The sequence below is a fragment of the Desmodus rotundus genome, chromosome 1 (genome assembly GCF_022682495.2).
Source record: "Desmodus rotundus isolate HL8 chromosome 1, HLdesRot8A.1, whole genome shotgun sequence".
Classification (NCBI taxonomy): domain Eukaryota; kingdom Metazoa; phylum Chordata; class Mammalia; order Chiroptera; family Phyllostomidae; genus Desmodus; species Desmodus rotundus.
In genome coordinates, this window is record NC_071387.1 from 205,462,120 (window position 1) to 205,604,266 (window position 142,147).

Consider the following 142,147-nt stretch of genomic DNA (forward strand, 5'->3'; position numbering starts at 1 on the left):
TGAAGTCAGCGCGCAGCCACTGCCCCCTAGGGGTCTGCGCCCATGGCCACAGTGCTGGAGAGAAACCGGGGAAATCAGCCGCGCTGGCACTGGAGAGCCGTGGCAGACAGCCAAAGGGATGTGCAGTCGCCAAAGACCAGCATCCCTGCAGGGACAAACAAGTGCACTTCCAAAGACGAGCACAGTGAGCTGCCTTGTCAAACATCTGCGTGAGTGGAAGGACCGGTGTTCCGTGCCTGAAACTTTATACTTTACACATAAAACGTACCATGAGTTATTTAATGCTATAGTAATATATAATTAAACTACCATGTAATGTAACATATCAGGCTAACCTAAGATATTTTATTTTGACTAATCACATTTTAATTTATATTTTTTGTTGAATGTTTCTCCCTTTCTTTCCATCCTTATTTAGTTTATTATATATTTTATAAATGTATTTTCTTATTTATTGTCAATATTTTATTTCCATTTTACTTATTTATTTACTTTTAATTTCATCTTTTGTACCAATACTGTTTGATCATACAGTTATTTTTATTATATCTGCTCTATGAATTTTTTCATTATTTCAAGATGAATGTTACATAGATGATTCATTATTTAATTATAGAAAGATAATGTTTAAGTAATTTATATTTTATTAGGGAAACAACTTTAAATTACATTCTAAAATATCTAACTTTAAAAAACATGTAAAGACTTTATTTATTTATTTTTAGAGAGAGGGGAAGGGAAGGAGAAAGAGAGGGAGAGAAACATCAATGTGTGGTTGCCCCTCATGCCCCCTTCTGGGGATCTGGCCCCCAACCCAGGCATGTGCCCTGACTGGGAATCGAACCAGCAACACTTTGGTTCACAGCCCATGCTCAATCCATTGAGCTACACAAGCATGGCTAGGTATTTAACTTTTGAAGATGTACTTTTGTTTAGTGCATACTGAAGTTAACATATTGTTTGATAGTTTTGCAGCATAATTATTTTATATTTTTTAGATTCTTTAAAATTTTCTTTTTTACCTTTATATTATTTTATAACATATAATTATTTAATATGAAATTTAACTTACATAGTTTAATGTATTTTTATTTTAATTAAACAAAGGTAACCATATTTATGAATTCTATTAATTGTACTTATTTGTTTTCTATTTTATGATGTTTTAAAATTTTATATTATTATTGTATTCATTTTTTTACTGTTTTCAATTTTTTAATTGGTTATTAATAATGTTAATGACAAGGTTAAAATATTTTCACCTTAAAAATCTTTAAATACTAATTTTATTTACTATTTGTTTTCTTAGGTGCAGATGTTTATTTTTTATTAATCAAACCTTTTTATCTTTAGGATGATTTATACTGTAAATCATACTATGATTCATACCTTTATAATTACATAATTATATGGTAAGTTTAATAATTTATACAATATTTTAAAAATTATAATAATATGTACTTCTAAGTATTAAATATTTCTTATCAATTTTCTATTTAAAATGTTTTTACTTACAAAATTTCTAATTATAATATGGGTTACCTTAGAACTTTGTGGTTTTTACATTAATTTTAAACATTAAAATGTAAGTATTTTATTTTCATCATTTTCTACTTTAAAATTTTATTTTGTCATAATATATATTCTTTGTATTCATTTAATTATTATTTTAAATAAGAAGAAAGTAAATGAAAATATTTTATCATATTTCCATAATTTTTAATTTTTAAAATATCTTAATACAACATTTATTTTTATTTTTAACAATGTTATTGTTACAATTTTTATTTAATGTTTGAATTCTATTTTGTTGTGCTATTTGTAATGAAATCTAGTGAAGTTATTTGAAATCTGTTATTAAGCCTGGACTGTTAGCACCACTAAGGGAATTGCAAGTGGGTATAAGGAGCAGATCGCCGCCAACGACAGTACCGACAAGGACTGTGCCAGGACAGACAGATGCCACGGAGGACCTCACGGGGTGGGGCAGGGTGCTGCAAAGAGGGTGCTTCCTGGAGCCACCGGATTTGCTACTGCAAAACCGGTTTTCACTACGATTAAGAAATGGCTAAGCCGGATTTGCTCACACTCAGAAATCTCCAAGGCAGAATTAAACCCTGACTTCTGCACTAAGAAATCGCAGTCGGGCCTACACCCGAACCTGCTATGTACAGGACCTGCTGTGGCTGAGACCTCACATTGAAGTTCCCCAACTGGGGAACCTGCAACTTAGAAACTGTCCCATAGGTGCAATTAGGTGGGCTGTTACCGAGAAATGAGCGACTGCGTGAAAGCAGTGGTGTCACCACCGAGAAAATGTGCACACAGAACACGGTCTCTGGCCATGCAGAGACCAGGAATATTCCCTCTTGGTGCAAAGGAGTGAGAGGCATGTGCATCCTCCCAGCGGTGGCTGCAAAAGGTGTTGCCAACCACAAGTATCCCTGTTGGTGCAAACAACCACGCGGTCAAGGAGATAGTGTCCACATTCCGCAACAATTTGCATTCCCCGACAGGACAGACTTTTTACAGTGGTTGAGCCTCAGCATTCAGGTCTACAGAGAGGTGTCACATGGAATCCTAACAGGAAGCAGGGAGAGGCTGGGTTGCCTGGGATGCCAGAAACTAGGTGAAGGGATTATAGGAAGAGGCCCTGAGGGAGAAAGGCGAAACTTTGAGACCCCTAGGAGTTCAGTCTCAGTGAATTGCTTTGACCCAGAGGAATCACGGCAGTTGGGTGATTATTAGGATAATTGCAGGGACATTTATTGAGCATTTGCTCTTTGCTGGACACTGTTCACGTCAGGGCCCAGTTTCTAACCCGGATATGTTGGCTACTCTAGTTCAGCTGTATTTGGTAACGTTACAGAGACACCACAGGCCCCAAGTGGTGTCACTTATGCTGAAAGCTCATGATACGGAGCCTGATTTAACTGCAATTTCAACCTCTCTGAGAAATGCAATGTCAATCGCCAGTTTGGAATTTCCCAGGCAAGCACCAGGTAGGTAACCCGTCACATGGAGCCTCTTCATATCTGCCCCCTCCCCCAAAGATGCAATCTGCATAGAAGAAATGCTTCTGTTCTCCCTCCTCCCCTCCAAAGAGGACGTCCTGGTCTGAAAATGATCCTTTCTTTCCTTAGGCTAATAACTCCTCTGCCACACCCTCTTCCCAGAAAAACCTTTCATTTTGGATAAACCCTGGGAGCAAGCACCCTTCTACTTGCTAGACGGGATGGTACCTGATTCACGAATCTTTTAACAAAGCCAATGAAATCTTTCAATTCACTAGTTGACTTTTTGTTCTTTGTCAGCAATAAGTATGAGCCTTGAAAAGTCACCAGTATGGAGTTGGGATGGGAAAGTAACATGCCCGCTCCAGAAGCTGGATGCAGAAAGCCCACACTACAAAGGACTAGTGGCTGATTTCCCAGTGTCCTTGGCACCAAGGCCTTCCCATTGCATCCAGCTGGCTTGCACCAGGTTCCCTGGTTGTGTGTGATGGAAATCAGATTTATGAAAAGCTACAGGAAGAAGGGACACGGTGAGAAAAGTGCTGAGAAGTGTTATTAGAAGGACATCTGTCACAAGGGATCGTCCGGGGGAGGGGGGGTCTCAGAGGAATTCTAAGGACCTGTGAGGACCAAAGGCAGTGGGGGGCAGCCCACAGTCTTTGTGGCCAACTTGGGCAGGTCCGCAGCCAGCAGCTCCAGGATGTCAGGTGGCAGGGCTGGTTCCAAAGAAGCCTGGTGGCAGTTGTCTGTCCCAACTGCCAGGTGATAGGAGAAGAGAGTCTTCAGGTGGTCGTCAGCCGAGGTCTGGGTGGCAGCCTCCACTCCTGGAGGCGTCTCTGGCTCCTCTGTCTCAGCTGTCCCTCTGGACCTGGCAGCTCTCCGATTTGCCTGGAGGTGCTCTGTGCCTTGGGTCACTGTTGCTGGCAGAGCCCCTGCAGAAACCTGCAGGGACCAGAATATAGTTCCCGGTCAATGTCCTGGTCGTCCCAAAGGAGGTGGCCCAGCTTAGGATAGAGCGGGAGTGACCAGGGCCTGCCTTCCTCCTCCAGGCACAAGGGTGGAAGCATGATTGGAGACACAGACTCGCCTAGGGAATCCCAGGCCTGGCGCACACAAGGGGAAGGTTCTGCCCCATGGATTGGGCGGCTGAGAGCAGGAAGGTTTCCAGCGGCCCTTTGGCTGTGCATTTACCGTCCTGGGTTCTTAGGCGTCCAGCCAGCCTGTATTAAGGCTGGGTGGAGATGGCTTTTTTGGGTGTAAATTGCTTCACTAGGCAGGACCTAAGGAGATTAAGGGAAATCCAATCATCTTGGGGGGAGTTTTCCGAGGTGGAATTGCTTTTGTTGGTTAATAGGATAAAAGTTAGATTCTAGGTTTTAAAAAAAAAACACAGTCTGAAGGGATGAGTCCAGACCTGCTATTGGGAAGGTTATCTTCTGTTTAAAAAAGACACCTTTGTGCCTGGCACTTTCAGGCAGCTTTATGGTCATGGACTCTCAGAGTCCTTCTGCTTGGAACATACCAGCGGATTTTAGCCAGATGGCCAGAAGGAGGAGAGGGGATCTTTGCAGAAAGACACACTGCTGGTCAGTGACAGAAGACAGGCTCACGCCCTGGGTTTCTGCTGGTCAGTTTCGAAGTTCTGGTATCTCCTGCATTTCAGGCAGCACGTACGCTGGGGACGGATTCCAGGTCTAGGGATCCAGATGCAAACTCTTCGGGCACAAGTCTGCTCCATCATTTCCACACAGGGACACTCAGCTAAGTCACCTCACCTCTGCTGTCCTCCTATTTTTACCTGAGGGTTACAGCTGAAACGTAACATTTTAGAAGGTAGCTTTGAGGATTATATTGGATAACAAAGGCTAAGGAATTAGATAGATACAGAATAGAAGTTGCAATTATAGAAATAATTACAGTTATTATTATCTTCATTGCAATGGTAGGGATGTGATCCACGATACAAAGGGAACATCAATAAGTAACTAAGGTAGAATTTTCTTCTGTGTGTGTTTACTCTTCATGGATCGATTCCCTTCTTGTGTCCAATCCATAGTGAAATGGTGCTTTCTGACCTGCTTCTTCACACATCCAGACATTCTGTGGGCAGACGTGCCAGAGCCATCCCATCTAAGTTTCCATGATCAAAAAGTTCTCTTCAACGTAACAAAGTAATAACAACGTAATTCCAAGCATGTGCAAGCGTGTTTTTTCTGTGTATGTGGGGATGGTAGGGGTTTCTGTGGTTTTTTTGGAGGGCCTGAGGGTGATAGGGGAAGAGAGGGAGAAGGAGAGAAACGTAGACATGAGAGAGAAACACAGATCCGTTGCCTCTCCTACACTCCATGGAACGACAACGTGGACATGTGCCCTGAGCAGAATCGAACCGGCCACCTTTCACTCTGCGGGACCGAGTCCAACCAACTGAGCCACACTGCTCAGGGCAGCAATCATGTTTGGGTCACCTGCCGTGATGGAGGTGCCGAGCCGGGCACACCCAGTGCAGAGGAGCACTGCCTCCTGCTCTGGCAGAGCTCCCGCTCTCTGGGGAGAGAGCAAGATCACAGTTAAGGCCACACGAGGACACAGCCAGCTCTCCTTCCCTACGATGGCTGGTTGAGTACCCGGAAAGAACACTTCCAATGTTTGTGGTGTCTGGCATCCAAACCGGTGTTTTCCCATGGGGCGAGCAGAAAGATAATGGCAGGGGCAAAGATGGGAAAGAAATTCCATAAAGGAACCACAATCCAAACAAAAGCTACACAAAAATGATGATGATAATAAAAGAGGACGGAAGTATTGGATGACACGAGAGGCAGAGGGCTGGAAGCTCTGAGCAAGGAAGCCCGCGATGGCGAGTCCAAGGTGTTCACTGAGGCAACACGCCACCTTTGCTGCTGACTCGGGGCGAGGGATGAGGATATTCAAGCCAGAAGGCTGTGCTGGGCAAGATTTGAGTGTGGGCCGGACATGGCTTCAACAACTGCGCGCCCCTTGGGGGCCCAGCATTGTGGTGGGGGACCTTCCCAGGGAACGTTGGAACCCCAGGGACAGTCATTTCCACCAGGGAAGTTAGGGCCAGGTGGCCGGCCGCTGCTGTGCATGCAGTGGGAGAGATGTCCCCGGGGTGAGAACAGGCCGGCTAGTCAGGCCACAGGGGATCAGTACCAATCACCCACACGATGGGGATCACCTGGACTCAGACAAGTCCTTCTCCCCGGGGCTGGAGGACCTAAAGCCTGTTTTAACCTGTAAGCCTTCCACACCTCTCACAGTGTTCCCTGTTATTTTTTAAAGAAAAGGGTGTGTCCCTGACAATGTCCCACCTGTATTTGAAACTTTCATTGACAAACAACTGCTCAGAGCGTCGAGAAGAGGGAAGTTCCACTGACCTCGAGTGGCAGTGTGGGGCAAGCTCACCCTTTGGCGTTGGGCATGAGCCCAGACAGGATCTTCAGGGGGCGGTGTTCTCAACACTGCAAATGGGTTGAATTTCGGGAAGGGAAGACAGTGAGAATGTTTTCCAGATTGCACAAATGACCGCTACAATTCAGGTGAAGTCAATGTAGTTGGATTTTGGAGTCAAATAGCCTTCTTCCATCTCTTTACCTGCCTGGACCCAAAATGGGTATTGTTCTACTGGTAAGGGAAGGGGTCACAAGACAGGATGTAGATTTGTGGGAAGAAGGCACAGGAACGTGTGTGGGCAGGGATGGACTTTCCCCGGTGAGAAGGTCAGGGGCAGAGAGAGAGAAGCACTGATGGCACAGAGAAGCCCGGATCCGTGGCCTCCTGTGTGCTTCTGGACCGGGGACGAAACCTGCAGCCTAGGTGTGTGCCCTGACCGGGGATCCCGCCTGCGAGCCTCAGCTGCATGACATGGAGTTCACTGGAATCCCAAGACAGTCATCCTTGTGGTCCAGCAGGTGGGCACGAGCGATGCCATTGCAGTTTGCTGTGGAAAGGCCAGCGCTGATCTGCTGCAGCGTCGGCTCACTGCAGGTGGCACGGAGGAACCTGCCTCAGGGAAGGACCCAGGGCTGGAGGGGTCTCTTAGGAAATAAAGAGGTAGGTGGAAGGGTTTAGGGAGCATGTTTTGGGGAGAACGGCAGAGGCTTTCAAGGACCTCAAAGGTAGCTGTGCAGAAAACCTTGTCCCCCAAACTCTCTAGAAGAAAGCCCCGGTGAACGTTTCTGAGTTCCCACTGAGCCAGTGGGGAGCCTAGGATAGGAGGGTGCTTCCGGGAAAGACATCGACTTGCTCCGTAGGATCATTAAACTGTGTTTTCTTCTCGAGGACAATGAGGCTGCCGTGATCAAGTGCCTTCTGAAAGACTGAGCCTCCAAACCTTCCAACCAGGACTCCATGCCAGGTCCCGGGGCTTCAGTGCCAGGCCTCCCAGGCCAGGTGGCAGGCGGGAGCGCGTGTGGGCCACCAATGTCCCCGGACTCACCGCTTCCCAAAGCGGATCCCCTTGCACCATAGGAAGCTCTTCCTTGGCCTTTCCCTTAGGTCAGGTCATACCAACAAAGGAGCTTCAATTTGTACGCCATGGCGGAAAGGCGTGTCCCTCAAGTGCTGGTGGAGATGGCGGAGCATCCTGAAGATGCTTGCAGGGCCCCAGGCGTGGCGCTGGAGAAAACAAATGTCATAGGCGTGCCAGGAGATGTCCTCTCTCAACTGTGTTTTTCCAATATACCTCGTCCCCCCGTTATCCCATGGGCCAGCTCTAAGGGCTGACTGGCAGGCCCGCAGGCAGGCGGGGCAGTTGTTTGCTCAGTGACTCGGTTCCATCACTCACTGCCTCTGACCGAGGGGGATCTCTGCTTTCTCCTGCCGAGACCCACATCCAGCTACACAGCAGCTGGAACTCGCACCCCTTCCGGAGGGATGTCCCATCTCCTTCCCTCCCCACCTCACACACTCACACTGCCTGACACAAAAACGCATTGGCATTTATGCACAGTTTTATCGAAAAGACAACAAAATCTGGACAGAGGACAACAGAAACACAACTTCTTCCGTCATTAGGAGCCAATACGGAGGCTTTCCTGAACCACATTGTCTGTTCAGAGGAAGACGCAGTAACAGGGATGGGAGAGGTTCCTCCGGAGGACTTTTGTAAAGCAGATGCAACAGAGATTCCCAAGCTGAACTCAGTTTCTGAGTGTCACATGGCAGGTGGGCTCTTAGGCCCCACAGCATGGAGGTCAAGGGAGAGCCTGACCACTCCATCTAGATGGAGAAATCTCAGCCATGTCCCCTTGTAGCTGGGACTGGAGGAAGGAGGTGACCCAAAGAGTGCCCCTGCCCTGAGGACCCCGTGTCAGGCTGGCTGTGGCCCAGGTGCACAGAGGGTGCCCTGGAAGGAGTCTGTGTGATTGCTCTGTTTTGATAGTCCACCAGGTGGTAACTTGGGGATATTGGTGACCTAGCGTCCCCTCCCGTGGCCCATCCAGGATGACTATAATTCCCTCAGTGCGCTCTGGAGAGGTGGCACCTTGGATCAGGCAGCAGGTTGGAACAGGGATTGTCGGTTAGGATGCCAGGCGCGGAATGAATGCGAGCCCACAGGGCGCGTGTTCCAGGCTCACAGGCTGGTGTTCTCCCATCCAGGCCCCGCCCCCTTGCACCGCACCCCGTGGATCCTGGCACCAAGCGGCCCCCAAAGGGGAGCCTTCTGTCGCTGCCAGGAACAGTGTGATCTGGGGCCGGTGCCCCGAACCCCATCGCTGTCCTTTGGAGATGGCCCAGGGGTAAGGTCTTCCCCTCGGGCCCCCTTAACTCTAGCCGGCGCCCCTCCCCCATCCCGCTCATGGACCCTTCAGACATTCAAGGAACATTTATTGACGCCTGCTCTCAGTGCTAAGCTCCAGGGGGGGCGCACTCAGAGATCCCCCGCCTCCCTTCGTTGCGGTCCTGCCCTCCTCAGTCCCACCGCCCCACCACCCTCACCGCGCTCCCCGCCGCCCGGCCCCCCGGCCCTGAAAACACCCAGGACTTCTCTGAGAGTCCTCCGGTCCACCCTCAGCCCTGCCCCCTTCCCGCCCCGGGGCCGCCGCCGCCGCCTTCTGCAATCCCCATGCCCCTGGTGAGCATCGCTTGCCCTCGCGGGAGGACAGGAAAGGGGTTCCATGAGTTCGACACAGCACACCTATTACAGAAGGGAACACAGACAGTGAGAAGTAGATGCCAAAGCCCAGGGCCTTAGCCTTTTATTGATTGCGTTCACACAGGGAAGCTGTCGGGGAGCAATCCGGGAGTCCCTCGGGAGAGGAAGAAGGGAGCGGGGCTGCTCCGCAGGGCGTTCTCCGGGCCCCTCCCGGGCTGCGTGGGCTCCTTGCAGGGCGTCAAGCAGGGTGGATGGCCTTCTGCCGAGGTTCCGCCGAAATTAAGCGTGGTTTTTCGGTCGCTTGTGGGGGCGACTTGGGCTCAGCGTGGCGCCGGGAGCTTCTGTGTGTCCCTGGCTTGCGGCGCTGGTATCTCCCCGAGGTACCTGCGGGTCCTGGGCGGATTCAGCTTTGGGATCGTGGGCGCGCGGGTCTCGACAGCGTTTCTGGCCCCTCCCGGCTCCGGGAACATCCACGTGCGAGGTGCGCACGCGGCGCGGTTGCCCGTGGGCACCTCCGCTGCGTTCCACGCTCTCGGGGCTGGCTTCGCGGGAGGGGCGGCACAGCGCGGGGAAGTTGTCCATGGCCCAGGCCCAGGCCTGCTCTCGGTTCAGGCCCGGAGGCGTGCTGGGCTCCAGACACCCCCACAGCCACGGCAGGTCGTCCCAGGCGGGCGGATGCGCTTCCATGGCTTCAGCCTTCTGAGCGGGAGGATGCGCTTCTATGGCTTCAGCCACCTGGGCGGGAGGAGATGCGCAGCGGGCCCAGGACCAGAGGCGAATGATTCCGGCAGGTACACACAGCGCCTTTTATACTGCTTGGGTCTCCAAGGCCTCGGGAAATCCGATTTTCGTATTGACTGACCCTCATTTGCATTGCAAATCGGTTAAGAGCCTGGGGCGAAAAAGGGGAGTGTCTCAGCCTTTGGGAAGGACCTTGGAAAGTGGGAGGGGCTGGTTCCTTGATTGATTGGAGCGGGAATGGGTTCGAGTAGAGGACATAGGTCCCTGGGGCGAAAGTTCCGTGGCCATAGTTGGTCCTCTCTGTACAAAGACTCTCTGCGAGTCAGGCACACTTAGAGGCAGACTCCACGTGTATGGCATCCTGTCCGTCCCGCGTGGACTGTGTCCTTTGGGAGCGGAGAGTTTCAGAGCCGCGATCCTTGCGCGATCACAGTTTCTGCTGACCTCTGGGTCTGGACGGTGATTCCAGGCCCTCACGTAGGCGGGTCACGTAAGGAAAGGGGTACCGGGAAGATTCAGTGGGTGTGGATAAATAGCGTCCCCTACCTTACTTAAAATCGTAATTTCTCTATGCGTCCACGCTGGAATGTGTCAATGAGGAAAGACTTCAAATGTGCTACTGTTTTCATACCTAGTGCGCAAATACATCGCGTTCACGCCACATTCTCCAGTGTTTTCTCAAAACCCCTATGCTGTTTTATGTCGTTATGTGCATTCTCTTTTTTTATTTTTTTATTATTTTTTATTTTTTAATATATTTATTGATTATGCTATTACAGTTGTCCCATTCCCCCCACACTCCACTCCATCCTGCCCACCCCCTCCCTCCCACATTCCCCCCTATAGTTCATGTCCATGGGTCATACTTATAAGTTCTTTGGCCTCTACATTTCCTACACTATTTTTACCCTCCCCCTGTCTATTTTCCACCTATCATCTATGCTACTTCTTCTCTGTACCTTTCCCCCCCTCTCCCCCTCCCACTCCCCTATTGACAACCCTCCATGTGAGCTCCATCTCTATGGTTCTGTTCCTGTTCTAGTTGTTTGCCTAGTTTGCTCTTGTTTTTGTTTTAGGTGTGGTTGTTAATAACTGTGAGTTTGCTGTCATTTTTACTGTTCCTATTTTTGATCTTCTTTTTCTTAGGTAACTCCCTTTACCATTTCATATAATAAGGGCTTGGTGATGACAGAACTTCTTTAACTTGACCTTATCTAGAAGCACTTTATCTTCCCTTCCATTCTAAATGATAGCTTTGCTGGATACAGTAATCTTGGATGTAGGTCCTTGCATTTAATCTTGGGTAATGTAATTATGATGTGCCTTGATGTGTTCCTCCTTAGGTCCAGCTTCTTTGGGGCTCTCTGAGCTTCCTGGACTTCCTAGAAGTCTATTTCCTTTGCCATATTAGGGAAGTTCTCCTTCATTATTTGTTCAAATAAGTTTTCAATTTTTTGTTCTTCCTCTTCTCCTTCTGGCACCCCTATAATTCGGATGTTGGAATGTTTCAAGATGTCCTGGAGGTTCCTAAGCCTCTCCTCATTTTTCCGAGTTCTTGTTTCTTCATTCTTTTCTGGTTGGATGTTTCTTTCTTCCTTCTGGTCCACACTGTTGATCTAAGTCCCAGTTTCCTTCCCATCACTATTGGTTCCCTGTACATTTTCCTTTGTTTCTCTTGGCATAGCCTTCTTTTTTTCATCTAGTTTTCGAACAAATTCAACCAATTCTGTGAGCGTCTTAATAACCAGTGTTTTGAACTGTGCATCCCATAGGTTGGCTATCTCTTCCTCACTTAGTTGTATTTATTTTTTCTGGAGCTTTGAAGTGTTCTGTCATTTGAGCCTTTTTTTGTTTTGTTTTGTTTTGGCGAGTCTGTTACTTTAAGGGGCGGAGCCTTAGGTGTTCACTGGGGCGGGGTAACGCTGGTAGCTGCCCTGTGACCCTGTAGGTGAGGGAGGGGCCGAGTGGGAGCAATGGCCCCCACCTCACTCTCCTCCAGATTTCAATCTTTCACTGCAATACCCACAATCAAGCTGGGCTCCTCTGGTGCTGGTTCCCCAGTGGGTGGGCCTGTGCACACTCTAGGCCCCTGTGGGTCTCTCCAACGACCTCTCCCGTGAGCCTGGGAGTCTCTCCTGCTGCCGCCCCCACCCCCACGGGGGTTTTCAATCAGAGGTTTGAGGCTTTATTTCCCCGAGCTGGAGCCCTGGGTTGTGCGGTCTGCTTTCCTCCCCGCCGTTTGTCCGGTTTATCTGTGCACGAATGTGGGGCCGCGGGGTGCTACCCACTGCTCAGCCTGCCCCACTCTCCGCCACTCTGAGTCCGGCCCTCTGGGTTTATCTGTGCCAATGTGGGGCCACAGGGGCCGCTAGTGCTCAGACTGCCTGCGCCGTTCGTCCCACACTCCGCCAGTCTCGATCCTGCCACAGCCACGTGAGTCCTCTCCACCCCGGTGCCCGTCTCCGCCCCTCCTACCGGTCTGGATGAATGTTTATTTTTTCTTTCCTTGGTGTCGGACCCCCTTGCCGTTGGATTTTCTGTCAGTTCTGGTTGTGCGAGGAGGCGCGGTGTGTCTACCTGCGCCGCCATCTTGGTTCTCTATTATGTGCATTCTCTTATTAGTGATTTTCCTTTCTCTGCTTTCCTTCCTCCCATTGAATTTTCCCATGAGGAACGATTTTTTAACCTACGTTTTTCTGTCAGTCTTGTAATATGTGACATTCTTTTATGTCACATTCAGAATAAGTGATCAACATATGTACCTAATTTAGTTCATCACTTTCCATTCGGTGCAAGTGTCTGAGGTCGTTATAAGACTAGTTTAACTGTTGCTTCCAAGGAGGGCAAATTAGTTTATGATGAACCCTGCGAAGTGCATTTCACCTGTGTCCTGCCCCCCAACCCAGGTAAGCCAAGCAGCCCCTCCCCTGCCTGGACTTTCCCTACAGACAAGCTAGGCACACACAGAGAAATAAAAGGCTGGCATTGTTTTTGTCTTTATTATGTAGAGAAAGAAAATGGTCTGAGAACTATGAAGACAATTTGCTGGGGGAGGGTGGTGCAGGGAGGGGACTCTGCAGAAATTCAGGGGTTCTTGCTGGCCAGAGTGGTCCAGGCCACAGCACTTCAGGTCCGCTGCCTGGGGCATTCGGTGGTGGCTGTCTCAGGACAGAGACGCTCAGAAGGGTCCCCGCCGTCAAGGACTGGGATGCTCAGAAGGGTCCCCGCCCTCAAGGACTGGGATGCTCAGATGGGTCCCCGCCCTCAAGGACTGGGATGCTCAGAAGGGTCCCCGCCCTCAAGGACTGGGATGCGGCTGGCTGGCTGGTTTAGAATTGAAGTGACCCCGCCCAGGGTTGGTCTGCAGATACACAGTATCAATCACCAACAATTGCAACTGCAAAACCCATGATAATGGGCAGGAACAGGAGGGACCCTGGGCGTTTGTCCTTGGGTGTAAATGTTGATCAAATCTCCCTTTGGATTTGTAAGGCTCTGAAGTTCAGAAAGGACTGCGATGCATAGAAACCTGAGTCATTCGTGAACCAGACACTGGAAGCTCAGCAGATTTTTAACATATTTGTATGTGTATCTATTTTAGTCACATACACACACGAACATAACTTCCCTTCAGTTTTTTTTAGTTTTTGGATTTTTAATGACTGAAACAAAAAAGATCTAAAACCGCAGCTTCTGGAAGAACCATTTGTTCTCGCTGGTCTTGTATCTGTCTTCAAACTTGACCTTGGCCTCCCTTCGGGCCTTGCATTTCACAGCAGGGTCTCTGAAGATGTCCTTGTTGACGGTAGTTTTGTCCAAGGGGATGTCCACAGAGTACCTCGTGGGCGTGAGGTGATTGTAGCTATAAACTTTCACAAAAGACTTGATCTTAGACCTCTCGGCAATTTTCTTCTTGCCCATGGCAGCTGTCCCTTTGCGGGGACAGTGGTCAATTCCAGCCAGCAGAGCATGGCTGTAGAGGAAGTCAGACCAGCCATCATCAATGTTCTTCACGACGACCACTTTGCGTCTGGAGTAGCGTCCAGCTAGGACCAGCACCACCTTCTTGGGTTTCCTTAACTTGCCCATCTTGGCGGCAGCCACTGGGGCCTAGAGCAGTCCCTTAAGTTTTGAATGACTTATAGTCATATCTCTTGGATACGTTTTGGGATAATTGTATTTTATTTTAAAGTGTTATTATGAAAAAATTCAAGCATTCCCACAGAGAAAAAATAGTTTCATGGACCCAAATGTATCCACCACCCAAGCTTCACGGTTTTCCGTGTTTGACAGCCTTGCTTCCTCCATGGCTCGTGGCGGTTTCTGGTTTTGTTCTGTTTTCTCTGGAGTGTTGTCAGGTAAAACGTATGTGCCCTGTCAGTCTCCCCGTTAGTGCCACAGTGTCTACCCAAAACGGGCCCGGCCTCTTTTATAATCGTGATGTTTTTTTAGACTTCATTGTTTTAGCAATGATTTCTAAAAAGTTTTTTTTAATTTATTTATTTATTTATTTTAGAGAGAGGGAGAAAGAGATGGAGAGAAACATCGATCCGTTGCCTCTGACATGCCCCCAACCAGGAACCTGGCCGTAACCCAGGCCTGTGCCCTGACCCGTAGGTAATCTAACCAGCGACCTTTCTGTTTGCAGGGTGATGCCCAACTCACTGAGCCACACCAGTCAGGGCTTAACAATGACTCTATGTTATCCAATCAGCAGTTGGTATTCAAATTGCCCCGCCTTTGAAATGCCTCTTTTCAGCTGACTTCTTTGCATCGGAATTCAAAGAAGACCCACAGGTTGCATAGGCTTGATTTGTCTCACAGAAATATTTCTGATTTGTAGTTATTTATCATCCCTTCTTTTTCTTGCCTTTTATTGTTTAAAAATGTAGGTAATGTGTCCCCTAGAATTTTCCACTTCCTGAATTTGGCTGACTGTGCCCAAGGTGCTGTTTAATTTTCTTTTATACACATCGTCCTTGTGAACCTAAGATCTCGACATTTATTACATTTAGCTTGAATTTTATAGGCAAAAATACTTCATAAGTGAAGCTGTGTCTTCCTGCTGATCAAGAGGCACATTTTATCTGACAGTGAGATTAAGAACTGTAACTGGATTTTGGTGATGTAGGCTTGATCCCTCTGTTACAAATGTCCCCACTAGTGGCTTAATGGTGTAACATCTGTTAGTGATCATTACCTAGATTAATTATATCCTGGGGGGGATGGAAAATGATGAATACTTCCTCCTATCATTTGTCTTCATTTATTAGTTGGGTGTCTACAGTAAAAATGTTCTTTCTCTCACTAATTGTTTTCTTTCTATTTTTCAGTCATAAAATATATTTTTATTTTAAAATTCTACATATGTAAGGTATGCGACACGATGTGGGTTTTTGTCAATATAGTTGGCATTCAACATTATTTTATATGATTGTGGTGTAGGTGTACAGCCCAGCGCTTGGACATTTATATAATTTATGAAGTGTTCCCCCCAAAAGTAAAGTAGCCCCCGGCACCTTACATAGTTGTTACAATATTATTGACAATATTCCGTGTTGAATTTACATCACTGTGACTATTTTGTAACCACCGATTTGTACTTCTGGATATTTTCACCTGTTTCTCACCCCTCAAAACCCCCTCTCATCTGCAACCATTGGTTTGTTCTCTGCATCTATGAGTCTCCTTCTGTTCTGTTTGTTTATTTTGTTATTTATATTCCACATATAAGTGAAAGCATATGGTATTTGTCTTTCTCTAACTTACTTCCCTTATTTCACTCTCGGCCCATTTATGTTCTCACAAATGGTAAGATTTTATTCTGAGGGGGGTTTGGCTGGGGTGGGGTGGAGGGCTGGGGAGAAAAGGCACACAACTGTAATTGAATAACAATAAAATTTTTTTAAAAAAGATTTTATTCTGTTTTATGGTCAAGTAATATTCCTTTATATATAAGTACCACAACTTATCTAATCATCTACTGATGGGCACTTAAGTTGCTTCCATATCTTAGCTATCGTGAATGGGCTGCAATGAACATAGGGGTGCTGACATCTTTTTGAATTTCAAGAATTGTTTTCTTAGGCTACAATGCAATTCATACCGCAATGGCTGGATAAGTAATTATTTCTCTTTGTCAGTCTGCAGAGAAAAGATACATCCTAGCAACATCCGATGATAATTAACAAGGGTTGTTAGTTTAAGTGTCGTTATAAATTGAACACCCGGGTTTTGGTGCATTTGATTAGTTTGACACTACCTGCTCAGATCCCCTGCCCCGCCCCTTGAGGAAGGAGACACCAAGCCCAGCTGGGCTGAGAATAACTCTCTGACAGCCTCCAGCTCTCAGTCCCAGGGGAGCCTGACTCAGCACCTGGGTCTGGGACACAGGTGTTCCGAGGCAGCCATCAGCTGGTGACTGAGCCAGGCACATTGAACAAGAACCTTTAATGAGTAACCTTTGCTTCAGCCTCCATCCCTTGGCCTGGCAGAAAATGTGTCAGATCTGCATCACAATCTGCAAGGTTTTCTTATCCAATTCTCCTTTTTCTTTTTTCCTTTCATAGGTATTAAGCTTCACTTTTAGAAAAAATTGCATGCCTGATTTCATCCCTGCATCCTCTAGAACCAGACAGTGTTTAAGTTCATTGTACTTGCTATTTCATTTGGTGGTCAGATTTTGTTATCTTAGGTCGGTGAAAGCCCGTCAACCTCACTCCTCCCCCCTTTATGGCGTGATCCTAGTCTTTCACACTGCCCTCGATTCCTGGTACAATAACGGACTGTGCAGGGGCAGCTCCCACTGTTCTGGCCCCTGACCCACAATTAGCCCCCTTCCCCAGGAAACTTAGTTCCACTTACTGGGAAAAGTTTGTCAAAACCACATTGTTTTTCATTCATATGCTCAAAAATATTTTGTTGATAACTGAACCTTGTCCTTTTAAGTAGGCTAAGATATATATTTTTAAGAAAAAATCCCCGAGTCATAAATTTATAATAACCTCCCCATTCCAATGTTACAGATAGTTTTGAGCATGGAAGAACTCAGGAGACAGACAATAAAGAAACTCCCTGAGAAGCTTCCAGGTAAGAACCATGCTTCAGTGTAAGCTTGCATGTAAGAGCTTGGCGCTTGATATTCTATTAGGGAAAATCCATCTCCCAATGTTAATCTGGAAAGCCACTGGAATAACGGTTTAGAAAAGAATCACAACTATCTGGCTTTTTAGGGTTTGGGTACGTATGTTGAAAATTGAGTACAAATATAAAGGTCTGTGCACTTATCCTCAAAACAACAAATAAAATCTCAATTATGAAAAAACAATGCAGAACTAAAATTAAACAGTAGAACGTCAGTTGCCAAAAGTAGTGTGTAATAGTTATATACCCTGGAGATAATGACATAATACACTGTAAAAATATGATTAGAAGGATAGTCTATAGAAAGAAACATTTCTACATCTTGGAGCTATAACACATGGGAAAAACTGTTAGGTGACAATTGAGAGAAGATAATTCCAGAGTCTAAAACTCACAAGTGATTAATAGCTGTATACGCAGCACATGCAGCCTCTACAAATCAAAATGATAAGGCAGGAAATCCAAAGGGAAACTTTCAAGGGATGTGAATAGGTCATTCACAGAAGAATAGCACCACACAGGTAAACTCTGCTTTTCAAAAGTTCACTTTACACCCCTTAGCTTTTCTGAAAGCCCTACATAGGTACCTGTTTTCACTAATAGAGAGAAATGTGAAAAGAATGTTTGCTGTTATGAAAACAGGTGAGAAGTAAAAGTAGAATTCAGCGTCTCTTTTTCCCACTGTTAGGGAGGCAGCGTGCACCTGGAGCAGCAAGAGTGGCCTGGCTCGCTCCTTCCCTGGCGACCGTGCTCAGCATCTCAGCATCTCAGCATCGAGCAGCCCCGGCTTTGAGCGGTGTCAGTGAGCATTTGTGCTTTATCTTGGTTCACTGTGTGCTTCCGTTAGGTGTGAGGAAAGCCTACGAGAGCTTGTGGGGTGTTGCACTTAGAATAAATTTGGTGTAATAAAGCATTTCCATCCTGGCGAACAAAGACACTGTGCATGCACTGAGCTGGCCTGGGTCTACCGTTCATACTACTTACATGCAGAGAGAAAGAACCTAGAAAGCTGCTGAAGTTACTATTGGCCCTCCGGTAGCAAGTGGTCTAGTTAGTCGGCATCCAGGAATGGAAAAAGGAAGTCTCCTGCCTGAGTGAATTGACAGGTATATAAAGCGCAGTATTCCATCATCTTATAACAATATTGAAGGAGAAATCAAGTCAGTGTTTTTAATAAGTGAAACTACCCTATAAACACATTATTTCTACCTCATAGAGTCTGTATATTTCTCATATTGACAAGAAAGCACTTCTGATTTGCCCTAAATTAATTAGAGCAGGCCACAGGAAGGAAGGGAGAGACAGGAGGGGTTACCAGCTGCAGGGAAAAACCAGAAAGACCCTGCTTACATCCCTGAGTTTTTGTAGAAACAGAATTATCTTCCAGGTGCCCGTCTCTGGGGTTGTCTAAGGAAAAAGCCAGGTGCCACGGGTCGGCAGGAGCCTCTGCTCCGGGCTTACCCAGGAGCTCTCCAGACGGCTGCCACCGAACCAAACCCCTCTTCTGAGGGATTAAGTCTCTGCTCCAGAGCTAGCCCCGTTTCGCCTTCACCCACCCCCTTATCCATAGCCTTACGTCTTTCATCCCCAAACTCTTTCCACAAAAGAGCCCATCAACTCCAGGACGCATACTTGGATTTTCCATGTACACCTGGTTCATCCCCAGGACCTCATCCTTTTTGGACTAGCATTTGGCTTAGTGAACCCTTTCTTTCACAGAGCTTTTGGCTGTGGAAGTTTTTTGGCAAACAATATCGTGCTGCTTTTACTGTATGTTAGTGTTATTTTAGGTTTTATGTATTATTTGGTATAATTTGGCAGGGTATTTTGAGTCTGGGAATGCTCAAAAAATTTTTCATATAGGCCTGGCTGGTGTGGCTAAGTAGATTGAGTGCCACCAAGGGTGGCCTGCTGGAGTCCCAGTCAGAGCAGACGCCTGGGTTGTGAGCCAGGTTCCCCAGTCGAGGGCGCACAAGAGGCTATCACATATATCTTCAAAATTTTTTCATATAAATTTATGTTAATTTCTTGGTTCTCTGCCATTTCAGTTCAAGAAAGTTGCATACGAGCACTGTGCTTTCACGTAGCAGGGACTAAAGAGTGTATGGGCTAAAGAGTGTATAAAGAGAGGCTCGAAAGCATCATAGATAAGTAAATGTTAAAACTACAACACTGCCAAAGGGGGAAATATGAGCAACGTGAGTAATGCAAAGAGTTGGTGAGGACTTGAGAACACACCTTCCCTCGGGACTGGTATCAGTGTGGATTCAGAACAGCAATACGGTCACATGCAGGGAGCTTTGTACACTTTCCCCTTGTCCCTCTGCACCACACCCCTGGGCTATGTCACAGAAAAACGCCCCATTCAGGCCCAGAGAGTGTGTACGTGATGACGTTCATCATACCACTGCGCGTCACACAGGGGGTTGGAAGCCACCGTGATATTCATCAGCAGGGACGTGTTTATATAAACGTGGTGTATTCTTACTACGAAACATATGCAGCAGCTACAGGAAACAGACATGCCATAGGTATAGAAACCTTGACTTTAAAATCATAATGATGAGTGAATAATGAAAACAGAAATGTGTATCTGAGTATATCATTTATATACATCAAAAACACAGTCTCACATTAAAATCCTACACATTTACACGGATGCATACATAAGTTTTAAAATATTGAAAAATTAGCATGAGGCAAGAGAAGAACTGGTTGGAGATAAGAGAATACAATAGGATGGAATGAAAGAAATAAAATAGCATGTTTTTACAAGCTATTTTATATAATTCATTATGTAAAATTCACTTTACATGACGTAATTCTTAGCAAATTATCATAATGAATTTACGTAATTTATTATGATAATTTGCTAAGAATTCGGCATCTGTCATATAAGCAATAATAAAAAGGTGAGTTTTCAAAATATCATCCAATAACTACTTCTAATGTGTTTATTCTTCCATATAAATCTTTGAATCTTCTATTCACATATAATTACATATTTTCTTTTAAATCTTTTATTAATAAACACATTAAATATTCTATTCACTGGAAATTTACTTTGGAATAACGAGGGAGGGAGGGAGCCACCTATGTTTATCCCTAGTGGTAAGTAGCTACTTGATGTTGCACATATTTCATGAATAATTAATATTTTCCCACTATTTTGGGAAACTATCACTATTGTATACTAAATTCCAATATGCATTTAAAATGATTTCGACAGATGTCACATTAAAATCAATTTAGAAATCATTAACAAAAAGTTACCGCAGTATGCCAAATATTTGGAAGTAAAACAGCAATAAATATCTAAATACCCATGAGTCACAGAAAAACAATCACAGTGGAAATTACAAAATATTTTAATTGATTTTTAATGAATATTTAACATCAACCTTGAGGGATACACCTAAAATCATGTGGAGAGATAAATATTCACCTTTAAATGACTATATTTAAAAAACTAATACCTATAATATTAATTAAGTATCTACTTCAAGAGATTAGAAAACTAATGGAAATTAAGTTCAAAGAAATTAGAAGGAAATAATTATAAGAATAAACATTAATGATGTAGACATTAAAAAGACATTATAAATGATTAACAAGACCACAATAGATAGCCCCTAATAAGATTAACTAATAGAAATAGAACTGACGAGGAGTAAATTAATAATATCATAAGATCAGGAATAAAAAAGAACATCACTACAGAATCTGTAAACAGTAAAGAGACAATCATGATAGTATAAGTGGCCTTATATCAACAAATTGAAAGTTTAGATAAAAAAGACATATTCCTTGAAAATCATGATTTACCACAGAGATACCGTAAATCCTACAGAAATTTGGGGCATGCCCCTTTGATACCATTTTTAGGGTACCAGTGGCCCAGGGCACACCAACTAAAGGAAAATTTATTGTATCTTGAACTTTGTATCTTGAAATTTATTGTATCTTGAAAATTTATTGTATCTTATTGTATTCTTACCACCAACAAGCAGAGCACTTGGGGCCTCTTGCAGTTTTTTATCCTTAATTTTTTTCATTGATTCTCAAGAAAGGGGAATAGAGGGAGGAAGAGGAGAGAAATGTCTACGTGAGAGAGAAACACGGTTCGGTTGCCTCTTGCTGGGTCCCTGACAGGGGACCAAACATGGAGCCAGGCATGTGCCCTGCCAGGGAATGGAACCCGAGACCTTTCTGTTTGCAGGACGAGGCCCAACCTACTGAGCCACGCTGGCCAGGGCCACTTTCAGATGTGAAAACAGCATGGGCCACTGTTGGCAACAGCACTCCACCCATTTAGTCAGGGACTCATGAGTCTCTGGAGGTCAGATGGAGCCCAGAGGAAGAGAGGGATCTTGTCCATGGCAGGACAAAGCTGCTGAAGATGCTAACGTGCACTTTCGGCCCCACAGGACCCAGTGTATCCAATACACAGCCCAGGCACCTGACCATGGAGCTGGAAATGCCCCTGGAAATCCAGCTGATCAGACTCACTGAGTCATACACTTGGGTGGCTGCTGCAGCATCCATGATATGGTGCATTCAGAAATGAGCCCAGATACCCAGGGCTCATTAGGAAACCAAATACGTGACCCGGAGCCCAATGCCATCTTCCTGTGTTGCAGGAATTCAGGTCACACCTGCACCTGTTTGCTACGGACAATTGATGAAGGAGGCATGCATTTGGACCAGTTCATGGAAGAGCTGGTTCAATAATTGACTGTTACCAAATTGTGGGTTAGGACAGGACGGTGATAAAGGACAGTGGTGAGGAGAAATCTGCTTACAGGGCAGCGCTGATAGAAGTGGACTTGATCCTGAATTTTTTTTGAGAGGTAAGTGACCTGAAGATCTTAAATACATACACATCATGTAAATAGCATGCCGTATTTCCAGGCAGTGGGAGTAGTTTGCCCAGGGGGCCACCTGCTGGAAAGAGCAAGATGGGAAACCGCTTCAGCTACATCCCAGAGTTTTGGTGTGCTGTTTCCTTTTTTGTTGTTTGAAGAAGTAGTTGTTTCCATTTATGTATTCTTTCACCCAGTAGTGTCCTGATTTCCTTGAATTTTCTTTCTGTGTCTCCTGGTAGCTCACTGCGCTTCCCCAAAGTAGCTATTTTGAATTCTTCATCAAGGAATTAGCAGAACCTCACAGCTTTCATGTTGATTACTGGAAGATTATGGGGACCCATCGGTAGTGTCAAGTGCCCTGGAGTTTTCGTGTTCCCTGAAGGTTGACATTTCTGTCTTTGCCTTGGAAACAGCAGTCACCTCCTCCAGCCTTCCCTGACTTGGGCGGAGAAATGCAAGAGGACTCAGGTTATTTCTCTCAGACCTGTGTGTACTCCTGCTCCACGCTTCTCGCGCCCTCTTGTGGCGGAGCTCTGGAGCTTGACTGCCTTCTCTGATCTTGCAATGAACCTGGCCTAGTGCTGACAGCCTCTTTAGTTTTCCCAAAGGTGGCGCTCAAGTTCAAGTTCGCGGTTTTCCTCTGGCTTGCAAATCCCAGTCAGCTTTCCGCCTAGGCTGTCAGAGTCTGTAAGTGCCTCATTGTCAGCGTCCACACAGCTAGGGGAGCTGTGCTCACGCACACACTCTCACGCCTCCCACCTCCCACCTCCACCCCCGCGAGAAATCACAGGCGGGGAAGATCTCTCAACCATAAGCTGTGCTGCTTTGGGGGCAAGGATAAGCTGTTTCTTTCTCCAAAGAAAGCATCCAAACTGTTTTTTTTTCAACTCAATGGAAACCTAGACTTCCACAAAGGTTTCTTGTGCGTTGGTGATTGTGTTAAGAAAGTGTTCTTTTAGGGGCTGCAAGACTACAGCCAAGAGGGCTTGCGCTGGTTCACAGGCCACTCTGGGATCCACAGCAGGTCCACATGCCTCTTACTTGACAGGTGGTTGAGGCTCCTCCCAGGTCCATGGGCGCAGGGTCCCATGGCTCCCACCAAAGCACTTTTGTCTGTGTGGGACCAGTTTAATGTTGCTGAGGGCCAAAGACAACCTATCCCACCATGACGCTCTTGTCACTCCTCAGAAAACTGACTTGGGCCAGTCTCCCTGGCAGTGTTGCTGGGGAAGAAAGGGGAAGGAAGGGCTAGCGGGCCAGTGTCTGCTAGGGTGGGCAGGAAAGAGCCAAGAGCAGGGATGACGCCTGCAGGCAGGGCCAGGGCTGAGCGTTTTAGCCACAGGGCGTTTAAGGGAAGGGATGACAATTGCCTTAAAATAAGACACAACCCAGGTAGAGGAAGAAAAGGATTTTTTTTACATTATAAAGATTCATTCACTCAACAAATATTTATTAAGCTCCTACTATGTGGAAGATACTGCTCTGGGCACTTCAAATACATAAGAGAAGAAAGCAATGTATCTGTTTTCATGGGGCTCATGTTTAATGATGGCACGTTTGGTGTGACGCATTGAGAAAATACTGAACCTTGTAAGGAAGAAAAACAGCATTCTCTCATCCCACCACCAACAGACAGCCAGTGTTAACATTTTGTTGCATTTTTCGTTCACTTCTTGCTATGCCCGTGCTCACACATCTATAATTATCCAACTCTTGGGGTTTTATTGTACCCGTGATTTACATGGTACTATAGGATTTGTGAAAGGATATGAAACTGTCAAACCCTCTTCATAAAAACTGCTCAGTGGTGTTCTAGAAATCGTATCAGTCAATGGTCTGAGAATTATTAGGGGCTAAAATTCAGCAAGACTTTGTAATATGTGATTAGATGCATGTGTGTGACAGAGAGAAAAGTAGGAGAGGAAAACAAAAGAAATACTCCTCAGGTTTATGACTCATTCTACTAATGGGTTGGTGTAGGTATCCGTGACCCAGAACACAACTCAGTGAGAGGAGCAAATGTGATGTGCAGAAGAGGTAGCTCTGAGGCCCCCCGAGGGCGCGCCCCCTGCCTCCAGCATGGAGCTCACCAGCAAAGCCTGAGCTGCAGATGCAGGTCTGGACTGTGCATTAAGCACGACCAGGCGTGAGATCACCTATCTGGAGTGCATGCAGAAAGAAAGGGTGAGCAGCTCATTCCAGGGATCGCACACTGTCCCAGTCTGGGGGAGCCTCAGATGTTTCTAGGACATTTTAGAGTTTTCATCTACTCTAGCATACACCTCAAATGGCTCCAAAGTTCCCTGATCGAGTCATCCCTTGGGTTCAGTGCTAATAAAATGGGTTGATGGGAATTGAGGGGTAGATTTTCTGTGTTTACTTCCTGCTCTCCTCCTCCACACACACATACAGTTGTTGAATTTGACTTAAGATTTTTCCATATAAGAATGCTTAATTATTCAAGAAAAAGGAACTCAGGTATCAGAAGGTTGACAGATGGAAGGGGAAAGGGAGAGAATGGGTGAAGAGGTGAGGGAATTAAGAGGTACAAGTAAGTAGTTACAGCATAGCCATGGGGATGTAAAGTACAGTATAGGAAATGGAGAAGCCAAAGAACTTATATGCATGACCCATGGACATAAACAATGGTAGGGGGATTGCCTGAGGGTGTGAGGGGTGCTGGGTGGAGGGGAGCAAAGGGAGAAAAATCAGGACAACCATACTACCATAATCAATAAAATATAATTGAAATAAGGGTGCTTTAAGTAGTGTAGGAAAATACAAGGGAAAATTATGCTTGGAAGTTCAGTAACAGCATTGCGAAGACTCAAAATTATGTGTAGAATAGAACTTTAGGAGTCCTGGAGACAGGGTAGAATATTCACAGTCTGGTCTCTTGACTCTCAGAAGTCAAATAAATCATTCTTAAAAGAGATCAGTTTAAAAACATTTTTATATAATACCCAAGGTTTCTCATTGTGCTTAGTGGAAGAAATAGGGATAAGTGCATCAACTCCGTCTTCCTGAAAGTGGAAGTCTTGCATTTATTTGCTTTTAAAAAAATGTATAAAAATATTATTTATTTTGAGTTCTGAGTCTTGGTTCCCTCTTAAATTTGTCACCTCGGGCAAGAGGCTCCTTCACTTCATCCTAGTTCTGGACTTGTTCGGAAGTCATCTTAGAGTTTGGAATAATTTTAAAAATCAATCCAATATAAGGCAAGAAAGAGAAGTAACACAACAGCAAGACAAATAGAAAACATAATATTAACATCATACATTTAATCCTAAATACATTAGAATGACATTAAAAATAAGACAGGGGTGCTCTAATATTAAGAGGTCAAGAAAGAGAGGAATATCCACAGAGATACTGAAGAGAATACAGCGAGTTGCAATGAAATGAAATAAAACAAAATGAAATAAGATAAAAGCACCAGCCTTGCTTGGATCTAAAGGACCCTCTGACGGTAACAACATTCTGGAATCTCTCCAACGTCTAGGAGACTAGTAACCATTTCCACCACTGGATGTTGATACATTTCATATTGTTGTGGTGCCAAGATGGGACGAGAGCTGAACTTGAACACTCAGACTCTTGAGACAACAATGCTGAAAAGGACACTCTGGGCCTGGTCTGTCACCTCCCGCTTAGCCTGCTATCTTCGGGGACTTCTGTTCCCTGGCCACTGTTCCGCATTCTTCCCCAGATCCACAAGATGACTGAGCAACCCCGACTTGGAGTTTCCAAGCCAGCATTGGTTAACTGCAGCAGGAGGCACCATCCAAGCTGGAGGCGACCAAGTAATTGCCTTTGAGTACCTACTACCCGGCACGCTGCCTGCAGGACGAAAAGGAGGAAATAATGGCCCTAATCATTTGGTCAGTTTGTTATTCGCCGTGTATTTAAGATATGGCTTGCCCCTACAAAAAATCTGGACTCGTCAAATCTTTCTTCAGCGGGCTATATCTGGACTCATTGGGGACATCCTCCATTTTCAGTTCCTTTGGGCAGTCACAAAGAAGACCTCAATTTTAATCCATAACTGCCTTTTTAAACATTCTAACAGGTAGCAGTATAAACGGTATACTGGGGCCTAACAAAGAACACCATCACGGAAAGCTCACTGCATGCGGGGACTAATCCAAGCGCTGCCCACGTGCCACCTCCTTTGCTTCCCACAGCAACGCCACGGAGAGGTGAGGGGCGCGGTTCGATGAAGGGAAACAATCTGCCCAAAGTCACCTAGCGACAAAGTCGAACACAGACTTCAACCCAGGCTCTCCTTCCAACCAAACTCAACCACCACACTACCTCCTTCCCAATGTTGCCTTGAAAAATACAAAAGGATACCACTAAGGCAGCCAGAACTACTTGTCAATCCTCCTTAAATTCGAAGAATCCATATTAACCTCAGAGAACATCTATAAATCTGGTTGTTAGTAACTGACACAAAATCTGAGCCACAGAAGAACCATATGATTTCACTCCTATGTGGGATGTAAGACTGAAAGCAACAAATGAACAAACAAGACAGACAAACAAAAACTCGTAGACGCAGGGAACAGAATGATGGACACCAGAGGGAAGGGTATGGGGGGCGTAAAGGATAAAGGTGGGCAACTATACGGTGACAGAAGAAGATTGGATTTTGGGTGTGGGCACACAGTGCAACGTATGGATGATGTATCATAGAACTGTGCACTTAGTAACCAATGTCACTCCAGTAAATTTAATTTTTAAATAGTTTGCACCACAGGGAACTGTTTTAACACTAACCCCATTTCTCTGTCGCCTGCCCTGCAGGCGCCTGAGTACTGACTGAAGGCTTCTGCGGGCAGCCGTGCGCCGGCAGGCTGTCGCAGAAACTCTGGGCCACTGACTCTTTCTGATCCTGTCCGGGACCCACTGCAAGCCTTCTCCGCTCTGTTCTGTGGCAGGCAGCTCCTAAGACTGCTCCCGACGGTCACGCCTCCTAGGGTTTGGGCCATTGACTGTGGGCTGCATCTGGTGACTTGCTTCTAACAAATCGGGTTGTCGGATGCGATGGAATGTCACTTCTCAGGTTAGGTTGCAAAAAGACTCTGGCTTCTGTCTTGCCCACTCTCTCTCGCTCTGTCACTTGCTCTTTCTGATGGAATCTAGCTCTCAGCACCTACGGTGCACCCACATGGAGGGAGAGCCTGCGCCGGAGACTGAAGTCCTCAGTCTAGCAGCCCAGGAGGAACTGAACGAACCCTGTCAACACTCACTTACTCGGCCTCAGAAGCAGATCTTTCCCCAGCTGAGCCTTGAGACGACAGTGGTCCCAGCTGACATCTTGATTGGAACCTTATGAAAGCCCCTGAAAACCCAGCTAATTGACATCCACATTTTTGACCCACAGAAACTATGACATAATAATACCGTATTAAGCCACATTGCTACAATTTGCAGCAATTTGTTACACAGCCTTAAATAACTAATACATCTTCCAATCTCAAATGTTTCCTCTCCAACACACACATGCATCCCTCTTCTTCTAATCTTGGATTATAGGAGATGATCCGGCCACCTATTTCATGGAAAAAATAATTTTTTTTTTTCAGTTGGGAGTTTTCTCAACTTCTTGAAAGTGAATCCACCCTCCTAAGAGCAGGGGTCCCAACCCCCTCGCCAGGGACTGGTACCGGTCAGTGGTCTGTTAGGAACCGGGCCGCACAGCAGGCAGTGAGCTTGAATGCAATGCGCTTGAATCATCCCAAAACCATCCCCCACTCCCCAATCCTGGTCTGTGGGAAAACTGTTTTCCATGAAACTGGCCCCTGGTGCCAAAAAGGTTGGGGACCGCTGCCCAAGAGCATCCAATCCATCAATCCTTTTAGTAAAAGTAGATGTCCTTCCTCCTATCTAAGGCTGATTCATTCACCTATTCTCTTAACTTCATCTTCTCTAGTCTCTTCGTTTCTTGTACAATTAGCTCCCATTTTCTCCTATATTTTCATCTGCTTCTGCTGGACCCTTCCCTGTCAGCATTTAAATTGCTTGAGTCTCTCCCATCCAAAAACAAACTCAAACTGCCTCGACCCATCACCTTCTACAGGCACTCCTTCCCTCCTCCCTCATTTCTTAACGAGAGCCCTAAGAGATAAATTGTTATTTCAATTCCTTTTCCTAATTAGTCTTTAACTTACTTGGATATAGAATTTCACCCTGCCCTCTCCTCACCCAACTCCCGGCAGAACTCAACTAAAACTTTCTTACTAAGGTGTTCTACCAAAGACACACATAATGCTGAGGCTAATGGACCGTTCCTTACCTTCATGTAGCTTGACCACCTGGCGACTCTGGCATTGCTCATCCTACCCTCTTCCAAAACGTCGGTCTTGATGTCGTACTCCTCTGGTTCTCCTCCTTTCTCCAGCGGCCATGCTGCCCTTTCAGGTTCTTCCTTTCCTTCTCAACCCACACACATTGGCGCTTCTCAGGGATAAAGTCCTACACCCTCTTCTGTTCTGACTCTACACCAAGAATTCAAATTCCAATGCTTTAGAAACAAGGCAAGTAAAAAAAGAACAAGGTAATCCAGATCTAAGACACTAGACAGCAGACGAAGGCTGTGGTAAATGGATAGCTCTTATCCCATAGAGAGAGGGCGGTCTCCATTTGACTTAACCCAATTTTTGTTCTGTAAAAAGGTAGCTCTATATGCTTGAATTTCCAAAAAGCCTATTTCCATGTATAGTTTCTTCAACATAAAAAAAAAAAAACAAACACTGTGTGGCCCTGGCTGGTGTGGTTCAGTGGTTTGAACGTCAGCCTGTGAACCAAAGGGTCGAAGTTCCATTCCTGGTCTGGGTTGCGAGCGAGGTTCCCAGTTGGGGGTGCACAAGAAGCAGCCAATCGATGTTTCTCTTGTTCTCCTTCTCTTCCCCTCTAAAAATAAATTAAAAAATGTTTTAAACTGTGTGAATAATAGTAACAATTATGATAGTAAAATACCAGTAGTCCAATTCAACCTATAAGCTGCCTGTCAATTATCCCTGCATATTTTCCTTAAACGATCTCGTCTATATTCATGGCTTCAATACCCACTTTATGCTGAAAATCTCTAAGGTTAGCGCTCTCACCTAGACTCTCTATTCAGGTTTGTATGTAGCGACTTGTTGACATTATCTCCATTCAGTTGTCTCCTTAAAATTATCCCTCCCCTCCCCATTCCTCTCTCTCCACCCAGGTCCTCCACTGTATTCCCTCCTTTGGTTATGGTACCAACTCGCTTACGCCAGAAATCTAAGAGCCATCCTTGACTGTTCTTCTCCTCGTGAATGTATTCAACATTGCATATGCGGCACCTACGGTGTACCTTCCAGTCAATACTGATTCTATCACTAGATTCCATAGTTCTCTAATCCATTGGCCACCGTGGTTTCGTCTAGGTTACTAACAGCCTCCCAAATCGTCTCTACTCTTGCATCTTGTCTCATTATCTATTTTCCATATTCAGGCTAGAATTCTCACTCTAACAGGTAAATCTTACGAAACTACCACTCGACTCAATCTTCAAGGCTTCCCTTTGCAGTATACGAAAAATCTCATATCGTTTGCAGTGTTTGCAAGGCCCCTGTGGGTCTGTCTCAGCAACATTCTTTTAGTTCCCGAAATGCTATAGTCTCTGCGCCTTGGCTAAGAACTCTCAGAGTTCCGGGTGCTTCTTCAAGGTCACTAGCTTTCCTTGATCCCCAGATTACATTGTTCTTCACATCCCATAACACTCAAAAGTAGCCCCCCAGGCAATTAACTGTTTTAGATGTCTATCAGACCAAAAATCAGAAGGCAGAAACCCCGTAAGCCTTGATCACCACTGGATTTTCCAGTCCCTCAAAGCACTGCCTATCACAGCATTGACTCTCAATCAATGTCTGTTGGTATAATGGTTACATTCACTTTGCTATTTGAGTTCTTCCCTAATTCCCATCCTCTTCTCTGAGAAAATAAATGTCAACTATCTCATCTTCCTTAAAAAACATTTTCTTCCCCGAAAGAAGGAGCCAGTCACGTGAGGTTAATGATGGGTCACTGGCCTCCTTAAGCGCGGTGGTGTAGCGAGTAGGGTGTTACGCTGGAGTAACGGTCTCATGTGTAAGTAATCGCAGCAGATCCACCAGGTCCGGAGCCTAGCACCCACGTGCCGGCCACAAAGCACGGAGAGGGCGGGCACCCGGGAAGACGATCCCCGGCGGCCGGACGTGCTCGCGCCCGTGGCCGCCCAGCCCGCGCGGCGGTCCCCGGGTCTCGGAGCGAGCGCACGTGCGCCGGCCGGACCTGAGCGGAAGAAGCGCCCGGCAGTCGCGCAGACATGGAGGGCGAGGCACTGCTTAGGGGTAGGGAAAGGTGTGGGGCGAGTTCCGCCCCGGGAGGGGAGAGCAGAGCAGGGCAGGAGAGGCTTTGAGGGACGGAGAGGAGCTAGGGAGGATTCCGGGATAGGTAAGGCGGGCCGATCCCGAGCCCAGGAGGAAGGGGGCGGGGAGGGGCGGGGCCGGGGAGCAGCGGCATAAAAACCCCGCGGGTGCGCGTGGCGGCTGGATCCTGAGGCCCGAGCGGAGCGCGCACGCCCGCAGTCGGGCCGGGGTGGGTGGAGAAGGGAGATCCCCGCCGAGGCCCCGCCAGGCCCGGCACCGGCCCAGCCCCCAGCAACGCGATTCCTTCTTTCTTGAGCGCGCGCGCGGCCTCGCGGGCGTCGAGCCCCAAGTCCGCACGGTTGGCCCCTCCCCGCTGCCGGGTGCGTGACCCGTCTCTCGGCGGTCTGCGCTCGCAGGCGGCCGCGTCAGCCGAAGCCTGACGCAGTGACGCTTTACGTGGACGTAAGTGACGCGCAGGTCCGGGCCGCTCCTCCTTCCTTGAGTGAGTGCCGGCCCGGTCGGGGCGGGGGAAGGGGGGGGGCCCGGGGAGGCAGAGGCGACCCGGGAGTCGTTGTGGGCCGCGGGCCGGACTGGGTTCCGCGGCGGCGGGAGCCAGGGCCGCGCAGAAGGGTTTGGCGGGCCGTTAGAGGGCCGCGGCGGCTGTCGGCCCGGCCCCTGCCGGACTTGCGCGCCCGGGCGCCCGGAGCCTCCGGCGCGGCACCCACCCCGCTCCAGCGCGCGTCTCCCGACTCCAATTAGGTCAGGCTCGGAGTCCTGCGGCCGCCACTCGGGGCCCCGGCGGCTCGCCTTTCTTCTCTCGCCTTCCTCTCGCCTCCCCCTCCCCCCTTCTTTTCACGTTGCTGGGGTGTTGGTTTTTGTTGTTTTCTGCTTTCGGGGTTCTGTTTCCCAGCCCGAGCTCATGGGTGTACATTATCATGCTCCTCTTTTGTAGAGCAACCCGCTGGCCATGGAGGCCGAAGAGACGATGGACTGCCTTCAGGAGTTCCCGGAACATCACAAAATGATCCTGGACCGATTGAATGAACAGCGAGAGCAGGACCGGTTTACTGACATCACCCTGATTGTCGACGGTGGGTGGGGTGGTGGGCTCCGGCGGATTTGGGGCTTTGGTTCTCACCTCCCTTTTCCCAGCCCCTCGGAGCTCCCTATCAAAGTCTGCGGAAAGTGCGCGCTGGGCCCGAGGGCGCTTGTCAGTGCCGCTCACATGGACCGGAGGCCTGCACAGGCTAGTTGGCGGGCAGTGAGGATTTGGACAGAACCGTGGCGTTTTGACTCCTGGAAGTTTTCCCCTTGCACACCTGAGTGCAGGATTATGGGGTGGGGACAGTGAGGACTTCTCTAAATGGTTAATGGCCTCCTCTGGGTAAGGTGCTGTGAGTGTCCCACAGGAGTCAAGTGGGAAGGTTCATTTTTTTTTTTTTTCCACTAGTTTGTCAAATGGTCTTGGGGGGAGACTAAGAATCCTTTGCAGCCCTGGTATCCACCCTCTTTGGGAACCCCCAAAGCAAAGTGGGGTCTTTGTCAATCTTGGGTGTTGTCATCGTAATGGGGGCAAACCCATCTTGGGCGTCCTCTCAATTGAGTGAAAATAGGCTTTTCCAAATATTAGGCATACTAAGATGTTTCTCATAGCAGACACGTGCAGCTTCATGCTTGTCCTGTGGCTTTTTCCCCTCTTTTTCTAAATCATCTGTAACCTTCTGGGTGGTGTTTGTATTTAGTCATTTCCACCCAATACAATATGCCTTTCACTGTTTAATTAAGTGGTAGGAGGCTCCTGCCCCCCGAAGTATTGTAAACCGGCCTTTATAAAGTTGACTTAATAAGGCCTTTGAGGTAAAGATTTGGCTTTGTGTCTAATTGAGATTAAAATTTGTTGAGACAGCTGCCAAGAATATTCTGACTTCAGTAATTTATGTAGTATGATTACATTGCGAAGACTGACTTCATGTAATTTCCTAAGTTGTTTCCTAGTTTTATGTTTGTGAATATGTATGACTTTATTTTCTTTTTGTCTAGGTCACCATTTTAAGGCCCACAAGGCTGTTTTGGCTGCTTGCAGTAAGTTCTTCTACAAATTCTTTCAGGAGTTTACTCAGGAACCCTTGGTGGAGATAGAAGGTAAATACTTGTTTGAAATAAAACTTTAGCAAACATTATGGTTGATGAGGTTTTAGGCAGTTAATTAGTAAGACACCGTGGGACACAGGCATCAGGGGTTCTGTTAAGTGACTGAAAAAAATGTTCTTTTGATACCTGAGAATTCTTACTTTCAGTCGAGGGCTTGGTGCAGTGATCTGCCAGGGAAACTCCTCCATTAGGGGAAGGTCTTGGTCTCTTAAAGGAGTCTTTCCCACTGCGAAAACCAGCAGTCACTGTCTTTTGAAAACATGTTACAGTAAATTCCCATCTTCATTCGGTGGCCTTGTGTTTCAGATTGAGGGGTGCTGAAGGGTAGCGTAGAGGCCTCTCCTAGCGGAGGTCCAGGAGTGAGTGGCTCGGTGTACGGTGGCTGCCGTGATGTGGAAAGGGCAAAAGGTGAACTGAGGCAGCATTCCGAAGTTGCAGTGGCTGTAGAAGGTGGGGATGGAAGGGGTTATCCGCCAGATACGCCTTGTGATAGTAAGTGATCTTTCGTCCTTGCTGGACTCTTCTGTGATAATGACCTGCCAGCCGCTAGGTGTTGCTTAGCAGTCTCTGTGCATTTCCTGAGGCTCACAGCAGTGATCCTTTGAAGTAAGTGGTGTTTTTCCATTTAATACATCAGGGAACAGGCTCCAAAGGTTACTTGCCCAAGGTTGCCCAGCTAGCAAGGCAGTCATAGTTCAAAACTAGGAAATAAACCAGCTTGTCTACATAAATACTGAGTTTTAACTTCTTTCAGGGCTTTTTGTGTTTTGGTTTTGTATCTCTTTTACCACGTATATACTCTTTGTTTTGAATGGGTTGCCTAGAAACACTATTCCCTTGGAAAAATTTTTGTGCCTGGGGGAGTAAAGAAAACGTAAAGAGTTAGGAGCATCCTTTTATGTTAGGACATCCCAGTTTACCTGGCATTCCACCAGCTATGCCTGTGGGCGGGTTATCTGCTGGTTGTCTGTGACGGACAGCGCACAGGCATAATGGGAATCCACAGAGCTTACTGAAGTGGGGCTCTCGCTGCCTGGATGGCGCTGGTTTCTCCTGCAAGGTAAGATTTCATGCGTTTATTCACCTGAGGTACTGGCTGGCCCCAGGCAGATTACCTTACCTTAATTGCATAGTAGTCTCCTCATCTGAAAAGTGGGTTATTAGGCTTGATTAATTGAAATAACGTGCAGAGTGCCTGGCATAGTGTTAGTGGATTGTCAAAGCGTAATAAATTTGGGCTATTTGTCAATTGAGTACTTATTGTTTATGTACTGTGCTACACCTGTGAAATAAAGAATTGATGAATAAGACAACCCTTTACAAATTTGCAAATTTAATCACAGAGAAGCAACAGGTAAAGAAAGGAGTGCAGAAAGTGTGGCAGACTTTTACCGTGGAACTGCGTCCCTGAGGAGGGAGAACAGGCAGTTGGTCTGCCTGAGAGAGAGGGGAAAGATTGCAGAGGAGTTGACTCCGGAGCAGACTCTGAAAAAGTCAGAAAGTTAATGGCCAGGCTAGAGTGTGGATTGCTGGTGGGGCAAGGACCGCCAAGCTACCGGAGAAGCGGGGTCTTCGCTCCTGAAGACCAGTCACCTTGGCGTGTCTCTTGGACATTGTGGTGCCTCTGACCGCCGTGTGCATTATGGTACAGCACAGGCAAGCCTTCGGTGTTGAAACTGTAGACCCGTAAGAAAGTAAAAGGTAAGAGCACTTTCTGTTTTTGTTATTTGCCAGATTCGGGTTTAAAGAATCAGTTTGGCTCAGTGTCTCCTTAACCCGTTAACTGTGGGATTGCTCTGCGATCTGCCGCGCTCACCTGGCTGTCGAGAAGGCCCTGAGTGTGTCACTGGGAAACCTGAGTGGTCGTCCCTGCTGTACTGTCGGTTGCGTGGCCTTGGGCCTGTTGGCTGGCTGGCTTCTTTAATCTGAAAATAAGGAATGTTGGGCCCTGTCGTGGATGTTTTGCGTATTAGGCCATCACACTCCGGGTGTGCTGGAGAATGCTTTCGTTGTTTTGGTTTTGGTTTATTTTAGGAGGTCATCAACCTAGTTAGGGTCAGGCTGACTTATGTGGGCTGTGGATCCAGTGACAATTTCGTTTTCAAAACCTGTGCGGTGCTGTCCAGGCCCCAGGTGTGCTGACCTGGGTGGCAGGTCACTCTACGGTGCAGTTGTCAAAGCCTTTGTTGGCGTCCCCTCGGGGCAGTTCCGCCTGCGTGTGGCTGGGTGGTGAGCTTGAGGCTGCACACAGATTGAGGAGGCTTTCTCCAGACCTCTCTGGTCTCCTCTGCACTCGAGCTCCCAGCAAAAGTCTGGGGTTTTAGCCACCCTGTGCTATCTCCACTCCCCACCATGGGATCTCCTTCTTGGGCAAAGTGGTGGGAGAAAAGGGAGAGAACAAAATAACAGGAATTCCCTTCCTGCTCTTGATGCCGTAGTCTGTCTCCTAGTTCTCTGTCAGAGGGAAGAACTTCCTCTCAGACTGGAGGTGCTGGCTTGGTGGCCTCAGAACCGGGGCCTGCCTTTAGCGAGGGCTGAGACAGAGGAATAAAAACCAAGTATTTTTCCCTCACCCCCCCACACAAACTCTCCATCTTCTTCCCTGGTTCTCTAGCTCGAAGGAGTTTGTCCTGGAGCTTCTCCTCTCGGCACCCGCTGCAGAGTTCTGGGGTTCGGACAGTCCTGGAGTCTACGCTGGGATATGTGAGGGGAAGAAGACGACCCAGGACACTCCTTGCTCTTTGAGTTTTGGTTTCTCTCTCCAGTCAGCTTGCTTCCATTTATTTTTCAGAGTCCTTGTTTATTTGCAGTATGTATTCCCTCCAGGATTTGTAGTTGTAATCAATGGAGAAGCTAGGGTAGAGTGTGCTTTCTCCCATCTTAGCTAGAACTGGAGCCTCCCTCCCCCGCACCCCCAAATCCTGTAAAATAGGAATAAGGACCTGTAGTGATGGCTCTGGTCCTTAGTGGCACATTGGAAACACCAGGGGAGCTTTTGCAAGACCAGTGCCCAGGCCTTCTCTCCAGATGGAGTAAAGCTGTCTTTGAGGGTGGACATCCGAGCGTCTGTATTTAAAAGTTGTCTAGGTCCTTGTTATTTAAGGTGTGGTCTGAGGACCAATGATAATGGGCATCACCTGGGAGCTTGTTAGAAGTGTAGACTCTTGGGCCACCCTAGGCCTGCTGGATCAGTCTAAGACCGTTAGGTGATTCCTGTGCACAGCAAAGTTAGGGCAGCGGTGCCCCGGAACCATCTCACCAAGCAGCCAGTGTTGAGAACCCCTGCTTCATAGGGTGTTGTAAAAGCAAACGATATGCTTGTAAAAGAAATTTCACTTCCCGTGTGCTCTGTATCACCTGTCACTAGATGCAAACTGAGCTACATCTCTCTGTTTTCTATGTCCCTAATGAAGTAAGTTACCTTTGGTTAGAACCACAGGCTCACCTTTGGCTTCAGATAAAAATTCTTGTCCCCAAAACCAGTTGCTTTGTGGCTTTGACTTGAATTCACACCACATAGAATCTCAAGTGAACATTCATTTCTTTGTTCGGAACACAGCCTTCTAACCAGAGCCTCCAATTTTCTAAGTCCGTTCTTCCTCAATTCCTCCTGCAGCCATGTCCATGGGCACCTAGTGTTCTCTCTCACAGCAACTCTGCAGACGCATCACACTTGGGCCCTTACTGTCAAGGTCAGGACACCCAAGTCCATGTTCAGGCATGTGCTTTTGGAGTGGGAGTTTTCACTAATTGGGGGAATTCCCTAAGACTAGAGAAATTTCAGAATTCTTCTCCTTTGTTTCTTTCTCTGGGAAACAAGAAGACTAAGATTAAGGTGTAACATTTTCCTTAGATACTTGTTTAGGAAAATTGTATTCTATAGCACACTTTTATTATGAAAGAAGTAAGGGACTGATGAGAAAATGGGCTGAGATTTGAAAGTTACCACACTAGTCCTGATAGAGAATAAAGTATTTCTGTGCCCACCCATCATCTGCCACCACTTGCATCCCTGGGCTGGAATTACCAGGTTAGTTCATGTTCGCTAATTATTCAGGGCAGTGGTTTATTCCTACAACCATTGTGGGCCTGGCCACGTGAGAAGCACCAAGGATGCTTGTAAAAAAAGTTTCCCATCCCAGTTTTGATCTGGAGATCAGGGACCTGTGGCGGGTGTGTATGTGTGAGTTTAAAGTGAAAGTACTAGTGAGAGAGCGTAGATAATACGCTACTCCACAGGTACAGGAGCATTAAAAAAATAATATTATTTATTTGTTTTAGAGAGAAAAATCTGCTATTCTGCCCACTCATGCATTCATTGACTGACTCTTGTATGTGCCCTGACCTGGATCAAACCCAAAACCTTGGCGCATGGGGACGAGCCCCTGCTTTTATTAAGTCTTCAGCTGACTGGTGAACTAAGATTAGGGACAGAGTCCACATATTTAAATCCTAGAGGCCTGATGTTTGTTAAAATTACAGATTTTTAGAATTTTCTACAATAATGCAGTATGTGTATTACAGAGTACTCCCAGTGGGGTCTAAGGCCACACTGTAACCCAGTAATATTTCAGCAGTGTAGCACATTACTATCTACTATTTTTAAAAAAGATTTTATTTATCTATTTTAAAGAGAAGGGAAGGGAGGGAGAAAGAGAGAGAAACATGGATGTGTGAGAGATCCAGCGATCAGTTGCCTATCACAAGCCCCCGCTGGGGACCTGGCCCGCAACTTAGGCATGTGCCGTCGCTGGGAATCGAACCTGCGATCCTTTAGTTCACAAGCTGGCACGCAATCCACTGAGCCACACCAGCCAGTGCTACTACTTACTCTTAATGGCGATAAAGATTATAAGTAGCCTTAGTTCAGATCAAATTTTGCTGCCAAATTTATGAGAAAACTGGTTTTAAGAGATTGGAGGATTTGGGGATTATACATACGCAATTCTGGACCTGTAGTGAATGAAATATGATGGGTATTCAAACTCTGCCCACCAGGAACATTTTCTGCCATCATCCTATTTTAAAATCCTCATCATAGCCCTGGCTGGTGTAGCTCACTGGATTGAGCACAGGCTGCAAACCAAAAGGTCACTGGTTTGATTCCCAGTCAGGGCACATGCCTGGGTTGTGGACCAGGTCCCCAGTAGGGGGTACATGAGAGGCAACCACACATTGATGTTTCTCTCCCTCTCTCCTTCCCTTCTTCTCTCTAAAAATAAATTAATAAAATCTTAAAAAGAAAATCTTCGTCATAGACTCTGGAATTGTGCCATCTGTTTGTCCTAGTATTTTTCTTTTTATTTGATGTATATATTTTTTAATTTATATTTTACTGATTATGCTATTACAGTTGTCCTGATTTTTCCCCCTTTGCCCTCCCCAGCACCTCCCACTCCCTCAGTCAATCCCCCCACCCTTGCTCATGTCCAAGAGTCAGGCGTGTAAGTTCTTCGACTACTCCCTTTTGCATCCCCGTGGATATTCTGTAACTACCTATTTGTATTTGTAAACCCCCTCACCTCTCACCCATTCTCCCACACCCCCGTCATTTATTTATCTTTAACCTTTGGCATTTTAATTATGATGTGTCTTGAAGTGGGCCTCTTTGCATCCATCTTGTTTGGGACTTTCTGTGCTTCCTGGACTTGCGTATCTATTTCCTTCACCAAATTAGGGGAGGTTTTTTTCATCATTCTTTCAGATAGATTTCCAATTTCTTGCTCTTTTTCTTTTCCTTCTGGCACCCTTATGAAGTGAATGTTGGGCCTCTTAAAGTTGTCCTAAAGGCTGCTTACACTATCCTTGGATTCTTTTTTCTTGTTCTGATTGGTTGCTTTTTGCTTCCTTATGTTCCAAATCATTGATTTGATTCTCGGCTTCATCCACTCTACTGTTGTTTCCCTGAAAATTGTTCATTTCAATTAGTGTATGCTTCATTTCTGACTGGATCTTTTTTATGCTGCTGAGGTCCTCACTAAGTTCCTTGAGCATCCTTATTACCAGTGTTTTGAATTCTGCATGTGAAAGATTGCTTATCTCCATTTCCTTTAGCTCTTTTCCTGGAGTTTTGGTCTGTTCTTTCATTTGGACCATGTTTCTTTATCTCCTCACTTTGGCAGCCTCCCTGGGTATGTTTGTATGTATTAGGTAGAGCTGCTTTGTCTTGGTAGTGTGGCCTAATGTAGTAGGCATCCTATAGGGCCCAGTGGCACAGCCTCCCCTATCACCCAAGCTGTGTACTTGTGGGCTGAGTACACCCTCCTCTTGTAGTTGAGCCTTGGTTGCTGTTGGCAGGTCAATGGGAGGGATTTACCCAGGCCATCAGCTGCAAGGACTGGCTGTGACCACTTACCACTAACCTCTGCCCTCTGTGGAGGATCAGCTGTACAGGAACAGGGTGGTGGTGCTCCAGGGTGGTCTGTAGCTGTCCACTGGGTGTGCTGGCCTGGGGTTTCCTGGGTGGTGCAGGCCAAGGTCAGCCTTCCCCTGTGTTTTGCCCAGGGCCACCCTGCCTGAGGTATAAAGCAATCCGAGATGGCTGCTACTTGTACTGGGCTTGGAGATTCTCAGGTGAAGCCAAGCTATGAATCTAGGCTGGCTGCTGCTAGTTCTGGGCCTGGGGCTCACTGAGGCCAGTTGTTGCTTGTTTGAAAGGATTTTGAAAGTTGTGAAGCATGAGCCAAGACCAGCCATTCATAGGGAACAGCAGCTTGGGTGGGCCTGTAAGTTGTGTGGGGCAGGGTCTCTGGGGATCTCCAGGGTGGGGCAAACAGTGTAAGCCGGGTTGATGGAATCTCAGATATGGCACCAGCTTGCTGACTCTGGGGCAGGGGGAAGGTTTAGAAAAGGGACAATGGCATCTGCTCACCTTGATACCAGACACTTCAGCCTCCCCCTGCATGCTACTTGTGCCCCTCAAGCCGCCTCCCTGTTGCCAGAGCTCATAGGGAGTGAATCTGAGTAGATGAGTCTTTGTGGGTGCTTTAAGGGGAACCGCTTGGGGCGCCAGCAGTTTCTTCCACCTACTCAAACCCTGGTGGTTTTTGCAGCCAGAAGTTGTGGGGATGTGTCTTCCTGGTGCTAGAACCCTGGGTGGGGGGCCTCGTTTGGGGCTGGGACTCCTCACCTCTGAGATATCCCTGCCAAGTTTTTATCCACTGCGTGTGGATGTGGGACCAGCCTGTTTCACGTCTTCGCCCCTCCTGCCAGTCTGGATGGATGTTTCTTTAATTCGTAGTTGTCATACTGCCATTCAGCTCGATTTCTGTCGGTTCTCAGTGACGGTGGTTCTGTATCTTAGTTGTAATTTGATGTAGCTGTGCAAAGAGGCGAGCCCTGTCTGCCTGCTCTGCCATCTTGACTGGAAGTCTGATCCTAGTTTTATTTTCATTTGACTGTGTAACTTGGGGTAAGTTACTAAACTTCTCTGTGTCTTGATTTCCTCACCTGCAAAATGGAGATTATGAGAGTAAGTACTACATAGGGTTATCATAGGGAGTGAGTTACTACTTGTAAAGTATTTAGTGTGTGGTATGTATGTGTATATCTCATGTTTAAAACATTAATCTGTTCTATTAATAGTCAATTTCATTCCACTATAGGAACATTTTACGCATTGTGTTTCAAAAGGACATTTGCTGCACTTTGAAACATCTGGTCAAAACTCCCTCAAAAATTAAAAAACCCAGAACAATCTAGTCATCCCTCCCTCAGGCTATTTTCGTATATAATAAAGCATAACGTCGTCGGAAGACAACCGGGGGGACAGAAAGGCTTAGCAGACCCAAATTAAACTAGCCTTCAGTGAATCCAGCTAGTTTTAGTTTGCTTTTCGGAAGCATGTGACACGGTCATATTACATTATATTTTATGGCCTTTCCCATTATCGAGCTTGCTTTCATACATTTTGAAATGAGTCTGCTGAAGCTCAGGAGTCTTGATTTGTCCTAAGGTACACAGATCTTAGAGAGCTGGGACTGAACTAAAACTTCGAAATTCTGACTCCCTGAATGATGTCCTCCTCTTGTACAGGCGGGGTGCTGGGTATTCCACGGTATTCTCACTGTGGTCCTGAGGCCACGCTGAGGTGCATCAAGTGGGAAGAACATAAAAACAGTTTTGTATTTGCAGTTGTGTATGTTGTGTGCAGTTTGGACTTGGGCATTTCTTAGCATTAAAAAATTTATATTAAATGTAGTTTTCTCCTTGTTCTCATTAATAGCATTTTTAGCCTCACATTGGCAGACTAATATAGCATTGAGGGGCATAGGGAAATAGAGTATCCTTCTGGGCCAGGATTTAAACACAAAACTTGTAAAGAAAAGTTGGAATTGTGGAAGTTTATTTTTGAAAGTGATTTTAGCATTTATTTCTACTTTGTGTCCTGCCTGCATTTAGGAAGCATTGTGTCGGGTACTGTGACGTACCTCGAGTAGCTTGTGGTCAAGCGATGATACCTCGTATCAGCGTCTCAGACCAGGTACAGAGCTCGGTGTGGGGGAAGCATTAAAGACGGTTTCATTAAAGATGTGGCATTAGAATGGGGCCTTCAAGGGTCTCAGGACTGGTACAGAGATAAAGCCATTCAGCATTCAGGAGAGAGGGCAGGTGTTAAAGAAGGCGAGGAATCTCTTAGGAAATGAATGGGCTTGAGAATCAGTATTAGAGTGTGTTTGATAGAGTTTAAAATGTGGAAGGGAAGATAGTGAGAAGTAGAAAAATAGCGTGAAGAACCTAGAAGTAAAGGCAGAGTGGTGCTGGACTTGATTTGCTAAGCCGCGGAAAGCCGTCAGCGATTTTGGAGTTGAGTTGATGCAGGGCTCCCTGGCAGGTACCACGGCATGTCTGACATGGACTAGTGAGCCAGCTCATCTGTTTGAGTGACAGGTTTTACTCTTCTGTAAGGGCCATGGGAGTCTTTGGGAATGGTCTTAAAGTAGTTTGCTAGTTAGTGCTGGAACTTAGCTACAGTAATATTGTGCTGATAATGAGAATTCTGCCAGGAAATAATCTTTATAAGTAACAAGGACCAATCATGTTCCAAACATTTTTTCCCCCTAATTGTTATAAGATTTGAATCAACATAAATACATGCTAATGTGCATCTTTTTTTGCAGGTGTTAGTAAAATGGCCTTTAGTCATTTAATTGAGTTCACATATACAGCAAAATTAATGATACAAGGAGAAGAAGAAGCCAATGATGTGTGGAAAGCAGCAGAGTTTCTGCAAATGCTAGAAGCTATCAAAGCTCTTGAAGTCAGGTAAGCACTCGGTTAAGTCCACATGCTTACTACTTGGACCAAGTGTAGCTTTGAGTTCTGAAGCACCTAGTGCACAGAAAAAGGAAAAATCACTCAGTTACATCATTCACAGTTATAATACGGGAACATATTAATTGCTTAGGAGCCATTCCTATGCAGTTAATATTAAAACACAAAGTTTCTCATAGGAAGTATTAAAAAACATTGAGAGACTCCACGGTTTTTTACTAGTGACTCAGAGCAGGCGCTCTGTGGAGTCCAGCTGCCTGGGTACTACCCTAGCTCCCCCACCGCACGCGCGCCTGTGTCTGTAACGACGTTAGCCCCCGTCAGCTGCTCGGTCTCCTCCTCTGTGGAATGGGCATAACAGTGCTACTTCCTACATAGGGTTATTCGTGTGGGTCAGACGAACTGATGCATGTGCAGAGCTTAGCATGGTGTCTGGCGTATGATACCGTAAGATGTAAGTTGCTGTTGTCTCCCCGCTCTGTTTCTCACGGTGATCCTCGGTGTAGGCCGTTGGCATAACATTGAAGGGAAGTTTGGTAAAATCAGTTTCACGTGGGACAAAGTGATTTAGTCCAGCTCACTGATGTGGGTTAGTCTAAAGATATGATTTAGAATAACTCTAAAAAATAATGGAACTATAGTCATTCATAAATATTATTTCTTCTAATGAGCTGTGATTGGTTTGCCGACAACTCAAGATTAGCTTTTCTGACAGAGGGTAGCGTGTGTGTACCCTCTGCTGCCTCGCGCCTGGCACGTAGGTGTGCAGCAGGCACTTGTCAGTGGTTGGATGGGCGTGCGCTGCGTAAGAGCAGACCGTTACTGTGGCGGGGAGAGCTGGGACACGGGTGGGGAGACGGAGGTGTCATGAGGATATACACCTCCTTAGGTCCCCTCTTCTCAAAGTGGGTACACGGGGGTGGTGTGTGTGCATGGCAATCCCAGATTCGTGGTGCAGTCCTAGATGAGAACCTTCCGGAAAAAATGTTCCGTCTGTGTGGTTCCTTCGCTGGACACGGCAGGGAGTGATAACCTTCCTATAGAGGAAGCCCTCGGCACCAGAACGGGGGGGGGGGGGGGGGGGGGGGCGGGCCGCGTTCCAGGTCGGGCTTGGGAGGCATTCAGTTGAGTTCTTGTGAATAATCGTTGGGAGTTGAAGCTAAGCACAACTGGGCACGGCTGTTTCCCTAGTCCTATTTAGAACCTTTTGGAGGATTTATTAATACAAAACTGGAGTTCTTACAGTAATTCAATCGTTAGTGCTTTTCGGTATAAATACTGTCACATGTCGAGTGTTTCTTGAACCAGTTAGGCATGCATTTCCTCTGAAGGGTTTTTTGAAAATAAAACAGTATTGCATACTGGCTGTTTATAATAATAAGTTTAAGAATACAAACTTAGTTATGGTTAAATCAACTAGTTAAGGCAGCTCTTTATTGAGAAGATAACTCTCAGATACAGAAGGTGAATAAGGTTCTTTCTCCACATTTGCAGTATGCGAGTATTTGGGGATGTAAGGTACTGAAAGAATACTAGGGCTTTATTTTGCTTTGTTGGAATTGCATCAGTGTTTATTTAAATGAGAAGGTTGCCGTTATTGTCAGAAAAGCAGCAGTTGCCTTACAGGTTTTCCTCCCCAGCCTAGTGAGGTGTAGTTCACACACGGTGTAATTCACACATCTTCGGTGCAGAGCTCCGGGTTCTGTTGGCCACCCCCACAACTGAGACGTGGGGCGTGTTCGTCGCCCTAACTTCTCTCATGACTCTGCAGTGGAGCTTGATCCCCCAGGCCCAGGCCGCCACGGATCCAGTGTCGTATGAGTGGACCCTGTCGCTGCACAGTCTCTCGGGTTTGGCTGTTTTCACTTAGCAGTGTGCTTTAGAGAGCGTTTGTGTGGCGGGTGTTAGCACTTGTTCCGTTGTACTGCTCAGTCCTGTTCCAGTGTGTGGACGCACCTCCTGTTGGTGAACACTGTGGTTGTCTCCAGGTTTTAGTGTTCACAAATGAAGTGGCTGTGACATTTGTCTACGGTTCTTTGGACGTATGTTTTCATTTTTCTCAGTAAGGACCTAAGAGTGGAGTACCAGGTTGTGTGGTGGATGAGTTTAATTTTTTTTTCAGTGCCACACTGTCTTCCAAAGCGCTGTGCCGTTTCACTTCCAGCCTGCAGTGTGTGTGCGTGGCAGTTGCTCTGCGGCCCTGCTCACACTATGTGGTATGGTGAGGCTTTTCCCTGCTAGCCTTCCTCATGTGTGTGTAGTGGCTGTAATTTGCATTTCCCCAAAGACTAATGATGTTGAGCTTTTGTGTGTGTGTGCTTTTTTGCCATCTCCTTATCTTTTGGTGAGGTGTCCACATCTTTTGCCCGTTTTTAAAATTGAGTTTTTGTCAAGAACTGTGAAGGGTCTGAGATTTTATCATGTTTGCGAGCTAAGTTTTACAGATGCTGCCTAAAGACATGAGACTCCCGAGTCCGAGAGAAAGGACTTAGTGTCTCTCACAGCATGAACCTCAGGTCTGTATCAGTTTTTCTTTTCCCCTGCCCCCGCATTCCACAGGGGTGCTAGTGACCTAAGTGTGTGCTAGACTCACAGTGGTGTGCGTCACAGCTGAGAACCCTGAGCTTTAGGAAGCCCAAAGCTTCTGTAGTGAGCTGCAAGCAAGCCTGCCCAGCCTCTGCCCCAGAGGGTCGCTGTCTTCAGCCCACTGGTCAGTCGGTGAAGCTGCCCTCCACTGTGGAGGAAGACAGGCTCTGTCCTCTGTCTTCTGAGGCTCTTTGCTGTACCAACACCCTTGAAATGATGCTGCAGAACAACCAGCTGTCAGTGTCCTTGTTTGCAAGGCATGAGAAACATCAGGTGTCCATGCAGAGTTGACTGCCAGCAGTGCCCTTGTTTCTCCGTTAATTCAGCTTCTGGTGAATTTTCCTGTGGGTATACCACCCCGTGACCTCTCTGGTTAATCTGACCATCAGGGCCCGGACCTTGTGCATTCAGCTCTTCTCGCACTGGACTAAGTTAAGACTTGGTCCAACTGTCAGCAGAACTGCAGCAGCAAGATGTGCCCACCCTGCAGCGCTGGGCTTGACCTTGCACCCAATCCCACAAGGCCTGGACTCAGCCAGCAGAGCAAGTCCCTGGACAGCCAGGTGGCTCTGTCCTTGAGTTTCTGGATTGAGCTTTCAATTTAGCCCTATGCATTAATCTAAGAATAACAAGAAGTTTTAGCAATTGCACAGTCTCCACATTGGCCCGTAGGGAGGAAGTCAAGGCAAGTCTGTCATCTCGAATGATGCTGGCTAGTGGTTTGAGGCTGACACAGGTGCCTTCCAAAGCCCAGGTGGGGCCATCGAGCACATAGACACGCCGGGCAGAGTTCGCACCACCTTTTTATTTGGGTGACTCCCGATATGGGGAAAACTACCCATGGTGCATGCATAGATAACAAGTCAGTATGGCTCCAGAAAGCTCCCCCAAGTAACCAAGGGTAGCCCCATTTTGGAGAGGTCTCCACAGTCATCTGAGAACTAAACTGATCCACCAGGGGCGTTTCCTTAGATGCTGATTGTCTCTCCTGCTCACCCCTGAGTTGCAAGTCGTCATAGTTTTGGGAGGGAAGGAACTTAGTACTTGGCGTCCACACAAGGAGTACAGTCCCATAGGTGTTTTTGAAAGAAAGTGGTTTACTATTGTCTGTGCCCCCAAAGTGGGACCTTCATCAGTCAGAGGCAGGTGGGCGTGGCCTCCAGTGTGGCCCCCCCCTTTCCTGGCTCAGTCAGAGCGACTGGGTCTAGACCTTGGTTTGGAGGGCTGTCTGAAGGTGGTCAGGTCAGTCTGTCCTGTTCGTCACCAGCACCTGAATGTCAGCTGAGTGGCAGTCATTGACCTTGCAGATTGAGCCTCAGCTCTGGGAATGAGAGTGGGACAAACCCCTGGTGCTTTACATGGGCCAGCCCCCTGCTGTTCCCAAACACTTCCTGGTGAGGTTGAGGAACCGGTGCTCAGATTCCGGTCAGAGCCCGTGGCGGCAGACCACACGTGCAGCAGACCGTTTCACATGCGTGCACGGTTGAGGAGAGCTGCACCCACCTGCGTTCTCCCACCTGAGGAAGGGCCTGGGCACTTCTGAAGGACAGAGACTGTGTCCCTTCTTCCTTGCCCCCCGGAGTCTAAGATGTTCCCTCCCTGGTGCCAGGGTTGTCGCTTTCCTTCCACCTGCACAGTGCCAGTGTGCGCCACGCCAGTAGCTACGGCTTCATCTCTTCCAGTCATCTCTCCCTACCCAGACCTTTCACCCCGAGTGGCCGGGGCAAAGACCTCTTCATAAAACTTAGAGACCCAGTGTGTCTCCCCCTTTGGCTCATGGGGACCAGCAAGTGTACTTGGCAAGCAGTATATTCAGTTCAATGGTCACTGAATGGTCCCAAGAATGGTTATTCTTAGGATCTCGGATGATGATGCCAGGTCACTAAGAGGATCCCAGTGGCTGAACCAGAATCAAGTTTGAACTGCTAGGCCTGCTTCTGACCAGGCTCCCACCTGGAGGGGCACTCACCCAGGCTGCACCGGGGTTGCCACTGGGAGAAAGAGGGTGATTGTGTTTAAGAAAGGTCGGGCAGAATCCTGAGTTTCCGAGTGAGTTTGTACAGCTTCCCACCTTTTCTGTCTTGATCATTACCCAGGAAGCACCTGAGAAGAGATGATCTCTTTCTGGGGACAGCTGACTTTAGTGACCAGACTGTTTACGCGGGTGTTTGGACAAGGAGGAGGTGGGGGAGGAAGAGTCAGAAATCTCTGAGTCAGTGGCTGAGGCCACTCCGGTGCTGTGCACTGGCAGCATCTGTGGGTGGCAGGGAGTGTGAAAGGTCCAGCCGTGCCTTGACTTCCAGCCAATGACCCAGTGGCTTCTGGCACGTCGTTACCAGACTGCAGGTGGGCCAAGCTGAACAAGACACCCATCTGTCTCAAGGGCCACAGTGGTGGTGTGGCCAGATCCGGCGGCTCAGACTGGAACGGCAGCGTCGTCACCTGAAGGAATGTCAGCAGTGCTGCCGCCCCTTCCCTGTCCCCCTCCCCGCCCCCATAGAGACCTGCAGTGGGCTCAGAGGCTGGGTGTGGTCCGTCCACCGGGAACATCTGGGGATAGCGCCCGGTGCACAGTGGCCTCCTTCACCATGAGGCCAACGGGCCAGCCTTAGGTGTCCCAGGTCTGGCGTGCACGGCAACCTCCACATCAGTTTGTGGTGGCAGATGTGTCACCGTGTTCGGAAACGTCAGGTGTTGGTTGGTGGTGGAAGTCTGGCGGGGCGGGCTTCAGAAGCAGCGTGGTTCTGACTGGTGTTGTTAGAGAGCAGGCCTTTCCATGGGCCTCTGAGCCAGTGACCCAGAGGGTAGGGTCAGCGGGCGTTACTGTTTCCGTGGCTGTGGCCCAAAGATGGATGTCTTGAATCTGCCAAGACGTCCAGGCCTTCGAGGCAGCAGCAGCGCAGGTCAGTAAAAACAGTGTGGAGGATGTTGTCCAGAGCTGTGGAGGCAGCCTTGAGCTCTGCCCCGAGTAGGGCAACCACATCCACGTCTGCTTTTTGCGTCGTCGGTGCTCAGGCTGAACATCTGCAGCAGCCAGTGAGCGCTCTCAGCCCTTGGCTTAGCTAAACCGTCAGTGAGTCAAAGACCCCCTTCATCCCGTGGTTTTCTTTGGGCAGCGGAGTGAGGGCACTACCGCTTTCTCAAGTCACAAGCCAGGAGGCCAACTGTTCCTCTGGCTACAGTTTGTGTTTGACGAGTGAGACTTGTCAGGCTCGTCTCACCTTGCTGGTCACGAAGTTCTAGTTGGTGCATTCCCAACAGCAGCGTCAGGCCAGGGGGCCTCGAAGTCTCTGTTAGGCATCTGTTTCAACAGGAGCCCAACAGGCTAGTCCTTTCTCGTCAAAGGGAGAGCACCTGGGAGCTGCACTAGGGCATTGGCAAGTCTGAAATCCCAGGAACACCTTTGGGTGCAGGCGCCCCCTTTTGTCAGAAGCTCTGATGTGCAGAAGCAGCTGTCTCAGAGAGCTGCAGCTCACAGGGGCCTTCAGGTTATGGGGGCCCAGGATTAGAAAATGTACGGCAGCTAGATGGACAGCAGCCAGTGCAGCCTGTTGGCTGGAGCCCCCCTAAACTATGCTGGTCTGCAGACTCACCGTCGTGAAGAAGAAAGGAGAGTGCTCAAGGGGGGCACGTATGTTCCCAGCACCCAGGGGTCAGTGCATGCTGGGCCTTGTTTCTGGTGGGGAGGAGGAGAAGGAAGAGGGGGAGTGGTTTTTCTTTCATTGCTGGAGGGTTTCAGTGTTGTGAATCCAGCTGCATAGCCCTAAAAAACTTGACTTGGTGGGCAGGCCCCCGGCTTCGTGGGGTTCTCAGCAGCCCTTGCTGGTCTGGTGGAAGTGTGGTAGCGCTGCAGGCAGAGCCTTTGCCGGTACGGCTTCCGGCTTGCCAGTCAACAGGATAGCATCAGTAGAGTGTAAACTGCAGACAGCTTAAGAACAGGACACTGTGCCTCGTCCTGACCCAGCTACTGGTGGCAAGTGGCAGGGGAGTTAGTGCCAGTAGCTCTTTTGTACGTGCGGCTCTTTGCAGTCGGGGTGATCCGTCTCTGGTAGTGAGAGGATGGGGAGTGCAAATGCTGCTGTACATGCAGATGTCAAGGCAACAACAGCGGGTAGAGTCAACCCCTCCCACAGGTCAGGACAGCCCCTGGCCGCTGTGAGCCTCACCCAGACCCCAGCAGTTGAATGCAAGTGTCTCCTTTTCGTGGAACCCAATGGGATGGCACGTTAAAGACCTGAATCCAACAGAGCCGTGAACGTGTGAGTCCCTGTCATTGCTGAGCTTCCATCCACATTCTGGGACAGGTTTCTGGAGTCTTCTTTGTGTGCCCGTGGGAACAGGAAGACCTTGGCTCCACCCCTAACTGTCCTTCTCCCAAGTAGGTGAAGTCAAGGGAAGGGGACGGGAAGGGGAAGGGGAGAGAGGAAGAGGCGGGGGGGGGGGGGGGGAAAGGGGGGGGGAGAGCGGGGCTGCAGTAAGCAAGGCACATTTGCTTTAGCCCACCCCGAGCCCCGGGTCCCGCAGCACGGCCGCCCTGACGGGCACCATCGATTTCAATGTGGGGCACCCGGGGTTCCGCAGCCCTGTCCACCTGGCTTTCCAGTTGGGCCCCTGAGCTTTACTCTTTTTGGTTCCCTCAGACCGGACCTGCGTGGTGGAGGCTTTTTGGAACCCTGTCCCTGGGTTATAGGCGTGTGCTGCCCCGTTGTCATGGTGGCATCCTAGGCTTTTGCCTGGTTTCACATAAAGGTTGGGGGCTTTTCAACGGGCCTGATCCCAGGGACTTACGTTGTCTGGGATTCTTTTCTGATTCCCCAGTGGCTCATCCTCATCAGCCTGAAAACCCAACTGGGCAGGAAAACTCTCACTAGTGAATGTCTCATAGGAGTGTGTCTCCCCAAGAGCCCTGAGCACCCTTAGGGCAGCCAGGACCCACTGTAAAAACCTCTGAGACCTTTCATGGTCATCTCCAAGTGGCTCTAAGGTGGCCGAGGCGGACGGCAGACTACAGGAGGGGCTGATCCCAGAGGTGGTCCAGGTGCACCGGTCTTCCTGCATAAGCATGCCCCTCACCTCCATCCACGTGGGCCAGCGAAGTTCTCTGAGTGACTCAGCTGGGTTCTATGAGTAGCGTGGCGACTTCTGTCACACTCGCTTTAGGTGCATGTCCCAGAAACTTGTCTGTGAAGGGATGATATCTGTCTCCACGCCCTCACCACGAACATTAGCAGTCATGTGGGTGTTAGTGTTCGTCGTTAGGATGGGGTGGACTTCAGGCTGGACGCCAGCTTGGCCGGGAAGCCCTCCCCCACCCCCATACCTCAGGAGAGTTTGCAAAACCAGGTACCTGTCTGCAGCTGTCCTTGAACTTGCTGCCCAGCACTCATCCTGCAACCACCTTCCCAGTTTTCCTCATTGGAAGTCATTTTCCTTTCCTGGGGTTGCTGTAACAGAGTACCGCCCACCACGTGACTCAACAGCAGAAATTTATGTCTCACGGTTCTGGAGGCTGGGAGTCCTACCTCAAGGTGAAGACATGGCCATGTTTTTCAAAAGCCTCTAGGGGGCGACGGTAGCCCTGCCTCTCTCTAGCTTCTGATCGTCCTGGGGGCCCCTTGGCTTGTGGCAGGGAGAGTCCAGTCTTTGCCTTTATCCCCACAGTGTAGCTTTCTCCTCTGTGTGTGTGTCCTAATGTCCTCCCCTCGTGAGGGCACAGTGGGGTTAGAGTGGGCCCCGTCTAATGACCCTGTCTGGACTTGACTGTGTCTTCTAAGACTCCAAATGAGGTCACATTCACAGGTGGCAGGCGTCAGGACGTTACCCTGTCTTTTTGGTAAACGCAGCAATAGGCATTTGGGGGGGGGGGCAATTATTGGTTAGTCAGCCATACAGTTTGTTCAGCACGTTGGATGCCAGCTCCAGTGGACTTCCTCCTGTTCTGTCCTTTGCTCCACGAGGCTTCTTCATCCTTCCTGTCCCGAAAACATGGCAAGAACTGTGAGGGGGATCAGTGATCTTACCCTCCTTGCAAGGCAACGGGTCATTCTGCCACAGTTCCGTGGGTGCTGATAGAGGACATGGCTTGCAGGTCAGAAAGAAAGGACTTCATTGCGCTCTGCCCAGCAAGCACGTGGGTTTCCTGTGTGTGCCAGTTCTCCTGTCTCCCGCAGGCCCCACAGCGGGGACATTGAGGGGCTTGGGTGAATGCTGTGTGTGGGGTTGGTTCACATCACAGCTGAAGAATCTCCAGCTTACGAAACCCACATCTTTCGTAATGGGCTGTGAGCAAACCTGCCTGACCTGTGTCCCGGAGCGAGGCACTACTGGGCAGTAAGCGAAGCTTTCCTCCACTTCAGAGGGAGCCACAGTCTGTCTGCCACACAGTTGGCTCTGCAGTTGGCTCGGACCCTCGAGAAGACAGTCCGGAACCAGAGCCCTTAGCTCATGAGACCAGTGGAAACACGAGAGGCGTGTGGAGAGCTGTCTCCCACCAGTTGTCTTCTCTTACCGAGTTTGTTAAATTGTGAGGATTCTTCTTACATTCTCTGTACAAGGCCTTTGAAAAACACATTGTTCGATATTTTCTTCTAGCCTGTGACTTGACTTTGTGTTAATTGTGTATTGCAAAGGGCACAGTTTTTAATTTGCATGAAATCCACTTTATCAGTTTTTGCTATTGAGGTTTTTCTTTTTTGTATGCTGTTTAAGAACTCTTTTACTAACCCAATATTACAAACATTTTCTCCTGTTTCCTTGTAGAAGTTTTGTTTTTTACACTTAATGTGAACCACTTTGAATATTTTGGCGTGTGGTGTAAGGATAACAAAGTTTGTTTTTCCCATGTAGATGACAAGCACCACTATTAAAAAGATGATCTTTTAAAAAAAAATTTTTTTTAATTTATTTTTAGAGAGAGGTGAAGAGAGGGAGAAAGAGAAGGAGAGAAACATCAATGTGTTTGCTACTTACTACACACGCCCCCTACTGGGAACCTGGCCCAAAACCCAGGCTTGTGCCCTGACTGGGAATTGAACCGGTGACCCTTTAGTTCGCAGGCTGGCACTCAATCCACTGAGCCACACCAGCCAGGGCTGATCTCTTCTTTATTAAATTACCTTGGAACCTTTTTTCAGAAGCCACTTGGCTGGGTCAAGTGTGAGTCTGTTTCTGTTCCACTGACCTTCGTGTAAGTCCTGTCACAGGTGTCACACGTCCTGAGTCACTGTGCTTCACAGTCATGCTCAAAGTCGGGTAGTGTGAGCCCTCCAGTCTTGTTTCCTGCCTCTCTGTGTAAATTTTGGGATCAGCTAATCAGTTTTTCCAAAACCTACTAGGGTTTTGATTGATCTTACCAGTTTTTGAATTCGTACATTATATATTTCAGGAACAAAGAAAACTCCGCTCCCCTAGAGGAAACTACCACAGGAAAAAGTGAGGCCAAAAAAAGAAAAATCGCAGAAACTTCAAATGTCATCACTGAGTCATTGCCATCTGTGGAATCAGAACCCGTTGAAATTGAGGTGGAGATCGCGGAAGGCACCATCGAAGTGGAAGAGGAAGGCATGGAGGCGCTAGAGGAGGGCGTGGCTTCTGCCAAGCAGACCGTGGAGTACGTTCAGAGCGTGTCTTCCTCTGACGATTCTGCTCTGGCCCTGCTGGCAGATATTACCAGCAAGTACCGTCAGGGTGACAGGAAAGGGCAGATGAGAGAAGACGGCTGTGCATCTGACCCCACAAGCAAACAGGTAGAAGGTATTGAAATTGTGGAACTTCAGCTGTCACATGTGAAGGACTTGTTCCATTGTGAGAAATGTAACCGTTCATTTAAATTGTTTTACCATTTTAAGGAGCACATGAAATCACACTCCACTGAGAGTTTCAAGTGTGAAATATGCAATAAAAGGTATCTCCGGGAGAGCGCATGGAAACAGCACCTCAGTTGTTACCACCTTGAGGAAGGTGGGGTCAGTAAGAAGCAAAGAACTGGGAAAAAAATTCACATATGTCAGTACTGTGAGAAACAGTTTGACCACTTTGGACATTTTAAAGAGCATCTTCGAAAACATACAGGTAATTAGCATATACCTTACGTTAAAAGTATGTTTTTTCCAAACCACTTCAAGTCTAAATGTCTAAGTCCTTTTTTATTAGCACCACAGAAACCACCTTCTGTATTTTCTTATGTGCAGGCTGAGTACACAGTTTTTATGATGTTAATTTGTTGAAGTACTGATGCTTTGAAAGCAGCATCAGTATCAACTTTGAAAGTAATCATTACTCTTGCACCTTGCCAATTTTTATATTTTTAAAAGAGATATATATGTAAAGTCCAGTTTGTGATGATTTCCCGAGGGTCGTAAGTCATGACATTTTAATTAGGGTGAAACTTCGCTGACTACTTTAGTTTTCCTGTCTTACGTTAACACGTGACGTAGATGAGTACATTTATAAACGGTCCTGGATTTGGCTGTGCCTTTGTGTATGTTTGCTCGTCTGTTTTGGCATGCTAGATAGGTGGGCAGTGCAGGTTCGCCTCCCTCCCACCATGCCGTGGTGAGGTGGTGGTCAGCGGGGGCATGAGGAGGGTCAGGTCTTTATCCTGGAGCCATTGCAGGCACGAGGGAGCAGTCCCAGGGACTCCGCTGTAGGGCGTGTGGCCCTCATGGTTCTGCCTCTACCCCTTGTGCCTGTCTTTTTCCCTGTCCAGTTCCCTGTCCTTGTTCCCACTCCTGAAGCATTCTTTGTAAGCTCTCCTGTCCAGACACAGGAGCTACCACCAATTGCTTGAATGTTGGGGAGTCCCTGAACCCACTAAACAAAGGTGTGGGGGTAGCAGTGAGCTACATGTCAGACGTCTGGACCCTTCTTTCCCAGTCCTCCTTGTATGTGATGGTTGTGACTCTGTGTAGACTGTTAATACAGTGAACACAGGAGAGCTGTCCCACACTGTATAGAATCTATTTGATGCTGGAGGCTGGAGAACTTTTTTTTTTTTAAATATTTGTTTTTAGAGAGAGGGGTAGGGAGGGAGAAGGAGAGGGAGAGAAACATCATTGCACAAGAGAGATATTAATTGGTTGCCTCTTGCCTGCCCCCAGTTGAGGGCCTGACCCACAACCCAGGCATGCACCCCAACCAGGGATTGAACTGGTGACCTTTCTGTTTGCAGGACAATGCCCAACCACTGAGCCACACCAGTCAGGGCAAGTTTAGAGAACTTTGGATGAAATTTTTTAATAGATCCTTCACTGTTCAGAGTCGTTTGCTACACACAGCTTGAAACTGAGATACCAGATAGATTCAAATAATATGGCATCCCTTACTATTCAGATACTTGTTATCACTACTCAGGAACTGAATAAATATGCAGATGGCAAGGGAATCTCATATTGAGTTGGCCAAAAAGTCCGTTTAGTTTTTTCCATAAGATAAAAGACACAGTTTTCATTTTCACCAGTAACTATTGATTTGGATATATTTTGAGTATGTGTCAGCTCTCTCCCGCTATTGGCTTCTAGTGGGTAAAGGCCAGGGGTGCTGCTAAACATCTTCCAATGCTTAAGAGCCCCTCAGCAAAGAATTATTTGGCCAAAATGTCAGCAGTGGCAAGAAACGTCACAAACCACTTTTGACATATTTGATCTGTCATAGCACCTTCTCCATACTCTGCACAAGTCTTGCATTTTTACCTTTCTTGAAATAATAAAGCATAAAGTGCCAAAAAACGTTGGGTATCTTCTTCCATCTTCAGTATTAAAATGGCTGCGCAAAAATTCACCAGGTCCGATGTGTTTGTGTTTTTTAAATGCAGGCTGACAGGATAGCCATCACAGGGCAGCGTAACCAGTTGCTCTGATTGCAGTTAAAGACAGTCCAGCACCACTAGAGCCTTCACACGGGGAAAACTAAACCATCCAGCACTTGCGGCTCAGTGTGGATTCAAGAGGCGTTTTGTTTTTTTCTCTTTTTAAATTGTAGTTGATTTGCAATATTGTATCAAGTTTCTGGTGTGCAGCATTGTGGTTAGACACACATACGTCCTTTACAAAGTGAACCCCCCATAGTCCTGCACCCGCCTGGCACCCCACAGTTACTACAGTAGTGTACCAACTCTACTCCCTGTGCTGCTTTTAACGTCCCCGTGACTGTCCCGTAACTGCCAAGCTGTGCTTCTCGATCCATCACCTCTTCCACCCCGTCCCCCAGCCCCTCCCATCTGGCGGCCGTCAGTGTGTTCTCTGTCTGTGTGACTGTTTCTGTTTGTTCTTTATGGTGCACCTGTGAGGGACATGGCGTTTGTCTTTCTCCATCTGACTTACTGACATTCTACCCTCTGGGGCCCTCAGTGTGGTAGCAGGTGGCAAGCTTTCGTCCTTTTTTACGGCCGTGTGGCACTCTGCCGTGTCCAGTGCGCAGGTGCCCGCTCATGGACACGTAGGTTGCCTCCGCAGCTGGGTCATTGTGCGTGTTGCTGGTTCAACGTGCACTTAACAAGAACGTATGTTCTGCTTTGGGGTAAAATGCTCCAAAAATATCAATTAAATTCTTCTGATCTAGTGTGTCCCTGTAAGGCTGCCATCTCCTTTCAAATTTTCAGTCTGCAAGATCTACCCATTGGTGTCAGAGGGCGCTCACGCCCCCGACTGTGACTGTGTTACTGCCGTGCTCACCCTCTCTGTGCGCATGCTTTACCTAGTTAGGTGCTCCCATCTCAGGTGCCTAAATGCTTGCAGGGTCTGTCGTTTCGTTGTTCTGTTCCCTTTGTCACTGTGTAGTGTCCGTCTTTGTCTCCTACTGTAGGCTTTGTTTTAAAAATCCGTTTTCCGTGGTCTAAGGCCATACCAGCCTGAATGCACCCAATCTCATCTGATCTCGAAAGTGAAAGTCTGTTTTGTGTGATGCAGGCTTTGCTTTTGTTCCATTTGCATGAAATATCTTTCCTGTGCCTGTACTTTCACTCTGACGCTGCTTTTCATCTGCGGCGAGGCTCTCGTGGGCAGCATATGTCTGAGTCTTGTTTTCTTACTCATTCAGCTGCCCTGTGTCTTTTGATTGGAGCATTTAATCCATTTACAGTTAAAGTGATTATTAATAGGTATGTAGTTATTGCCATTATTCATCTTAGTGTCCATATTTATGGTTGGTTTTTTTTTCTTCTTAAAGAAGTCCCTTTAACATTTTTCGTAATACTGATGATAAACTCTGTTATCCTTTTTCTTGTCTGGGATAAAAGACTGTAGGGTACTAATTTGGGTAATTAATAGGTATTTGTGCAATCTTCGGGGGAAATGCTTTCTGGTTTTCAAACATTATATGTCTATACCTGTTGTATGTTTGGAAGCTGACTATAGTTATCGGTCCTTTAAAATATTCATCTCTTTTCATCATCTGTTGGTGAACATTTTGGTGGTAACTGCAGTCATTTAGGGAAAGAATTGACATACCAAAAGCACATTAAATTAGCCCAAGAGCGTAACTTGGTAACTAGTGTGCTTTGATAGGGGTTCCCAGTTCTGCGACAGATAATCACTTGTATGTTACGTCCGAGCAGTGTGACAGTGGAAGTCATTCTCTTTTACCGAAAACATTACCTAGTGACTGACTGGCCTGTGTGAAAATAAGATGACAGATCCTTTTGGAAGTTCTATAGTGTGCTTTCCAAGTCCCGCACTTTGTATTTTGGGCAGAACAGTGGAATATAGAGCTAAAGGACCTTGTTGACTTTCTTTGTCTTTTCTTTTAAAATAATGTGAGGTGACTTCAGTTGTTAGAAATTACAGAACCAGACGCCCAGTGGAGGAACAGTTTAGCAAGCACAGAAAGCAAACTGAACTTGGTTGTCTTTTTAACCTCAATTATTGCACTAATAATTAGTGACGAGATAGTTGCAGATGTGATCAGTGAGCTAGTGAATCAAGAGGAGCGTAAGGAAACATACTTAAGTTGTTTGTATTAATAAAGGATCGATTGTTTTTTCTCATAACAAACTAAGTGTAAAAGAAAACAATCCTCTCCCTATTTTCTACCATCAAAACATACATAATGGCCCCCGTCGGTTTCATATTTTGCATACTTTAGTAGTTTAGTGGTTTGGTTTCTTGTATATTCTTAAAGCATTCACTGTACTCTGTGGCTTGATTTGTGAAACTTGGGCTCTTTGTCCTCTGATTTATTTTGTTTCCATTTGGAAGATAGTAATGATAGTGCCAACCTGCTAGGTCATGGAAATAAAGAAATTGTGGAGTTCCTACCTTCAGGGCACAGTCAGTGTGCCGGGCCCAGTACTGATGGAGGTGAGCCCAGCGTCTTACGGGAATGCCTGCCTGGGCTCCTTTTTTATGACAGAGGAGACAGGGTGGCTTCCCAGAGGCTGCAGGAGCTGGCCAGGCGCTGAGCATCCCAGGAAATGACGGGAAGCACACACAGGCATAGACAAGTGGGGAAGCAGCTCGTTACAAGCTCGGCTAGACGGTTATTACGGCTCGAGGACTGGGTCCAAGTAAAGGGAGGCCAGGAGGTGCCGCTGACGGGTCAGGACTGCTGGCAACGTGGCATGCACTTAAGCAGGCACTGCGGGTTGTCCCAGAGCGCAGTTCAGGGGACAGAGGAGGCAGTGGGAGGGGAGGCTAAGAGCACATTGGTGATTGTGTTTTTGCAAGTCCTGTAAATGAGTTTGGATTTTATCTCGGAAGGTCCTGGTCATTTTAAAGACATTTAAGCCAGAAAAAGATCTCTTCAGATTTGTTTTAGAGAGGTGCCTGGCAGGATGGGTTGGGGTGGTGAAAGCTTCTAGGTCTCATTAGGAAGCTTTTGGAGTGAAGGGGCTGAGTATAGGCAGTGATGGCGGCAGTGTAACAGTAATACGCAGAGCCGACAGGATTTGGTGATGGGTGAGATGTGGGGTAAAGGAGGGTGACGCCCAGCTTTCTGATTAGGGTGGCTGCCTGACTGGAAGCTAATTCACCTAGAAAAAGAGAGAGGGTGAGCACTTTGCGGGTGGGGGAGACCTCAGATGGCGTCCCTGTGGGATCCAGTGTGAAAGACAAGCGAAAGGGGGCCTCTGACCATGTTTTCCAGTGGTGGTCTCCCGGGCTCCCAGAGCGGCAGTGTGCAGTCATGGAAGGGTGGGCCTGGGGGTCTGAGCCAGATCCCTGCCCCAGTCCTGGCCTTGGCCAGCCCGAGGACCTTGACAGGCCACTCGTCCTTGGGCTGCGCCTTGTCTGTGTAAATAGGGGTAACGATACCTGCTTTACAGGTCTGTGGCAAGTGAGAGGACACGACAGGAGCACTCTGAAGACTGAGTTGTCTGCCCGGCTAAAACATGGTTAACCTGTTGCTATTTTTAGATCTTACTGGGCCCATTAGACTAATTTTTTCAGTAGCGAAAGCTCAGGTGACCTGCGGTATAAAGTGCCCCTCCTCCTTCAGCAGTGCCCTCCAGAACTGACGGCCGCCCCCCATTCTCGCACTCCTCCTTCCAGTGGAGTCTCTGCGTTTCCGGGGAGCCGCAGAGAGAGAGACACAGAGCTCTTACGAAGACAAGCCGGAGCCTGCAGTGCAGCGCTGTGCTATTTAATTTTTCTTGAACTCTCTTTGATATACAGAGCATTCGTGAATCCACCTCATGTATGTCACTGTGTCCGCCTGGCACTCGCACGTATGAGTACGCAGCAATTTATTTCACCTCTCCTACTGGTACATATGTAGATTGATCTAATCTCTCTTTTTTTTTTTAATTTTTAGATTTTATTTATTTATTTTTTAAATTTATTTTTAGAAGGGAAGGAGGAAGAGGGAGAGAAAGATCAGTTGCTTCTTGTACACACCCTGACGGGGGACCAAACCCACAACCCAGGCATGTGCCCTGACCAGGGACCAAACTGGCAACCTTTCGCTTTGCAGGACAGCCCCCAGCCCACTGAGCCACACCTGTCAGGGCTGTTCCTGCTCTTTTACTGTTGCAGACTATGCAGCAGGAAGTATACTCATACGTGCATCTTTGTGTACGTGTTCAAGTAATTGAACTTTTCAGAGCTGAGACCTGGATCCCACTCAGATGTCTCCTCCGAGACCGTGTTCCATCCGTCATTCCAACCCCTTCTCTCCTCTTCCACAGGCTCCTTCTCAACAAGTAGATCAATAATGCCTCTTCCAGCTTGGAGAACCTCTCATCGACTTGTCCCCCTCTAGCCACCTCTTGTCTTTACTTCCAAGCCTCCTTGAAAGGATTTTTCTGTACGGACTTTGTGCCGACTTGCCTCTTACTCACCCTCCTTGTCCCACTGCAGTCTGGCTCCCGGTGCTGCACCCCGCTGACACTGTTCTTGCCAGGGTGTGACAGCCCCTGGTTACCTGCCTGACGTTCGCTTGGCCCTGTTTCTTTTACCCGCCTTCTTTAAAGCCCCTCAGTGTTTTCTGCTTCTGGCGGTTCTGTTTCTGTTTCCTTTGCTGCCTCATCAACCTGCTGTTTTTAACTTGGTATTTCATTGGGTTCTGTCTTGGATTCTCCTATCACATAACACACTGAGTTTGATCCACATCACAGGGTTCTGTTACCACCGGAAGCAACTCCTGTTCTGTCCATCAGTCCACCTTCTATTTGGCTCCAGGTTTGTCTGTACAGCTATCTCCTGGACTTTTCCAGTTTGCTCTCAGTGCCTCGAACTTAATGGACGCAATGCCGCATTTACAGTCTTTCCCAGCACACCCCCCTCCAGACCTTCTTGGACTCTCCTGTCCTTTATTCTGGTTGGTATTCCAGGCCAGAGATCTGAGAGCCATCACTGATACGTCCCTCTTTTCCCCTCACCCACCATGCTGTTTACCCTTCTGTGCCGTGGCCTAGATCAGCCTTTCTTCTTGTCTGCCCTCTCGTTCTGTTGCAGGCACCACTGACCACTCCCCTCTCCGTGCTTCCACCTCCCCACTGCCCCCGTGTCTGTAGCAGGCCTTCTCCAGGGCATTGTGGGTGGTGCTTTCATGCCGTTCATCTCCATGAAATACCCTGGCCTGTGACATGAAGTTTTTAAAAACAAGGACAATTTATTAATCCTCATCACATAGCATGTGGTCTGGTACATAGGAAATGCTCAGAAATGCTTGTGGGGTGGACAGGGGTGCACTTCCCCAAAATAGAGATTGATCTTAATGTTTGCTAAGGGAAAGTAGACAGTTCCTTAAGAAATGCAAAAATATGGAACAGAACTTAGATCTGAGTTTCATCAGAAGAATCAACTTGTTGGCTTTTTCTGTTTATCTTAATTGTGGATATAATTTTTTCTATTCTAATAGGTGAAAAACCTTTTGAATGTCCAAACTGTCATGAACGATTTGCTAGAAATAGCACTCTCAAATGTCACCTGACTGCATGCCAAACTGGAGTTGGGGCAAAAAAGGGAAGAAAGAAGCTTTACGAATGCCAGGTATGTGTGGCTGTAGTCTGTCCTTAGCAGAGGAGTTCGTACTGAACTCCTGAAGTGAACTCCTGAAGTGAAGGGTAGCAGAGCCTAGAGCAGAGGGTTAGTGCGGAGAGCTTGGCAAGAAATGAGAGGAAAGAACGTCATTGTCTGGATTTTACAAGGGGGTTATAGTGGCCCCCCTTGTAAGACCCTAACCCTGTGTGACACCGGTGTCAGTAAAGTCAGTAAAGAATCGCAAGTGGTGTGACACTAGGCAGGAGGGGAGCGGCGAGGGGCAGGCCAGCTGTCATCAGTTCTTCTGTGATTAGTGCGTGGCTGTAATTTTGTTACTATGACAAATATAATTTACTTATTTTTTTAGAATTCTTAAAGACATTTAAACAATGAAGGCAGTATTAAAATGTTTCCCAAAATATATTTAATTTGTTAGCTACATCAGCTATAAAATCAAATAAAATAATCATGAAATCTCTTGGACCAGATTACATTACAAATATCATATTCATAACATTTTTAGAAAAACCTTCAACTCTTCTGGAGAATAAATGAATCTTTTTTTAATCCTTTTTTCCTTCAGTTTGAATATCAAGTATTGTTAACAAGGTTTTGTGTTTGGTGATTTCAGGTCTGCAACAGTGTGTTTAACAGCTGGGACCAGTTCAAAGATCACTTGGTAATACACACTGGAGACAAACCCAACCATTGTACTTTATGTGACTTGTGGTTTATGCAAGGAAATGAATTAAGGAGGCATCTCAGTGAATCGCATAATATTTCTGAGCGTCTGGTAACTGAAGAAGTTCTTTCAGTGGAAACCCGTGTGCAGACTGAACCTGTGACCTCCATGACTATTATAGAACAAGTGGGGAAGGTCCACGTGCTACCGCTGCTTCAGGTTCAGGTGGACTCAGCACAAGTGACTGTGGAACAGGTCCATCCGGATCTGCTCCAGGACAGCCAAGTGCACGACGCGCACATGAGTGAGCTTCCGGAGCAGGTCCAGGTGAGTTACCTAGAAGTGGGTCGCATTCAGACTGAAGAAGGCACGGAAGTGCACGTGGAGGAGCTGCATGTCGAACGGGTAAATCAGGTGCCCCTGGAAGTCCACACCGAGCTTCTAGAAGCAGACTTGGATCAAGTGACCCCTGACCTCATGAACCCAGAGGAACGGGAGCCGAGCCAAGAGGATGCCACTGAGGCAGCCGGAGAAGTTCAGGAGGACGCCGTGGGTTTAGAGACCGGGCCAGCGGTGGGTTCTCAAGCTGAAAGTACAGGAAATGAGAACAGAACACCTGTGCCGGTTTTAGAATGAACAACAAATGAATATATTTTTAAACATATGTGTTGGGTTTTTGAACTGATGCTGGGCAGTGTGACTGTCCTTGAGCTAACAGACAAGTGGACCAAAGTTAAACTCTTTTCTGTTGTGCTGAACTGTTTCTATTGAAACAACCTGATTTCTCCTCCTGGCTAATGCCACAGAGGAGGGATGTTTCTTGTAAGTGAATGGGAAGTTTTGAGAAGTATATTTCTGGAAACTTAAATGGATTATATTCTTATATGGTTGGGTACGAATGTATCTATTTTCATTGTGGTAAGGGTTCCTTCCCCCTTTTCTTTCCCAGGTTGTGTTCTTTCTCAGTTTTTTCATGTTGTAAAATCAAACATAAGATCATTAGAATACAAGCACTTGTATTCTGATGCATGTTAGAATTGAATCTGTAGGAACACGGGCTGCATGAAGAAAAGTGCATCGTTACTGTGCAGTTAACTTCTGGCTTCCGGCTTTCTTCGGTCTGAACAGCATCTCGTCCACCCTGGCAGTCACAGGCGTCGGCTCTGCAGCAGAAGCAGCGGTGGCGGCAGCAGGATTTCCAGAATGTAAAAACAATCCACACCCATGTGCCTTTTCAGAAGCAACTAAACTTCTATAAAGCATCTCTGGTTCTTTCAAAGTGTGTGTTACGAGGAGCGGTGTAGATGATGCTGTGTAGTACTTTATATTTTTGCTTATGATGGCAACTACCAATTCTTTTTCACTTAAGTTAGGTTGAGAATTTCATTTAATGGCAGCCAAAGGGCCATTTTCAATTGGGAAAAATTCATTTCTATCTGTGGTAAACTTTATTTTGGTTGAAAAATTGCACTAGTACTTTACCACCAGATAAAAAAAAAAAGATGAGCATCATTTAAAAATTAATGTATTTAAAATAAAGTACAGAGAAAAACATGTATATAAGATATCAGGCTTTGTTTTGAGTGGATCTTTTCCCCAACCTTAATGTAAAGGTCTTGTGCTATAACTTTTAAAGCCATACAGATAAGAGTGCTAAACTGTGGACTTAAAAGTAGGTGTGTAAATATTTTTAATCAGTATTACTTGGAAAATAAAATAGCAACCGCATAAACCAATATGCTATTTTCTTTACCTGTTAAATATTGGGAGATACTTACATTTTTAAAGTAAACTGTAAAATTATGTGTTCATGGCTCTTTTTTTTTTTTCCTCAATTACCAGTGTGGAAGTTGGTTTATGGTCAGAGGCGTTTTCTGATTTGTATTATCATGACTTTATACACCAACACTGACGTGACTGATAACATCAGTTGAGGTATAAAATTCTCAGTACACACTTCCAATCCCCAAAGACTAGTTTAAAAAGAGGAAGGAGGAAGAGGGTGGTATTTGTAGTTAGTAAACGGTGGGCACAACTGCCTATTTTTGAAATAACTTTTTCCACTTACTAGCATGTTAAATTCAAAGAATCAATTCAACTTAACCGTTTTTTGGTAATCCTGGTATTAAATGTATCTCACTTACAAAGTCACTGAAGAGAATGGCTCCCCAGAACTGGGGAAGTCAGAGATTTAGAGGTACCAGGAATGGGACACAGGGGTTTTTTATTTGTTTTTAAGATTATTTTATTTTTAGGCAGTGGGGAGGGGAAGGAGAAAGAGGGAGAGAAACAGTGTGTGGCTGCCTCTCGTGGCCGCCCCCCCCCCCCCCCCACCGGGGACCTGGCCCGCAGTGCAGGCGTGTGCCCTGACTGGGAATCCAACCAGCAACCCTTTGCTTCACAGCCTGACACTCAGTCCACTGAGCCACACTAGCCAGGGCAGACACTGTGTTTTTAAGATAAAAAATAGATATGAGCATTATCTTTGTTTTAAATATATTTTATTTATATTTTATGCTATTAACGCTCGTCCTGATTTTCTTCTTTTCCCTGGGTTCCACCCAGCACAACCCCCACTCCCCAGGCAACACCACCCCCCCCCCCCCCGTTCATGTCCATGGGTCATGCATATAAGTTCTTTGGCTGCTCCATTTACTATGCTGTACTTTACATCCCCATGGCTATTCTGTGACTACCTATTTGTACTTAATCCCCTCACCTCTTCACCCGTTCTCCTTTTCCCCTATCGCATTGGGCAACCATCACAATACTCCCATGATTCTGTCTCTTGTTTGCTTAGTTCTTTAGATTCAATTGTTGATAGATTTCTGTTTTTTGCCATTTTATTCACAGTTTTGATCTTTTTCTTAAATAAGTCCCTTTAACATTTCATATAATAATGGTTTGGCGATGATGAACTCCTCTAGTTTTTCCTTGTTTGGGAAGCACTTTATCTGCCCTTTGATTCTAAATGGTAGCTTTGCTGGGTAGAGCTATCTTGGCTGTAGGTCCCTGCTTTTCATGACTTTGAATATTTCTTGCCCGTCCTTTCCAGCCTGCGAGGTTTCTTTGGAGAAATCAGCTGATGGTCTTATGGGAATTCCCCTGTAGGTAACTAACTTCTTTTCTCCTGCTGCTTTTAAGATTCTCTTTATCTTTAACCTTTGGCGTTTTAATTATGATGTGTCTTGGAGTGGGTCTCTCTGTATCCATCTTGTTTGGGAGTCTGCTTCCTGCACTTGCATGTCTAAATCCTTCACCAAATTAGGGAACTTTTCTTTCATTATTTTTTCAAATAAGGTTTCAATTTCTTGCTCTTCCTCTTCTCTTTCTGGCACCCCTATGATGAGAATGAACCCCTTGAAGTCCTAGAGGCTACTTACACTAACCTCATTTGGGGGGATTCCTTTTTGTTCTGATTGGTTTTTTTGCTTATTATGTTTCATATCATTGATTTGATTCTTGGCTTCATCCACTCCACTGTTGTTTCCCTGTAAATTGTTTTTTATTTCAATTGGTGTATCCTTCATTTCTGATTGGATCTTTTCTATGCTGCTGAGGTCCTCCCTAAGTTCTTGAGCATCCTTGTAACCAGTGATTTGAACTCTGCATCTGATAGATTGCTATCCCCATTTTGTTTAGTTCTTTCTCTGGAGTTTTGATCTGTTCTTTCATTTGGGCCATGTTTCTTCGTCTCTTCATTTTGGCATCCTGCCTGTGTTTGTTTTCTATATTTTAGGTAGAGCTGCTTTGACTCCGTGTCTTGGTAGTGTGGCCTAATGTAGTAGGTGTCCTATGGGGCCCAAGTGGCACAGCCTCCCCTATCACTGAAGCTGGGTATTCGAGGTGCACCCTTCATGTGGGCTGAGTACACCCTCCTCTTGTAGTTGAGCCTTGGTTGCTGTTGGCAGATCAGTGGCAGGGATTTACCCTTGCCACTCGGGCAAGGACTGGCTGTAGCCGCAAACCACCAACCTCTGCTCTCTGGAGGGTCAGCTGTGCAGGGGCAGGGTGATGGTGCTCCAGGGTGGTCTGTAGCTGTCCCTGTGTGCAGGCCCTGGGGTTTCCTGGGTGGTGCAGGCCAAGGTCAGCCCCCACCTATGTTTTGCCCAGGGCCACCCTGCCTGAGGTATAAAGCAATCCGAAATGGCTGCTACTTGTACTGGGCTTGGAGATTCCCAGGTGAAGCCAAGCTGTGACTCTAGGCTGGCTGCTGCTAGTTCTGGGCCTGGGGCTCACTGAGGCCAGTTGTTGCTTGTTTGAGAGGAGTTAGGAAGTTGTGAAGCATGAGCCAGGACCAGCCATCCATATGGAAAAGCAGCTTCGGTGGGCCTGTAAGTTGGGTGTGATGGACCCTCTGTAGATCTCCAAGGCAAGTCAATATTAGCCAGGTTGATGGAGTCTCAGATGTGGCACCAGCTTGCTGGCTCTGTGGGGCGTACAGTTTAGAAAAAGGACAAAGGCCTCTGCCCATCTTGTTGCCAGACACTTCATTTCCTCCCTATGTACCACTGGTGCCTTTCAAGCTGCTAACCTGTTCCTGGAGCTCAGAGGAGTGAGTCTGAGGAGGTGAGTCCGTGAGTGGGTGCTTTAAGGGAAATTGCTCCAGAAGTTTCTTCCACCAAATCAATACCCATTGGTGTTTGCAGCCAGAAGTTATGGGGACTTCTCCTCCTGGCTCTGGAACCCTGGGCTGGGGGGCCTGTTTGGGCCTGGGACTCCTCGCTCCCAAGATACCCCAAGTTTTTATCACCATGTATGGATGTGAGACCAGCCCGTTTCTCATCTGCGCCCCTCCTACCAGTCTGGGTGGATGTGGTTTCTTTAATTCCATAGTACTCGGTTGCATTCAACTCGATTTCTGTCGGTTCTGACTGATGGTGGTTCTGTATCTTAGTTGTAATTTGATGTGGTTGTGCAGAGACAAGCCCTGTCTGCTTACCCCGCCGTCTTGACCAGGAGTTTGAGCATTTTCAAGCTTAGAGTTTGGCAGCTGGGTACCTACTATAAAGCATATATATATATATTCATATATATATGGTTATATATAATATATAGTAATATATATAATCATGTATGTATGTATTTTTTTCTTTGAAGTCAAATACTGATGAAAGAATTACATCTTCAATTTGTCTTACAATGTCCATATTCCTGAGATAGCTGTAGTTTAAAAAAAAAAATCCTGCCCTGGCTGGCGTAGCTCAGTGGATTGATCATGAGCTGTGAACCAAAGGGTCACCCATTGGATCCCCAGTCAGGGCACATGCCTGGGTTTCGGGCCAGGTCCCCAGTGGGGGCCACGTGAGAGGCGACCACACCTTGATGTTTCTCTCTTTCTCCCTCTGTCTCTCTCTCAAAATAAATAAAATCTTTTTAAAAAGATTCTTGATAGTGGTCTCAAGCACTCAAATTACTAGTAAATTTCAAACGCTGGCAACAGCTCCTGCTGTGCCTTGAAGCCAAGGTATGACAAGGTTTATTCTTAATCTTTCACAAGCTTTGACCACAAGGTGGAGATCAGGGATAAAGGCCCAACAAAGGTAAAGTTACCGTGTGAGTTCAGATTCGGCAAGGCCTTCCAAGGCGGTTTGGGGGGCAGGTGTAGTTCATTTTATTTTTTCCACAAGGTGAGAAAGGCTATGTCCACGCTCTCCACATGCCGGGAAATTTGATTGCAGAGGAGAGGAAAGCTACCCACTGGTGATAAACCTTATCGACTTGTAGTTTGCAAAGCATATTACACATAACACAGCTATTCAAGTCTTCCAGTACTGAACTGGATTTTTTGTTCCTCCCACTTCTTTACTCCTGCTGAGGGCTTTAGCTGGGTCTACAGCGTGCTAGCGTAGCGGGGCAGGGAAGTGCCTGACCTCAGTCCTCACCGGAGTCCCAGGGGCACTGGCCAGTGATGGAGCCCCTTGTCTCTCCCACGCTCCCCTGTTCCCAGGGCAGTTCTGTTCTCCTACCCCAGTGGGTTTCCGTCACTTCAGACACCACTGAGTTAGCCAGGACTCCAGAGGTTGCGATCACAAGACAAGACTGCCCCCACTTTAGATAGGATAGCAGCATTCTGCCTGGCCACGTACACAGCGGCGCGTCTCACCCCCTCAGGTTCAATACTTCACCAGAATGACGAGCTCGAGAAAACATGTATTAGGATGCAACCCTTAAATGTACTAATACCTAAGTTGTCTTAAGGGATGCAACCCAGAAATAGCCAAGTGCAAGAGGTGCCTGGGGCAAGGGGCAGTTGCAGGGGGTGGGGGCAGAGCTTCCTCTCCTGGGGCTTCTCCCTCCCAGCACCTGGGTGTGTTCCACCTGGAAGCTCCCTTGACCGTCTTCATTAAAGTTTCATTGCCTAGACAGGGTTGATGAAATCATTGCCCATTGGCTATTGAACTGTCCTCTTCCTCCTTCCCTGGAGATCTTGGGGTGGCGCTGATAGTTCTCCCATCCAAGTACTAACCAGGCCTGACCCTGCTTAGCTTCTGAGATCAGATGAGATCAGGCACGTGAAGGGGGGTGTGGCCGTTGACTGGAGCTGACAGTTCTGATGCTCCAGTGTGGTTGGTTCCTCGGGCAGCCGAGGCCAAGAGTCACTAATTGTTAGCATAAACTCAGGTTTGGACAAAAGGGGCTTATTAGGAATAAAGAAATAGGATGGCGTATCAAGAAATTCCAAGGGTTTTAGGAGCTAAGTGCCAGGAACCAGGGACCACGACCAAATATGTTTTTTTATACCACACCTACCATCTAAGAGTCAAAGGAGAACTAAACTGAACCCTAATGTCAATGCATTTAAAGCCTAGAAATCCTCTGAATTGGTATAAAACCAGAAGGTTCTTATTATAGTCTCGCTAGTTTAAAAAGGCTGCCATCTTCCTGTACGATTGACGTGGGCATACTTCCACGGTGATGTAAAAGCTCCCACTACATTGATTTGGAAGTGAAGATTTCAGGATCTGAAGCGTCGGTGAAGGTCCTCCAGACTAATTGTCCACGTCTGTAGCACCGCGAGTAAGCCAACAGTACTGCCTGAGGCCCCAATGTAGGCAGCAGTCTCCGCCAGAAAATCAAGTGGGTTTAATGCATGTGTTCAATTTAACAGTGTTGGTTGTTCTAATGAACGATCAGACCGTCATTAAGGTGTGTACGTGGAGACAGTGTTCTATAGCGGTCGTGCAAAATTACAGGAGGGGCCTGACCTTGGCAGGCTGACTCTTTTGGACAAAATGCAATAGCTTGACCTTCATCAGTGACATTAGGGGAGGGAAACCAGGCTGGATGTGTTCCAGGTGGAATGAGCTGTGCTCCCACACCAACAAAGTTTGTCATAAAGGATTCAAATGAGGAGCAGCAGGAATCAAAACTTTCAAACCCTCACCACCACCATTTATTGGGGTCCTTTCTAGTCAGTAGCCTAGAAGTGTATTGCTTTCAAAGTTAAATGCGAAGCTGGCATTACCTACTGTAAATGTATTCTGAATTTACAGGATCTCTTAAAATTACTCCATGTTCTATAAATGTTTCTTCATAAATTCTGTTGGCACGGTAAATAGGGAGACAGCCTGTGAATTCAATACCTTTTTTCCTCCTCCCCTTTCCTGCAACCTAGTATGGCACACACTTATGGAAATGAAGCAATGCCCACCTGATATCTGTACCAAAATGTAGGCTAGGAAAGAAGAATGTCAGTGTAACATAATAGCATCGTTTATGAATCACTTATTATGTGTCAAGCACTCTACAGTGAATCATCTTGGTGACTTCATGAGGTCTATGCAAAGGGAGGAACCTACGAGGAGGAGGAGATGAGGAACCGCTAATGAAGGGTGGAGCCAGTATTTGAAACCAGGAGCTGACTCTGCAGACCGCACTCTTCCTCCTGAATCGCAGCTACTACTGTTGAGCTCTCTGCAGTTGGTGACGCTGGACTGCACGGAGCATAGGCAAAAACACCAGCTTGCTTTCTGGAACCCATGCCAGCCCTTGATGATGGGGTCAGGGGTGCAGGAAACGGGAGCTACGTGCTGGCCAGATATGGGCAGCAACTTGCATTTGGAGCTCTCTTCACCTTGAGATGACGTCCTGTAGGCAGTGGTTCTCCAGCCTGAGTGTACATCGGGATTGTCCACACACCCGCCACCGGCCCCCACACCCACAGTTGCTGACTCAGTTGGTCTGGGTTAGGGCCTGAGAAATAGCATTGCTAACAAGTTCTAGGTGATGCTGTTAGTCCTGGACCCACACTTGGAGGAAACGGATGTAGGGCACCTCAAGGGTTCACAGAGGACTAGCCAGTGGCATGAACCTTTTTGCAGTCTCTTCAGGTTCATAGGGTGGCCAGGTGCTACCCTAATGGGATACTTTCGCTTTGTCCGGGTAACTCAGATAGACTTTAAGACAAAATTTAGCTAACGTGTGCTAAGAAGTAAATGTCAATGCATGAATTCACTTAAGAGAGGAGCTGATGATGAACTGCGTTGGGAGGCTTGGTAGACTGACTTCCAGATTAGCGCAGTGGCTGTGCCCTGTGAAACATAGTTACCTGTTAGAGCTAAGAACAACTGTGGGGGGATAATGTGGGCTCAGAACCCTAGCCCAATGGAAATGGTGCTTATTAAAGACGAAAGAGTAAAATAAAGCAAAGGTAATGATTCAGATTTGATCTTTATAACTTTTCATAGAGATCATTTTGCCTCAAGAGTATCAGTGGGCCCAGAGCCTTCGGCTACCCTTCATTGTCCAATTATGAACGGACCAGCGCTAATTACAAGAAAATACTACAGTAGTTGCCAAACATGGCTACATATTCAAGAAAAGTTGGTAGTATAGTTGCTGCTATAGTGAGACTCTCAGGAACTCATAATCAAAATTATTTTTGTAATAAAAATTCCTCAAGGTCACAATTTGGTTTCTTCTCTGTTGTATTTTACCTTTAGGAAGAATGTTCAATATTGAACGTTCATGACTAAATGATGAGGCAGGACAATGTAAAGTGAACTTTTAAAGTTTCCCATAAAATTAAGATTTTAATAAATACTAATTGTTGTGATTCAATTTTCAACTAACAGTTGCTGTGAAATAGTATGAAATGGCATTCTCATACTTCCGCCTCTTATCGAGGTTTATAAAGCCAGCATGTAGGCTGAACAGCTGACTGATTACAGGCCAAGACAGAATCAATGAAATAGAAGACCGTTCTGAAGAAATTACTCGGCATGGAAAAGAAGGTAAACAGAAGATAAACATCTGGAAAACAGGAGAAAAGACATGAGGTAGACACAGACCCTGAACAGGATAAATTAGACAAATTTTCCTAGAACAGGATATGCCTTTCTGAGTTGCAGATTGAACTCGATAACACTATGCAGTCTTTTCCTGCCTCCTCTCCCAGGGTTTGTCAAATGTCCCTACCAGAGGCAGGCATCCCCACGAATAGCCCCAGTTCGCATTCAGCAGGGATGTGGTGTAGCAGGTAACTGAACGACCAAAAATGGGAGTGGAATGTGTCTGTATACCCTAGAACAACACCAAATAGGCAGAGATCCCTCAGAACTTGCAATAATCGTCATAATAGCTACCACTGATGAAGCACTTGTTAGAGGAGGCTCTGGCCTGCTTTGAGCCTCACCACTTAGAGAGCGTGCTGAAAGGACTTCTGCACATTTTCAGTAGGTGATCCTTTTGGGAACTGCCCTGCCTATTATAGAAACTGTAACCCCTCCTGGCTAAGGCTGAGTAACAAGAGCTTGGGACCATAAGCCACTTAGGAGACAAAGCTTATCTTCCTTGTAGGGGCTCCGCCTCTGCCCCCTTTCACCTCACCCTGCTTGGCCCTGGGGGGGAAGGACTGGTTAGCGAATGATGGGTAAGATTCCTCAAAGGAGGGACGGCCTAAGACAGGCTCGGTCATGAAGGGGCCCTCAGGGAAGGACTTAGGGGGCTATAGAGAAAGGGGGTGATGGACCCTCGCCCCTCGGCTTTGACATAGCGTGAGTTCTCATTCTGTCTGCAAGAAGTCCCCTAATCTCTTGGCTGCCTTACTTTCCCTCCCTGACTTAAGCCTGAAACAATGACAGGGGTGGGTGCGGCCCTGTGCTGGAAAGGGTGGGTTCCCTGGGGTGATCAGGCCTAAGAAAGAATGCATAAAATCCTATGAAACCTACTTTGCTAAAACCCTCAGTTTAAATGATAAGGGTCCAAGCATGAAATGAGTTTGTTCCCCAAAGTTTTATGTCCCTTTAACTATATGACCCTGGCTCAGAATAAGCCCTCAGAGTTCTTTGAATGTTATCTATTATTTCATCATTTCTGCCTGACCATGATTGATGAGCTTTACATATAAACCCTGTATTCCTATGCAAATTAAGCCAATAAAAAAGCCTGTCCAGGCAAGGGTTGGGGCGCTCTCCTCTTGAGAGAGTGGCCGTGCCATCCCTTTTCCTCCACAGGCCTCTGTAGTCCACGTGAATTTGTCTCGTCTCAGCCACGCCACAGACACTGCAGGCCGGCATCCGCATCAGGTCCTCCTGCCGGCCGCCGCCCATGGACAACAGGTTAAGAAAACCTAGTTTTTTACCTGTCAGAAATTTTTTTCTCATTAATTGTCACACCACCATCCAGATTACAGACAAGGAAGGAAAGTGAGGTCAAGGTGCAGTGTTATGACTGACAAGTCAAAACTTTCAGCCACTGTCCATGTTTCTCGAAGCGTATAGAACGAGTACCTCCTGCATTAGAATCACCTGCGGCTGTTTCTAAGGCTGTATTTGCTGCCAACACAGGGAAGCACGGTTTAGATAAGTACATTTTTAAATTCTTTGAGAGAGAGAGGGGGAGGAGGGAGGGAGGGGAGGGGAGGTAGATCTGTGTTCCACACATGGATTCTCTGGTTGATTCTTCCAGGTGCCCTGACCGGGGATCAAACCCGCAACCTTGGCGTATCCAGATGATGCTCAACCAGCTGAGCTAGACGGCCAGGACCCAGATAACTAAATTGTAATGAGCTCCCCAATAACCAGGAAACTACCTACGCTATCTTTCTAGATCTGACAGGTCCATCACTCCTTTTGGAAAATAATCTTTTTCTGAGATAAGTATTTTTCTAAAAACAAAACAAAACACTGGAAAATATTAAGATCACTTAAATCACCTGTGATTCCACCAGCTAACAAAACATCCTGTTTGGTAACTTTAGTTTTTTTTCTTAATATGTTGAAAATATTTTTTCCATACTATTCAAAACAAGAAATTTTAACTTCTGTTACACCGTAATCAACTTATTGTCGACTGGCCCTTTTGGGAGAAAAACAACACCTTTTCAAGTGTAAGCGAGTTGAATGGGAAGTCAGTCCTCTACAGCTGTGGGTCCCAGGACTCTCAAGGGAAGGGAAGACAGGAAGGAAAGGCTTCTCACATGTGAGAAGGAACTGGTCCTAGCAGCATGGCTCCAAGAGAAATGGGGTGTTGGGGACGGGGTGGGGGGGTGCACCTGGAATGGAATCTGGCCAGCGGGCTTTGGAAGCTGTCTCTGATGCTGAGTTTAATTTTCCTTTTCAGTGGTAGTCTCTAGAACCTTTGGGGCCCCCAGAATCTAGCGTGATGGGTGGGCCTATGCCAGGTTTGGTGTTTCTAAGCCATTTCCTTATGACATCCTATCCCGTGTGTTGTCATGTTACAGAATTCAATGACTATTTTATATTATGTTGTTTAAAATGCAAAGTCTCATCCTGTATTTTATTGCTTTAAAAGAGAAGAGACTGATGGCATGTATTATTTTAAAGATGACTCTCCTGGTCAAAATCCGCCTGACCTTTGAGAAGAGGGCTGCCCTGCAAAGACGACCCCTCTCACAGAGCCCCTGTCCCACACAGGCCGACGGCCTCTCCACTCTCATGACCAGAAACTCATTGCCGTTTCTCTTGGCTTCTTGCCACGCTCCAGGGCCAGTCTGTGGAGCTGTCCAAGGTTTTGTTTCCTGCCCTTCCTGCTCCAGGCCCCTTTCAGCATCACACAAAGAGGCAGCAGAGGGTAGTGAAGAAAAAGACAGACTCTGGAGTCCGACTGCCTGGGTTTGAATCCTAGCCCCAGCACTAGACTTCGGTGTGACTGTGAGCAAGTCAAACCACCGTCTGGGCCTCAGTTTCCCCATCTGTCAAAATGGATGGAAAGAAGAGTAACTAACTTGTTAGCTTATTTTGAGGATTTAATCATCTTTGTGAAAGTACTTATAACAGTGCCTGGCAAACAGGGGGGAAAAAAAGGAATCTTTGGGTTCCCTGATTTCTACCATAAAAGGATTTTAACGCTCTGCTTTTTCTCTCCTCAGCATTCTTGCGTTTGCACACATTGCCCCGGTGACCATGAACACAGGATCCGGGAGCATGGGGAGGGAGACAGAGTGCTCAGGGAGCTGGGACGTAGAGTGGCTGGTCTTGGTTCTGCCATTAACCAGCTGTGTGACCCTTGCTAAGTTAACTGACTTCTCTGACCTCAGGCTCCTCCTCTGTAAAACGAAGGACTTGAACTTCCATAAATAAACTCTATGCTTTCAGTTTTCTATGAATTGCATTCCGGGCTCCACACTCAAGTCGATGCCTCGGCTTCCTTGTTTGTAACCTAAAAAATATTTGACACTTTGCAGTCATTTGCGGAGGGGCTTAGCGGGCGAGCAAACAGGAGGTCGGGGGCCACTGCCTAAGGGATAGCAAAGGAACGGCCTAATGCCTGCGAGGGATCCGCGCCGAAGGCGGCAGGAGCACTTCTTTCCGCAGAGCCAGGGCCCTGCCGGACTCGCCCGAAGGAGGGGTCACAGTGTTTGCTGGCATCCCCTGTTCCGCTGGGGAGTTACTGGGTGGCGGTCTCTCCAGGACGCAGAAACCTTTGATCCAGAGGCTGGAGCAACTCCGTACCGGGCTCGAGTTCGTGGGAGTTGTGTCCACCCCCTTTCGTCTGTGTCGCCGCTTCCCGTCTCTGCTCTGGGAGGGTCCACTCTGAGGCAGGGCCACCCCTGCTCCCCTCGGGTGTCTGCGACGGGTGTCCGGGAGCCCGGCGCCCCGCTCCCTGCCGCCCCTCCCTCCTGGCTGCCATAGAAACCGGCCACCCGGGGCTGGGCCCGCGTCTCCTGCCCGACTCGCCCCGAGCCCCCTCCCCCGGGCCAGCCCCCCGCTCCCGATTGGTCCTTCGGGAAACGCTGCGGGGCGCCCGGGTCCCCGCGGCGGAGCCCAGGCAGGGGCCGGCGGGCGGGATTGGCCGCCTTCGCTCAGGTCGGCCGCCCCTGACAGCTTGGGGAGCCCCGAGTGCTCCTGGCGCCGCGACACCCCCGCGCTGCCCGCGCCCGCGGCCGCTCCAGCGCCAGCGCCAGCGCCAGCCGCGCGGCCGAGCCGGAGCCGGGCCCGCCGGGAAGGTAAGTCAGGGCCGCGGGGCTCGCCGCCAGCACCCCCATCCCGCCCGCGCTTCCCTCCGCCAGGCTGCAGACCCGGGGGCGGGGGCGGCTCGCGCGTCCTCCCCGCCGCTCCAGGGCAAGGGGAGACACACTCCGGGAGGAAGGAGGGTCGAGCGGGGGTCAGGAGAAGGTGAGGCGCTCCTGGGGGCGTCTCCTCCCAGGCCTATCGGAGGAGAGGGCGTCAGGGCGGGAGGTGACCGAGTGCTCGCGCGGGTGGCCCGAGCCTCCGTGGCGCCCACGGGTATGGGCGCGTGTGCCCCCCATCCCTGGCTGTGCGACCCCCGTGTCTGTGTGCGCGCCGCACGTGAGCCCAGGAGGGCCAGGGCAACGGCCCAGATCTGCAGTTTGTCACCAGGGCTGGGGACCAGCGTGAGCCGGGCGGGCAGTGGACGGGACTGGCAGCGAGGGGCCGAGGCTCAGGGGATGACCCTGCCGCCACTCCCCACACCGCGACGCCCCCTTTGGAAAGACCGCACTAGTGAGGAAGAAGAGCCTCGCCTTCGCTCCCCGGATATCCCTCCAGGAATAGCAGGGGCTCCAAGACCCGGAGAGAGCGACCGGGGAAGGGCAAAGGGTCGCAACGGGGTCCTGAACATGCCGTTTCGAACCAGCTGTGTGTGCCTTGCACAACCCTGGGGAGATGCAGAGGTCGAGAGCAGAGAGGACGGTGCTCTGAGCCCTGGCGGGGCAGCGAAGATTCAGCCGTGTGCACTTTTTTTCCCTGTCCCCTCATCCTCCCTCCTCGTCCCCCCACCCCCTCCGCCTGCAGCTCCGCACCCCCACTTCGTCCCCCCGAGTTCGGCACCAACCCTATTCCTAAAATCAGAGCGAACCAACCACATTCTAAGCTCTCACTCGTGCAGTTCAGACAAGTTTGGAAGTTAAACAAATCGCGTTTGCACTCGTGGCCGCGGGAATCCAAAAGGAAAACAAACCGAACAAGACGGGAAAATCTCTTCCAAGTCAAAGCAAGATTCCAAAGGGGAATCCGAAACGAGCATCTGTTTAGGGCAATATGGTGGGGTATTTTGTTGTTGTTTTTTAATGCATCACTCAAGCTTGCACCACCAGTATTCAATAGGATTCACAGAAGCACTTCAAAAGATGGTTTCTGTTAGTGTTGCAAAGGCACTTCTAATTTTTGGTTGCCGTGGTAACCGAAGAAGTCGCCCTGCACTGTTGAGACGCTGCCTGGCTGGAACCAGGAGCTGCTATGGAGGAGCTCTTCTCGGGTCCCCTGCAGTTACCATGGTAACAATGATTGAGTTCCTAAGATACTTGTTTCTTTTCCTTAAAGTTCTAAAAGCCCAAAGCCTGTTGTTATTGTTGCTGTTGCTGTTTTATTTAATTTTATTTTTTCAGAGTTTGCCATTTGTAACACAGACCTGCCCTCTCAGACAACCGAAAGTAAACACGGCCCTGCAGGCAGCCCGCCCTGCCCGCGGGGCTCTCTTCCCCACTCCCGGCGCTAACCTCGCCGCACTGACCCAGGAGGGAGGAGGAGAGCGCTTGACGTTAAAGGAACCCTGGCCGCCACCACTCCCTCCCCATGTAGCGTTTAAACTCGGAATCCTAATTAGCTTTCTAATTAAGGGGTGGGGGTGTCCCAGAAAGAGGCTAATGGGGGAAAAGCAAAGTCCAACTCTCCATGGGCTAGTGTTTTGTGTGCTGTTGAATTTGCCCAGTAAAGCTCTTATGGATTTATTTTTGGCTTGACCACTGTTCAGTGGTCAGTCTAGAAATACCTTCAGAGAGGCCTCCTTCTGTGTTAGGAAGAAATGCGGATTGGACATTTCGCTGGAGGACTGTGTTTTTTTCCTAATAACCAACTACAGTTAAAGAAAAGGCAGGTTTGTGTGAAATCTACAGTTCCCGGGTAGGCCATGGAGCCCTCCATGCTCTCCGTCCAACGTGCGGTCTTCAGGTAAAATGGATGAATTTAGGGAGAGCACCGGTGCATTCGAATTTAGCAAATCTCCGGGCCTTTAAAGAGCCATAGTTCATTACACATTTGTAAGTCGTGAGCAATGAATCCTAGAAACCAGTGTTATGCATTGACAACATAGGATTGGAAAATTTGAATACCCCTAGACTTAACAGTTTAAAAGAAGCAAAGATTTTTGTCTTAGTAGGTTAATATTTTCGGTCAAATACATAGTTCCATTTTGAGACACTTACAAATTAAAATATTGTGAAATCCAACTTTATTCTTTGAATCTCATTATGCTATTTCTCTAGGGAGTAAGGAGCCTTAATTTACTGGTTGATTTTCTTTCAGCTGTTGAAAGGACAAACTTCATAAAATTACTCTCTGACAACATTCTATTGTTGTCATTTCTTATTGCCATTATAGAAAAGTTCTCTAGAATTGAAGTTGGAAATTTCAAGAGACGAAGGAAATATTCAAATTACTTATGAAGACAATAGTCTCCCATTTGAATTAAGCAGATCACAGCTCTTAAATTATTTTCTCTCAAAAACTTCAAAGATAGCTCAGCCATTATTTTAAGCATCCCAAAGAATATTAACCAATTTTACAGATGGGTGAGTTTCATTCAAAAGACTCAAGTCAATTCAGCTAATCACTTGGAAAATTAAGAGGCAAAATAATGCATATCAGCAAAGACTTAGAGAGTGTGGAGATGAGACAGGGTGGGAATGGCAGGAAGAATTTATGACCAAAGAGAACAATAAACTCAAAGGGAAAAAGAGTCTAAAGTGAGGAGAAAACTTACAGATTAAGGGAGAGGGAATACAAGAGAAAAAGTCCAGTGTAAAGAGAGTTGCACAGAAAAAAGAGAGAAAGAAAACAAAGAACGAAAAGAAAGAGAAAAAGAGGGAGGAAGGAAGGAAGGAAGGAAGTTAGTTGGAGAACAGAAAGCTAAAAAGAACTCTACTCTTCATCTTCCATAAACAACAGAGAACTCGATGCTTTTCCAGAAATCCCCAATACCCCATTCAGCAAAATCCTCTGAGGCAGAGCACCTGGAGGCCCGAGCAGCAGATATATACGCACTCTGGCTCACGGCCTCCCACGGCAGTGGAGTGGGCTGGGGCATCTTCCCCAACTTTGCCAAACTAGCTGCTCACTAGACCTTCCTCTTTCCAGTCTTGAAGCCACCAAGAACTCTTTCTATATCTCTATTTGTGGGGACAATTATTTGGGATATTTTATAGACATACTTGATTATGTGACTGCATTTTTTGCTTTAAATTGGAAGTTTTTACTTTTTAAAAAAGTTTTTACTTTTAAAAAGTTGCTGAAATAGTTATCAAAATAATGTATTCATCTAATTTTATGGATTAGAGCACATTAAAAGATTCTAACAAAAACAACAGTTCCCTCCTTGGACACAGTCACCCTCTGTTCTTAGCTGTTGAATTACTTACCTCCTTATTTCCGGACAATTTGCTAGGACAGCTGGTCCTTGATTCAGGTGTAGGCAGAATCTATGCACTTTCCCTTATACAGAGGAAGACATAGCTCTCTTACTCCAGACCCTCCAACTTCCTTCCCTTTATTTTTAAAAAATATTTTCTATATTTATTTTTAGAGAGGGCAAGGGAGAGAGAAGGAGAGGGAGAGAAACATCAATGTGTGATAGCCTCTTGCACACCCCCAACTGGGGACCTGGGAACGGAACTGGGGACTCTTTGGTGCACAGGCCGGTACTCAATCCACTGAGCCACACCAGCCAGGAGCCAGGGCCCCTCCCTTTATTTTTGCAGTTTGGTCAGTGGGAGGAAATCCACTAGAGCGTTATTAACATAACCTTTATTTGAAGATGCCAGGATCGGAAAGCTCCTAGGAGTATCTAGCTTTGGGCTAAATGTTCCTTAGGCCTTAGCCAGAGCAGCCAAAATTCAGAAGTAGTCGGTCAAGTATGGCTCTTGGAAGAGGGAGGAATTGTTCTGGCAGATGAGCTGCCACTGTTTGGGCAGTATGGATTTCATACAGGGGAATAAGGAAGCAGAGTCAGGGGCTAGAGTCTTGGGCTAGGATGACGGTGAGGGGGCCAAGGGCTTGCACACGCCTCACCGGAAAGTTCTGTCCCGCAGAAGCTCTCACATGTGATATCACAATTTTAATGACAACAGCACTGAGTGTACATTTTGGCTGCAATGGTTGTTCACTGCAGACACAGTTGTGAACGGTAATTGTGTTTCTTTTTCTGTACAACTTGTTTGGAGAAAATAATTATTTCATTTGTTCAGTTTTTAGGAACCTATTGCTACTCCTTTCCAAATATGCTAATGGCTCTGTAAAACATCTCTCCTTGGTGCTCTCAGACAATTGTTAGTTCCTTCCCTACCCTACTCCAGCTCTCTGAAGTGGAGCTTCAGTCCCGCAGGCTGGCTCAGTTCCGTTCGGGCCCTGACACGCACTGGCATTCCGAGATTTCCCTCCACCTCCCTTCTGGGCTGCTTCCCTGTCCTCCCCTCTTCTCTGGTTTTCCTCTTTCTTGGTTTATGCCTTCATTTTATGGAGCATCTGCTTTGGTAGCTCCTTAAAATAGGGTTAGGGGAAGTAAAGTTTTGAGACCTTGCACGTCTGAAAATGTCTTAATTTTACTCTCACACTTCATTGATGGTTTGGCTGGGCAGAGAGGATTCTAAGCTGTAAACTAATTCCTGCAAATTTCTGATGTCATTGGTTCATTGGGTATAGCTTCCAGCGTTGCTGAAAGTTTAGTGTCATTCCGATTCTTGATTCTTGGCATGAAATATTTTTTTTTTCTCTCTGGAACCTTAATTCTTTCATTGTTTTATGAATTTCACTAAGTATGAAATATGAATTAACTTTCTATGGGTGAGTTCATCTACATAGTGGCGAGAAAGTTGTGTTCTGCCCTTCTGGTAAATGAATGATGTCGACACACTTGGAAAATTATTCCTTTTATTGGTTACTCTTCCTTGTCACTTACTGATTATTGTTGATTTCGTCAACTCAGGACTTTGAGCTTTGAATAACTTGGTTGCTGCCCTTTTTTGGCCTCCTTGGATTTCCCCAGTCTCCTCCTGGGAGATCTGGCCCTATTTGGCTATTCTACAATGCACGACAGTCACCAGCCTGATCCACTCACACAAGACATATGTGGCCAGAAACAGCCACTTAGCAATATTTTCAGGGTTTTGGAATGAAGCCGTGAGCAACCCCAGGGAAGACCATGCCTCTTCCGAGCACCGCATGTGAGCACCGAGACAAATCTGTGTGACGGGTTTGTGCTCCGTCAGGTTGCCTGTGCCAGAGAATCCAGGTTTCCCTGGGAAGCAGAGATGCCGTTGGGAGGAGTGTGGGCTGGAGGACCTGCTTTGGAAGGAGAGATTTAGAAGGTGATTTAAGTGAAGAGGGTATTTCCGTCTCGCCAACATTCAGACTTGCTTAAGAGCCACTCTCTTTGGATAGCGCATCGAAAACATGTGACTACCGTTCTGTGTGGCATGGTGACTACTGTCCGTCAGAGAAAGTAAAAAAGATTTACCCGAGCTCTAAAACGATTGAGATTGTTAATATTTATAGAAAAGAGGATGCAACGTGTTTAGAGGATACAGCAATGCTAAGTGAGTAAACTCTTGGCTTAAAACTGTTTGTCTCATTGCTGGAATACTCAGTGAGAGTTGCAAATCAGTGAATTAAACCTTTTGTTCAATGCCAGGTTATTTGGTGAAAGTTGCCCATCACATCAGAGACAAAGATTCAAATACAGAATATTGATCCCACTGTTGGCTAATAAAATACACCCTGATCATATTTAACCATGCAGATTTTCGAAAAACTCTTAAATGTTTCTGGACTTCAAATTTAGACAAACCCTCCTGGGACATAATCCACAGCCCAAGCGCCCATAGAAGGCAGCGAGCTACCGCCGGCCGGCCCCACCTGCATTCTGCCTCAAATCCAACGAGGAAGGAGGGACAGAGGGAGCAAGCACGTGGAGTGAGCCAGCTCACAATGACTGCCACACCATCACTGATTGATGGGATGACCATATGACAGCTCTGGGGTCCACCTGTTGTCCCAGGGTTGCCATTAACAGTAACCCCTTCTTTCAAAATTGTGCTGGCGTGAATGACAGATTCTCTATGTTCACCCTCTGTGTTGAGTTGCTATTTATTGCAGGCTACAGAATGCAACCGTAAGATAAGTAACCAGCCAAGATGCCACGTGGGGAGAGCTTGTGTGGCACAGGCCGCAGATGTACTGGGCTTACCAGGGAGACACGTGCGTGACCTGACCAACAGGCTGGGGAGCTGGTTTTGGTGGAGATGGAGCATGGGGCGGGGGATGTAACCCCAGATATGAAAGATAAATGGACTGGGCACAGTGTGAAAGTTGAAAAGGCACACAGTTTGTGTGCCAGGGAGTTAGTTTTCTTTGAAAGACTAACAACAAACAACTTTTAATGCGGCCTTTGCTTGAGTGATGAGTGCTTTCAAACATGGGGTACCATGCTAAGATGTGATTTGGCCTAAGAGCATTCTGAGCACTCGTGGCACAAAATAAAAAGCCATTGATATTTACTAAGCCAAATATATACTTTTTTGCCATCATAAAGAACTTACCATTGAAATTTTGCATGTGAGGAGAACCATGATTTTCTGAATCATTTTCTTATGGAGCATGCATGGAGTGTGACTTTGAGCTATTTTAATAATAAATTCCTCTTTGACCAAGAGAAAATATTTACATTTTCTAAATTTTGAGGTAATATCAAATAAAAATATTTACTTAGGTGCTTATTTATTTTTTCCTAGCTTGGTTTTTAAATCCCAACCATTCGTTTTAGGGATTCATTCATTCTGTTGGGCGCTTGGTGGGCTGGCACAGTGGAAGGAGGTAAAGCGAGGATACATGGTTCTAGTCTTGTTTTTGCTGCCCACCAGCAAGTCTCTGTACCTCCCTGAATCTGTTTCTCAAATACACCGCGAGAGACTCAGTAACCCTGCAGCCCTGCCCCTTTGCGCTCCAACAAGTCCATGAATGTGCCCGGTCATGGTCATTGCTGGAAACCATGAGACAGCCACTCGCTGGCAGCCGGCGATTGGCTTGGCTTAGGGATGTGTTAAGCAGTAAGATCGCAGAGGAAAACTGGGATGAGGCCATGAAGGGCCTAAACATGCAGCTTGTTTTGTCTTTCTGGTGGTCCCGGGTATCCAGAGAGCTCCTCCAACGTCGTATTTCAAATGAATCAATGTTTTTGTATCAGCCTTCCTCGCTGTCCACCCTTCTCATCCATACATAGTAATTGGGAAGACGAGGGTGTGGGATGATCTTAGCCTTGCCTTCTGAGTCTCAGCCTTTTCTGGGTGACTAGAGAGAAGAAAATGTCGAAGTGATATTACAGTGGGGTCCTGAAGGCTAAGACAGGGAACAAGTGTGCTCCAGTGAGGCCAGGCTGGGTGCTAGCGCTACCCGGCCGTGAAAGGGTATTTTAGGATAGGGAAGGGAAGCTTGAGGAATAAATTGCTTAACTGATGCAGATCTCAGAAGTTTCCTTCAGGGCTGGATATTTAACTGTGAGCCTTTGAGAGGAAAGGGACTAAGGATGCCTTGGAACCCTGGGTAAACACTGACTCCCTCCCGTCCTAGAGGTGGGATTTAATTCACTGCTAATTAGTGTTGATTTTGGCTCTGTCAGGGGAAGAGTAAACACAGGGAAGGCAAGGAGGCGGGAGAAAGGCAAAGGCAAGTGCATGGGTATGTGCATTTGTACGGCCATTTGGGAGGAATCCAGAAGTGCAAAGATGGTGTTGAAAATAGAGCAGGAATTATTTCTCATGCTTTAAAATAAAGCAAACTCTGCTGGAAGCTACTAACATATCATACCTTAAAAATAAAATAAGGGAGGAATGGAGTCTTTTTGACTTTCACTGTGCTCGTTTTAACCTTGGTAGCCTTCCAAGGGGAAGCCACAGTTGGGTTGTTTTTGCTCTCTGTGGGCGGGAGCAAATGCTGGTCCGTAAACACTCCAGTGCTCAGGGTCCAAACAGCCTTCTTAGGGACGTCTCCCCACACTTGAGGTGCGCTTCGCGGGGCACCTCGGAGTGCTGTATGAAAGCAATGGGCCGTTTCAACAAACCCACGATGGTGCAGAAGCTTTCTAGCCAGAGGTGCCCTGATTGGGGCACCCGCAATAAACCTGCCCTTGTTTCAGATGGAACACTTGAAAGAGTTTTTGTTGTTTTGTTTTGTTAAATTTTGCCTTTTCTTCTTTATTATAGAATAGTCATTTTTAAGTGGGTTGGGTTTTAGGGTTTTTTTCAGCCAAGGAAGGGTGTTTACAACAGAAATATCTATTTCTGTATCTTCTAGACCCCACGGTACCTTTTAAAACACCTGTACAAATTGAAATCAATCCAGCCAGCATTTACGGACTCCTCCTGGGTCTTGGTTGCCCAGAATCCTGACATTAATACGACCAAGGACCTGTCTCACAGAAACCCATATTCCAGTAGAGAGGGCAAGTATGTACACAAGTAACGCAGACACCAGATGGGACTTGAAGATGCTGAAGGAAAACATAACATTCATGGGGGAGCAACCAGAGGAAGAGCTGAATTTTGGTTGGAGTATCAGGAAGAGAAGAGAAGGAAAGGGACAGGAAGGAAAGGGAATTTAAGCTAAATCTGAATAATGAGTAGAATTTCAACCATCACCTGATTGAAATAAGAAAAAGAATGGAGTTAATCTCTTATACAAAAAAAAATTGAAAATAATGCTGTGCTTACCAACACTCTGTTTAAATTCATTTAATCATTTATTCATTCCATAAGCATCAGTGAGTGCCCACGATGCTGAGTGCCAGCACTGTGCATACACAGACACGGATGCAACACCCTCCCTGCCCGAGCACCCTCGTGGGCCAGACAGGGAGACGGAGACGCTCAGGCAAACGACGATTCCAATTCCGCAGAGAGGCAGATGTAACTGAAGGGCGCGTCAAGTACTCTGAGAGCGCCACGGACTTAAGGAAGTCAAGGAAGACCTTGCAGAGGGGTAGAGCTTTGAGGGGTCATGGGGGAGTGGGTCGAGGAAAACAGGCCACGGAGATGGAATGTCACGTGCAAAGGCACAGAAGCATGGAGCAGCATGAGACGTTTATGGGATCTCAGGTATTTTGATAAGCGTCCAGCGTAGGGGTTTAGGGGAGGGGAAATTTTCCTTCACCCTGTTAGAGTCCCCGGCCAGGCCTGAAAGTCAAACTGACAAAGTCAGAGTAACAGGAGAAAAGCACACACATTCATCTGATACCAGTTTTATGTAACCCTGGAGCCTTCAGAGGGGAATGACGCCCTGAAGAAGCAGACCTGCATGTCTGATGCTGGTTGGGCGGAGCGTGGAGTGTCGTGGGGGAACACACTGGGCCAGAGAGGTGGCGGTCCGTGTAACAGGCTGGGGGACCTCGGAAGGGCCTGTATGTGAGGATTCTTCTCCGTGTCCTTTGGCCTTTGGAGATGAGGATGCTCCCCCCTTTCCTTCAGGTATAGGGAGGGCACCTCTCACCAGACAGTTTTATAACATGATTCAGTGAAGATGAGCAAGGGGAGAAGGAAATTCGAGTTACCCTCCTGCTTAAAATAACACACCACAGTGCCATAGTTTGGGGTAGCATGTCCTGAGCCCCATCTGGAGGGGGGTAAATAGGAGCAGTAGAGATGAGACTAAAAACAAAATTAAGTGCCAGGTATTAAAGAACTTTCTAGACTATGTCCTGGAGATTGAATTTTATCCTACAGTCACTTTCATGAAGGATTTTAAGCAGGGCAGGGACTGCTACATCTTAGAAAGACCCTGCAGGCTGTTTTCTGGAGAAGCTGAGCTGGGCGGGACGGGAAGTAGGACCACCCATGAGAAGGCTGTGTCAGCCATCCAGGTACAGGGTGGGCTTCAGACCGGCCCTTCTCATCAGCCCCCACATGCAGTTCAGAATTTCAGCAAAGCTCACTGGAAAACAAGTCTAGTAAAACCTAAGTTCTGATTTTCCTTATATGGTTGTTTAACTGCACTGAAAAAAACCAAATATCAATTATTTAAGACTTCTCTTGCCTCCTCCTTGGTGCCCTTGGTGCGGACGCCCTACAACATGTGCATTTTGCCTGCTGTGGGATCCGGCAGACGTAGGGCTGCTGGGTAAAGGATGGGCTGGTGTAGAAGGGGGAGGGCCAACAGGAAGAGGTGAGGGGATCCAGAAGCCTGGGATGGGGCCTGGATGCCCGACTTGGCCGTGTTGCTCTCTGCCTTTGGGTCTCTACTGCTCCCCGTTCTTTCTGGCCTCCAGCCTCCTCTGCACTTAGTCCCGGCTTTAACAGGCACTTTAAAACATCCTCGCCTGAGGCCCCAAAGAAATCCCTCCTAGATTTAGCCCCTGACTTAGCCACCCTCAGCACAGCACTGTCCTGTGGCTCTGACACACCCTGGCTCTGGCATGAGGTGGGCTCAGCAGGGGCCTCATTCTCTTCTCCCATCCTGTCTTTCCTTAAAGAGTGGCTCCTCCTTGCAAAGCCTCCTGGTCAACCTACTCACTCTGGATGGTGGCTCATGGACAGGAGGAGGAGATGCCCTCTGATAGAGACACGGCTTTTATCCCAAGTAATTAACCCACCACCAGTTCCCAAATCTGCCTGGGGGCAGATTCCAGTCAGCAGCCAAATGTATTTCTGGGGTTGAGATTTTTCCTGAATATTCTAGGGCATCAAGGACACAGCTGGGAAGAGAATTTTCCCCGTGGCCCCGGGCCTTGTGTTCACACTGTTCTCTTCAGGAGTCCCAAAGCCCCGACGTCAAAATAAACACACAAACGACTTCAGGGTGCGTAGCAGAGTCTCACACGCAGCTCTAGCTCTTTCTGCGTGCTCTCCCAGGCCCCACGGAGGGCGGAGGGCGGCACAGGCACCAGGTCCTTTATTCTCCTCTCTGATCTGAGCGCCCACCTCTGCCTGGGAGCACATTCTCTGGTCCGAGGGTGGTAGTGCCACCTTTCAACCCCTTGATGTGTATGGTGCCCGGTTTCATTTTCTCCACTCCATCCTCTCTCTGGATCCAGAGCTTTGGAAAATCTCAGCTTTAAAGGGCTGGACTAGACCGTCTCGGGAGGGTGGGCCAGTTTATTGTGTCAGGGCCGAGTCACGTTTACACACATAGTCATCAGAGACAGGCCACGTTCCCTAGAGATTGGTGGAGAAAAATGTATATTTTTAGCCCTTAAGCCCCCAAAAGTCTCTGCTGCAATTACAAACAGTCAAAATAGCAACAACCAAAGCACAGACAGAAGCACATGGGTAACACGTGAGAGAGCTCCTTGAATTTGTCACCTCCACACCGGTTTCGCTCCCTCCTCCCTAGCAGCTGTTGGCACGCAGGCATCCAGAACTTTCCTGCACTTGGCAGGTGCCTTTCCTTATATATGTGTAGATCTCCACGTAAATGAATGATGATGACTATTCTGAAGCTCTCAGAAGTGTGCCTACTGCAGAGAGCTCGTGGTCAGTTCCCCAGACTCCCTTTATTTTTACAATGACAAATAACTCATCAATTCAAACTGAAGGAGTGTGGGCAGGCGGGAGGAGGCATGTGGGCTGAGAGTCACAGAAGAAACTTCTGGATGCATACTTCTGAATCTTTGCATGTTCGGTCTGTGATCTTTCTGCAGTTTTATGTGTTTAAAAAATCTCCAGTCTCTAGAGCTCAAGCTGTGCTCAGGAATGGCCCGGTAAGATAAGACAGCTCTTCACCTACTTTCACTGGCCTCCCTGGGGGACTTTTTTCCAGCCAGAAGTACCGGGTCAATTAGCAAGCAGCACAGAACAGTGTGTAGCTCTCTGAACTAGCTCCCGGAGCCTCCTGGCTCCCTGCGGACAGCACTTAGCTGCCTCTCCAACATCCTGTAATCACATCTGCCATCAGCCCCAGATGGGTTCCGCGCTGGTGAAGAAGGCGGCTCTAATGACATTTGCCTTTCTCTTTGGTCACAAAGGTCATCTGTGCAGATGCCCAGCAGTTCTCGGAGCACTAAAGGCACAGCCAGACTCAGGAAGGCCCTTTCTCCTCAGAAGAGCCGTGTCTTTGGTTTTCCAAGGTGGTGGGCGCGTGGGACCGTGACTCCAAGACTCCTGTTCTTTAAGGGATTTATGTCGTTATTTACCAGGCTGCCTTTGGATGGAAGGCCAGTTGGGTTTTGATGTATTTTTTCTTCATGTACAGTCTAGAAGGATTTAATTTTCTGCCAATATTTATTGATTAAAAAAAGAAAACAGCTCTTTGATCCTGGTACACCTTATAGGTATAAACCCACAAAGAAAAGTAAATACCCTTTGTTACCATTTTCTTTCCTGAGAGCGTATAAAAGTGTAGAGGTGCTTTATTTTATATGAACTAAAACAATCTCTTTCTGAAGACCCGAGGAATGGTTTCCTGGGAGGTGAGTGGAGGGAATGTCCTTTGTGGAAACCGGGGAGTTTGTCCCCTGGCTGGTACTAAGCCAGCCTCCTGTGAATTTTGAATTGTTTGCAACAACAGAAGAAAAGCTGAAGCAGCTGAGACACCTGAGGCAGCTGTGGAGGTGAAAGGGCTGTTTTTTTCCCTCTGGGATGCAAGATTTGAGTTTACAGGTGAATACTGTCTTCACATCAATGCATTTGATACCTTTAGGTGATGCAATAAAGGTATCAGACATTGGACAGAAAGGCTGGCCCTTAATGAACAAAGGCTTTCTGGAGGAGGTGAGCAAGGACAAAGTACTATGGAACCATGGACAAGTCACGCAGCCTCTCTGGGCCCTGGTGTCCCAATGTACAAGGTGAAGAGGTGAGAGGAGAGCTGAAGTGTCTTCTATTTCTAACATTCCGCGATTGTGCAATTCTTTGTTCTAGTCACTTTAGACAGCCTGGCCAAAGACCAGTAGGGAAGATCCAAATAAAGGTCTGAAGTGGACCATAGCTGTCAAGAACATGGATGAAAGACGTGAGCCTCTAGAGATGGAACTAGAAGCAAAGGAACATGAGTGATCTAGAGTTGGTTCTATTTAATTCAAAATCATGGTTAAGGTAGGAAAAGGATTTGGAGGCAGTTAGCTGGGTGCTTTGCATTTAGTGACTATTTTCTAGTGTAACATTTTAATTCCTTTAATTATTTTAAATGTGTTTTAACAGCTTATTTGAGATATGATTAAAATACCGTACAATTCCCTCATTTAAAGTATACAATCTGATGGCTGTTTGCATATTCAGAGTTGTACATACTTCACCACAGTCGATTTTAGAGCATAGTCACGTCACTGAAAAGAAATGCTATTCTGCTCAGCTCAGCATTCCCAAATGCACTGCTCGTAACCCCAGTCAACCACTCATCTGCTTTCTGTTTGTGTAGATTTGCCTATTTTGAACATTTCACACAATATGCAGCCTTGTGTGACTGGTTTCTGGGGCTTAGCATAGTATTTTCAAAGTTGGTCCATGCTGTAGTGTGTATCAGCACTTCATTTCTTTTTATTGATGAATTGTATCGATTACCACATTTCATGTATCCATCCATCAGCTGATGGATATCCAAGTTGTTTCTACTCTTTAGCTATTATGAATTATGCTGCAAACATTTGTATGTAAGTTTTTGAGTCGATGTGCGTTTCATTGCCCTTAGGTATGTACCCAGGAGTGACATTGCTGGGTTATTTGATAACTGTATTCAACTATTTAAAAGTCTGACAGATTTGTTTCTCAAGGTGCTGTACCATTTGACGTTCCCACCCCCGGTGGAGGCGGATTCCAGTTTCTCCGCATCCTGGCTAACACTTGCTGTCACCTGTCTTTTCTATCCTGGCCCTCCTAATGGGCGTAAAGTGGTAGATCACTGTGGTTTTGCATTCCCCGATGGCTGATGATGTTGAGCATCTTTTCACACGCTTATTGGTCATTTGTACATTTTCTTTGGAGAAATGTCTATGCCGATTCTTTGCCCATTTTAAATTGGGTTATCTTTTTCTTATGAGTTGCTTTATTTATAGATTCTAGATACAAGTCCCTCATCAGACACACGAGTTGCAAACATGTGTTCCCATACCGTAGATAGTATTTTCACTTTCTTGATGGTGTCCTCTGGAGCGTAAACGTTTTTTAATTGGTGATGTCCAGTTTATTAACTTTTGTGGTTGCTTGTACTTTTGATGTCACAGCTAAGAAATGATTGCCTACCCCAATGTCAAGATTTATGCCTGTGTTTTCTTCTAAGAGCGCATAGTTTTAGTTCTTAAGTTTGCGTCTTGGATGCATTTTGAGTTAGCCTTTGTCTATGGTGTGAGGTAGGGGTCTGACTGCATTCTTCTGCACGTGGATAGCCCTTCCATTATTTTTTGACTATATATTTCTACTTATTTTCTGAGCAGTTGCTCTCAGGTTTAAAGTATACATTTTAACTTATCAGAACCTACCTTAGATGTATACTACCTGAATTCTAATGAGATCTAGAAAGTTTATTCTTTTACAGCTCCATTGTCTTCCCCCCTTACTTGTGCTATTATTCTTATAACATCTCTATACGTTGAAAATACAACATGCTGTTATAACTCTGACTTACATAATTTTATGTCTTTTGAAGAAGATGAGAGAGGAAAGGACAGCGAGTATAGATAGACCTGGGCTATTATAAGCCCTGTGAGTGTAGAATGTTCTCTGCTCTGCTCAGCATCATGTCCCTGGTGCCTAGGACAGTGATTGTTACGCAGTAGGCACTTACGTAGGATATAAGTAAGTAAATAATGAGCATCATACGGATAATAGGTGAACTCCCAGATGGGGAGTCCCAATACGATGTGGCAATGAATAACGAAGAGACTAAGAGAATAAGGTTGTGTGAGTTGTGGTGATGTTGAGGGAGCAGTACAGTGATGGCACAGAACAGATGCTCAGCAAATGTTGAATGAATGACTGAAGCATCCGTGGCTGGTGCAGATCTTAGAGGATGAAGCAAGAGAGTGTCCATCTCAGAAGCCCCTGTGCCCCGCAAATGGACACACCCTCTGCCTCTTCTCGGGTCCATGGCTCCATGCCGGTGCTTCCTCTGGGGTTCTCGCCTCATGCCCCCCCATCCCTGCTGGACTGTCAGCTCTCTCTGTGGGGTCCAAGCAGGACGTCCAGTCCATGAGGGACAAGAAGCACAAGCCTGTTGGTCAGGTCTGAGCAGAGAGAAGACAGGAGAAATTTAGCACTAACCAAGTCAGTGGGGTGGAGGGTAGACAGTGAGAAGAGGAAGGTGAGAACTATTGGTGATAAACTGAGGCAACTGAGACAGAACTGGGACAGTCTACTGTTATTCATTCACTCACGCACCCACAACGTTTATGGAAAGCCCGCTTTGTACTGGGCTAGAGATGCAGAGAACAAGGTGTTCAACCTTCCTCATGCCAAATATCCTAACCTAGACATAAAAAATCACTTCATTGTTGAACAAACATTCTGGAAATAATGACACAGCCCACTGTGTTTAAGAGGCTCAAGTCTGGAGCCTCCCTGCCTGGACTGGACTCCCGGCTGGCGAGTTGCCTGACCTCCCGCTGCTCAGCAAAGCTCCCTTTTCTGCAGATTTGAGTTATTAGCACCTACCTCCTGGAATTCTTGTAAGGATTACATGGTTAACACACAGAAAGCACCAAGAATAGTGCCTACCACATAATATGTACTATTATCATTAACATAATAACAATTATTTCAAAAGACCAAAATTGTTCATTGAGATTATCCAGTAAATTTCTTTTTTTTTTAAAGATTTTATTTATTTACTTTTAGAGAGAGGGGGAGGGAGGAAGAGAGCGAGTGAAACAGCAATGTGTGAGAGATACATGGATCAGTTGCCTCTCTCACGCCCTGAACTGGGGACCTGGCCTACAACCCAGGCATGTGCCCTGACCGGGAATTGAACCCGCGACCCTTTGGTTTGCAGGCCAGCACTCAATCCACTGAGCCACACCAGCCAGGGCTCCAGTAAATTTCAATAAAATTTTAGGTTTCCCACGTTTCCTGGCTACCTAAGCATCTTCTCCGTGTATGTATGTGTGTACGTGCGCATTTATTGATTTTAGAGCTTGAGCCATTAAGAAGCAACAACACTCTTTTCTTATGTTTGTTTCATTTTGTTAAATGATTACCGTGACAAAGAGCTGTGCTAGACCTTTGAAAAGCCAGGGCCACCCCAGCAGGTGACTGGGGCTGAGGAAGCCCCCGGGGTGGATAATTCTGAAGGAAGGAAAACAATTTTGTTTCTCTCAAATTAGGTTGATATAAGTGAATTCCTGCCTGAGATACCAGCGCTGGGGCAGATCAGTGGGCTCAGAAATCAGAAGCACCAAAGGTGATGAGACCAGTGGAAATGGAGGAGCCGTTTGAAACAAGGATCAAAGACTGTTTCCAAGAGCAGCGTCACAAAAGACTCTTCTTGAGGCTTGAAGAAACGAATCTTTAGAAAGCTAGAGTAGAAAGGTTGAATGTTATTTCCATCACTGAATGCAGGGACCTCTCCCCACTCCTCCCCCCGCCTCTCCCCCTTCAGTGTGCTCTGCGACCCACGTGCGTGGTGCGGACGCCTCGCACACAATTCACTTGTACAATCAAGCCTTGTGTTGACTGCAGAATGGCAGGTCCTTTCTAGTCGATTTTCTCAGTAAAAACCCGGAACGTACTTCAGACACTGAACATGGATGGTACCCGCTATTCTTTTTTTTTTTAAACATTCAATATTATTTTGTATCAGTTTCAGGTGTACAGCATAGTGGTCAGAAATCACATGCTTTGCAGAGTGTTCCCCCCGATATTTCCAGTGCCCACCTGGCGCCACACGTAGATAATCACGATATTATTGACTCTGTTTCCCAGGCTGTACTTCACATCCCCGTGACGATTCTGTAACTGCCAGTCTGTCCTTCTCAGTCCCTTCCCCCTTTCACCCCGCCGCCAGGGTACCTGCTCTTCTCATCTCAGGAGCCCATCGCCTCCTTCAAGTCAGGCGTGCACAGTGAGCATCCGGGACGTTGAGTGGACCCTCAACAAATTCATCCAGCGAAGAGGGAGTTGATGGCATGTGATAGGCATTTAATGAATGTTTGTCAAGTGAATGAGTGATGGTGGTGATGGGGAGTGAGAATAAATTGGTCATGAAGAGGAGTATCCTTTAGATATTTTACCGTGAGGGAGCTCGACTCACACAAATCAGAAAAAATACGAAGAGTCAGATCCTGAGACAGGTCGTCTTCTAATACTTCTATCAGAAATCCTCAGATCTAGCTTTCTAAATGTCGGTGAGGGGAAGGCACTGGGCTGTAATATTTCAGCTTGTCCTTGGAGGTCATGGGTTTTTAACAACCTCATTCACGTAAACACTGCAAAGGTCCAGAAGGGGGCGATGTGACACTTGAACTTTAGGAGGAGGTGCTCGCCATCCCGCCCCCCAAATGTTTTGGAATCCACCCTGTATTGTTAAATAGAGAATCTCAGAGGTCAAGGCTGGCAAGATCTTTAGACATTGTGCTGTCCAACACTCTCACTTGCCAGTGAAGACGCTGTAGCCCAGAGAGGGGAAGGAACTTGCTTCAGGTCACACAGGCATTTAGTAGGAAGGCCGAACTCCAGCCTCATTCTGGTTCTAAATCTACAGCCTTATCCTACACCCCCATTCAGTGGTTTAATTAGGGAGAATCTCCCTGAAAAGCAGAGTTTCTCAAAGTTGTACTGTGTAGCAATAACTTTTAAAGGAATAGAATTGTCACAACTTTCTGAATGGATAGGACTGAAATTATTTTATTATAGACAAATATAAATAAAAATTCTTCATTCAAGATACTAAAAATGTACAAATATAAAACCCCATTTAAATTGTTTTTCCTTGTTGCTTGTATACATCTATAAAGCAAAACAAATTTTACCAAGTTAAGTACAAACAAAACTTCAAACCAATGAAATTCAGATTAACAATATTACTCGAAAAGGAGGGATGGTATAGTTTGTTGAAAATAACTTTTTACTTGTAAGTAAATTAAGTAAATATGGTACTTTGTAAAACAATGACATATTCATTTGTATCACCTCAGTTTCTTTCACATGACCCGTCCTCATAAGTATTTGTGAATTTGCTTTGTATGAAGGTATAACTAACTTGAAATATTGTAATATCAGAAAACCAAAATCTGAAGTCTCTTCAATTGCTAATCAATTGTTATTCGATCCTTGACCCGGGCACTTTCTTCTATCTGTCTATCTATCTACGCATTTCTAATTTTTAAAGTTATTATACAAGTTATAAGACATAAACGTATGTAAAAGTTCGTGGCGTAAACAGTATAGCATCGTGCAATGCTATGCTGCATGAACGTTAGGTTGCTGTACAAAGGTCAGAACAGCAGAAGCTTACAAAAGGTAGAATCTCCTTCTGTCGCATCATGACACGAGTCAGCGATCCAGGGCTGACCTGGCTGGTGGCTGTGACCTAATGGGGTGCAGTCCCTTCTCCTCTCCCGGCTCTGCTCCTTCGCATTCATGCTTCCATCTCGGTCTCAGACGGTTGGTCCCATTCACAGGCCGGCTGGGTCTCTGCTCCAGCCGGCAAGAACAGGGGAGAAAGAAGAGGTGGAGGGCACGCTTCTTTCCATCAATGGCACGACCTGGAAGTTGCATTTACACTTTGGCTCACAGCCCGTGACCAGAGCTCAGACCCACGGCCAGACCTAACTAGAAACAGCGCCTGGGGAATACAGCAGTTGGGTAGCCTTGTGCCCAGCTAAAACTTTCATGTTCTAGAATAGTGTTTTTCCAACCTGGCTCCACAACACAGCCACCTGGGAATCTGAAAAAAAGACCAAAAACCACGCCCACCCTCAAACCAACTCAATGGGACTCTTCGGAGGTGGGGCTTCTTCTTCTTTTTTTTTTAAAGCTCCCTGGTGATGTTAATGCTGGTCAAGTCTGAGAAATTCTGCTGTTGAAGAAAGAACAGGTGAGGGAGGTAACTCCCAGCTGAACCCCACTCTGCACCCCTGCCGAGTGTCATCCAGGATCTGTTCTTCCAGACCTTTCTGTATGAATATACAAATAAACTCAGACATACATATGCACGTGTGCCAACACCCAATAGTGACTCCAGAATTTCTACATGGGTGGGTCTCGGGACAGTAACGCTACTGGAAAAGCATGAGCCTCTGTTTGCACAGCGCCTTACATCGACTTAAGGTAACGTGAAGCATCTATATCAAAGGAGGGGGGCTCTGATGGAGAATTGGAGGCGGCGGGAGAGCTAAGGCCTACCTAAGCCACCTCTTGGTTCAGTCCTGGCAAGCGTGGTCTAAAGAATCCGTTGTCTCTTGCCAGTGGTTGGAAATGCCCACTCTACGGCATAGTACGTGTCCGTATCTATGAAAATCTCTTTTAAAATCATCTCCATTCTGCCAGTCCAGGCTGCTATTGCACACCGACATTTGCCCCCTTTTTTACATGGGATAACTTCTCTCCTGTCCCCTGCCACCACCTCTCACTTCCCTCCACTGCCGGGTAGACATTTAAGCACTCTCAGATGTGTCACTTCTCCCGCGTGAAGGGATCACTTAGGAGGCACGAGAGGCTCTGGATACAGGTTCCAAGTTCCACTAGAACTTTTCATGGTGTAAAAGGAAGAGCGTTTGTTCTGCAGCACGGTTTTCCTGCCCCACGACCATGACCCTGGCCTCCAGCCTGCCGCTGTAAGACCATCTTGCGCTCTGCTCAGGTGGAAAGAGTGTCTTTTCGGACGTCCTCTCAGGCTGTCACCCAGACGTTGTTCTTCGTGAACGCACTGCATTGGAGTTGCAGAAAGTTACGAGGCAGCAAAAGAGCATTTCTGCTTTGACTTGCAGATAGTTTTAATCTAAAAATAAACCATGAGCTGCAAATAGGCAAGACGGTTCCCACGGGGTGCTTTCTAAATCAGTTATGTCTGAGGAGGAACGCCTTCCACTCTCCTGCTCAGGGCCACCTGCATGCGATTCGCTCCATGTTTCCACTGGGCATCTTAGTGCCGTCCCTGTTGGTTTGGAGGCGGGCACAGTCCCTCCGAGAAGATGAGAAGACTGGTGTTTGGAAGTGAATTATAATTGAGATTAAAATCTCTGTGGGGGAACCACCTGAGTTTCTGCCCTGTCTCTATCGGAATGTGACTCCATTCTCTTCCCCACGTGTTTGAAATGCCTAGTGTTTCGTGTTTGGTCAAGTTTACTTAAATCCCCCGTCTCCACCCTCATGCAGCTAATGGTCAAGACATCTTTTAAAAAGGGCAAATTTTTAACGTTTTTTATTTTTAAATTATAGTTGACATGCAATATTGTATTAGTTCCAGGTGGACAACGTAGTGATTAGACATTAAATACCTTACGAAGTGACCATGGTAAGTGTAGCCACCATCTGTCCCGGTGGGAGTGCAGTGTTACGGTGCTTCCCGGTGCTCCGCTGTGTCCCCCTGGCCGTTCTGTGAGTGGCGCTTGCCCTTCTTACCCCCTTCACCTGTCTCACCCACCCCCACCTGCCCACCCGGCGGCTGTCAGTTTGTTCTCTGCATCCATGTTTCTGTTTTGATTTCTCTTATATACGGAATCTAAAAACAAAACACATGGACAAACAAAACAAAACAAGGGCAATTGCTTAGCTTGAGCAGGTCTTCATTGTTGTTCTTTGTTTTAACCTCACCTCTCACGCCAGCCTGTTCTTCACTCGTTCATTTATTCATCCATCCATCTGTTCATCAGGCCCTGGTGCCTGTTGTAAAATGCCTAGCATTTTGAAATTACAAATACTATATTTTTTGATCTAGTAAATTTTAACAATCGTTTTTAAAAATTGCATTACAGAAAATTTTAAACATATACAAAAATGATGCAAAGAATGTTACAGTGTAGCCCTGGCTGGTGTGGCTCAGTGGATGGAGCGCAGGCTGCGAATCAAAGGGTCTCTGGATCGAGTCCCAGTCAGGGCACGTACCTGGGTTGCGGGCCAGGTCCCCAGTAGGGGGCGCATGAGAGACAACCCCACATTGACGTTTCTCTCCCTCTCTGTCTCCATCCCTTCCCCTCTCTCTAAAAATAAATAAATAAAACTCTTTAAAAAAAAAAAAGAACGTTACAGTGTAAACCTCCATATGCTCATCACCCAGCATCAAAAATTATTGATTCAGTGACAAAGGGCAACCTTGTTTCATGGAAATTCCCATTGTTCCCTCTACTCCTGGTTATTTTGAAGCACAGTCCAGACTTACCCTTTTCAAAGACTAATGCATGATCTCATTTAAAACAAACCTTTTTGGCATTTTAAACTGCATTCAAAATTTATTTCATTTCTTTTTAAATTACTTTGGTTAACAAAAACGCTTCCAAAATTCAACTTTTATAAATAAACAGGGAAACTGTGGGTTCCCTTAAATGCATACCAATGCTATTTATAAACAATAAAATTTCAACTTAAGATCATAAGTCTAAATCAATTGTTCAATTCTTCATTTTAAATTAGAATCACAAAACTAATTTGTCTCTCTATTATACCTAATTTTCTTCACATCACAACTATATAAAATACGCATCTTTATAGGCTCATCAAAACAAAATATTAATACCATGGAATTTAAGTCTCTTAAACACTTGTGTTTTTAATGCTAAATCTTCCCAAGCTTAAAGACTCTTAATTGCCGAGAAACTACTGTGTCGTACTAGACCTCACAGAGGTGAGCAGCTTCCACCCAGCTGGCTACATCTGGGAATTAAACTCAACCAATCTGCTGTCCTGTTGGTTTTCTAATCTTCCTCTTGGGACCCAGATTCTTACAGATGCTTGACTGACAGTTTGAGTATTTGATCGCTCATGTCTAACTCTGAGGTCAGAGTTGTAAGACAAGTGCCGATAACAAAAAGGCATTCTGTGAGAACTGATTGGGTGGTTAAATAAACTTGGGCACACTGAAACAAGGAAGAACAGACCCCGCCTGTGTACTTGTGTGCGTTTTGAATGCCACAGGCTGTAAGGGATGCAGGCACGTACCTGAGAGGTGCCAGAGGCACCCTTCCCTGACGTATCTGACTGCGGGCCCATGGCCCGCCCTCCCTCTTTTTTCGGATGACGTACCTATAAAGCCGGGAGCAGAGCCTGCAAATTGGCAATCTGGAGGCCAAGTCTGCCCTGACGGTTCAGTTCACTGGGCCATACAGTGTTTTAAAAATATTTAACCCATTATTGAAAAATTAGAAGGGCTTACCAACAATTTCTTGATTTCTAGTTGCTTTTGAAGAATTAGAAGGCCTGGCAGAAGTAAGCCTGCATTCCAGCACAGCCACCTGGCTGGAGTGGGGCATGGGCTGCCTCAGGACGGGCAACTGGGTGCGGGGCTGAACCCCACAGAACACCTGCCAGCCCTCCTCAGCATAGAGTCTGTGACCCCATCAGTCCAGGGAGCCTCCAGTGTGGTAGAACTCCGTGTGGAGAGAGCCCATGTCAGCCCATCAGACGGTGCGGACCGACTGTGGGTGGTCAATGGAATGAGGGAGACCCGCGCTGGGCAGCCGAGAAAGTAGCCTGTGAGGTCAGGAGGGACAAGAGGCAGCACCAAGGAGCAGCTCTGCTGTCCACCTGGAGGCCACATCCAGTTCACACTGGTTTTCCATTTGCTTCAAAATTCCCAGGTAGGACCTCCACCTGTGGGGGTCCACCTGAGGGACCTGGATGTGTGGGGTGAGAATTGAGGAGCCAAGCACAAGAGCTGAGGTGGTAGGAGGGGTGTCCAACCTGTGGCATCTCTGGACCACACTACAAGAAGAAGAGTCGTCTTGGGCCACACATTAAACACACAAACACTAACGAAAACTGATGAGCGAAAGAAGGTTTTAAGTGAATTTACAATTTGTGTTGCACTGCATTCACAGCCATCCTGGGCCACAGCGGGCCGCGGGTTGGATGCCCCTAGATGATTTTTAAACGGCAAAAATCGATTTTCCAATGAAGCGTGTTTGCTAATAATTCCCCCTGGGGATGTGCAGTTGCGGAGAACTTGGCTGCCATTACGTTCTTTCGCCAGGTTGCCTGAGAGCCCAGCCCAGAAGTTTTATAATTTAAACTCAGACAAAGAGAACAAAGGCGAGGTGGTTTTCTTTGATATTATTTTCACAGTGGGTTGCAAGTCAAGAAAATAAATTACCAAGCAAGCTCTGTGTTCTTTAATCTTATTTAATGCATTGCTATGCAGCAACAGCAAGTTAATAATTAAGGACCGGTTTGCTTCCACTGGAGGTTTTGATCTACAATGACGGGACTCCATAGTTTTGGCTGGTTGGGTTCCTAAGCTCTCATTAATGTCCACAAACATTGGTCAGAATCAAAAGGGCAAAAGGCAAAGTGACAAGGAACCCCACTTGCATCTAAGAAAGAGGGGTTCCATCCGCAATTAGATAAGTCGTGATTTCCATTCCTTGCTTATTTTTCAGCATGATGTAGCTAGGACATAATCCAAACAAACTTGTTACAGTAACCCCACAACCCGTAATCAGGGTTTCTATTTCCAGACATCCAAGAAAAATCTTTAGGAAAAAAAAGTTTTGCAAAATAAAAATGAGTATTTATGCACCCAAACAGGACGTATCTTTCCTGTTAAGATTGTTTTCATCTACTTTCTTATTCCGTTGGAATATGTGAGAATACAGAATTTTTCTTCACTTATTACTATTTTTTAAACTTCTGAGATTTGTTGGCAATTCAAGTACAATGGAAAGCAGGTACCTCACTTTACTGGGAGGACACCCGTGTCACACTAGAAATCCTCACAATTCGGTGTTGGACTTTCTGAATCGATTACCTGGTTCTCTTTTCTTTTTCTCTATTGTTTATCTAGTCTAGAATTTTTTTACAACTCTTCAATAAATTCTTTAATTTCAGTTTCCAAGATAACTCTTTTCATTCTGGTTTTCTGGGTACACTATGTCATCATTGTCTCTGCTTCCTGCATTGTCGTTGTTATTTTGGTTGAGTGCGGTTTCTTTCTCTCGTTTGGGAGCCTTCGCTCAGGGATCTGATGTGTCTCGACTGGCCATTCTAAGGGAAACTCCGACTGGAAGCTCCCTGCAAGCGTGTGAACCGGGCACCTGGAGGATTGGACGGCAGGTGGGCAGGCGGTTTTTGTGTTGGAGAACCTCCAAATACCGGTTGCAGGAGATCTTTTCTCATTAGCTGTTTAGTTTATCTGAAAGAGGAATCCCTGCCTGGAAGATTAGATGCTGGTTTCCTTCACTCTGGAAACTCGTAGTGCAGGACTGCCCGCAAAAGCAGGCAAGAGGATCCCGCAGCCTGAGTCTGCCTGGATCGGCTATCCTACCACGCTCCGAGCTGGGCTGGGGGAGGCAGAGAGAGAGACAACCTGGCTTTGAGGAGGGACTGCTCTACAGTCAAACAGTCCCCATGTTTTTGGTCTGCTGCGTTCCTCCAAACTTTCAGGTCCTCGGTCTCCTATGGGGTGAAGTCATGAGCATGCGGAAAGGTGCACCTCATTGGCAGGCTCGTCCGTGGGAATTAGGTTGTAGTTCTCCTCACTGACGTATTCCCCATCCTCAGTCTGCCTTCCGTCCCCACCCCTCAAATGTGCTGACCTCTTGCATCTGCTACTATGTCCTCTCCTGTTCTCTTCGTCCTGTGGGTTTATACCTTCTTTCCTCCTACTCCTATGGTGGGTTTTGGAAGGAAGTAAAGATAAGTAAAAGTTAAGAATTCTCTAACTAGAGTTCCTAATTATCTTTTGATTTAAAAAACAACCCATTAGAGATCAGAGGATCAGGTGTGCTAACTTCCCTGTATCACCCAAAGTAAAACAAGCTTATTGTGGACCAACTCTGTAAGAAGCCACACACGACACATTTTTGGTTTCTTTCTTTAAGGTAAATACAAGTGTGTGTGGAGGAAATGAAAATCATTTAAAACTCAATAGTGAAAAATACACTTTTCGCTCCAATCCCCAGTCCAACAATTCTCCCCCTGCCCCCAGATACAATCACTGTTGCCAGTTTCTCGGGTGTACTGTCCTTTTTCTCACCTTCTGAGATCACATTATGTATATTCTTCTGCCCTCCTGACAGTATAGCTTGCATACTGTAACTCATGCTTTTTCAGAAGTGCATAGTAATCCATGATATACAAGGTCTGTCCAGAAAAAGTCAAGTCATTGTTAATATAACAAGAACGGTTTGCGTGACATCAATGTAACCTGGCAGCCAAGGACCGTGGACTGGAATGCACATGCATGAACAATGATGACTTCACTGTACTAGTCAGTGGGGGTGGTAGATGCCATTGAGTGAGCACGTGTACTGTGTGGCCATCACATTCAAAATGACTGAGCGAGTAGAGCAATGCATCTGCATCAGATTTTGTGTTAAGCTTGAGTATTTCTCCATGGGAACTATTTGGATGATTCCAAAGGCTGCAGCTATGGGCAACTGGTGATTGGCAGCTTCATCACGACAACTCGCCCACTCATGCATCACGTTTTGTGCAGAATTTTGGGGGGATCATCAAATCACCCAGGTGACTCAGCCCCCCTACAGCCCAGATTTGGCACCTTGAGACTTATGGCTTTTCCCAAAACTAAAATCACCTTTGAAAAGGCAGAGATTTCAGACCGTCGATGAGATTCAAGAAAATATGACAGGGCAGCTGATGGCAATTGGGAGAACTGTGTGAGGTCCCCAGGTGCCTAGTTTGAAGGAGACTGAGCTGTCATTGTCCTATGTATAATGCTTCTTGTATCTTCTTCAATAAATATCTCTAGTTTTCATAGTAAATGGCTGGATAGTTTCTGGACAGACCATATTTCATCTATGTGTACTAATTTATTTCATCGGCTGCCTACCAATGGGTAATTAAACAATTTTTAGTTTTTTGCTACAAAACAATGCAGCAGTGAATATCCACCTGCCCATTTTTATATTAGAAATGGGTATGTCTTTGTGCGTGCATGCATAAAATAAAATCTAGAAGTGAAATTGCTGCGGCAAAGGCCATGTGTACTTGTGTTTCAAAGGCTGCCTGCCAGGCGGTTGTACCATTGTTACTCAGGAACCACGCAGGAGAGTTCTGGTTCCCCAAACCCTCCGCATTGCCACCAGTGCATAACCACATTTTTCTTCCTGTAGTTTCCAAATCTATTTGTAAAAGCTCTGATTTCAGTGTAGTTTTTATGTGCATTTTTTTGGTTGTAAGTGAGGTTGAACATCTTTTTATATAGTGTAGAGCCATTTGTTCTTTCTGTAAAATGTCTGCTCATAGCCTTTAATTTTTGTTTCAAGATACTGGTATTTTTCTTATTGATTTGTGACAATTCTTTATCTAGGAGGTTAGTCCTTTGTCACATATATTGGGAAGCTTTCCCTATCAGTTAACCATTGAGTTCTTTCATTTGTTTATGATATTTTTGGCAAACAGAAAGTTATTATTTTATGTAGTCGAATTTAATGTTTTCTTTTATGGACTTCTCTGAGGTCATTTTTAAAATCTGATTTTTTTCCTAGTATCTTACGGTTTCATTTATTTTCTATTTACTTAGCTGATCTGTTTGACCTTTATTTTGGAGTAGGCAGGAGAGGTTCCGTTTTTTCCAGTTGGCTAGCTTCCCAAAATTGCAATTCTTCCTCAATCCAAACCCACAGCAACATTTTCGAAATTGTAAAACTCCCTTATCTGATCTCGCCAGGTTAACTGCCTCCCTGGTCATGAAGGCCAGACAACAGGTTTCAAAGCCTCTGTGCGGGAAATTTAATCTGTGGGTGTCGCGTGTGTAATCCAAGCACACTCGCCAGCTGTGTCGGAGCCCTCCGCAGGGAACCGGGAGGGGGAGAGGCGGGTTTCTGGGGGCACCTGAAGTTAATCAGGGTAGCAAATCCCAAACCTGATTGCAAAGCGCAGGCCTGAGTGGAGTCAAAGCTACAGGGTGCAGATTAGGAAAGCAGGGGATCCGGGAAAGCAGAGAGAAAGTCCCGGCTTGCCGCTGCATGGAGTCAGAGACCCGGTTCCGGAGGCAGGAGGCTTGGGTTCCTGGGTGGGGTGCGGGCCTCATGGAGGTGGCAAGCTCAAGGCGGGGGGAGACTTTGCTTTTCTGTCCTTTGCGAGCAGCCCCGTAGCCGTCCTCAGTCTGACAGTGGGAGGCGGACTCAGCTGTCACCTGCGCAGGAGGTGGGGCCAGGAACCCTGATGGTGGGTAGAAGGTAGCCCAGGCCTTGGGGGAATGTGAACTGAAATAAGCTCCCTGAAAGAGTTCGCATAAATGCCCGGATAGTGTCATTAGTTTATAAACAAAGATATTTACATCTACTGAATCATACCTAAATGTAGCAATCAATAAATTGGTAACTTAATTCATTCCTTCTTTGTCAAACTTTTATTGAATAAGGGCCTGGCACAGTGCTGAGTTCTGGGGGATAGAAGGGGAAGGGGCAAATTCCTGCCCTCCAGGTGCTTGTCGGGTTGGGGTACAGGTGGGTCAGCAGCACAGGCGCACGGGGCTGTGAGGCCCTGAGAGACGCTGGCCAGTGTCCTGTGAAGGGCCAGCAGGGACTCAGAGCCACGCAGCTCCTCACAGAGCTGGCTAGAGCTGTGGTGGTCAGGCAGCGTGTCCTGTCTGGAGCCCTTACTGTCTTTGCATGGGTTAAGCTCAAGTTTCAGAATTACAGGTAACCCTACCCTTCCTCTCGTCTGTGCGGTCTCTTTCTGCCAGGGATCTGAGATCTAATGCCAGAGGGATTCTTAAGCTGAGGGACAGGACGGGCTTTCCGAGGGTCCGCAAGCCCCTTAAAATTGTACACAAATGATGTGTTTGTGCCTTTTTCCTGGGGATGGGGTCATAGATTTCGTTAGAATCTCGAAGGAGTCTGGGACCCAGGAAAGGTTAAGAACCAGACTTAGATTTCCCTCAACCTACTTAAGGACCTTTTATCTTAAGAACATCTTTTAAAACATCCTAATCAGACTCTAACCTAGAGATGCGTGTGGTTACTAACACGTGGTTCCTTTAAACCTCCTTCCTTGATCCTTCCGGCCGCCCCCTCCCCCAGCCCTCAGGTCTCCTCCTCCCGGTCCTTACTTGTTGTTCTCCGGCACCCTGGTACTTAACCACGTGTCACCATCCCTGTAACAATGTGATCTCATCAAACGAAACCGGACGTTCACATTTCCAAGGCAATCTCTCATGTTTTGCCTCAGGTTTTGGGGTCAGCACGCTCGAATCCAAAAATCAAGTTCAGCACACATTTAGCGAAGCTTTCTTTATGCAGGACACTGCCCCAAGCTGAGGGTGATGGGAGGGGAGCAGGACATACAGATGAAGTCGACCCGGTGCCCCCCGTCATGAGATGAGACAGTTTGGAAAGTGCGCCGAGTGCCACGGGGACTGAGAGAGGAAGTGATGATTTCTCACTCTAGGGCGCGGGACGAAAGGTCAGGAAGACGTTCTAGCTGGGCAGTATTTCTTATCACTCGGACCTTGGTAACATTACCCTTTGTTTCTGCACCTTCCGAATGAGCGGCAGGGCCTGGCGACTGACACCGGATCAGAGCCACCCAGGAAACAAGGCTAGGAGGAGAATTGGCCTTTGTCATAGAATGACAACAGAAAGAAAGGGTAGGAACAAAAAGTATAGAAAAAGTTGTAGAACAGACAACTGGAAATACATTGGAGATATCACATTATTATTTGAATCAATGTAAGGCTTTTTGAAAACTGATATTAATAGAAAATCTTGATCATCATTACTATCAATAGTATATGTTGAAAGTCCGGCTTTAAAGCAACCCAAGGCAACATGCATCTTTTCCTAAACCTCAAAGAACAGAAAGACTGTCTTGCTAGGAGTGTTTACAGGCTGTGAAGGCTTTTCTGAGACGTAGATTGAGGAGTGTGTGTTGGACGTTTTCTTCTTACTAGGTCACAAGTAATTAAGCATTTACTGCTAGCATGAGTCATAGCCGAAAGTCGGACGGTGCTTTCAGATACGTGCGTACAGGGCCGTCCCACATTCGTTCCACAGCCTGTGCAGTTTATTGGCCTTGCTGATACATTTTCTTCCTCTCTGTTCTTAGGACGGACCAGCACCTGCCAAATTTTTGAGGCAGCTCACGACTTAGAGGGAGGCTCATCTAAATAAAGGCCGGCTAAAGTGACATCGCAGGGATTTAATCCTCCTCCTCCGGCTGCCGTGGGACCAGCAGGCTGATTTGCAGGTTTCTGCCTTCCCGCCCAGGTCCTGATGAGTGGGTCTCCGGGGCCCTCCCACTAGTGCCAAACAAGGACAGTGAGAGCTGAGGGCCAGCAGCAAGGGCCCGGGGCCTCCAGAGTGAAAGAGTTGCTGGTCAGCCAAGGAAATAGCGAACCGGAGACTTTGTCCTGGGACACGGCCACTTACCACAGAGCATCAGAGCATGCAGCCGGCCAGGAGGGTCCTGCAGCCTGCCAGGGAGGTGTCTATGGTGGCTGGCGGTGGGCTGCTTGCACAGTGAGAGACGGGGAGTCCAACTGGAAGGAAGGTGTGAAATGTCTCCAGCTAGACCGGCAGCTTTGGGCGGGGCCAGGTGAGCCCTGCTGGCTCCGCTGACTTCCACAGGCCAGCTCTGGCTCTGGCCCTGGCTCTCGGGGGACTCGGGGCTCTGGCAGTCCCTAAGTCCCATCTCCCACCCACCCCACCTCCTCTGCTCCTCCCCAACCTGCCCTTGATCGGCGCCTCTGTGCTGAGATGGAGACGTGAGCCAGCGGTGACGGGGACGATGACAGCAGTGTATGTGAATGGAGGTGGCCTGGTGAACCCCCACTATGCTAGGTGGGATCGACGGGACAGCGTGGAAAGTGGCTGTCAGACAGAGAGCAACCAGGAGGAAGAGGAGGAGGGGCAGGCTCGCCAGCTGACACCCTTCGAGAAGCTGACCCAGGACATGTCCCAAGATGAGAAGGTGGTGAGAGAGATCACCCTGGGAAAGCGGATTGGCTTCTACCGAATCCGGGGGGAAATTGGCAGTGGCAACTTCTCCCAAGTCAAGCTCGGGATCCACTCCCTAACCAAAGGTAGGGTCTGACTGCCCAGGGATGACCACCGCCCCCCCACCATGGGATCGGGATGCCGTGTGGGGTGGGCTAGGGGTCTGGGGCAAGGAAGCGAGTGAAGTGTTGTCACGTGAGACCTGTCCTTTGTTATTTCCGTTGATTTTCACAGCAATGGGCTGAGTTTATTTCCACTTTACAGATAGGGAAACTAGGATCCACAGATGTTCAGCGTGGCTTCGGCAGTTCAGCCTTAGACGGTCTGACTCCCAAAACTCTCCCACTACCCATGTGGGGGAATGCACTCAAACACTGAGGGGCCTCTGTCCTGGAGAAGAGGAGTGCGGCTTGGCCTCGAGGCAGCTCATAGTCCGAGTCCTTGTTTACCTGCCTGGTTGGGTTTGTGTGTCAATACCAAGGGCACAGAAGGGCCCAGGAGTCCTCCCAGATTGTGCTGGTCCGTGAGCAGCACAGGGTCTAGTTTCCCCTTCTTGCCTGAGGCTGCTACTTCTGTTATATTCGGGGAAAAGGGGTTTGATCTCAGTCTACCCTGCAATGTCCTCACTGTTGCCAGGTTCCTTGCTGTCTACCGAAGCCCACACCTGCTTGGCACCAGTCACTCTGGATTCTAGAGCAGTGGCGCTCAGCATGCTGGCCTCAGGGAGGAACTCTGCTGAGAGCCCAGCAGTGCAGGCTCTTCCCTGGGTTACCTCTCACTTAGCTGAAGCCTGACATTATCAAGGGGAGTTTAAAAAATAAACAGAAAAGGAACACTTGCAACTCAGTATAATTTTACCGACTTCCTAAGCCCGTGGGCTCTGCCCGCTCCCTGGGAGCCCAGTCCTGACGTGTTCTCTGCTAGGACCAGCCTGTCAGGTGCCTCCAAGGCCGCTCTTTTCTTATATGTCTTTTGTTCTCTCTTCTTCTCCACCCCCAGTCTCACACTCCTCCCATCCCTGGGTTTGGCGCCTATAGAGAAAACACCCTACTCCCCCCCCCCCCACACACACTCCCAAGTCACTGGAGCTCCTCCCTGCTGCTCTGAGCCGGAGTGCCGGCTGCTCGCCTTCCTTGACTGGGTGCACTGCAGTCCTCCGTGAGCCTCAGGCTCCTCACGTCTAAAATGCAGCCAATCACGGCGCTCACTCTACTCATAAAAGGGGATCTTGCCGTGTAGCTCAGATCTAATCAGGATAGGTATTGCTTTTCAATAGTCTAGAGCAAGAATGAGAGAAAAAAGATCGAACACGTGGGGAGGGGCCAGAGACTGAGACAGAAGACGTGGCTGGGAAGTGGAGAGAAGTTGGATAAAGGCAAACCAGGAGAGGACACCGGGAGGGGACAATGTCCAGGATGCTATTGCTAGTCTGCTTCGGCTGAAGTCACATGTCCACCATTCCTGGGATGGAGGCCTACTCAAACAGCTCACAGAGCAAAGGGTGCCTTCTGTCCAGTGGACCCACAGCAGGGACGGGGAGCCAGGTTTCAGCAGGTGACTGTCTTCACCCCTTCTCTTTCTCGGGGCCACGTGGTTTCTCGTTTCCAACTGCCCTTGGCCGTTGCGTGCCGTCCTCACCCTTTTTCCTGCAGAGTGGATTTCTCTGCTCGATGGTCAGAGGCGCGTGGTCAAAAATCACTGCGGCGCGTCCCACAGCCACACAATCCATCTCTCAGCTCTCTTGTTCACCTCCAGCCTGCTCGTTTCATTCTATTGCAGCTCAGAATTTAGAGAGAGAATACAGGGGCAGGCAAAAGTAGGTCTACAGGTGTGAGTATGTGAAACGGAGTTTATTTTTGTATGATTATTTATTTATTAATTTTTGTATTATTTCTTATTATTGTTAACCTACTTTTGCCCACCCCCTTATGATTGCTCACTGGGCAGCCAATGACAGGCCACTCTTGAGTCGAGGGCACACCTGTGTTGAGTCAGTGGCAGCCCTTAGGGTCATCGGTCCCACAGCTCTCTCAGCGGAGCCCAAGGTCCGAGCAATATGTCTTTGAGAAGGTAAGCAGAGAGCGCAGCAAAGTGACGGGGCCATGCCCACCACAGAGACGGGAGCCAGGTGAGCGAGAAACCTCCACCAGACAGCACCTGATCCCGTAGATAGGCTGTGATGTGAGGCGCACGGAGAAAGAGAAGCAACCGCAACTTGATGTACATAGCGACGTCCTTCTTGAATTCCGCAGGTTCTGTTGTGGTACGAAATTAAGTCAATTCTAGTCCCTTGAGGTTCAGAGAAGGCGGCATTTCCCTGCTGTGCACTTGGGCACTTTGGTGGCTTCATTGACATGTGATCCTCAGTGCTGACCTGCCCAATTGCCAAAGGTTCAAGTCCCCCCTGGTTACAGGAAATGTGTGCTAAAGGGGAGGAAGGTCAAAACAAACCAGAGAATGTACTACTGGCAGGTAACTGAGCACATTTAATGCAACAGGAAAAAGAAATCCCTGACTTTACCTCGTGTCTCGTCAGCACCCCCAATGAGGGCCTAGACCTGACCCTGTGCCTCATCTCTCTTCAGGGGCCCTACCCTCCAGTGAGCCCCCAAGCAGAGGAAAGAGGAGGAAGATGAGAATGACAAGTCCCAGAAAGGGGGACGGGGTGGGTGGAAGCCCAGGTGCAAAGCCACGTGAGGTGATGCAGACAGCGAGGGCAGGCAGGTGTTGGGGGACCGAGTCTCGGGGCAGGATGACAGAGTCAGGACGAGAAAACTGTGGCTTGTGAATAGCGAGGGCACATTTGGCTGCTCTGAGCAGACAGGAATAGAAGGAAAGGGGGGACATCCCTTTAAAATCTGTACCTCTAAAAGAGGAAGGAGATTTATTCGTGAGTGGTTTAGAAGGCCTTGCTGGGCATCTCAAACGCCCTGACCCATAGCCAGGCCCCGTCAGTAACACAATATGGAAAGTGATTCGTATCAGCATGGTCCCCATACAAAGTCAGCCTGCCCAGGATTGTCAGGAGGTTTTCTAGGAAACATGGGCCGCCTGGATAAGATAAGGGAACAGCGTCCCAGGAAAGAGAGGGTTTCAGTGCCGGGGCAGCTCCCAGGACAACGGTGCCAGCTGCCCTGGTCTCTAGAAAAAAGACTCCACTACAGGCCCCCTCTGGCTGGGGTTTATTTTTATAACTAACAGCTCAGATTCCCTCAGGCCTTGCAAGCTGATAGGGCTGGCTGAAGTGAACATGATTAGAAATTAGGCTGATTAGAAATTTCTCAAAAGAGATGATGCACTCAGCTTCTGAATATTTTATGTGCCATCTGTTGTCACAAACAAAAGTAAAAGAGGCAGCGGTGTCTGTCCCTTTCTCTGTTGCTGCCCTTCCTGCCCTCTTCTTCCCTGGTCTTCCTCTCTGTTGCTCTAGTCTCACCTCTCAACTTATTTATTCATCAGTTCACTTATTCCTCTCTTTAAAAAATGTAGCAGACTCTCCCATGCCCATTCTTTGCTCTGGGCTTTACAGGGATGAATGTGAAGCAGTTCTAGCCTGACAGGGACTCACACTCCGTAATGGAGACGGACGGGAAACAATTGGTAAGCGTTGTCACCCAGTAAGGTACAAAGGGTGGGCTCCCCAGTGCCCAACGGTGTCAGGAAAGGGTCAGTTGACCAGGAAAGCCTTGAGTTGGGTCTTGGGGTTTGGGGAGAAATCATACAAGACACAGGGCAAAGGGAATTCCAGGCAGAGGGAGGGGGAAAAGCGCAAGGAGCGGTGAGCCAGTCTGGGGAGTGTTTGGAGGCCTGAAAGCAGTTCGGCGAGGCTGGAGCCCAGGTGCCCCCGCAGAGTAGCGGGAGATATGGTGGGTGAGGTGGGCAGGGGCTGACTGTGGAGAATCTTCTTGCACATTTGGATTTTGTCGTTTGGTACCAGGGAGTCATTGAAAAGTTAAATCAAACAATTAACACAAGTGACTAATAGAATTTGATCTCAGTGAGGAAGGTGAACCTGAAGCTGGGCTGTGACCAGGGTAAGGGACGACAGAATAAAACATCAGTCTAACGGCTCAGATGAATGTGACATCCATCTCAACTCTGGGGGCGGGGAGGGGGGGGCCGTGAGCATGGGGGAAGGGGATGCACTTGAGGGCAATCTGTTAGAGTACTAGAAACCTTTGTGGTCCATTGGATGGGGAGGAGAGAGAGGGACAGGGAGAGGAGGAATTGGGGGTGACTCCCAGGTTCCAGCTTTAACGATGAGCAGTCCACAGTGAACACAGGGGGACAGATGGGTTTGAGGGGAGAGACGTGGAGGCACTGGCTTGGAAGTACATGGAAGTCATAAGCCACTGAATCTGACCGCCACCCTGGGGCCCAAGAGAAGGATGTATGAATAAGAAATAAAGGTTCAGAGCTTAACAAATCCAGGAGGTGGTGGAAGTCTCGGGTGTCCTGGCCACACGTTCCCAGGTGCCCCGCCTTTTGTCATATCGATCCCTGGAGTTCACCCGCAATAAGAAACAGTGAGCAAAGGTTTGGTGAATTAGGCTAGCCTGAGAACTTCTCATGAACACTCAGCATTGGTGGGAAGTACTCTGTGGGAGGTTCTCCATCTTAATCTCCTAGACCAGGGAAGAAGAAGTCAGGACTGTGGGGGGCAGCGGGGTGGGGTGGGGGGGACAACTGACAGTCTCTACAAAAGCTTAATAGGGAAGACCCACTGATTCTAAAAAAGTGATCACTCTTCTTGAAAACCTTTTTAAAAACAGCAATTGCCCTGGCTGGTGTGGCTCAGTGGATTGAGCGCTGGACTGTGAACCCAAGGGTTGCCGGTTGATTCCCAGTCAGGGCACATGACTGAGTTGCGACCTGGGTCCCCAGAAGGGGGCGCATGAGAGGCAACGACACACTGATGTTTCTCTCCCTCTCTCCTTCCCTCCCCTTCTCTCTAAAGGTGGATAAATAAAATCTTTAAAAATAAAAATAAATTTAAAAACAGCAATTAAAAATCATTTTTTAATTTTAAAAATAGTAAGCCACTTTTGTGACTCCATCCTAAAAACAGGTCCAATATTAGAAATACAATTACCAAAAAAATGTTCATTGCAGCATTATTTGGAGTGCAATATGATCCAACAATATAGAAATGGTCAGGTAAATGAAAGCATGCACCCCAGAGTAAGGTTACACAGCCAGTAGAAATCACGACAATGCAGTGTGTGGCCACGTGGAAGAGGGGCAGGGCGCCACAGAAAATGGAAAGGCAAGACACAAAACTGACTGTGCACAGCGGTGTTCACGCTGTCCCTGAGCCCCCATGGGGGTTAAATGAGACCATTGGCTAAGCATCCATTGTGTAACAGACCCTCCTCTGGGTTCCCGAGACACAGCAGTGAACGAAACAGACAGCAGTCTCTGGCGTATGGAGCTTACATTCTGGTGGGGAGAGACAGATGGAAGTCAGCCAGTCAGTTATGCGTTCTGTTAGGTAGGGATAGTGATGAGAAGGAAAACAGGGCAGGAGGGCCCGGGAACACTGGAGGCTGCAGGCTTCAGTAAGTGGATCCTGGGCCGGCCTGACTGAGGAGGGGATCATTGGACAGAAGGAAATAAGGGATCTGGTGAGGATGCACAGGAGGGAAAGCAGTCAGGCAGAGGGAACAGCAAGTATAAAGGCACCAGCGTGGGAGCGTGCCCACTGTACCCTGGCAACGGCCAGGGGCGAGGGCAGCGAGTAGCAGGCACCAGATCCGGCAGGGCCAGTATGCCAGGGTACAGACATGGCTTTTCCTACCAGTGAAACCAGAGCCCTCGCAGGGAGCAGGGAAGTGACGTGATCTGCCTTGTGTCTTAATAGGGTCACCCTGGCTGCTCCGTTGAAAATAGCCTGTAAGGGGCAAAGGCAGAAAGGGAGAGATCAGTTAGGAGCCTGTGGCATAACCCAGGCCACGGCTAGGGTGCCTTGGGCCAGGGTGGTATCAGTGGGACACTGAGGCGTTGCTGGACACTGCTCCGTTTAGGAGGTAGAGGTTACGGGATTTGCTGATAGCCTGAAAGTGGAGTATAAAGGAGAAGAGTCAAGTGCTCAAGGTTTTTGATCTGCACAGTGGTGAGAAGAGCACTTCCATTGACTGAGGTTGGGATGAGTGTAGGGGGAGCAGGTTTGGCCGTGGTGGGCGTCACATGCTCCGTATTGACCATGTGTGTTGGATGTATGACACATATGTTACATACACATGGCAGACGCTTTCGGTGACTCGCCGTCTCCTTGGGCCTTACCATTTCCGTGCATGCAGGCCCCCCCTGCAAATGCCTGTCTTTGCGTCTGTTTGCCTCTGGGCTTTCTCCTCCTACCTGCACTCGAGGCCACAGTTACAAGGGAAGTGACATCCCCCAGGAGCAGCCAGTGACCGGTGACTGGTGTAGGAGATGGGTAAGAACCCCAGCTCTCTCGTTCTTCTCTCAATAAAATGTAGGCATTGCAAGTCTCAGCAGGACTAACTGGTAACATAGCAACACAGCCTTTATCGCCGCCTTTCCTTTCTACCTCACTTCCTCATCCTTCTACCAGCATTTCCTGGGGGCCTCTCCCTCAGTCTACTTGCACTTGACTCTCTGCCTCAGGATCTGCTTCTGGCAGAACCCGAACTAAGACAAACAGCCAAGTGGAGAGGTCGTGTGGGCAGGTGTATGTATGGAAACATCTGGAGTCACGGAGGAAATACTTGTAGAGAAGAGGGAGGTGGGCAATCTGGTTCTTGAGCCGCTATAATGTGGGCAGCAGTAGGCATCAGAGAGGTGCCTGCATGTTATCAGAACTGGGCCAGTGCTGGGGGAGGACCCAGGTGGAACAGAGGTCTCTTCTCTGGGGAATCTGCTCTTAGAAGAACAGTACACCCAGTAGGCTCCACAATACCAGGAGTTCCTGTGTCAGGTGGCAGTGGGGAGATCCATCACTGGGGCCCCTGGCCCTCCCAGGTTCCAGCCTGGAGGGTCTGCTTCTTCCTCCTCCCCCAGCACTGCCTCCCCAGCCCCCAGTGAACCCGCCTCTTCCCATTCTAGAAGTCCTACTTTGATATGCCGATCACACTCCTATTTTAAACTAGCTGCATCTATTTCCATGCGGGTAAACACTGTGCCAAACTTCTTCAAAGCAGGTATTTTGCAAGTAGGTCCAGTAGGCAGGGTGCAATTTCGTTCTTCCCGGTTCCTTGCCTAGAAAATCTTTCTTATCCAATAGATAGCCTGATCCATTTTGAACCAAAAAAGTGAATGAAGGTTCCCCTTGGAACAGAGATTCATTCATTTTCAAACATCAACCATTTTTATTTCACACTTAATCCATATCAACTCTATATCTAGGTTGCATAATTAGTTGCAGAGAAATTAGAAAATATAGGTAAGCAAGGAAAATTTAAAGCAAAACCATTCATGATCCTTCTACTAATAAAATAATTATTCTAAACATTTTGATGAGTATCTCACCAGAATTTTTTCTATGCAACTGTGTATTTGTATTTTTCCTCCCTTGTTCCATATTGAACATCTTTTCACGTAACTGTTTCAATAGCCACACGGTGTACCATTACACAGGTAACTGAGCCACACTTTATGTTAACCTTCTCTCTTTCTGGATGCTTAAGCCATTCCCAATATCACAGACGTCTTCTCATGCACACATGTAACCTTGTACATGTGTCAGATTATTTAAGATTAAATGCCAACAGTGAAATGGCTGGGTCAAAGGTGCCACCGTTTTTAACTCTCTCAATGCATAAACACCAAATTACCATGAATTGGTATCACAGTCCAGGAATTGTACCAATTAATCCTCCCCCGCACACCAAGTCCTGGTGGGTCCAGGCACTGGATGGGTGGGGCAGGCACGGGGTGGGTTGGGCAGGAGGAAGTCAGCATGGGGAGGCCAGCGTGCTGAGAACACAGACTCTGAGCTTCGTGGCCGTCATAGGACAGGGGTCACAGACGCTGTCCTGGAAGGCTGGCTCTGAGGCTAGCCTTGAGGAACCGTCAGGAGTCAACTGAGTGAAGAACAGGAAAGGGGTCATGAACCAGATCAACGAAATGATCCAGGTGGAAGAAAGGTTCTGGGCATAAAAGTTTAGACCCTTCTCAAGGAACAACAAAAGGCACTGTGACTGTTGGACTGCAGACGTGCACGGGGAGGTGAGGACGGAGGTCAGGACTGATAGATGTTGAGGCTGAAGGCATGAGAGGGGCTTTCTTGGCTAAGCAAAGGAGCTTGAACTACACCCAGAAAATTGGGTAAAGATCATCAAACTAAAACCTTCTTGGGAGCCAGGCATTGGCATCAAAATGTGTAAGAGACACTCACAATCAGGGATGAGCTCTGTTGGCTTGGGAACAGCCATTTCCCCTCTGTGTCTCATAAAATAAAGGTGCTGATCTAGTTCCCTTTCAGTTTTAAATTTCTATGAGCCCGTGAGCGCCGGCTCTGATGCTTTCTTTTTTCCAGAAAAGGTGGCCATTAAGATCCTGGACAAGACCAAGTTAGACCAGAAAACCCAGCGGCTGCTGTCCCGCGAGATCTCCAGCATGGAAAAGCTGCACCACCCCAACATCATCCGCCTTTACGAAGTGGTGGACACGCTCTCCAAGCTCCACTTGGTGATGGAGTATGCAGGGGGTGGGGAGCTCTTTGGGAAAATTAGCACTGAAGGGAAGCTCTCCGAACCAGAAAGCAAGCTTATCTTCTCCCAGATTGTGTCTGCTGTGAAGCACATGGTGAGTGGGGCGCAGAAGGGAAGTGCTTCTGCTCCTATTCCACCCACAGTGAGAGCATGGGGCCTCAGTTTACCAGCATCCCAGGGTCCCAGAGGGCTTTAGTCCCACAGGGCAGACAGAAGCCTGTGCGAGTCAGAAGCCTGGCTGTGTGCGTTCTCGTGCCTCTGAAGCAACACCCAGGAATCCTCATTCACAGGGCAGCCCCCTGGCATCTGGAGGTTAGCAGGAGTCACTCTGAGCTGCCCGATGCCACTCACTCAGCCCCTGGTCACATTGCTCCAACCCCATCTTCCACCACCTGGAGGGCTAGCTCCTTGCTGCTTCTTGGCCTTGTCCTCCGAGCCCCGTGTCAAGGATGCCCTCTACCCTGTTACCACGTCTCACACTCCAAACCCTGTCCACACTTCACGACCCAGCTCAGGCCGGTCTCTCGGAGACTCCCCTCAGTCTCACATTGGCTCACACACCTATCTTCCTCGACTTCAGGGAGCGCCTCCAGCTCTTGCTGCCTCTGTGCTCGGACTCGATCGTGTCACCCTTAGTTCAGTTCTCTGATTACCTCTTCAGCTAAATCTGGACTCCTACAGCCCACGCCCTAGATCTTTTAGGAGCCGGTGCTCCATGCACCCTTTCTACCGTCAGCCACGTTCCCGGGCACACTGCAGCACCTGGACTGCAGACCGCACACACTTGTCGGCTCAGTTAGTGCACAAGTTTGAGCCGTGTCTCCCCAGATCTCAGTCAGTCCGACCCGCAGAAAACAGCCCCTGGTCTGGGGCCTGTATTAGTTGAGACACTGTTTCTAGTTCATTTCTGTGCCTGGATGTTGGAGGTCAAGGCCTGGGATCAGTGAGCTTCTGGGCAAATTATCAGCAGGGGAATCAATGACCTGGGGGCCCAAGATAGCAGTCAGGAGGGAAGGAAGGGGAGGAAAAAGAATCGAGCAAGAGAGCGGAGCCTGATGGTAACAGTGGTGGGTGTTCAGACCTGAAGGTGGTTGTTTCAGTGGCCTGTACTGTGGTGAGCCTGTCCAGGTTGGGGGAGCACCCCAGGCTGTGTCACACACGAGAACAGCCAGGAAAGGAGTCTTCCACCGTCTCCTTGGAAAAGAACTCAGCAGAGAACCCAGCAGCAGAGGTGCAGGCTGGGCCTCTGCCCCTCTGAGCCCTGCCATTTCTCCCAGCTGTCTGCTCTCCGAAAAGAGGAAGGATGAATCAAAGACATAGTTCCAAGTTTCATCGGGTGTGTGTACTCGGTACCAGCGCCGTGCTGAGCGCGACAGACGCAGCCAGGATCGTTGAACCTAGAGTTAGTTAACCAAGCTGTCGGGCTCCGAAGCCTGGATTCTTACCCCAAAAGGCCCATCAGCAAGAGTGCCAGGGAGCCATTTCCCAAGAGCCCCAGGTCCAGATTGTCTGGAGTCAGAACACAAGGGTGGGGGTGGGGCGTGGGCTCACAACCAGCAGTGGCACCTGCTGCTGGAACCTTGCCACACGCAGCCTGGTCCCTGCTCATAATTCTGTAAAGACAAAGGAGCCCAGCCAAGGGAGTGTGGCTGGGAAGTTGGGGAGGGCTCCAAGCCTTCTTGGACTTGACCCTAGACAAGAGGTTGCTCAGCCAGAAAAACCCATCTCCGGCCTCACACGTCACTGTGTTTAGGAAAGTGTAGTTGCGTAAGATCTGGGTCTTGTTTCTGGCACTAATTCCCAAGTTCACACATGTGGGACAGGCTCCAACCCCCACCCCACAGGAAGATAGAGCCTTTCACCTCTTTGGGGCCTGTGGGTGACTAATAGTTATGCGGACAGGGCAGCTCTCGAGGTCTGCGAACATGATTAATCTCCATTGAATTTCTGCTCTGAGGGCATCTCACTGTTTCCGAGCAACTGATGCCTTCTTTTATGTTGGTGTTTCACTTTGGAAATGATCATTTCCCCCTATGTCTTCTTCCGCAGCACGAAAACCAAATTATTCACAGAGACCTGAAAGCAGAGAATGTGTTCTATACCAGTAACACTTGTGTGAAGGTGGGCGATTTCGGATTCAGCACAGTAAGTAAAAAAGGTGAAATGCTGAACACGTTCTGCGGGTCCCCGCCCTACGCGGCACCGGAGCTTTTCCGAGATGAGCACTACGTGGGCGTGTACGTGGACATCTGGGCCTTGGGGGTGCTTCTGTACTTCATGGTGACTGGCACCATGCCCTTCCGGGCAGAGACCGTGGCCAAGCTGAAGAGGAGCATCCTGGAGGGTGCGTACAACGTGCCCGCGCACGTGTCGGAGCCCTGCCTGCGGCTCATCCAGAGCGTCCTGCAGCCGGTACCAGGCGAGCGGCTGGGGATCGACCCCATCATGAACCATGAGTGGATGCAAGGGGTGCCGTACCCCGCCCCTCTGGAACCTTTCCAGCTGGATCCCAAACATTTGTCAGAAACCAGCATCCTCAGAGAAGAAGAAAATGAGGTCAAGAGCACGCTGGAACATTTGGGTATCACAGAAGAACACATTCGAAACAACCAAGGGCGGGACGCCCGGAGCTCCATCACTGGTGTGTACCGGATCATTTTGCATCGGGTCCAGAGGAAGAAGGCCCTGGAAAGTGTCCCTGTAATGACACTACCAGACCCTAAAGACAGAGACCTAAAGAAGGGATCCCGTGTCTACAGAGGCATAAGACACACATCCAAATTTTGTTCAATTTTATAAATTGCATTAGACTGTTGGTAATGAACCAAAATCATTGTTGCTGCTTTTAAATTTTTTCATGGACAACTTGGTGGAGATATTTTTTGTAATTTTTAAATAAATTTAAATTTAAGGTATGCATTTTTTCCCCCTTAAATAAGTGTATTAGCTCAGATTCTGGCTTGATTTACAATCTTCTCTTGTTCTCAAACTCTAGCATTGATTCATTGAATCAAGAAATGCTTATTCAGTGCCTACTATAGGCCAGGCTAGGGGAAACAGCAAAAAAAAGAAATACACCGGGTTCTTCCTGTTTTATGCAGGATTTTCTAGTGCTGGATAGAGGCACTAACAAAAGGATTTAAAAAAAAAACTGGCATAGTGATAGAGAATTCAGATAGGCTGGTTGATGTGAGAGGCTTGCTCCTTTGGGTTAGGTGACTGGGAAAGGTCACTTTGAATGCAAGACGTTTGGATCTGAATGAGAAGCAGGAGGAACCTGAAAAGCAGACCCAGCGTGCTCCAGGCAGCCAGAGGTCTTAGACTGGGCTCCACCCAAGCAGAGCCCCAGACTAAGGCTTCCTGGTAGAGCAGTTTATCTGGGGAGTAACCTAGAGAGCAGGACTGAGGGACTGGGGCAGGGGGCAGGGGGAAAGGGAAAGCCAGTACAGGAGGCCAGTGCTCAGTCTGCAGGTTCCTCCTCTGAGGAGCCTCACAAAGCCTATCTCTGGTGTCTGCCCTGGGCACAAAGGGGAGAACATTCACCCGTCAGCTCCAGAGCGGCCCCATGGGGTCGCCTGCCCTGCACTCTCAGATGACACTGTGTGAGAGCGAGATGGGTCCCCAGTGCCCCCCACACCCAGTGTCAGAGAAGCCCTGGGTGGTCCTGGCCATGTAGGACTGGCGGGAAGCTGTCCGGACGTGCACTGGTCGGTCACTGCGTCAGTGGCTGGAGGAAGAAGAGTGACTGAAGGGGTCTGAGAGCAACAGGAGCTGTCCCACCCAGCCCAACCTTTGCAGAGTGGCTGCATTCAAGGGGGTGGGGCCAGAGGACTTAGCAGCAGGGTTAACAGAAGCAGCCCCAGCAGGGGTGCTCGAGCTCTGGTGCATCAGATGTACCCACTTATCCATGGGGCTTGTTAAAGCACAGCCTGGGAGGCCCCAGCCCCAGAGTTTCTGATTCAGTACAGCTGGGGCGGGGCCTGAGCATCTGCAGTTCTCAAGTCCCTGGGTGATGACGATGCTGCCCGTCAGGGACCACATTGCAAACACGCCGACACCGCAGTCCCACGCAGCTGCTCCTGAGCCTATAATTGGACTCACCCCGCTCTAAACTTCCCTCCCTTTTGCCAGCATTTCAGCTGGTCTGGGTTGAGCGCTGGGACCCAGACCTCTGTCATCACAGCACCTGAGCCTTCGGCTGCCCTGCTTGGCTTATCAGGCCATGGTCACTGTTACCAGAAGGCCCAGAAGTGACACTCAAGTGAGTGACTCTCATGGGCTCCAGACATGCTCCTCTTTGACTCCTTATGATAGATAATCAGGGTCCATAATCAAAGCTCTTTTCTTTGCCTCCTTGTCAACTAGCATGGCGGTCCCAAAGGGGCCCTGTGACAGTCATGGATCCCAATTTACTGGGCCCTTACTGGGTGCCCCTGCTGAAAGCATCCCTCTGCCCCTGGAACCAAAACCTCTAATCTAGCAGAGCCTGGGTCACAGGAGAGAGAAGTAGCAACTCTTCAAGTGAGTCACTGATTGAGATGGTGAGAAAGGTCAGTCCTGCATCTACCCATTGGTTCCCGGACCTGTGTACATTAACCAGAAGGGGACACATGTCTGTCAGCCGCTGTTGACGCACACGTACTGAATCCGAGAGGGCGGCCCCTCCACCCTACAGGGCCCTGTCCTGCAGCTGGTGCCTTCGCCGGCCCACTCCTTTGTTCTGTGGGTGCTGGTGCTTCAGGGGCTCAGGTGTGTGTTCACATGAGCAGGTCCTGTGGTCAAGTGCCCATCGGCCCACTGTCTTTGCAAAAACAGCAGTTCTTAAGCGATGCTAGGTGAGACACCATGACAACAGGTCAGACATTCTCTGCTGTAGCTTGATTGTGTTGGAGAATAGCTGTGGGCAGGAAAGACAAACCATGTCCTGAGTAGATTTGAATCTGGTAAGGACATATCACTGCCGTGCCCATCGGTATTTACGGCTGTAGATCTGATCATGCCCAGCTCGGGAGAAGACAGCCCCATTGCTGGGTCCCTTAGTGTCCCAGAATCAGGTGCCTAGTAGTAGGCCAGGAGTTTGAGTTGTTCTTCGTTGCAGAAAGCATGGCCTCCCCCCAGGGCCCTCCAAGGTGGAGCTGCAACCTCTTGGACCTGCCCGAGACCCCACACAGTGGTCTTCACCGCCCTGTGTATGGCCGGCGTCACAGCACAGTTTCCATTGAAGCCTGAAACCGGATCTCTGTGTGTGTGTGGGACCCACTTGGAACTGGCAGCCCTGAAGAACAGGTTGGAGGAGTAAACTGAGTACAACGTATGTGCTTACAAAACCCAGAGAGGCCTGCAAACGCCGTGCCTCTATCCCAGAGCCAGGGGGTGTGAGGCGCCAGGACTTGACCTTTACTGCACAGCGAATGTGCAGGCCTGCCCCGGGCCATCGGCCCTCTCAGTCCTTCAGCAGTGTGGCAGGTCCCCGGCTCCCCCGGCTGTCTACCACACATCCTCTGGCTCTCGTAAACCTTCCTAGAGCATCTGCAGTGCTTGCCACTTTCTGAGGCTAAGTCTCCCTCAGTCAGTGGGCAAGCACGATGTTCTGCAGGATGGCGAGGTGACCAGGGTCCTTTCCGACTACAGCCATAGCTGCATTGACATAGCACAGACCTATCACCACCTAGGGACAATCGCTGTCTGGCCCAGAGAAACTTGAACTGCTCCTGATCCTCGTTCCCTGGTGTCCGTCTCAGTTTAGACTTTTGTCCACAGTCCTCAAAAATTCTGTGTGTGTATGTTGCATATACTTGCAGCAGCGAAGACCTGCCCTGCCCTCCCCACCCCCCCCAGATCTGTAAACTAACTTATATCGGGACCATGATTCTTTCACCGTGACAGGCTACTCCAGGCTTCTGCTTGCCAGCCTGCCTCTTTTCTTTCTTTCTTTTTTTTTTTTGGTCATGCACGTCAAGGAACTGTCTAGCCAGCTGTCACTCAGAACTCCTCAATCACAAACCCCTGCAGGTCAAGACGCCCTGATGTCCCCTCCAGCTTTACCATCCATTATGCCATGTCCGCCCCGCCTTGGACATCTAAGTAATGACACACAGCCTCTGCCTCCCCACTCACAAACATGCCCGGCGCCCTGGCAGGGTTCCTACTGCCAGCCCCAGGCAGCCACCACCCAACTCCCCACAGGTGCTGAGTATTCTCGTTGCCTTGGGGAAGAGAGCGTCCTCCCAGGGAACATAGGTGGCTCTTCAGTCTCACGTAATGAATCCATCCTAACATTCACACCTCCTGGAACTTTCCGTCCTTTTCCTGAAGGCTACGCCACGGCCGTACCACTGTGCCCACCTCACTCACTGTGAGCCAAACTTACCTCCAAGCTCCACAGCCATCCTGCAGAACATGAGGACCAGCCCAGGTGTCCTTCGCACCCTGTCCCAGGAGAATGCTGCCAATATGACAAGCTGTCCTTTATCCTGCCTTAAATTCCTCCCTCAGCCTCCCCAGCCCTGGGCCCGTTACCCTCAGGACCCACTCACCCACACTGCTCCTCGGTTCCTGGCAGCATGCACCAGCCGGGGTCTGCGGTCCCGTCAGGGTCTAAGCGATGTCCTCCCAGGCCCGGGTGGTGCTACTCTGCTCGGGCTGTGCTGGGACCTGACCCCGTTCTCCGTCTGGAGAATAACACAGGCTTTGGCAGAGGGTCTTGAGGAGGCCAAGCATAGTCTTGCTTACCTGCCTCCCTCGAGGTCTCGGCAGGGTCTTAAGGCAAGGAAGACCCACATGAGAGGACCCTGGCTTTCAACATCTTCAGGCCCATCCACCCTCTTGCCTCAAAGGCTTTGGTACTTTCACATCAGGCCTTAAGTTGATGGTTGGCTGACTTAAGCCTGTTCCTTTGTTTTTTCCCCCAGGCTTCCGAGGCAGTTAATAAAAGCTGGCCAAGCCCTAGATGCTGTGGCTCAGTGGATTGAGTGCAGGCCTGCAAACGGAAATGCCACTGGTTTGACTCCCGGTCAGGGCACATGCCTGGGTTGTGGGCCAGGTCCCTGGGTGGGGGTGCACCGGAGGCAACTGATCCATGTGTCTCTTGTACATCAATGTTTCTCTTTCTCTCTTTATCCCTCCCTTCCCCTCTCTACAAATAAAGTCTTTTTAAAAATTACTGTAGGTATAGTTCTTCCTTAGAGTAGAGAGATCATTTAAAATAAATAAATAAATAAATAAATAAGCTGGCCAAACCCAGGCTTTCTCATCACCCCGCACTGTCCAAGCACCATGGGCACCAACGATCCGATTCTCATCGTCCACCTGCTCCTACAGGTGAGCCTGGACGGTAACCCTGCCGCTCCTGCACACCGGCGGCTGTCAGCACCCTGCCACCAACAATGCCTTTGTGTTCGATCAATGGCACGATGCTTTAGTGGTGTAGAACAATACAGTTATTATCTTACCATTCCGTGAGGTGGGAGCCTATCATGGGCCCCGCTGTGCTAAACTCAGGGTGGTGTTAGGTCCGGGTTCCTTCCTGGAGGCTCTAGGGAGAACCCATCTCCCGGCCTTTTCCTGCTTCTAGACTTGTCCCACATTCCTTGGCTCGTGATTCCCTTCCTCCATCCTCAAAGCCAGCCATGTGCGTCTCTCTGACCATCCTTCTCTGGCCACTGCTGACCACAGCCGAGAAGGACCAGCCCAGGTGTCCTTCGCACCCTGTCCCAGGAGAATGCTGCCAATATGACAAGCTGTCCTTTATCCTGCCTTAAATTCCTCCCTCAGCCTCCCCAGCCCTGGGCCCGTTACCCTCAGGACCCACTCACCCACACTGCTCCTCGGTTCCTGGCAGCATGCACCAGCCGGGGTCTGCGGTCCCGTCAGGGTCTAAGCGATGTCCTCCCAGGCCCGGGTGGTGCTTCCCTGCTTTTAAGGGCCACGTGCTTAGGTTGGCTTGTCCAGATCATCTAGGAAAATCGCCCATCTCAAGGTCCTTGACCTTAATCATACCTGCTTTTGCCATGCAGGGTAACATTCTCAGGGTCTGGAGATGGTCATCTTTGGGGGCGGGGCCACCATTCTGCCAACTGCAGACAGCTATGGGATGTTGGCCAGGACTGATGAGTAAGCCAGCCCCGACCTCCTATCGTGAGGGTCTGCTTTATAACTATCCTGGGTATCAGCTGTCTTAGCCTGAATTCTCCAAGGCAGTGGAGCCCAAGACAAAAGCTTGCAGGCAAATAATTTACTTGGGAAATGACCCCAGGATGCAGGATCCACAGGCGTAAAACAGAAAAGAGGAAAGCCAACATAAAGAAGCATCACTGAGAGGTTCCGGCCAAGATGCAGGCATAGGCAGACACACTGCACCTCCTCGCACAACCAAACGAACTACAACAACAATTTAAAAACAAAAAACAACCAGAACTGACAGAAAATCAAACTGTATGGAAGTCCGACAGCCAAGGAGATAAAGAAGAAACATTCATCCAGACCTGTAGGAGGGGCAGAGATGGGCAGCCAGGGTGGAGAGGACTCACGGTAAGGTGGCAGCTGGAGGACCCAGCGAGGTGGTAGATTGTGGAGCGGGGTGGGCAAGGCTGCAGCTAGCAGACCCTGTGGCCCCCCATTCGCGCATAGATAAACTGGGAGGAACGGTGGAGGAGTGAGGCAGACCACGCAACCCAGGGCTCCAGCTGGAGGAAATGAAGCCTCAAACCTCTGACTGAAAACATCTGTGGGGGCTGAGGCAGCAGCAGGAGAAACTCCCAGCCTCACAGGAGAGTTTGTTGGAGAGACCCACAGGGTCCCATAACATACACACACCCACCCACTTGGGAATCAGCACTAGAGGGGCCCAGTTTGATTGTAGGTAGTGGAAGGAGTGACCGAAATCCAGCAGAGAGCGTTGCAAGCGCCATTGCTCCCTCTTGGCCCCTCCCCCACGTACAGCATCACAGCACAGCGACCAGTGTTACCCCGCCCAGGTAAATACCAAAGGCTCCGCCCCTTTAAGTAACAGACACGCCAAGACAAAAAAAAAAAAAATGGCCCAAATGACAGAACACTTCAAAGCTCCAGAAAAAATACAACTAAGCGATGAAGAGATAGCCAACCTATCGGATGCACAGTTCAAAACACTGGTAATCAGGAAGCTCACAGAATTGGTTGAATTTGGTTGCAAATTAGATGAAAAAATGAAGGCTATGCTAAGAGAAACAAAGGAAAATGCACAGGGAACCAATAGTGATGCGAAGGAAACTGGGACTCAAACCAACGGTGAGGACCAGAAGGAAGAAAGAAACATCCAACCAGAAAAGAAGGAAGAAACAAGAATTCAAAAAAATGAGGAGAGGCTTAGGAACCTCCAGGACATCTTGAAACGTTCCAACATCTGAATTATAGGGGTACCAGAAGGAGAAGAGGAAGAACAAAAAATTGAAAACTTATTTGAACAAATAATGAAGGAGAACTTCCCTAATCTGGCAAAGGAAATAGACTTCCAGGAAGTCCAGGAAGCTCAGAGAGTCCCAAAGAAGCTGGACCCAAGGAGGAACACACCAAGGCACATCATAATTACATTAGCCAAGATGAAACAGAAGGAGAGAATCTTAGAAGCAGCAAGAGAAAAGGACACAGTTACCTACAAAGGAGTTCCCATAAGACTGTCAGCTGAGTTCTCAAAAGAGACCTTACAGGCAAGAAGGGGCTGGAAAGAAGTCATAAAAGGCAAGGTCTCTGTATCACTGTATCATCCAAGATCACTGTATCCAGCAAAGCTATCATTTAGAATGGAAGGGCAGATAAAGTGCTTCCCAGATAAGGTCAAGTTAAAGGAGTTCATCATCACCAAGCCCTTATTCTATGAAATGTTAAAGGAATTTATCTAAGAAAAAGAAGATAAAAAATATGAACAGTAAAAATGACAGCAAACTCACAGTTATTAACTACCACACCTAAAACAAAAACAAAAGCAAACTAAGCAAACAACTAGAACAGGAACAGAAACACAGAAATGGAGATCACATTGGTTATCAATAGGAGAATGGGAGGGGGAGAGAGGGGGGAAAGGTACAGAGAGTAAGTAGCATAAATGGTAGGTAGAAAGTAGACAGGGGGAGGGTAAGAACAGTATAGGACATGTAGAAGACAAAGAATTTATATGTATGACCCATGGACATGAACTATAGGGGGGAATGTGGAAGGGAGGGGGTGGGCAGGATGGAGTGGAGTGAAGGGGGGGAAATGGGACAACTATAATAGCATAATCAATAAATATATTAAAAAGAAAAAAAAGCATCGTTGAATGGCCATCGGAAATGGTCGTTGGTTCTGCAGCATCTTCTGAATGCTTCTTAGAACTGGCTGCCCAGGGGACAAAAGGGATAGGCATCTACCCCCAGCAAGCATCCACCATTCATCAAAGGCAGACCTACGGGAACTGAACTCCTCTGCACTTCCGGGATGTGAAAGTGTGAGTACCGGATGAGTTCCGTGGGGGCCCCATGTCACAGTGAGGCCAAAGTGAATGTTATGTGCAGGAATCCAAAGGGAGGGGACATTACAGGTCGCAGGGCAGAGGTCTGAAGTGGGGACCAAGGTTTCTGAAGCGTGGACCAACGGTGCTAAGGCTGGAGTTCACTTGGCACGTTTGAAGTGAAGGCAGGCGGGGTGTGGCACTGGCAGGGTCTGGTCACTCAGCAGGCATCTGAATGCAGAATTGGATGCCCAGGGTGCAAAGTGCTTACTGCAGAGTATGGCCAGCCAGGCAGCCAGCCAGCAGAATGGAAGCCACTCTTGAGCTGGACCCCAAAGGTAACAAGGTCTTGCTAAGGTGTGTTTGAGCTTTTGCAAAACCCATTCAACAACTTTTATTGTTACTTTTTACTGTTGATGCCTGCACAATGATGGAATAGGACAAAGAGCGTTCCTTGTTTTTTACTTATAAACTTTTAAAATGCAAATGCATGTTTTAGATTTACAGGCCAGAGCTCTGATGACACAGGCAGTTCCTTAGGATTGGTTTTCAACATCTCCAGCATCAAATCACTGCCTTTACACTATTTGGGGGCAGGGAGGGTAAGATCACAGGTCATCTACGTTCTCCCACCACCAATTAGGGGGAAAGAAAGAGGAACCTAAGACTCAATGAAGAGCAGTTGCTAGAAATTTTAAAGTATTCACCTTTGTGTCAAGACTACATAGCTCAAAGTCAGTCTTTAGTCTATTGGCCTCCACTTCAGTTTCTTAGGACATTTCAAGCTGCAGACAAGAGACTAGTGTTTCAATTAAGTCAGGAGGATCAAAGGCAGTTGTTTGCTTCTATTTGTTTCATCTCGAGTTAATCTTAGACTTGTTTGTTGCTGTTCACAAAAACAAAACCCTGGAAGGTGGGAAAACAGTTCCATTGAGAAGGGGAAGGACTGTTAAAACCGTATTAATCAGGGTTCTAGAATTTGTGGAAGTGACCTTGGGGAACACTGGCCTTTTTCTGAATGCCCCAGAGAGACAGGGGACTGACCCAGGAAACAAAAGAAATCATGACTAGGTATTAAATCTGGACATGACATGATAGAAATGAGCTAATGATTAGTTTTAGAAAATTAAGTTTAACTCCTAATTCATAGAATCCCAAAAGTTGCTATGACCCTGAGAGATCACATCGTCCAATATTCTCACCAATACAACAATCCTCTGCAAGACCCCCTGGGAGCACCAGAAACATGTAAGCCTGGGGCCTCTCCGCTGGAGGCCCGGGCCCGTAGCGGGCAGTTCTAGGTGGGCTGTAAAATTGCTTTTAATCTTCAGTGGCCAACTTAATCTTAGGTTGTTTTTAGGAAAACAAAGTAACTCTCTCCATAGAAATTCACAGCCAACTTCACACATGCTCATCACCCAGTTTGAGACTGACTTCGTCTGAAGTGTAATAAGTTACCAGTATACATTCCTCCACACGAGAGGGGCAGAGACGGGCAGTTCCGGAGGGCAAGACCACGTGTCCGGTGAGTATTTCTGACTTCAGTGAGTGCCTTATGTCGTGTTTTTGAATGTTTGCTGACTGATGAATGAGTGGATTGGTGAATGAATAAGCTGAAATGACATGAATGCCCATATTTAAGAGTATTAGCTGATTTCTTGCCTAAATGTTAGTTAGTTCAAGAGGAAAAAATACTCGAATAACTGAAATAGTTCTCCAAAACTTTATTCAGAGTTATTCACCTCACTGTTAATAAGATGTCCAGTTAATTCTGTGCCAGTATTACTAGGTCTGCCCATTGCTGGCAACGGACTTTGAGAATATCCATTTTCTGACACCCGAAGGTTACTCTTTTCAAAACATACCAAACTCCCAATACTTGTGAAAGTATTGCATGCACCATTTTCCCAATCTTTAAATCTGAACTTCCATTATTAATCTGTATCAGTGGATGTTAAAATGAAACCATTTTAACAAGTTATGACTGTACAAATCAAAATACCACTAGTTAATATTAAACAAGAGTATTTTATAAACACTACATTACATATTACCTTGCAATCTGAAACATTACATTTCATATTTGTGTAGGTTTAGTTTAGGTAACTGAGACTTCACAGAATTTAACAGCAAATGAAGTTTTAAAAATGTAATTCTGTACATTAGTTCCGACGATCTCTATTTTACAGTCTGTAAGGCTCATGTCCTAGGTCAGCACCAAAAATATCTACAGAACTGTCTAACCAGTCTTCATACCACGTGGTAGTGTTTTTAAGGTGAAAGTCTGAGAAAACGCTTTATAGATCCTACTTCCAGATCTCGAAGTAGAATACTTGTTTTGGCTGATCAAAGTATGTAAAAATATGGGTTTTACCTTTGCACTTTCATTAAACAGATTTTTTTTTAAAGGAAAAAAATACACCATGAATTTAGGTTGTCAGTCTTTTAAGTTGAATTTGTAACACTGAAGCATCAGAAGTAACCTAGCAATGCCTTGCCCCATCCTTCCTTTTTAAAATTTTTAAAAGGCAGCCAGAAAAATGGTTTATTTATTCAAAATAAGGTACAAAGGACTGCAGGGACTGCAGCAGCCACTGTCCTCTTACCCCAGCTCCAGTAACCAACACCGCAGCGCTGCCCAGCCTCATCCAGCACGCACTGACTCAGGGGCGCACCCAGAGCTACGCTCACGGCCCCCCGCGTGCTGTGCGGGCGCCTGCTCAGCGCCAGCATCTCTGCGCAGACGCCCAACGATCCCTCAGGCCTGGGTACGAAGCCGCATTTCTAGAACCAGAGTTACCAGCCCAACTCTTCTCTCTTGAGAATGTACAAAGTCCAGAAAAAGGACATTGGCTTTCAAACAGGGTTTGTGTGTATCACATGTAAAAGCACATTCCTGAACTAGAAACTTTCTTCAAAAACCACAGGTACTTTCAGTAACCTTGTTTGTTCAAAGTATAAAATTCTTACATGTTCAGACAAATTAAAATTGAAGACGAGTACCTCTTTTCTGCCAGAAGCACACGACTCATCGAACCACATTTAAAACTAAGCCTCATGCACACAAGCGGCCAGAGGGGTGGGGACTTTTACAGAGCCCTTAACAGCACCGGCGGACATTGGGCATCGGCCAGACCCCACCAGGAAGCGTATCGGCACACGGAGCAGAGAGACCTCCCCAAGGCCACGGCAGCTTTCTGGGCTCCGTGTCAGTCACATAAAATGTTAAGTAACATGTAATCATTTAATATCGCCCCAGACACCCTGTTCCCAACCATTCCCACACACCCCCACCCCCCAGCCCCCACTGGAGTCTCCCCCACACAGAAGTCCTCAGTGCTCCCCGTTGCTGATGACAGCCGCTTCGGGGTCCGCTGTTGTTCCAGGGAGTCTTGGCACTTTCTTAGCAGGACTTGGAATGTGCTAAAATCAAAGGGAAAATGTTGTCTCAAGGTTTGTTTTTTTTCTTTTTTTTTTTTTGAGTCATGGTGCTAATTGAAGTTTCAATAGAAAAACAGAGAGCACAACTTCGGATAAATGTGAGCTAAATATATATATTCTATATAACTGTTTATAGCAGGAACTAAATATCCATTCTTCACCTGGTGGTGAATTTAGTATATAATTATCCATATAGCAAGAGACGGAGGAAGGCCCCAGGTCCACCAGACACAGTACTTCACTTGCCACACTTTACATTCACCGCTCAAACACTAGAAGCTTGACCTGCTTCCTGATTTGTGTGATAGCAGAAGACTGCATCCACCAAATTTGTGATAAAGTTGGGGCACAGACAAAACGAGAAGCTTTACGGCAACAAAGTCCTCAGTATGGAGCTGGCTCTGATCCTGGTCAAGTCACTTGACAACCTGCAGTCTCATCTCTAGAACGGGAATAATATCATGGACCTCAAGGTAATTTTTATAAGATTAACTTAGAAAATGTAAGTAAAGTACCTAGCCGAAGGGGCACCCAAAGCATAGCTAGTATTGCCACCGCCTGATAGTCCTGGGGGCCGGTTGACACGGCCCAAGAGAAGAGCGGTGAGGGCCTCCACGCCCTGCCCCCGTGGCTCTCTCACGGGGACGCGCCAGACGAGCCTCTCTCTATCAGTCTTCCTTTAAGTCCTGGTGTTACTAAAACCTAGTACTTTCAAAATGCTGATGATTTAAGTGAAGGACTTTATAAAACTGGAAACTGGCACAGCTGGAACCCAACCCTAGAGCCTTGCTCTGAATTTCTCTGCTTTCTGGACACTGATGCAGACTCCGTCCAGGGGGTCTGTATGTTGTGGAGGAGATGAACAAATTCTCACGGACTACTGAAGCCCTGTGGAGGAAAAGGGACTGCACGGCCACTCTGAGAGAGAGCATGCCTCGACCCTTGCTTGGACAGGCTTTTATTGCTTTCTAATAGTATACATCACGGAAGGTTCTCATTCATTATGCTCAGGTTTGCTTTAGGTGATTACTTTTTACAGATAACAAAGGAAAGGATGTTACTGATTACTTCTTACAGATTAACAAGGAAAAAATGTTGCAAATGCAAGGGATAGATAAGAATGACTGGTCTGGTTACATTCCATCTTTGGGAGAATTAGCAGACTTCAGGAAGTTACTTTAAAGAAATGCAGTAAGCATTTGCTGTTTCAACTCAGGGTGAGGGAGTTTTAGCAAAAGCAAGCCTCAAAGCAGCCTAGGTACAATGCAGGCCTGGTTTCCCACAGGAAAGCCGATCTGGGGGTTTGGCTCCTGTGTGCAGACTTGTACCTACGGGTTTTCAGATAGGGCTGGGCTACATTTGCCATTGCCAGGTGGACAGGTTCCCTATAGGACATCCCTAAGTTCCTAATCTCAGTCGGCCCCCTAAGGCCAGGGATCTGGGGGTGGAAAACTTGACCTTGTCAAAGCCCCAGAGTAAACCCAAAGGGCCTGACTTACCTCAGCTGCCGTGCTAGAGTGCACAAGTCCCACTCCTTCGTCCAAAGTGTCGGCACTGGGGGAGGGGCGCCGGGCGTACGTTCTCCTGTGCTTTTCATCCACTCTAACCAGGTACCATGTTCCTTCAAAGAGTGAATCTATTGAACTCTGGGGAATATAGTTGGCTAAAGGAAAGGCAGAGAGTGTGAAAAATTAGTTATAACATACAACTATCTAGTAATAAACTAAAGGAGGTGTATATTTTCATGTAATTTTCATCAACATCAAATTAGGCCTGAATACAGCCTCGGTATGTGGGTGTCTTTATCTTTTATGTAACATGTTAACGTTGTTGTAGCCTTCCAGCAGGCTTTGGGCGTATGTTCGTGTATATTAACAGTTTCATCCAACATTTTTACCCAGGTGATGAGTGTCCTCTCGGAGCTTCATGCTTTCAGCAAAGACAGCTGGTGTCACACAAGTTCTGGAGTCGAGCCTTGATTTAAGATCACATAAACTTGCTGTTATTTTATCAAGAGCAGATCCTAAAATAGTAAGTAATTCCAACGTTACAAGACTAAAAATAGCATGCCCAAAAGCCTAAACAAAATGTTGCCAAATGGGAAAAAAATTCTTATTTGTGTTAGAAATGCTGGCTATTGTTCAGTAAAAAGATGGCATCTCTCTGACACAGCTTCCTACAACCTCTGACTACCCAACTGTCTGGTGTCAGCCCGTGCACAGGTTAGGAAGCAGGCAGGTGGGATTTGAAACTACAAACAACTTGTGTACAGTTTTTGTTTTTGTTTTTTTAAGATTTTATTTATTTGTTTTTAGAGAAAGGGGAAGGGAAGGAGAAAGAGAGGGAGAAAAACATCAATGTGTGGTTGCCTCTCATGTGCACCCCACTGGGGACCTGGCCTGCAACCCAGGAATGTGCCCTGACCGGGAATTGAACTGGTGATCCTTTGGTTCCCAGGCCACACTCAATCCACTGAGCTACACCAGCCAGGGCTGTGTACAGTTTTTAAAGCAACCGAAGTCCACTATCACTTTTTCTCTATGTTTTTGCTTCTACCAGCTCAGAAAAGGCACAAAAGTTTCCTTAAATATGGCCAAGATCACAAAGCTATAAAAACTAGGTAACTTAGATATTAGCGAATAAGAAATGATTCACTCACATGATCAGACCCAATCATTAAACACTCAAAAGCTGCCTGTTAAGCAGATATGCTTCCTATTTCCCTGACTATATGATTAAAACATGAGATAAAAGGAAACTCAAAAACACTGTACCAAAAAGTATCTTTAAACTGGTATTTTTTTCTGACTGGGAAGGGAGGAAAGACGATATTCTCACTCAGACACGGTCCTACCCTTTACCCAGTTACGGCCGATTTGCAGATGAGGAGTGAAAATCGGGCTATGCTGAAAGAGGTAATGGGGGACAGAACGTAGTATCGATCTGCGGGACAGACTCAAGTGCCTGCTGGGGAGCCGGCTGCATCAACCTTTCCACCGCAGGTCCCCAGTTCATTCCTGGTGAGAGCCTCAGTGTTTACCTGGTGTGGCATCTTGCGTGACTCTCAGGGAGTACAGGGTGGCCGCCAAGCCAGAACCGTAGGAGAACACGCCAACCCTCTTTCCCGCCAGCTGCTGGGGTGAGTACCTGCGCAGGGGAAAGTTATCAGGATGGCGAACTGGCCCAACACAACAATGTGCAGGAAGCTACAGGTGGGAATAAAATTCGTCCTGTAGCCTCGGGGGACCGAACCTAAAGCTTTACCCTCACAGGAAGCAGATGGAAGCAAACATTTTCATCTCTTGGGGAATGATGGGACTTATGAAAGCTCTTTCACCGTAACATAAGTTACTTTGTCAACCAGGGATCAATGGTTCAACCGTAGGTCAGGAATAATAAAATCACAAGACCAGTAGCCAGAAAGGCCAGTGTGACATTAAATGCTCTGGAATAACTGCAGCCTCACCCCACAGATCCTTTCAGGTCAATGGGCAATAGGCTGGAGAGCCTGGAAATAACCTATCATCCTGTGACCTGGCACTGCATTTGGCCTTAGGGCTCCAACAGTCCCCACAGGAGGGGAGGCGAGGAGCCGAGACGGGTACTTACTGTGCTAGAACAGAGGCAAGGGAGCCATACACGGATGACGTGTACATATTTCCGTTTAGATTTGACACGAGCAAAGATGCCTTCGTTTTCTGATGGAAGAATTCAGAACTAGCCTTCATGAACGCCTTTTCAACATCTCTATCAAAATAGGTATCTTCTAATTTAACATCTCTGAAAAATTTGTAAAAAAGATAGTTTTAGTGATCAAAGACACCATTTTTATAGTATTAGACAGTGTACCCAACTGATACTCTAACCTGCAAGCGAGCGTCATTCTGTTTTTATGATTCCGTTTGTTAAAAGCCAAGCAGCAGCATGCCAACTGCTACGGAAGACAGCAGTTGCAGACGGATAATCCTTCCCCCCAACTGTTTTATAATCAAGTCAAGACAACTTGATTGTGATGGGTTAATGAACCCACTAAAGCATTGTTGCCACCACACAAAATACACTATTTTAAGTCCATAATGTCTACTTAGAAGATTTATTGTATTGTAGGAATGGAGTCTTAAAAGTGGAGCAGAATTTTATCCGATGAAGAAGGGACACAGGCCAGGAGAAACAATGAGTTTAGCAGGTACAGCATGCTACGGAGCCTTCAAAGTGGAAGGCTGTGGAAGGGACATGGGAGCAGACTTTGATAGTGGCAGGACGCAGGGTGGACCTGGGGCACCGGGGCTGGAGAGGCCGGGAGGGCGGCGAAGAGGCTGTTTAAACGTGGGCACTTGCAGGGAACATTATCATGGTGACGACGGGGAGCTAACAGGAGGAAGCCAGAAAATCTGAGTAGAAATGCCTAAAGAATTCCTGTAGGTGAAAGCCACCACTTCTCTGAGACTCAGTTTCTTCACTGATGACATAAATAGGTTAGACTAGGCTACTCCTAAGATCCTTCTGACTCTCAAATTTCCAGGGCTGTGCAAATCAGAGTTTAACAGATATAAAACGTATTCTCATAAAGAAGGAAAAAAATTCATAACCTCTTACCCAAAGGCTTCCAGGCCACTATAGATACTATTTTTATCTCTGTTCTGGTCGTTTAGGAAGTCATTCAGCATCATCCGAGCTAGAGATTTCTGAACCAGTTTACAGTAGGGGGAGTGGAAGATCACAAAGCTGAAATCATTCAAGGTAAAATCTTTATCAATTCCCTCTGAAAAAGAAATCCAAAAACATTAAGAAACTCATATACGCCACCACCTTTTGAGTTTTTGTTTTTGAAAAGGGCTAGGATGTTTTTATATCTTTGAATCACAACCAAACATACACACTATACAATGAAAACCTCTATGGTTTCAAATGTGTATCAGTAAGAAATCCAGAGAAGGACAGAGATTACTGGTTCTCACAGGTAAGACTCACAAGCCATTAGTGGACTGTATAATCAATTTAGTGAGTCGGGGCCAGTGTTTGTTTTTTATCTTAAATAAGTAGAGGGTTTTCTCTTTAATGTAAGAGTAGAAAATACACTGCACAATCTGCAGCTCGGGTAAGTAATTCGATGACGTTTTTGTTTGAGTTTAGCTCACACGATTGAAAGTGTAGTTTTTACTCTGGGTCCTAATAAAGTTATAAAGCCATGCCCTGGCTGGTGGTTCAGTAGTCTGGAGTGTCATCCCATATACCAAAAGGCTGCGGGTTCCATCCTCAGTTGGGGCTCATACAGGAGGCAACCTATTGATGTCTCTCTCTCACATCGATATTTCTCTCTTTCCCTCCCTTCCTCTCTCTAAAATCAATAAGCGTTATCCTCAGGTGACACATGACGTTAAATAGTACACATTTTACATACTGCAAGGATGCTTCTTATCCAGAGCCACTAGGTTTCTGAACATCGGGGTTTTAATTCTCTCTCACAACCTGTACACAGCAAAGGTGGACTACGGGGAAAGCCCACTTTATATGATACTGTGTGTTTTCATAGCACTGATTCAAACATTGTACTTCTCTGTACCTCAGAACTTTTTCAGCTGAGCCAGCTTCATTCTGGAAAAGATATGTTGTATCCAGAAGAACTAAGCAACTACATCTATTTTTTAACCTAGTCAAAATACATCAATGAACTTTAGGCAGTCTTTACTTGGCCAGAGAGCAGTGCTTGAATCCCTGAAGCTGCGTGCTGTGTTCTACTGAAGTTCTGACTGTCAGAATGCTGTTTTGTAGACACCACGCCACGATGTGACTGTCTCGACGTCTGCGATCAAGTTACACTGGGAAGCATGACACTCTTGAGTGGTCATCAAAGGCACAGACTGTTTGCTGTTCAATCAAGCGTCCTAAAGCATGCACCCAATGTTACATTATGCTTCGTCTAAAAAGCTATGTGGCAGATTTTTGAAAAGTATTAAAAATATATATCACTGAGGGGGCGCGAGGGGAGTGATGAACTTTCTCAGGGTTAAAAATGGAGATAACGATGACATTATAAAAGCAAACATGGGGACTTCTGGTGAAGATGGAGGTTTGGGTAGACATGCTTCGCCTCCTTGAGCAGCCATAGAGAGAATTACAAGTAGATCTCAAAAGAAATTAACACCCAGAACTGTCAGAAAATCGAGCTGTTTGGGAAGTCCGACAACCAAGGATTTAAAGCCACATTCATCCAGACATGTAGGAGGGGCGGAGTCACAGAGATGGGAGGAGTGGCCTGGAGATGCGAGGTGTGGTGCAGGGAGGCGGCAGTGGAACAGATGATTCCACATTCAGATGTGGTGGCTAAAAATCAGAAGGGATAGTTTGGGAGCAAGCAATCCCAGCCCCGGGCTGAGCTGCACAGCCCAGGGTTCCAGCACTGGGAAGATAAATCCCCATAACTTCTGGCTGTAAAAACCAGTGGGGGTTGGGGCAGTGGAGGAAGCTGCCATATTTTCAGGAGACTTGGCTTAAAGGGCCTACATGGTCTTAGAACGTATGTAAATCCACCCACTCTGAGATTCAACACCACGGCCACAGCTGGAAGGGCGCCAGTCGCATATGGGAAGTGGGTAAAGTCACTGGAAATGGAGCAGGTGCCTGGCAAACCTCTAGAAGCCAGGCAGCTGCACTGTCCCCTCTCTAAGCCACTCCCCTCCAGAGGAAGAAATAAAGGACACTAACGAAGGATGCCCACACAGCAGGTTCTCACTGAAGACACCTAGCAATTCGTCCTCCCCAGAGACCAAGCCAAGGAAAATCGGCAAAACCCACCTTTCTGCCACTGGGCCCGGATCTTTTTGCGGTAGACGGAGTAGCAGCGGTCTAGTGCACTGAGGTAGCACTGGATGGAGAGTTTCCCATCTACCACGGGATATTCCGAAAGCATGTCTGGCTTGTAAAAGTCATAGGCATGTTGCATGTGTGTCCCACGAAGTCCTATTAGAACCAAAAAGGCAGATGTCCATGGATTTCTGCTTCTTGATGTCTGCAGGTTAGTAAGCATTATCGAGGGCCTTCCCTAACCAGTCACCTCTGGCCACGTGCAGTATAAACATCACAAGGTGGGGCCAATACGCAACTGGAAAGCAACGACCACGGCCATAACCGGCCTAAGATGCCTTGGATGCACATGTTCGCGTAAGTTTCACAACCTAACTGGGAGACCACAGTTGTCTACTGGACTGAAAACAAGCTTGCCAGTGACAACGTGCCCACACGTAAGTGACTCCTTTCAGTGACTACTCAGACCCACTCTCCTCGGTAAAATGGGGATGACGTCACTCTCAGACGACTGCTATGAACGCTCAATATGATCATGCACATGAAGCGCTTAGCAGGGCGTCCTGCACTGAATGAATACGCAGTTAGCACTAGCTTCTATTTCAAATTCCTCAGCATATTACGCTACAACAAAACAAAGCCAAAACAAAAACCAACTTTCCCAAACACTCACCTCGGTCAAAAATTAAAGGCGCGTTGGGCCCAATGAGCAGAGCAACGGCCCCGACTCCACCTGTCGGTCTAGCGTTTCCTGTGGCATACACAGCAATGTCCCCTGCAACCACCAGGGCATACCGTCCTGAAAAACAGCATGAGCACAAAAGAAGGTGATCCATACTGCAAATATTATACACGGGCACTGAAGAGCTACATTTTCCCCAGGATACGCTTTCCAACTTCGGTAAAGAAAGAAAATGTTTGACTAAATTTGGTAAGATAATTACCCTCCATGATAAAGACAACCAATTCATAACTCAGGAAAGCTGAAAGTCATAGCTATCCTCCTGCATGTATTCCAACAAGCCTACGTGGTAGTGTTTGCATACAGCGATAACTGAAAGGTCATCTGGGCCCATTTGTCCTCCAGGAGTGTTTCCTTGGAACAGAGACATACCATCCCACGAGCTGGACTCGATCCAGTTCACAGCGTTGAAGATGGCGGCGGTGCCGCCGTAGCAGGCGTTCATGGTGTCTATCCCTTCTATATCCGTGTTCCCAGACTCCTCGAAGAGCTGCATCAGGTTAGTCTTCACCGACTTCGCCTTGTCGATGATTGTCTCTGTTCCTACTTCCAGCCGCCCGATGCAGTCATAGGAAAGGTTATTCCTCTCCATCAGATTCTGAACCACAGTCATGCAGAGAGAGTTGATATCTTCTCTATCTGTGCAGAAGCCCATCTTGGCCTGGCCCAAGCCAATAGTATACTTTCCAGCATCTACACCATCATATTTTTCCAGCTCTGTTTGATCAACATATTGAGAAGGAAAATAGATCTCCAGGGCAACAATTCCCACATCTTTTGGCCAGCAGGCTTCTGCATTCAAAGGAAGTGACCCAGGCATGGTGAAAGAGCTTTAGAAAGAAAAACAGAAAAATATTGTTTTGTTATAAATTGTCAAGTTCAAACTTGAGAAATTGACATTAAGAGTTCAACTATCACCTAAAATATTAGTTTACTTCCTAAGTTTAGTATGTTTTCTCAGGGCAGTCAAATTTAAGTATGTGGAAGTAGCAACTATAGCAAGAATACTATTATTTAAAATTATCATCTTTCAGAAAGGCTTGCACTGTATTCAGAACTAGACAGGTTTATAGATTTACAATATGATTATTAGAAGTAAAGGAAGCTCAAGTAAGATTCTTCCGTGTTATACAGAACTGTAAGATGAAATACAATGGCAATTTAGTAATACAGCCCACAAATCCAAAGTACCTGATGTATTTCTGGCCACCCAAAGTTTAAATAAGTCAGTCAGTCCTTCATTACAGATACATTGGTTATTCACAGCTGCTGACTTTACAAACTGGTAGATCAAACAGCACTGCATTCTCCATTAATCTAAACAGTCCCAGCAAGTAGAAAAGCCACACTGCAGAAGTCTACCAGTCTATGCAAGCCCATCTACACACAGCCTGACACGTGATCCTGTCCTTCCAAGGAAACCCTCCACTCAGAAACCCAAACAATTACAACTGTATGCAGAGACAAGTTCCAGAACCTATCACAGGGTCAAATGGCAATATTCTATACTTTCTACAGCTAGTGTGTAGGTAATAAATGATCGTAAAACACAAGGTGTCACTTAGCTTCTAAATTAGGGGGAAAATCTGATTAAATTTGAAAATCGGTAATTCAAACATTATTAGTATGGCAACTAACTCTTAGATAACACCTCTGAAAACCACCCCTTCTCTTTTTAAAAGGGCACCAAAAAGCTGGATACACTGTCAATACTTAGAGTTGTGTCTTTGATATACTTACTAACAGTAAAAAAAAAAAAAAAAAAAAGTGCTAGCCACTCAAGACCATTGCTGCGTGCTTATGGGCAAGCCACATAAACTATCAGAGCCTCAATTTCTTCAGAGGTTGTATTGTATTGACTAGGAAAACAGAAACTATTCTATATACTTCAAACTGAGGGACTTTAATACGGGAAATGGTTGCAAGCTTGTAGGCCAAGCCACAGGAGCAAAGGGACAGTGGTTATTCAGACCCTGTGAGCCCCCGTTCCTCCTGGAGCTGCTGGAGCCACCAGCACCAGCCCCTCTGCCACGGAGCTAGACCCAGAGACCCAGGCCAGGCTGCTGCCACCCACGAGGACACAGGGGCCCTCTTTCCTCCTCCTGATCTCACTGGAGCACTGCCACCAGGGGTCTCACAGAGCCCAGCTGGCACAGGGGGCGGAGAAATGTAGGTGTCAGGCTTTGAGGGGTGGCACAGTCCTTATTTTTAGAGAAAAACTTCTTTCCGTATCTAACCTCTACAACTCAATTTCCTTTTTAGGTACCCCATCATAGGATGGGGCTGCTGAAGGGGCAGATTCTCAGCTCCTCCACGACATACAGGTCCTGGCTTATGAGAGTTACCTGGTCAAACTGCCTCACTAACCTTCCACGGCATTTGCCAACTCACCACTAATTTGACCCCTGAAAATGGAAAGTCAGCTCCTGTACCTGTGTCGTTCGTCCTCTGCCAGTCTGCAAACTCTGGAATGGTATTAGGTAAAATGAAGTTACAGACTAGTGCCTCGGTGAGTTAGCTGTTGCAATCTTGAGAGAACACCCAAAGTAGAAAGGGGGTCCTTAAATCATGATATCTACCCTTAGCCCATTAAGTCATCGAATTATGTGTATATTAAAACCTAAAAAATAATCACCTTAAGTATAATCACATAACCTAAGTTAAAGGCCTTAAGGGGTATCTGTTGAATCTTCTTTCTAAATATTTTTTAGAAATATTCATATTTTTTTCATCCAACCAAGCAATGACGATACATTCCACGCCAAAGATCAGGGGAAGTTTCAGAGCAGAGGGCCCGTGCCCTCTCAAGCAGTCCCTGTCTGGTGGGATAGTGAGATTCAACAGTAAGACACAACAGACTCAGTCACATCACGGTCGGAGAATCACGTAGCCCAGCTGGTGGCGGGGGCAGCGGGAGGAAAGGCTGCCCGGTTTCTGCTGCCGACTGGAGACTCAGGAATGAGGAGGCGCAATCAGTAAAGCGCTGCAGAAGCCAAGGGTGGTGGAAGATCTTCGACAAGGGGGACAGCAGACACGCAGGCACCCTTCCGAGGGACCATAAAACGTGTCACTAGTTTGTTGACGTGAAGTGTGAGGCCCAGGGAGTAGATCAGAGAGTTAACAGGTCTACCTGATGACCGACCAGGTCACAAGGGCTCTGGCCTGCTGACATGGGGGTGTCAGCGTTATCATGGAGACACTGAGACGCCATCAGAGAACTGAAAGCAGGAATAACGTGGTCATATTTAGTGTTCGGATGAGTGTTTGTCCAATTCTAGAATCAAGTCCGTGGATGACAGACAACACACTTTTTAATCTAAAGACCAGAAAAGATCAGACTGTACGGCACAGGGTAACTGTAAGAATGTTTTCATGAAGTTTTTGTTTCAGTTACGCACACACATGTAAGTGTGCTTCTTACTGAGGGCCACTGTTTTTACAGGCACTGGTGCCGTGTAGAAAATGGACTTGAGTTGGGAAGCTGATACAGCAGTCCAGACAGGACCCAGGTCACGAACCAGAGCGTGGCCCACAGAGCCTAAGGGGTGAAGAAGAAACAGCTTCTGAAAACAGGGAAGAAACAAAGAACCGGCAAAATTGTGACTGACCAGACGTAGGAAATGTTCAGGATGACTCCCAGGCGTGTCGCCTCTCCTGTTTTGGCTTGGGAGGCTCACTGTTAGACCCTCTAAGTGAACAGAGAGCGAGAAGCAAGTCTCCACCTTGTTCTGCCTTTCTCCTCGCCCACGCAAACACGTCAATCTATCATCTAAACTTTGCTACACTGAAGTTGAAATGAAGATATAAAGGACTACGTAATATGTCACTAGGCAGATTCTAAGTTTAGAGAAAAATAAAAATAAGATTAAGTCTTCTGCACAGTCCACAGAAAAGAGCTCTACAACTAGTGTTTTAAAAAAAAAATCCAGTCCTGGGTTTCAGCACCAAAGAAATCAATGACCAGTCCATATACTTAGAAGAGGAACCCTTCCTACTGGCTACCTTCTATGTCACCAGCACAGAGGCAGGAGGATTAACCACCTTCCCAGCCTGTCCCACAAGGCTCCCCTTCAGAATCTTTTCAACTCTCCCGTCTGAGCTAAACACGCCGGAGACAGTGTCATCTCCCCTGCCCGGCCCAGTGGCTTGCAGTGCTTTTGGACATAAAATGGACAGGGTTATGTGACCTTCTGAAGGTATGAACAACTTTATAACAAGCCATTAATGCCAGGTTTTAATGCCAGAATTAATCTGTATGTACCTTATTTATGGTAATTGACTAGCTCTGATTCTTGAATTATGGCACTTACAAAATAAGCTGTTATTCTTGAACTTCCCAGAGGCTAAATGAGTGACTTATTTCATTCGGAAAACAAATGTGGCTTAACTAAAACAACCCCACACATCAGGTTCAATCGTGACTCTGCTCTTGGTATGGAACACACCCTTTACATTGTCCAACTCAGTCAACATTGCTCATTCTCTTGGCTAAGTTTTCATTATACTCTTGGTAAAAAGCCATCTAATGTGAAATAGTTAGATTTTGGTTAAAATTCAGGAAGAGTAAGATTAAGAAGGGAAAGAGGAAAAATACAGGGCAGTAACTGGCTTCCATGGCATTTCAAACAACAAAAAGTTTGATATGCTTCTAGTCTGTAATATTTATCTTTAACTCTCTTATCGAGTGTATGGTCTTAGGTTGTCTTCTCAAATGGTCTCTGAAGTAGGCCAGTTACGAATTAGAAAAAGAGGGAAAAAAAGCCTAGCTAAAGATCTCAGATGTTCACGTTATATCTGCCCTTAGCCCATAAGTCACTGAATTATGTGTATATTAAAACCTAAACAATAAGCACCTTCAGTATAATCACATAATCTCAGAGAATGGGATATTTCTGATTAATTCACTATTCTGTATCTATCACAAAAACTTTTAAAACAGAATACAGTTTTAAAATCCAACAGTTTAAAAAATTACCTGTATATTCTTTTAACCTTTTGCTGATAAAAAGGTACTTCATTATTTTTCAGGGCATTGAACTCATAATAATAAAGTAGAAAAGTCTAAGCAGGACAATGGGGACTCTGTTTTTATAATAAAACATGTCAATGTCTCTAAAGAGGAGGGCAGAGGTACACTTTTACCACAATTCTGTAAACCTTTCAAAGCTGTCTTCCAACAAGAATGTACCAACAGAAGACTCTAGTCTGCTCTAAAGTGAAGGCTCAGCCCTTCCGGCAGACAAAAGGAGCTCCAGGTCTTATTTCCTAAGAGGACACAGTAGGGGCCAATACGATCCACTGAGAACTTAAAATCTGTGCATGAAGGAGAACTGGGACAGACAGGGAGATCAGCCTAGGACACTGATGCCAGGGCAGCCCCCACCTAGCCCAGCAGCTGGGGAAGGGAGGGACTTCAGCATCCACCCCGGGGCGACTGTTACCAGCCTCCTCAGTGAGCCCTCCGCCTGCACTCTCTCCTGCACTCAGCTAGTCTTTCCAAAATGCACACCTGACTACTGTCAAGATGCTACTGGAAACCTTGTCAAGTTTCTCTATTATGTAGGGTCAGCCTCTCTGCACCAGACTAAAAGCTTCCGGAGAGCAGGAGCTGTGTCTTGTTCATCTTTGTGTCCCGGGAAACCACTCCAGCATTTGGCTTATGGCAGAAGCTGAATGTTGAATAAACGAATTTCTACTAGCCCTCTGAAGTCAGTAACAATCGTGGGAAATTGTAACACTGAAGTGCGAACACACACAAAAGCAGAATCGCACGTGAGTAGTCAGATCATTGCTTCAAACACACTGACAATCATTGTGGAACCTCACATAATGGTGAAACTCCATCCGCAGCCCAGCTACAATCATCTGAGGATGTAATCTAAAAAGTGCTGCGGGCACGCATGCTTCCCTCTGCTTTTCCTGACTACACAATATGCATGGTTATAGTTTATTACCTTGTGAGTGAGCACTAATTTGTAAAATCAGTGCTAGGTTTTAACCATTAGTCAACTAAGCACAAAATCAGACGGGCTCCCGTATTTAAAGCTGGGTGTTACCCCTACAGGGCCTGCGGGAGTAGGTGCTGGTCAGAGTGGCTGTTTGCCCTGGGGGGAAAGTCAAACTCCCCCTTCCACTCAGAGGAACACCCCTTACCTGTGTGAGGGACAATGAACTTCAGTCTCCAGGTCTGTCAGTGTTTCCTCCTTCAGGCACTAGAAATTTCAAATGAGAACTGTTTAAAGTCATAAATGACCACACAGAGTCAAATTATGGCTTCAATTCAAAGTGAGTTAAAATAAACATTTCCTGGTCCAATTACATTATGTACTACAGAAATTGACTTTGCTTAGAAAAAACAGTCCTTAAAGCTTAAAAATGAAACTTTTTCCCCTTTATTTTATTAGCTCTTACAGGGGTAGGTTTAATCCCGCTAATGAACTGACATAATTCCGTGTGCAGGCTTTCAAGCAAGTCTGATGCTGGGAGAGCTGTAGTCTTCTTTACTAAATTTGGGTTTTCAAGAATTGGGAGAAAGGGCCCTGGCTGGTGTGGCTCAGTGGATTGAGTGCTAGCCTGTGAACCAAAGAGTCACTGGTTCAATTCCCAGTCAGGGCACGTGCCTGGATTGTGGGCCAGGTCCCCAGTAGGGGGTACGCAAGAGGCAACCACACATTGATGTTTCTCTCCCTCTCTTTCTCCTTCCCTTCCCCTCTGTCTAAAAATAAATAAATAAAACTCTCTAAAAAGAGAGAAAGGAATATAGGTAAGTTGTACTGGGCTAGCAAATTTCTGGAGTAAAGAGACTTTACACATTCAAGAGCTTGCTCAGCACTTAGGAGTTTGTGGCTTTAACAATAATTTGTGCCTCATTGAGCCCCAATTCCCTCATCCGTAAAATGGAGCTAATACCTGCCTCCCCCAGCTCACTGTGGGGATGGTTGAGAAGACAAAATATGTGAATGATGCTTTGTAACAGAAAGGACCAATACAAAATTTTCTGTGTTGAGAGATACATCAACTTGTTGTCCCACTTATTTATGCATTCATCAGCTGATTCTTGTTTATGTGCCCTGGTCGGGATTGAACCCGCAGCCTTGGCATATCTGGGCAATGCTTTAACTCAGCTACCCAGCCAAGGCCAAATGGACCAATACATTGACTATTATCTTAGTTCTCAGTATTTTTCAAACAAAATGCTGTCTCCCTAGCAAGACGTAATTATCTTCATTTATTTACTCTTATGTTCGTAGTTTTCAACTCAACCACCTTCACCCTCTACAGCCTCTTGGAGTGATTTCCCCCTTAGTCCTTGTATTAAAAAGACCAGCATTTGCTAGATCAAAAGAAACACCGAGCTTTATCAATGTTTAAAGTATGTGGCAACCTGCAGCATTTTCTATAGCCCCCCTGTTGCGCAGGATTGTTACCTGAGACAACAGTTCTGATGTTTAACAGGAACAGTTTCCTTTGTGCTAATTACTGGCCAATTTGGCACTGGCCCAGGGACTACAATGAGATGCTGGTTTAGTTAAAGCTTTACTTCCTTTATATCGTTACATGATTTAAGAGCTCTTTACAGACTTACCACCTTTTATTCATTAAGTTTACCCTCACCTCCCAAAATAAATAAACCCTGAGTTTTACAAGTAAAAATAAGACTACTACATTCCAAAAAACCCTCTTTGACTAAAGCATTAAATACACACTTTGAAAAAAATAAAATACTTTTTGTTCTTTATTATCTCAAGTGACACTTTCGTTATCTGCAAATTAAGCAGACCACAGAGACCAGTTCTCACTGGTGGGGAAAAACACCATTCCCTTTACATGTTGAGACTATTTCAGTAACAGTAATATTTCTTCTTGGAGCCATGTATGTATATGCATTTGACACTATTTATGCCAAGGAAGGTTCCCGCGCACTGCCAATTCACCCTCTTTCACTATTGATTATTTTAATTGGGGAAGGAGGAGTGCATTTGAGATTTTGCTCCCCAGTGTACGTCCGTCGTTAGTTTGGCTCAAATAAACTTATAAAAATTCAAAAAATAACAAACATAAACGCAGGAAGGTTGGGGGAGGGGAAAGGGAAGAGAGGAGGGAGAAGGGGAGGGAGAGAAAGAGGAGGGGGAGAGAGCAGGCACTAGGGCAAAGAGAGAATGAAAAGCGAGTCCCTGAGGGCTGCTGTGCTCCTCAGGCTGCTGGGGAAAGGGGCCTGGAGA

At 47.2% G+C, this 142,147-nt stretch overlaps 4 protein-coding genes across 18 annotated transcripts in view; 2 read left to right on the plus strand and 2 right to left on the minus strand.

Annotated features, from left to right (window-relative positions):
* Positions 1–13,545: 13,545 nt before the first annotated feature.
* LOC128781284 (large ribosomal subunit protein eL27-like) lies at positions 13,546–13,956 on the minus strand. Its single transcript, XM_053927421.1, has one exon. The coding sequence runs from the start codon at positions 13,954–13,956 to the stop codon at positions 13,546–13,548; it is 411 nt and encodes a 136-aa protein (XP_053783396.1).
* A 16,167-nt stretch (positions 13,957–30,123) lies between these two features.
* ZNF131 (zinc finger protein 131) lies at positions 30,124–62,097 on the plus strand. Of its 9 annotated transcripts, none has more exons than XM_053914656.1 (8): positions 30,169–30,341; positions 31,209–31,347; positions 32,297–32,398; positions 41,527–41,671; positions 51,651–52,011; positions 52,114–52,336; positions 59,558–59,688; positions 60,311–62,097. In XM_053914656.1, exons 2-8 carry the CDS (start codon positions 31,224–31,226, stop codon positions 60,995–60,997), a joined length of 1,773 nt encoding a protein of 590 aa, XP_053770631.1. In that variant the 5' UTR covers positions 30,169–30,341; positions 31,209–31,223; the 3' UTR covers positions 60,998–62,097. The 9 variants fall into 9 exon arrangements, with proteins under 9 accessions (XP_053770617.1, XP_053770607.1, XP_053770631.1 ...); XM_071219838.1 differs by lacking the exon at positions 30,169–30,341 and adding an exon at positions 30,460–30,758; XM_071219837.1 differs by lacking the exon at positions 30,169–30,341 and adding an exon at positions 30,758–31,015.
* An 11,472-nt stretch (positions 62,098–73,569) lies between these two features.
* NIM1K (NIM1 serine/threonine protein kinase) lies at positions 73,570–115,392 on the plus strand. The gene is made up of 4 exons (XM_053927471.1): positions 73,570–73,772; positions 102,912–103,887; positions 112,299–112,567; positions 114,523–115,392. Exons 2-4 carry the CDS (start codon positions 103,593–103,595, stop codon positions 115,270–115,272), a joined length of 1,314 nt encoding a protein of 437 aa, XP_053783446.1. The 5' UTR covers positions 73,570–73,772; positions 102,912–103,592; the 3' UTR covers positions 115,273–115,392.
* Positions 115,393–124,647: 9,255 nt separating this feature from the next.
* Positions 124,648–142,147, minus strand: part of HMGCS1 (3-hydroxy-3-methylglutaryl-CoA synthase 1) — a 20,972-nt gene continuing 3,472 nt past the window's right edge. For 6 of the 7 annotated variants that reach the window (XM_024571978.3, XM_024571979.4, XM_045204838.2 and 3 more), the window contains 10 exons: positions 140,079–140,137; positions 134,298–134,755; positions 133,857–133,982; positions 133,175–133,339; positions 130,976–131,141; positions 129,989–130,159; positions 129,420–129,526; positions 128,277–128,402; positions 127,879–128,042; positions 124,648–126,361 (listed from right to left, as the gene is read on the minus strand). In XM_024571978.3, coding sequence (XP_024427746.1) covers positions 126,272–126,361; positions 127,879–128,042; positions 128,277–128,402; positions 129,420–129,526; positions 129,989–130,159; positions 130,976–131,141; positions 133,175–133,339; positions 133,857–133,982; positions 134,298–134,745 — 1,563 coding nt within the window. In that variant the 5' untranslated portion in view covers positions 134,746–134,755; positions 140,079–140,137 and the 3' untranslated portion in view covers positions 124,648–126,271. The remainder of the gene's footprint in view (positions 126,362–127,878; positions 128,043–128,276; positions 128,403–129,419; positions 129,527–129,988; positions 130,160–130,975; positions 131,142–133,174; positions 133,340–133,856; positions 133,983–134,297; positions 134,756–140,078; positions 140,138–142,147) is intronic. The other variant, XM_045204839.3, reaches the window with a different exon arrangement.

Coding starts and splice junctions, on each gene's coding strand:
- NIM1K (XM_053927471.1), top strand. CDS start 103,593: ATGACAGCAGTGTATGTGAATGGAGGTGGCCTGGTGAACCCCCACTAT. Junction 103,888..112,298: donor GATCCACTCCCTAACCAAAG/GTAGGGTCTGAC, acceptor TCTTTTTTCCAG/AAAAGGTGGCCATTAAGATC. Junction 112,568..114,522: donor TGTCTGCTGTGAAGCACATG/GTGAGTGGGGCG, acceptor CTTCTTCCGCAG/CACGAAAACCAAATTATTCA.
- ZNF131 (XM_053914642.1), top strand. CDS start 31,224: ATGGAGGCCGAAGAGACGATGGACTGCCTTCAGGAGTTCCCGGAACAT. Junction 32,399..41,526: donor ACCCTTGGTGGAGATAGAAG/GTAAATACTTGT, acceptor CTTTTTTTGCAG/GTGTTAGTAAAATGGCCTTT. Junction 41,672..51,650: donor ATCAAAGCTCTTGAAGTCAG/GTAAGCACTCGG, acceptor TATATATTTCAG/GAACAAAGAAAACTCCGCTC.
- LOC128781284 (XM_053927421.1), bottom strand. CDS start 13,956: ATGGGCAAGTTAAGGAAACCCAAGAAGGTGGTGCTGGTCCTAGCTGGA.